Source organism: Salvelinus namaycush, chromosome 27 (assembly GCF_016432855.1).
Source record: "Salvelinus namaycush isolate Seneca chromosome 27, SaNama_1.0, whole genome shotgun sequence".
Classification (NCBI taxonomy): domain Eukaryota; kingdom Metazoa; phylum Chordata; class Actinopteri; order Salmoniformes; family Salmonidae; genus Salvelinus; species Salvelinus namaycush.
In genome coordinates, this window is record NC_052333.1 from 4,986,903 (window position 1) to 5,092,253 (window position 105,351).

The window sequence follows — 105,351 nt, forward strand, 5'->3', positions numbered from 1 at the left end:
ACATTCCAAGAGCTATGGAACTAAACAGGTAAAAGGAGGCTGACAATGATGTTGCCACCAAGGTTTTGACCCTGTAAAAGTACTAACCTACAGGGTGAATACATGGCAAGGATTGTTTTAAACCTGAGGATATGTGGCTATGTCTGCTGTAAAATCCCTTCTACAACTCATTTACCAGCTACTAAAGTTTCATTTGTCTAAGGTCTTGATATTCTGAGAGTTTTTATGACTGTAGTCCAACAGCCAGTCAACTGATGTTTGGGCCTATGTGAAACAATCTTCGTGCTGTGCTTCAAATGCAAAATCCTTCAGGGATCCTCCTTCTCCCTTTATGTTCAGGAAATTGTTACACACCACATAATTGCAAGCATAAAAAGAAATGGGTAAAGTTGTTATGCCAGAACTTGAGTCATTTAGTCATAGGCTCTCCAGATTAGTATACTTACAGTCCTGCACTCATCCCACAAAAAGGCAAAAATCAATAACACATGACAACACTAGGCCCATGGCACAATGAAGGAAGTCAATGCAACAGGAATGAAAACAAACAACCATCAAGAAACAATCTCAGTTAATCCAGAACTAATCAAATCCTGCATCATTTGGTCAGATAGGTACTCTGTCCATGAGAGATCAGGAAACAGCTGTCTTTAAAAATAAAAATCAATTCAAAGAATGAATTAGACTTTTTATCAGATGAAACACTTTTGTGGTTTCATCAGTGTGATTCCCAGTTTACTGCATTCCCATTGAAGGAATGTCATTTTAAGAGCAGTGAGTGGCTGACTGGCCACCATAACCTTAAACAACACTGAAGAAGAACCACACGTTTCTATTTTCAAGCCTTGATCATTGCCCTTCACTTCCATAGGAGACCGGAGGTACTGTAGATATCCTGTGGGAATAGAACGGCTGCTGCTGCACTGCTGACGTGAACCATGTTGTACTCTGACCCATTTCCTGCTCCTCCTGGCTGAGAGCTGTCCACAATGGAACCCTATTCCTTATATAGTTCACTACTTTGAACCAGGGCCCATAGGGCACTATGTAGGAAAATAGGGTGACATTTGGGGTGACACAGTTGTGCAGAAAGACAAGTTTGAGGGTAATTCTGCTGCTTACTCAGGCCTCATTGACCCCAACCCCCTGCTCCTCCTCCTTACTCAGGCCTCATTGACCCCAACCCCCTGCTCCTCCTCCGTACTCAGGCCTCATTGACCCCAACCCCCTGCTCCTCCTCCGTACTCAGGCCTCATTGACCCCAACCCCCTGCTCCTCCTCCTTACTCAGGCCTCATTGACCCCAACCCCCTGCTCCTCCTCCGTACTCAGGCCTCATTGACCCCAACCCCCTGCTCCTCCTCCGTACTCAGGCCTCATTGACCCCAACCCCCTGCTCCTCCTCCGTACTCAGGCCTCATTGACCCCAACCCCCTGCTCCTCCTCCGTACTCAGGCCTCATTGACCCCAACCCCCTGCTCCTCCTCCGTACTCAGGCCTCATTGACCCCAACCCCCTGCTCCTCCTCCTTACTCAGGCCTCATTGACCCCAACCCCCTGCTCCTCCTCCGTACTCAGGCCTCATTGACCCCAACCCCCTGCTCCTCCTCCGTACTCAGGCCTCATTGACCCCAACCCCCTGCTCCTCCTCCTTACTCAGGCCTCATTGACCCCAACCCCCTGCTCCTCCTCCGTACTCAGGCCTCATTGACCCCAACCCCCTGCTCCTCCTCCGTACTCAGGCCTCATTGACCCCAACCCCCTGCTCCTCCTCCGTACTCAGGCCTCATTGACCCCAACCCCCTGCTCCTCCTCCGTACTCAGGCCTCATTGACCCCAACCCCCTGCTCCTCCTCCTTACTCAGGCCTCATTGACCCCAACCCCCTGCTCCTCCTCCGTACTCAGGCCTCATTGACCCCAACCCCCTGCTCCTCCTCCGTACTCAGGCCTCATTGACCCCAACCCCCTGCTCCTCCTCCGTACTCAGGCCTCATTGACCCCAACCCCCTGCTCCTCCTCCGTACTCAGGCCTCATTGACCCCAACCCCCTGCTCCTCCTCCGTACTCAGGCCTCATTGACCCCAACCCCCTGCTCCTCCTCCGTACTCAGGCCTCATTGACCCCAACCCCCTGCTCCTCCTCCGTACTCAGGCCTCATTGACCCCAACCCCCTGCTCCTCCTCCGTACTCAGGCCTCATTGACCCCAACCCCCTGCTCCTCCTCCTTACTCAGGCCTCATTGACCCCAACCCCCTGCTCCTCCTCCTTACTCAGGCCTCATTGACCCCAACCCCCTGCTCCTCCTCCTTACTCAGGCCTCATTGACCCCAACCCCCTGCTCCTCCTCCTTACTCAGGCCTCATTGACCCCAACCCCCTGCTCCTCCTCCGTACTCAGGCCTCATTGACCCCAACCCCCTCCTCCTCCTCCGTACTCAGGCCTCATTGACCCCAACCCCCTGCTCCTCCTCCGTACTCAGGCCTCATTGACCCCAACCCCCTGCTCCTCCTCCTTACTCAGGCCTCATTGACCCCAACCCCCTCCTCCTCCTCCTCCTTACTCAGGCCTCATTGACCCCAACCCCCTGCTCCTCCTCCGTACTCAGGCCTCATTGACCCCAACCCCCTGCTCCTCCTCCTTACTCAGGCCTCATTGACCCCAACCCCCTGCTCCTCCTCCTTACTCAGGTCTCATTGACCCCAACCCCCTGCTCCTCCTCCTTACTCAGGCCTCATTGACCCCAACCCCCTCCTCCTCCTCCTTACTCAGGCCTCATTGACCCCAACCCCCTGCTCCTCCTCCTTACTCAGGTCTCATTGACCCCAACCCCCTGCTCCTCCTCCTTACTCAGGCCTCATTGACCCCAACCCCCTGCTCCTCCTCCTTACTCAGGCCTCATTGACCCCAACCCCCTGCTCCTCCTCCTTACTCAGGCCTCATTGACCCCAACCCCCTGCTCCTCCTCCTTACTCAGGCCTCATTGACCCCAACCCCCTGCTCCTCCTCCGTACTCAGGCCTCATTGACCCCAACCCCCTCCTCCTCCTCCGTACTCAGGCCTCATTGACCCCAACCCCCTGCTCCTCCTCCGTACTCAGGCCTCATTGACCCCAACCCCCTGCTCCTCCTCCTTACTCAGGCCTCATTGACCCCAACCCCCTCCTCCTCCTCCTCCTTACTCAGGCCTCATTGACCCCAACCCCCTGCTCCTCCTCCGTACTCAGGCCTCATTGACCCCAACCCCCTGCTCCTCCTCCTTACTCATGCCTCATTGACCCCAACCCCCTGCTCCTCCTCCTTACTCAGGCCTCATTGACCCCAACCCCCTGCTCCTCCTCCTTACTCAGGCCTCATTGACCCCAACCCCCTGCTCCTCCTCCGTACTCAGGCCTCATTGACCCCAACCCCCTGCTCCTCCTCCTTACTCAGGCCTCATTGACCCCAACCCCCTGCTCCTCCTCCGTACTCAGGCCTCATTGACCCCAACCCCCTGCTCCTCCTCCGTACTCAGGCCTCATTGACCCCAACCCCCTGCTCCTCCTCCTTACTCAGGCCTCATTGACCCCAACCCCTTGCTCCTCCTCCGTACTCAGACCTCATTGACCCCAACCCCCTGCTCCTCCTCCTTACTCAGGCCTCATTGACCCCAACCCCCTGCTCCTCCTCCGTACTCAGGCCTCATTGACCCCAACCCCCCCTTCCACCCAACTCCCCCTGTCCCTCTTAACCTGGGGAAAACTGTGCATTATGTCTAAGTGAAAACAACGTATCAAAAAGAAAACACCTTAGTTTGTTGGTGGTAATATTACCTCCCCTCTGTATTGGTCACTTGATAAAAACACATTTTATTTCCACATAGGGTAATTTCCCTATGGACCCGTTTTACTGCCGATGCGGAGCCCCACCGCGCCTTCACGACTGGACTACCGACGTTATTTGCCTGAGGGAGTTATCCAACTGGCCCCTCTGTCGCGACGTTACCTGAACGCCCATCTGTGGCCCGCTAATCGTTAGCTTTCTTATCGGCTGCTATCTGAATAGGTCTATCGGACAATTTTCTTGGGCAACTATAACTATAACTGTTTTGTCAATTGGATTGGTCCCTCTCTACCACACGGAACCTCACTAATCTACCGATGGAAACACACGAGGTGGCTAAAAACAGACCTCCATCCTCTGCCAGCTTGCTACCCATGGCTCCGCTAGCTGTCTGAATCGCCGTGACCCCAACCAACCTCACTACTCACTGGACCCTTATGATCACTTGGCTAAGCATGCCTCTCCTTAATGTCAATATGCCTTGTTCATTGCTGTTCTGGTTAGTGTTTAATGGCTTATTTCACTGTAGAGCCTCTAGCCCTGCTCATTATACCTTATCCGACCTTTCAGTTCCACCACCCACACATGCGATGACATCACCTGGTTTCAATTATGTTTCGAGAGACAATATCTCTCTCATCATCACTCAATGCCTAGGTTTATCTCCACTGTATTCACATCCTACCATACATTTGTCTGTACATTATACCTTGAAGCTATTTTATCGCCCCCAGAAACCTGCTCCTTTTAGTCTCTCTTCCGGACGTCCTAGATGACCAATTCTCATAGCTTTTAGCCGTACCCTTATCCTACTCCTCCTCTGTTCCTCTGGTGATGTAGAGGTGAATCCAGGCCCTGCAGTGCCTAGCTCCACTCCTATTCCCCAGGTGCTCTCTTTTGATGACTTCTGTAACCGTAATAGCCTTGGTTTCATGCATGTTAACATCAGAAGCCTCCTCCCTAAGTTTGTTTTATTCACTACTTTAGCACACTCTGCCAACCCGAATGTTCTAGCCGTGTCTGAATCCTGGCTTAGGAAGACCCCCAAAAACTCTGAAATCTCCATCCCTAACTACAACATTTTCAGACAAGATAGAACGGCCAAAGGGGGCGGTGTTGCAATCTACTGCAGAGATAGCCTGCAGAGTTCTGTCCTACTATCCAGGTCTGTACCCAAACAATTTGAACTTCTACTTTTAAAAATCCACCTCTCTAAAAACAAGTCTCTCACCGTTGCCGCCTGCTATAGACCACCATCTGCCCCCAGCTGTTCTCTGGTCACCATATGTGAACTGATTGCCCCCCATCTATCTTCAGAGCTCATGCTGCTAGGTGACCTAAACTGGGACATGCTTAACACCCCAGCCATCCTACAATCTAAACTTGATGCCCTCAATCTCACACAAATAATCAATGAACCTACCAGGTACCACCCCAAAGCCGTAAACACGGGCACCCTCATAGATATCATCCTAACCAACTTGCCCTCTAAATACACCTCTGCTGTTTTCAACCAAGATCTCAGTGATCACTGCCTCATTGCCTGCATCCGTAATGGGTCAGCGGTCAAACGACCTCCACTCATCACTGTCAAACGCTCCCTGAAACACTTCAGCGAGCAGGCCTTTCTAATCGACCTGGCCCGGGTATCCTGGAAGGACATTTACCTCATCCTGTCAGTAGAGGATGCCTGTTTTTGTTTTTTTTATGCCTTCCTCGCCATCTTAAATAAGCATGCCCCAGTCAAGAAATTTAGAACCAGGAACAGATATAGCCCTTCGTTCTCTCCAGACCTGACTGCCCTTAACCAACACCAAAACATCCTGTGGCGTTCTGTATTAGCATCGAACAGCCCCCATGAAACCAATATACACAGGCAGTTAGAAAAGCCAAGGCTAGCTTTTTCAAGCAGAAATTTGCTTCCTGCAACACAAACTCAAAAAAGTTCTGGGACACTGTAAAGTCCATGGAGAATAAGAACACATCCTCCCAGCTGCCCACTGCACTGAGGATAGGAAACTCTGTCACCACCGATAAATCCACTATAATTGAGAATTTCAATACGCATTTTTCTACGGCTGGCCATGCTTTCCACCTGGCTACCCCTACCCCGGTCAACAGCACTGCACCCCCCACAGCAACTCGCCCAAGCCTTCCCCATTTCTCCTTCTCCCAAATCCAGTCAGCTGATGTTCTGAAAGAGCTGCAAAATCTGGACCCCTACAAATCAGCCGGGCTAGACAATCTGGACCCTTTCTTTCTAAAACTATCTGCCGAAATTGTTGCAACCCCTATTACTAGCCTGTTCAACCTCCTTTCGTGGTGTCTGAGATTCCCAAAGATTGGAAAGCAGCTGCGGTCATCCCCCTCTTCAAAGGGGGGGGACACTCTTGACCCAAACTGCTACAGACCTATATCTATCCTACCCTGCCTTTCTAAGGTCTTCGAAAGCCAAGTCAACAAACAGATTACCAACCATTTCGAATCCCACCGCACCTTCTCCGCTATGCAATCTGGTTTCAGAGCTGGTCATGGGTGCACCTCAGCCACGCTCAAGGTCCTAAACGATATCTTAACCGCCATCGATAAGAAACAATACTGTGCAGCCGTATTCATTGACCTGGCCAAGGCTTTCGACTCTGTCAATCACCACATCCTCATCGGCAGACTCAATAGCCTTGGTTTCTCAAATGATTGCCTCGCCTGGTTCACCAACTACTTCTCTGATAGAGTTCAGTGTGTCAAATCAGAGGGCCTGTTGTCCGGGCCTCTGGCAGTCTCTATGGGGTGCCACAGGGTTCAATTCTTGGGCCGACTCTCTTCTCTGTATACATCAATGATGTCGCTCTTGCTGCTGGTGAGTCTCTGATCCACCTCTACGCAGATGACACCATTCTGTATACTTCTGGCCCTTCTTTGGACACTGTGTTAACAACCCTCCAGACGAGCTTCAATGCCATACAACTCTCCTTCCGTGGCCTCCAACTGCTCTTAAATACAAGTAAAACTAAATGCATGCTATTCAACCGATCGCTGCCTGCACCTGCCCGGTTCTGACTTAGAATATGTGGAAAACTACAAATACCTAGGTGTCTGGTTAGACTGTAAACTCTCCCTCCAGACTCACATCAAACATCTCCAATCCAAAGTTAAATCTAGAATTTGCTTCCTATTTCGCAACAAAGCCTCCTTCACTCATGCTGCCAAACATACCCTCGTTAAACTGACCATCCTACCGATCCTCGACTTCGGCGATGTCATTTACAAAATAGCCTCCAATACCCTACTCAATAAATTGGATGCAGTCTATCACAGTGCCATCAGTTTTGTCACCAAACCCCCATATACTACCCACCACTGCGACCTGTACGCTCTCGTTGGCTGGCCCTCGCTTCATACTCGTCGCCAAACCCACTGGCTCCAGGTCATCTACAAGACCCTGCTAGGTAAAGTCCCCCCTTATCTCAGCTCGCTGGTCACCATAGCAGCACCCACCTGTAGCACGCGCTCCAGCAGGTATATCTCTCTGGTCACCCCCAAAGCCAATTCCTCCTTTGGCCGCCTCTCCTTCCAGTTCTCTGCTGCCAATGACTGGAACGAACTGCAAAAATCTCTGAAACTGAAAACACTTATCTCCCTCACTAGCTTTAAGCACCAACTGTCAGAGCAGCTCACAGATTACTGCACCTGTACATAGCCCATCTATAATTTAGCACAAACAACTACCCCTTCCCCTACTGTATTTATTTATTTATTTTGCTCCTTTGCACCCCATTATTTATATTTCTACTTTGCACATTCTCCCACTGCAAATCTACCATTCCAGTGTTTTACTTGCTATATTGTATTTACTTCGCCACCATGGCCGTTTTTTGCCTTTACCTCCCTTAATTCACCTCATTTGCTCACATTGTATATAGACTTTTTTTTCTACTGTATTATTGACTTTATGTTTGTTTTACTCCATGTGTAACTCTCTGTTGTATGTGTCGAACTGCTTTGCTTTATCTTGGCCAGGTCGCAATTGTAAATGAGAACTTGTTCTCAACTTGCCTACCTGGTTAAATAAAGGTGAAATAAAAAAAATAAAAATAAAAATTCAGGCTTTGGGTTAGAGCTTTGGGCCAGTAACCGTAAATGTTGCTAAATCAAATCCCCGAGCTGACAAGGTAAAAATATGTGGTTCTGCCCCTGAACAAGGAAGTTAACCCACTGTTCCTATGCCGTCATTGTAATTAAGAATTTGTTCTTAACTGACTTGCCTTGTTAAATGATAGTTTATTTAGATATATGTTGTTTAAATCCTCACCAGCTTAAAAGGAATGCATCCATTCTCTACATAGTGGAACACTCTGTATCAACCAGGAAATGTACATTCATTTGAGAAAAAAATATAAGCAAATCCATGAGGAAATAGCATACATTCCATTGCTTAACAAGGAAGGATGTTGACTGTTTCAGCATTTTACACAGCTGTTATAAAATATAATAACCTACACCTCTTTAGATAATGTTGGTACAGTAAGGTTTACATCAATGTTGTATCTTTCTTTTATATGGTCGACACACAAGTACAAAGGGCATTACAGAATGCCACATTGGATGTCCATTAAATCATTGTTATGGCTGTTCTTCTATCAAACTATTTTTTTTAAAACATTAAAATAATTGGTTTAAGACAAGCATAATAAATATCACATAAGATCAGTTTAAAATCACAGGTTAGCAAAGCACGTAATAGTAAGAAATCCTGAAAACAGAAAAGAAGACTAACCTTGATTCAGCAGAAGAAGAGAAAGTAAAACTAAGACCAGGAAGTCCAATGAACCATGTGGGTGGAATACAAACCAGTCCTAGTTCTAGTCTGCCATGTGCTTGATAAAAACCAAACTGAAAACAAGCTGTATACAGCACATGCTGTTAGTTATATTTACTGTATTATCATCTTTAGTTATGCGGTAAAGATGGTGCCGGAGAAGAAGGCAGATGTTTTACATGTCCCCATCCGATTGTGTTTATTTGCATTGTTTGTAACTTATTTTTTTACTTATTTTGTACATAATGTTGCCGCTCTTATGACCGAAAATAATTTCTGGACATCAGGACTGCTGTTACTCACCACGGACTGGCAGAATCCTTTTTTCCCTTTAACAAGTCTGACGAGCCCGACGCGAACGATATACTGCTTTCTCGGGAATAGGCCCAGATCCCCGTGATTTGCGTGAAGAGGAGGCGGAGAAAAAGGGGCCAGACGGCGTGCTGCCTTCTGAGAATTGGTAGGTGATCGAGTAAGCCCCCACTTCCTTCCATTCTGCTAGCAAACGTGCAATCTTTAGAGAATAACATTGATGACCTACGCGGAAGATTAAACTACCAACGGGACATTCAAAACTGTAATATCTTATACTTCACGGAGTCGTGGCTGAATGACGACAATATCAACATATTGATGGCTGGTTATACGCTGTATCGGCAGGATAGAACAGCGGCATCTGGTAAGACAAGGGGTGGCGGACTATGCTATTGCTCGCCTGAGGTAGAGTATCTCATGATAAGCTGTAGACCACACAATCTACCTAGAGAGTTTTCATCTGTATTTTTTGTAGCTGCTTACATACCACCACAGACTTAGGCTGGCACTAACACAGCATTGAATGAGCTGTATTCCGCCATAAGCAAACAAGAAAACGCTCACCCAGAGGCGGCGCTCCTAGTAGCCAGGGACTTTAATACAGGGAAACTTAAATTAGTTTTAGCAAATTTCTATCAGCATGTTAAATGTGCAACCAGAGGGGAAAAAAAACTCTGGACCACCTTTACTCCACACACAGACATGCATACAAAGCTCTCCCTCGCCCTCCATTTGGCAAATCTGACCATAATTATTTTCTCCTGATTCCTGCTAATAAGACATTTTTTAATTAGGAAGCACCAGTGACTAGATTTTAAAAAATGTGGTCAAATGAAGCAGATGCTAAGCTACAGGACTGCTTTGCTAGCACAGACTGGAATATGTTCCGGGATTCCTCCGATGGCATTGAGGAGTACACCACATAAATCATTGGCTTCATCAATAAGTGCATCGATGACATCATCCCCACAGTGACCATACGTACATACCCCAACCAGAAGCCATGGGTTATAGGCAACATCCGCACTGAGCTAAAGGCTAGAGCTGCCGCTTTCAAGGAGAAGAATCTAACCCGGAAGCATATAAGAAATCCCGCTAGGCATACATCAACACTCCAATTTGCATACTGCCCCAACAGATCCACAGATGATGCAATCGCTATTGCACTCCACACTGCACTTTTCCACCTGGACAAAAGGAACACCTATGTGCCGTACCCACTACCCTCTGTAGTGCCTTGAGGTCGGAGGCCGAGCAGTTGCCAAACCAGGCGGTGATGCAACCTGTTGGTGGTTAGTCCCAGGGTCCTATGGTGTTGAACGCTGAGCTGTAGTCAATGAATAGCATTCTCACATAGGTGTTCCTTTTGTGCAGGTGAGAAAGGGCAGTGTGGAGTGCAATAGAGATTGCATCATCTGTTGGGGCGGTATGCAATTTGGAGTGGGTCTAGGGTTTCTGGGATAATGGTGTTGATGTGAGCCATGAACAGCCTTTCAAGGCACTTCATGGCTACCGACGTGAGTGCTACGGGTCGGTAGTCATTTAGGCAGGTTACCTTAGTGTTCTTGGGCACAGGGACTATGGTGGTCTGCTTGAAACATGTTTGGTATTACAGAATCGGTCAGGGACAGGTTGAAAATGTCAGACACTTGCCAGTTGGTCAGCGCATGCTCAGAGTACACGTCCTGGTAATATGTTACGCCCTGCGGGCTTGTGAATGTCGAACTGTTTAAAGGTCTTACTCATATCGACTACTGAGAGCGTGATCACACAGCCGCCCGGAACAGCGGATGCTCTAATGCATGGTTCAGTGTGGCTTGCCTGGAAGCGAGCATAGAAGTAATTTAGCTCGTCTGGTAGGCTCGTGTCACTGGGCAGCTCACGGCTGTGCTTCCCTTTGTAGGGAAAGGGGGATACCTAGTCAGTTGTACAACTGAAATTTGTCTTCGGCATTTAACCCAACCCCTCTGAATCAGAGAGGTGCAGGGGGGGGGGCTGCCTTAATCGACATCTACGTCTTCGGTGCCCGGGGAACAATGGGTTAACTGCTTTGCTCAGGGGCAGAACGACAGATTTTTACCTTGTCAGCTCGGGGATTCCTTTCGGTTACTGGCCCAACGCTCTAACCACTAGTTAGTCCATAATAGTTTGCAAGCCCTGCAAACTATTAACTAAAACATCCGACGAGTGTTGGAGCCGGTGTAGTACGATTCAATCTTAGTCCTGTATTGACACTTTGCCTTTTGGAGGGTTTTATTAGTCATATATACAGAATACACATGGTATACACTGTCCAACGAAATGCTTAATGGCAGGTCCCTTCAATACAATGCAACAACAAATTGGTTGATTATGTTGGATAGAAAAGTTAAAGTGACAGTGGAAACACAGGCATGTACACACACACACCTGTCCTAGTGTCTGCTTTCACTACAAGGCTCAGTCATCATGATGCCGTAACCCAGAGCAACAGCTAAACAAATACAGCCTGTCCTGCACAGATAGCAGGTGTCTGACCTTTAGTGTGGACATTTTTAGTCCGATGCATCAAATCATTATTCCATCACAGTTCGATGACCTTTATAAGTTTAAATTGTAACCGCAGTAGAAACCTGAGACGTCTAACACAACACAACAAATGCAAATATCAATGGCTTTAGCCATAGCAACCAAAACCCCGAAAGATGCACTGTGTATAATCTGTTAGGGAGGATCATCATGCGTAAATAACAGCAACCAATCAACACTGCAGTAAACTATCTGTAATGTTGCCACTTGGCAAACCTTCAGCGTAGATTGAATGTTTCAAATGCAGGCAGTGGCGGCTCAATCCATCATGATGGATCCTGTCCCTCATGTCCAGTAACGTCCCATTCCCAATGAGTTAAGTCCCACTGCGTCCCAAATGGCACCCTCTTCTCCATCTAGTGCACAACTTTTGACCAGAATCACTACTTTTGACCAGAGCCTGATGGGCCCTGGTCAAAAGTAGCGCACTACAGAGGGAATAGGGTACCAATTGGGACGCAACCCCTCTTGGCACAGGACATGGCTGAAGCCCCATATGTCATTGACTGTTAACACTCTCAACTATAAATAAAAAGATAGACAGAAGTTCCTTTGTTCAGTCAGTATCAGCTGCAGATCATCCATCACAGTGGATGGGACTTGTTTTGGGAATGCTGGTGGTGCCTCGACAATGAGAGGTGATGAGTCATGTTTTGATGTCCCTACTTTTGAGGGACTAATACCAAAAATCTCAATGTTATTGTTTGAATTTGAAGGTTCTAAATAGAATCCATGTGTTGTAGATGAGTCTGACGAACGTCAAACACATTTGTGATAAAGATACCATTATAAAAGACCAGCAGGAGAAATCTGAACATTGATGAATGTTCCTCTTGGCTCCGCATGATGTTTGTAAAGCTAGTGCTGCCATCTTGTGGCATTATAATCTTAAACGACTAAACATACTTGTATCAAACTAATGACCAAACAACTAACCTATAAACTCACTATTACCATTGTCCATGTGTCGCACTGGTGAGGGAGAAACCACACAATTTGCATCAACAACCAAAAATACAACATTGCACAGTCTCCTCTTGAGGAAAAAAATATGTCTGGAATGGAGGGATGAAACGGATTGAATTATTCACATCACCAGCTGCTACTCTGGGTGAAACGGGCTGGCAATTGTACCCCAGTGATTCCTAGTGAAGTGTGATCAGACCGAACAGCTGTATGGCTGCACTTAAAGGCCCAGTGCAGACAAAAAAAGTGATTTTCCTGTGTTTTATATATATTTCCATACTATGAGTTTGGAATAATACTATGAAATTGTGAAAATTATGATAATGCACTTTTAGTGTAGGAGCCGTTTTTTTTTTTTAAACGCCAGAAATTTCAGCCTGTTTTGGTGGTAGGGGGTTTTGGCCATGCATGCTGACATCACCATGCGGTAAATTAGTTAATAGACCAATAAGAAAGAGCGTTCCAACCTTATCTGCCAATAACAGCTATTTTTCAGTTTTCCCCTCCCCACTCAGACCACTTCCAGTCGTAGCAGAAATCTTGCTAGAGAAATTGCCCTTTGCTAAGAATCCATTTACATAAAATAAAAAATAATAAAAACAATCACTGTAAGGAACTGAACTGTTACCAAGAAATAATGATGGTACCACTTCATATGGATAGTCCATCTGTAGATGCTCTACAGACTAATCTATAGAGTATCAGCAACCTTTCAACTAACTATCTACTAACCTTAACCTTAACTCTAACCCTTATTCTAAACCTAACCTTAGCAAGCAGTCGCTTATCAACATATAGTTTGTTGATAGTAGGAGAGCATCTACAGATGGAAAATCCATCTTTCACTCTGTCTGTCTCTCGCTCGGTCTTTCTCTCTCTCTCACACACTCCATCTGTCCCTTGAGCTGATTAAATCTCTCAACCTCCCTCCTCTCGTTCCCCACTTTAATATTTCTCCCTCCGTCAGAGGCCTGGAATATGAATAGATGTGTCTAGAAGTTCATCGTTCACTGTATAAACCAGGCAGGAGGCAGCTTATATGAGTCACAGCCATTAAACCAGTAGCGACCAGGAATAGAGGACAGATACTGTGTCCTGATAGCAGCGACCAGGAATAGAGGACAGATACTGTGTCCTGATAGCAGCGACCAGGAATAGAGGACAGATACTGTGTCCTGATAGCAGCGACCAGGAATAGAGGACAGATACTGTGTCCTGATAGCAGCGACCAGGAATAGAGGACAGATACTGTGTCCTGATAGCAGCGACCAGGAATAGAGGACAGATACTGTGTCCTGATAGCAGCGACCAGGAATAGAGGACAGATACTGTGTCCTGATAGCAGCGACCAGGAATAGAGGACAGATACTGTGTCCTGATAGCAGCGACCAGGAATAGAGGACAGATACTGTGTCCTGATAGCAGCGACCAGGAATAGAGGACAGATACTGTGTCCTTATAGCAGCGACCAGGAATAGAGGACAGATACTGTGTCCTGATAGCAGCGACCAGGAATAGAGGACAGATACTGTGTCCTGATAGCAGCGACCAGGAATAGAGGACAGATACTGTGTCCTGATAGCAGCGACCAGGAATAGAGGACAGATACTGTGTCCCGATAGCAGCGACCAGGAATAGAGGACAGATACTGTGTCCCGATAGCAGCGACCAGGAATAGAGGACAGATACTGTGTCCTGATAGCAGCGACCAGGAATAGAGGACAGATACTGTGTCCTGATAGCAGCGACCAGGAATAGAGGACAGATACTGTGTCCTGATAGCAGCGACCAGGAATAGAGGACAGATACTGTGTCCTGATAGCAGCGACCAGGAATAGAGGACAGATACTGTGTCCTGATAGCAGCGACCAGGAATAGAGGACAGATACTGTGTCCCGATAGCAGCGACCAGGAATAGAGGACAGATACTGTGTCCCGATAGCAGCGACCAGGAATAGAGGACAGATACTGTGTGCTGATAGTTCTACCTGTATTAATGTGATCGCCATGGGAACTGCTGAAGAAACCAACCTAAACTTATTCTGTATCACAACAGCAATACAATTGAAGAAGAAACGAGCCAGAGAAACATTAAGACTCTGTCTCAGGTGAGACAGAGAGACATACATGCAGACACACAGACAGACAGACATACAGAAAGAAATAGAGACGTCTTCTCCCTTTCATTAAGATTTATCCCACAGCTTCCCCTGACAGCATCCTCACACTGCTTCCTCCCCTAGTTAAATAACCCAATTATTCAAGACTAACAAACACACACTTTGTTCAACTTAAGATAACAACAGCAATAGCATAACAACAATGATAATAACAACCGTAGTCAAATACTGTATATTTCCAGGTCTTACAATGCTCTAAAACTCCTCATATTACATTGTCTGCCATTTAAGGTGCACCATAAAATCTGCATTTGACATTTTCAACAAAACTCAATGTATGTTGCACCAAAACATGCCGAGGAGACAGACGATATTTTTTTCATTACGTTTTTTTCTTTTTTCTTCACAGAGTTTTCTTCCTCCCTCTTGACCTCTGTGGAATTTGATGTTTTTAAGTGATTTAAAAGTTTAGTCCATAGTTTGTTTCTTTGTTTGACACACTTCCTTTATAAGCTGTTGCAGTGTGTGGCACGCATCAACTAGATCAACCGGTGGCGTAAAGCGTGTGGAAGCCTGGTGTCTCAAAGAACTTCTGGAGAGATGGAGAGAAAAAGAGAAAGAACAGAGAAAGATAAAAATCAGCATTGTTTTCTGCTTCACTTGGGAATATGAGCTAGTTTGAAGTCTACAGTACGTGAGGCATACCGTCTATCAGACCTTATCATTCAAAGTTTTCTGCTTCAATTGGGAATATGAGCTAGTTTGAAGTCTACAGTACGTGAGGCATACCGTCTATCAGACCTTATCATTCAAAGTTTTCTGCTTCACTTGGGAATATGAGCTAGTTTGAAGTCTACAGTACGTGAGGCATACCGTCTATCAGACCAAAGTCTTCAGTTCTAGGGATGATATTCTGCACGCGTCATTATCATTAGAACCCCCTTGGGCTGTGGGGACATAAAAATGGGATATAATATGGTGCGGCAGGTAGCCTATTGGTTAGAGCGTTGGGCCAGTAACCGTAAGGTTGCTGAATCGAATACCCGAGCTGACAAGGTAAAACTATGTTGTTCTACCACTGAACAAGGCAGTTATCCCACCGTTCCCCGGGCGCTGAAGACGTGGATGTCGGTTAAAGCAGCCCCCCCGCACCTCTCTGATTCAGAGGGGTTGGGTTAAATGAGGAAGACACATTTGGAGGCATTCAGTTGTACAACTGACTAGATATCCCCCCTTTCCCCTAATATTATGTATGTTCCATTGGTCTCAGTCATATTGTTTGCTTTGTTGACATTTAATGTTTGGGTATGGCCGTCTTCGAGACCGGCTGTGGGGGTCTTGGCATAATAAAGGGGGCCTCGTTTGCCAACCTAAGGAGCATGCCAAAACAGGACTGGGATCCTCTTTCCAGTCTTGGACGTCAGCTCTCCCACACAGGGAGCTTGGGCAGCGTGCCCAGAGGCTAGGGCCCAGGCTTGGGGATAGTGGTAAAGGTTTGGAGTCCCCTCTCTGTAAACTCTAGTAATGGTTGTAGCTAACTACAGGATGCATACCTTTAGCATAAGATCCAAACTGTGCTTCTCTTTACACATGCTGGTAATGTGGGTATAGAGTTATGGATTGTGTACATCCTAGAGTGCTATATACTGATACAGTGATAGAATGCTTCATTTGAAATGTTAAAATGATATGGTATGTCTGGTTCTAATCCTGACCTGCATAGCTACCTGCAGCATGCTGAGGCTTCATGGAACCCGTTTTCATCAGGAAGGGCTCTCCTCCCTCGAAGGCCAGGATTGGGTCACTGACGATGCCACTCCCCGGTTTTCCCGGCCCACCGTTGCTGCTCCTGCTGTGATTGGACAGCTGGATGATCTGCTCAAAGTCAGCTGCCTTCCCATTGGCTGAGAGGCCATTCTGGTGCATGGCTGGCCGGACAACATTCAGCACAGGGCTGGATTCTGCTTCAATCTGCTGCATTTTAGGAGCTGCATGAAAAAAAACAAGCAAAGTTGCTATCTTTAAATGACAAATAAAATGGTCCTTGACTGAGTGTTCTCTCTCTAATTGAATGTAATATTTTAGGGATGACTGAGTGACTGAGTGTTCTCTCTCTAATTGAATGTAATATTTTGTAACTGTCTTGTCTTTTAATCATGACAATATTTGTTAGCATCCAAGACCACTTTGTAAATAAGTGCCATCCTCTTGGGATCTAATGCACATCCCAGCTAACACTTCTAGGTAGAGAGAACATTTTTGTAATGTTACCTGTAATGTTCCCCTAACGTTTGATTGTCCAGTTATCAGTTATTTAGGGGAACATTCTATCTATGTCAAACAGAACATGACCAGAACGTGGTTACCATGTTCTCAGAATATCCTTTTGACGTTGACGCCGATTAAGATAAGCAGAATTAGGTTTTTACATGGCTATTGCATAATCTGCTTACTGCCATAATTGGTTCAATATCAAATTATTTGAACTCACAACCTCTTGGTTCATGGTACTCTGGACCCCCCCCCCCCCCCCCCCCCTCCCCTCCTCCTCCTCCCCCCTAGGCAGGAATGTAGATCTGGAAGAAATGGATCGGTGTAAGGCTGTGACTGGACTTTGAAGTAAATCTTAACTCTGTTAAAAGTAAACTCAAGAAAAACTTGTATTGATCGTAGTGATTCAGGAGGATCATTAAAACAGGTTCACATGTCCCACCAACATCACACAACTATACCGAAAGCCTTTAAAATTGCTGAAATAAGTAGGCCTAAATCAAATCAATGATGAAAATAGTACGAGTACAGACACGGTGGCGTGGTGGGGAAATCTGAGTACAGTGAATCAAGAGGTTGTGACTTGAAATCCCAGGTGAGGACACGTTGAATAATAACTACTTTATTAAAAACATACACAATGTAATCAAATATGTAAGTTGAAAAAATGATGTTAAAAGCACTGTGTGTGTTTGTATCTCTAATCTTGCCAACAGACACAGAGCTATGAACGGTTCACTGGTTCACCAATCAGAGCCTCGATTGGCTCAGCAACAAGGCAAGATGTGTCATGAAACACTCTTTTTTTAGAACGTTTCTATGGGACCATCAGGTGACATCCTGACAACTAATACACAGAAATGTTCCTGCAAAGTTCCCATGAAACGTGTCTAGAACATTAATATGTTATGTTCTGAGAACATGGTAACCATGTTCTGTGTATGTTTTGCGAGACGTTTATGGAATATTCTCCTACCCCTCAGAAAACTGGACACATAAACGTTCTTGCAACGTTTCCATGAAGCGTGTCGAGAACATATCTTAAATTCTGAGAACATGGTAACCATGTTCTGGGTAAGTTCTATTTGACATTAAGGGGATGGTCTCTTGGAAAAATTCCTTGCACATCACTGGAACATCGCTAAGAAAACGTTAGTTAAAAGCCTCATGAAACTCTTAAGGGAACGGTCTCTAAAGTTGTGGGAAGGTTTGTTGTTAGCTGGGATGTCGTATAATTTTATTTTTTACCCAAATTGATTTTTATCAAATCAAATCACAGGTTGAAGGAGACAGCAGAATGGCACTGTAGAGACAGCAGAATGGCACTGTAGAGACAGCAGAATGGCACTGTATGTAACTTACCTTTACTGTTCTTCGTAGCATCTTTGCCATTGACCTGTGCTGGAGAATTAGACTCATTCGGCAGTGAAGGCTAGAAGAACAAAAAAATGGGACAAATGGTTGCTGTGTATCACACAAGGTTGCTACACATTGGTGGTGGATGAGGTGTTATTATCAAGAAGTGCTTTGAACACCTGGACAGACACTATTATGAATTCAGTGATTTAAATAAGAAAACATACACTGTATAATCTTTCATCTGAACAAAGGGTCTAGAAGGGTTGTTATATGAAGCATAGATAGGACTTACATCAATCCCCTTTTGTCCTGCATCAGTACTTTTACGAGTTCTCTTCATGATTTCCTCAAGGCGCTGTGGAGTTCAACAGCAGAGGCAGGAGTTGTCAGCTGCTGGATTTGATTATTGACAACTAATGCACTTTAACATATTTCATTTAAGGCTGGGAGCTTTTCCTAGTCAGGATACAATTTGATCAAAAACTACCGGTTCTATATTTATGTATAAAGTATAAAGTAAAGACAAGTTAGACTTTTTCAATCTGAGTCCCCTTCATCCATCCATCCCTCCTCCCTCATCCCCTCCATCCCTCATCCCCTCCATCCCTCATCTCTCCTCCCTCCATCCCTCCTCCCCTCATCTCTCCTCCCTCCATCTCATCTCTCCTCCCTCCATCTCTCCTCCCTCATCTCTCCTCCCCTCATCCCTCCTCCCCTCATCCCTCCATCCCTCATCTCTCCTCCTTCCATCTCTCCTCCCTCCATCTCTCCTCCCTCCATCTCATCTCTCCTTCCTCCTCCCTCCATCTCTCCTCCCCCCATATCTCCTCCCTCCATCCCTCCTCCCTCCATCTCTCCTCCCTCCTCCCCCCATCCCTCCTCCCCCATCTCTCCACCCCTCCTCCCTCCCCTCATCCCTCCTCCCTCCACCCCTCCTCCCTCCATTCATCCCTCCATCCCTCCTCCCCTCATCCCTCCACCCCTCATCTCTCCTCCCCTCATCTCTCCACCCCTCCATCTCTCCTCCCTCCATCTGTCCTCCCTCCATCCCTCATCCCCTCATCCCTCATCTCTCCTCCCTCCTCCCTCCATCTCTCCATCCCTCCTCCCTCCCTCGATCTCCTCTCTCCTCCCTCCTCCCTCCATCTCATCTCTCCTCCCTCCATCTCATCTCTCCTCATCTCTCCATCTCTCCATCCCTCCTCCCCTCCATCTCTCCTCCCTCCATCTGTCCTCCCTCCATCCCTCATCCCCTCATCCATCATCTCTCCATCCCTCCTCCCCTCATCTCTCCTCCCTCCATCTCTCCTCCCTCCATCTCTCCTCCCTCCATCTCTCCTCCCTCCATCCCTCCTCCCCTCCCCCCTCTTCCCCTCCATCCCTCCTCATCTCTCCACCTTCTTTCTCTCCAGGCGCGCCTGTTCCTCCTTCTGAAAGTGCTTCTCTCTCTCCAGGCGCTGACGCTCCGCCTCCTCACGAGCTTTGACCTCGGCCTCCTCCCTCTGACACAGACGGGACAAAACAACATCATCAATACGATCATCAATACTATGGAAAGCCCATTTATCTTCATAGGATGTTCATCATGCTATTAAGACTACAGGGAAATGACTCAACAAGGGAATCGTGTCAGTCTAGATAAAACCCAAATTTCATATAATATCAAATGATGGAATGTAAAAATAATTATTAGCAAATGAATACAAGAGTAGATTAATGTCCCCTTTTCTAACCACTAGGTGGCACCATATTCCCAGACTAGGCTGTAGTAGGCTGTAGGGCAGGGCTTGATATCTCCCTGTAATAATGCCATTACACAGCTCACTGGGTCTTTTGAGTCATCAGTACTAAATAGGTGATGCATGGAGGGATGAAAACAAAGCTGTGATCACATCAGTTCCAAACTAACCACCGGGCTATACCACAGGCAGCAAATATCTAAATAACCACATCCATCAAAAGAACAAGGTTGCTATGCTTCATAAACAGTGCAAAACACAGGTTGTATACAGTTGAGTAACTACAGATGTTTGCAATGACGTTTTTATGTTCAAAGTTGCCTGGAAGATAAAACTTGCTGTGTCATGGTTCATGAGATAGCTGAAAAATATTGTATGAATATGATGTCTCACCATCTTGACACACACTGCAAGGAAGATGGCTGCTGGCAGTGTCGAACAAACAGCAAATTGCACTGGTCTTCCCTCGGGGGAGACTGGACTCAAGCATGTCTGAATGCTACAGGCAGGGGTAGTGGGAACACTGTCACTATCTATCCCCTGTCAGCCCACTGCAGTGCGGAGCAGAGACGGGGACAGGGGGAGGACAGAGCTGTCACTATCCCACTCTGACAACGGCTCTCTCAGCTCCAATAAATTCTGGGCATCTGCCTAGAGAAGGCATGGTGACAATGACATGCTGATTGTAGGCCTTACAGCACACATGCCTGTCCCCTCAAACAGCAAACATTCCCTCTCATAACGTTACCTCGACCTAAGATCAGTCAACCTGTGTCATACGTCTTCTTCTACGCTGTACGTCAAGACTGCCTGTCGATCTCGCACCTGTTTCTGCAGGCGTTGGTTCTCCTCCTGTTCCGCCTTGGCTTTCTCCTTCGCCTCCTTCTCCTCCTCCAGGCGCTGGGCCTCGTCTCTCAGAAGCTGCTCCTTCGCCATGAGGCGTGCCTCCTCCTCCCTGCGCCTCCTCTCCTCCGCCTGCCGAGCCATGCCCTCCTCACGAGCAATCCTGCATGGGGAGCATGCTCAGTCAGGTCCGCACATGCTCATACAGTATATGCTCACACTGGATGGCATTTTCAAATCAACACACAACATGACACATATCAATGTATGGTACACACTTGTCTTGGACATTAGGCAAACAGTAAACCATTCATATGTCTATAGACTGGGGTTTATTTAACTATGGGTCGGGACCCAAATCGGTCCCTGGTCATGTGAAAGGTGGGTCGCGAGTTATGAGAATACATCTATCTATACATCACACACTATTTATTTTTTATTTGGGTCATTGGAGAACAATTTGGGTCACGGGAAGACAGTCAATTTCTCATTTGTGCCTTGAGCTAAAAAGTTGAAGAACCCCTACTATAGACAGACAAACAGACAGACACGACACTCCAATCGATAACATTCAATAATACTACAGTACTATAATAACCAACTCAATGACATGTCTAAACAATTCCAGCCAGGGTCTGACTGACCGTTTCCTCTTCTCCTGCTCCAGGCGCTCCTGCTCCTCTCTCTCCCGTTGCTCCCGGGCCTGTCTGCGTTTCTCAGCCAGGACTCGAGCTGCTTCCTCTGGGTCGTTGGTGCCGGCTGAGGGCCTGGAAGCCACAGTGGCAGCAGTAGATGAGGTAGCCGGGGCAGATGAGGCAGCCGGGGCAGATGAGACAGCTGGGGCAGTTGTGGGAGTTGAGGCAGCAGAGGCAGTCAGCTGTAGGTTTGAGGCTTGGGTAGAGGCGGCCACTGTGACTGGTGCACTAAGAGATGTTTGTGTCACCGGCGCCGAAGACACCATTATAGCAGGAACATTACTGGAGCCTGTACGAGCAAGAGAGACAGGAGAGGCCTCTGTTTCACATCTGAAGCCACACGATGGACCATAACCGTGGAATATACTTCAAGGTTCATATGAAGCAAACATCATAGAGTTGATACAATGTGTGTTTTCTCAAGGCAGAGAGGGCAAGAAGTAACAGCTGAAAATAAACATCCTGGAGCTTGGATACGGTAACCACGGCGAACAAACTTACTCTTTGTCTCCTCAGGAGTGTCTGGCTGATGGGGCTTGTTGTTAGTTTCCACGGTGACCGGCTGAAGCTGTACCCTGACAGGGGTCTGGGCTCTTTTGGGGCGGGTCTTGGTGCCTGTGGGGATCTTCTTGCCCGTGGAGGGGGTCTTGGGAGCCATTGGAGGGCAGGGGGACAACAGTTTGCTTTTGGGGGCCACAGGTGAAGGAGGTCGGTTTTGGGGTTTTGGGGTACTGCTGCAGGATAAGAGATGAAAAGAGATAAGTGGGGAAGAGAGGGAAGGAGAAGGGAGGGAGGAGGGAGGGAGGAGGCAGGGAGGAGGGAAGGAAGGAAGAGGGAGGGAGAAGATTCTTAGTGTCTGGAACTCTATTGGAGGGATGCAACACATTTCTTCCACAAGAAATGTCATTATTTGGTGTTTTGTTGATGGTGGTGGAAATCACTGTCTCAGGCGCTGCTCAGGAATCATCCATAAGTGTTCAATTGGGTTGAGATCTGCTGACTGAGACGGCCATGGCATACATCGTTTTCATGCTCATCAAACCATTCAATGACCACTCGTGACCTGTGGATGGAGGCATTGTCATCCTATGGGGGCATAGTCATTGTAGCCAAAATAATGGGCAAAATTATGGCCTGCCCAGCATTTTTAATATATGACCTTAAGCATGATGGGATGTTAATTGCTGAGGAATTGCTTAGGAACCCCACCTTTGTGAAAGCACCTGCTTTCAATATATTTAATCTCCCTAATTTAATGAAGTGTTTCCTTTATTTGGGCAGAGACCTGTAGTATAGGACAGTTTAGAGTAGTTCTACTGTTTGGCACAAGACAGATTCTGGGCTCTACTCCATCCTATGTTCTGTGTTCTGTAATCTGTGTTCTGTGTTTTGTAATCTGTGTTTTGTAATCTGTGTTTTGTAATCTGTGTTTTGTAATCTGTAATATGTGTTCTGTAACCTGTAATATGTGTTCTGTAATATGTGTTCTGTAACCTGTGTTCTGTAACCTGTGTTCTGTAACCTGTGTTCTGTAACCTGTGTTCTGTAACCTGTGTTTTGTAATCTGTGTTTTGTAATCTGTGTTTTGTAATCTGTGTTTTGTAATCTGTGATCTGTGTCCTGTAATCTGCAATATGTGTTTTGTAATCTGTGGTCTGTTATCTGTAATTTGTGTTCTGTAATCTGTGTTCTGTAATCTGTGTTCTGTAATCCGTGTCCTGTAATCCGTGTCCTGTAATCCGTGTCCTGTAATCCGTGTCCTATAATCCGTGTCCTATAATCCGTGTCCTGCAATCCGTGTCCTGTGATCAGTGTCCTGTGTCATTCTGTGTCATGTGTCCTGTGTCCTGTAATCAGTGTCTTGTGTTCTGTGTCATGTGTCCTGTGTCCTGTGTCCTAACAATACCTGAACTCCGGCCTGGATCTGGTCGGCGTTGGGAACTTCTTCAGAACTTTCTCTTTTTCATTCTCCCTCTCCTTGTCTTTCTTCTCTTTCTTCTTCTTATCCAACTTTGAGAAACAAAAAGGGTGAACCGTTATGGCAGAATACCTGGAATTACACTATAGTGTGTGTGTGTTAACATGTATGCTTGAACATGTGTGTGTGTGTTAACATGTATGCTTGAACATGTGTGTGTGTGAGGGCGTGCGCTGACCAGCGTTGAGTTCCGTCGGCGTTGGCGCTGTGTGATGTCAGGCGTGCTGGCGGACACTCCTCCCCTCCAGCGTTCGGAGGAGTCCCGGTGAGGGTGGTGGTGGGAGCAGGCGTCCAGGGGGCTGGCGGAGGCTGAACGGGAGTAGTGGTGAGAGTCTAAGTACATCACAGAGATGAAGAAAGCAGGCAGGAAAGACAAGGTCAGGTCAGGAACCCTAAAAATTACAGTAGTGATCATGATAGGCCACCTATTGAAAATGTAACAGTGGCAGACACACTTAGTCAGCGTGGATCTCTGGCCAGCTGTGATCCTTATTAGTCATATTGGGCTCTGCAGGAATTAACTGACTGAGTTTACTTCCCCTGTCAGAAATAATGCATGAGACAAAGATAGTGTAACTAGTGGTTGTCTGGTGTATACTGTAACTAGTGGTCGTCTGGTGTATACTGTAACTAGTGGTCGTCTGGTGTATACTGTAACTAGTGGTCTTCTGGTGTATACTGTAACTAGTGGTAGTCTGGTGTATACTGTAACTACTGGTCGTCTGGTGTATACTGTAACTAGTGGTAGTCTGGTGTATACTGTAACTAGTGGTAGTCTGGTGTATACTGTAACTAGTGGTAGTCTGGTGTATACTGTAACTAGTGGTCGTCTGGTGTATACTGTAACTAGTGGTCGTCTGGTGTATACTGTAACTAGTGGTCGTCTGGTGTATACTGTAACTAGTGGTAGTCTGGTGTATACTGTAACTAGTGGTCGTCTGGTGTATACTGTAACTAGTGGTCGTCTGGTGTATACTGTAACTAGTGGTCGTCTGGTGTATACTGTAACTAGTGGTCGTCTGGTGTATACTGTAACTAGTGGTACTCTGGTGTATACTGTAACTAGTGGTACTCTGGTGTATACTGTAACTAGTGGTACTCTGGTGTATACTGTAACTAGTGGTCGTCTGGTGTATACTGTAACTAGTGGTAGTCTGGTGTATACTGTAACTAGTGGTAGTCTGGTGTATACTGTACTGTAACTAGTGGTAGTCTGGTGTATACTGTACTGTAACTAGTGGTAGTCTGGTATATACTGTAACAAGTGGTAGTCTGGTGTATACTGTAACTAGTGGTCGTCTGGTGTATACTGTAACTAGTGGTAGTCTGGTGTGTACTGTAACTAGTGGTAGTCTGGTGTGTACTGTAACTAGTGGTAGTCTGGTGTATACTGTAACTAGTGGTAGTCTGGTGTGTACTGTACTGTAACTAGTGGTAGTCTGGTGTATACTGTAACTAGTGGTAGTCTGGTGTGTACTGTACGGTAACTAGTGGTAGTCTGGTGTATACTGTACCTAGTGGTAGTCTGGTGTATACTGTAACTAGTGGTAGTCTGGGGTATACTGTACTGTAACTAGTGGTAGTCTGGGGTATGTATGCTGTAAATTCCCCTTCACTGGAAAACAAGGGAGAGAAAGAATAAAGGTTCCTGTAGGGGTCAGAGGTCACTCACAGGGGTCCCGGGAGTCGCTAGTGTTGAGCAGGGTCACGGCGCTGCGGCTACGGGCCAGGAAAGACAGGGTGGGGGTCATGAGCCGCTCCACGATGCGGCTCTCCCACGGACTAAGACGCAGACTGCGGGCTGGCAGACACAAGAGGGCGCTGTCAGTACCTGGGTGCTCTTACACACACACACACCCTGCAGAGTCCCCAGAATCAGACCCCCAGTAGTGCACCACCAGGTTACCCACCGTTCCCCAGTCACTCACTGACAACCCTGCAGCACAGCATTTCATCCCACAACACAAACTGATCACTGTCTGATCACACTTAATAACTGTAGCTATTTCACCCTGACCACTTTTACTACATACTGTAGAGACAGACTTCACTCCAGTTAAACATGATGGACAGGTGGAGAAATCTGGAGATGTTTCACCTACATGTACACTACCAGTCAAAAGTTTGGACACACCTACTCATTGCATTTTTTTTTTTCACGTTTAAAAAAAAACTATTTTCTACATTGTAGAATAATAGTGAAGACATGAAAACTATGAAATAACACATATAGAATCATGTAGTAACCAAAAAAGTGTTAAACAAATCAAAATATATTTTATATTTGAGATTCTTCAAAGTAGCCACACTTTGCCTTGATGACAACTTTGTACACTCTTGGCATTCTCTCAACCAGCTTCCTGAGGTAGTCACCTGGAATGCATTTCAATGAACAGGTGTGCCTTGTTAAAAGTTAATTTGTGGAATTTCTTTCCTTCTTAATGCGTTTGAGCCAATCAGTTGTGTTGTGACAAGGTAGGTAGGGGTGGTATACAGACGATAGCCCTATTTGGTAAAAGACCAAGTCCATAATATGGCAAGAACAGCCCAAATAAGCAAAGAGAAACGACAACCCATCAACTGACATGAAGGTCAGTCAATACGAAAAATGTCAAGAACCTTGAAAGTTTCTTCAAGTGCAGTCGCAAATACCATCAAGCGCTATGATGAAACTGGCTCTCATGAAGACCGCCACAGGAAAGGAAAACCCAGAGTTACCTCTGCTGCAGAGGATAAGTTACCAGCCTCAGAAATTGCAGCTCAAATAAATGTCTCACAGAGTTCAAGTAACAGACACATCTCAACATCAACTGTTCAGAGGAGACTGTGTGAATCAGGCCTTCATGGTCGAATTGCTGCAAAGAAACCACTACTAAAGGAAACAAATAAGAAGAAGAGACATGCTTGGGCCAAGAAACAAGAGCAATGGACATTAGACTGGTGGAAATCTGAGTCCAAATTTGAGATTTTTGGTTCCAACCACTGTGTCTTCTCGAGACGCAGAGTAGGTGAACGGATGATCTCCGCATGTGTGGTTCCCACCGTGAAGCATGGAGGAGGAGGTGTGATGGTGTGGAGATGATTTGCTAGTTACACTGTCTGTGATTTATTTAGAATTCAAGGCACACTTAACCAGCATGGCTACCACAGCAATCTGCAGCGATACACCATCCCATCTGGTTTGCGCTTAGTGGGACTATCATTTGTTTTGTAACAGGACAACGACCCAACACACCTCCAGGCTGTGTAAGGGCTATTTGACCAAGAAGGAGAGTGATGGAGTGCTGCATCAGATGACCTGGCCTCCACAATCACCTGACCTGAACCCAATTCAGATTCAGTGAGTTGGACCGCAGAGTGAAGGATAAACAGCCAACAAGTGCTTGGAACTCCTTCAAGACTGTTGGAAAAGCATTCCAGGTGAAGCTGGTTGAGAAAATGCCAAGAGTGTGCAGTCATCAAGGCAAAGGGTGGCTACTTTGAAGAATCTAAAATGTAAATTTTGATTTGTTTAACACTTTTTTGGTTACTACATGATTCCATATGTGTTATTTCATAGTGTTGATGTCTTCACTGTTATTCCACAATGTAGAAAATAGTAAAAATAAAGAAAAACCCTTGAATAAGTAGGTGCATCCAAACTTTTCAGTGGTACTGTACATGTCACATACCTCATAACGTCACAGATCACACACATAACAATATAACTGCTCAACTGCTACATTTCCTCCATACAAAAAGAATAACAACTTACTTGCCATCCACAATACATGTGTAAATATTGGACTATAAATTGTGCTTTCCTGTATAATACGTATGCTAAAATGTTTATTCTAGTCTGAGACATTTACTTTATGTTCGTATACTTATATTTTATTATTTCTTATTGTTGTTGCATTGTCGAGAAGAAACCTGTGCGTAAGCATTTGGTTGGACGGTGTATAACCATGTGTATCCCGTACAAACATACATTGAAAATGTTGAAATCATGTAGTTCTTCTTCCCAAATGACTTGTCATTCAAAAACACACCACCCATAAAGCCATGACTGTCTAGCAGGCCTACGCTCCAGCCAGACCTAGCCATGCTGACAGAGGCATGCTACATCAGATCCTCAGCATTAGAGCCTACGTTACTCCTGGGATGCTGTGAGTAAGACTCACTCTTATGCCATTAGTTCAGAATCATATGTTTGTTTGTCATATTATATTTTAGGCTGCGTCCCAAATGGCAGACTATTTCCCCACATAGTGCACTACTTTTTGACCAGGGTCCACAGGGCTCTGTTTAAAAGTAGTGCACTATGTGGGAATAGGGTGCCATTTGGGACACAACCCTCATGACAAACACTCAAGAACAATCATAACTGGAACAAATGTAATGTCAGAGCAAATGGCTTTTGAACGTCGGGCGTCCCTGAAATCATTTGTCCCTAAAACGACGTCAATTTCAGAAAGTTACAAAACAGTGTGTGGGTCAAAGGGTGCTACATTGTAGTGATGGAACCAGACTGGTGAATTTGTGAGAGCCCTCTGTGTGAGATTTTCTGTGTGGAGGAGATTTAGGTGGAGAAATGACCCAAACCTTTTGAAGATGAGATGAGAATAGGGACACGTTCCGTATTACAGTACCTCCAGTAGGCTAAAGAGTCTGACCTGAGTCTCTCATAAACTTCATTCTAAGTAACTGGCATCTTCAGCATCTTCAATGGGCCATTGATAGTATCGTACAATTGAATGTTAACATAGGCATCACAAGTAACAGCATTCTATAGAGACTCCACTGCTATATAACTGATTTATGGTGTGGGCCCTAATTGTTAGATCAAGTCAGCTATGCTAAGGAGCGTCCCAAACGGTACCATAACCCTTATTTAGTGCCCTTCTTTTTTACCAGCCCCCATAGGGCTCTGGTTAAAAGTAGTGCACTATACTGTATACTGTATAGGGTGCAGTTTGGGACACAACTCGTGTGGATCACTCAGCTCTCTCTGTATGCTTTAACTGATGGCATGTCACACAGAATGTTGCCCCATTGACTCTTTAACTGATGGCATGCCACACAGAATGTTGCCCCATTGACTCTTTAACTGATGGCATGCCACACAGAATGTTGCCCCATTGACTCTTTAACTGATGGCATGCCACACAGAATGTTGCCCCGTTGACTCTTTAACTGATGGCATGCCACACAGAATGTTGCCCCGTTGACTCTTTAACTGATGGCATGCCACACAGAATGTTGCCCCATTGACTCTTTAACTGATGGCATGCCACACAGAATGTTGCCCCATTGACTCTTTAACTGATGGCATGCCACACAGAATGTTGCCCCGTTGACTCTTTAACTGATGGCATGCCACACAGAATGTTGCCCCGTTGACTCTTTAACTGATGGCATGCCACACAGAATGTTGCCCCGTTGACTCTTTAACTGATGGCATGCCACACAGAATGTTGCCCCATTGACTTTTTAACTGATGGCATGCCACACAGAATGTTGCCCCATTGACTCTTTAACTGATGGCATGCCACACAGAATGTTGCCCCGTTGACTCTTTAACTGATGGCATGCCACACAGAATGTTGCCCCATTGACTCTTTAACTGATGGCATGCCACACAGAATGTTGCCCCGTTGACTCTTTAACTGATGGCATGCCACACAGAATGTTGCCCCATTGACTCTTTAACTGATGGCATGCCACACAGAATGTTGCCCCGTTGACTCTTTGCTCAGCAATGAAGTCAGACTGGAATCAGAAACTGGAATCAGAAAAAATGCTGTTTATAGAGGAACATCTCAACATGTCCTCTTAAGCATTATCCTGTAATAACAACATTGAATGCGTACACACACACACACACGCACACACACACAGTCACGCACACAGTCACACACACACACACACACAGTCAAGCACGCACACATTCACCCAAGCACAGAAAGTTCACAATCACAACAGCAACACCAAGAAGCTGATGATAAGCGTGAGTCGTGACACTTCTTTTCTGCAGATGCATGTAAAGCACATTTAGGATGGCACCGATCAGGGAATGGAAAACACTGAAAAGCTTTGACTATCCCATAAAATTGACTGGTTCATATTATTTAATGGACCAGGGGTCACCTTCGCTGTATTTTGGATAGATAATTTTCACAAAGTGTTTTATGGTTAATAACCCAACTAGGCCCGGGCCTGTTGCTAAGCAACAGTGAGACGGCTTATTTTCTCCTTCAATGCGGCAAGACATTTACTGCTGCTGCCTGATATAGTGAACACCTGGTAAATAAGTCCTGGGTCTCTAAAAAACATCAGGCTATTTTAGGCATACGTATATCCCACAGCCAGAACATTCTAACTGCTAAGTCGACTGGATTTCATATGGCAGATCCAGGAAAATATCGGTCTGCTGAGAGAGGACATTCTGTGTAAAGTATTTAATATTGACTTGACTGAGTATTGAATTTGTCGGGAAGATCAATAAAAGCTGACTGCATGTAGTCAGTTATGAGTGACATGACAACTTCTGATGGCGAAGTTCCAGAGGGTGGAAGAGGACTTGGACAGCCATCTAAAAAAATGGATGACGAGCTAATGGAATATATTATAGCAACCTGATGACCTCTCTATCTAAGATCTCCTTTACCTAAGATCTCAACTACCTAAGATCTCCTCCATCTAGGATCTCCTCCGCCTAAGATCTCCTCCGCCTAAGATCTCCTCCGCCTAAGATCTCCTCCGCCTAAGATCTCCTCCATCTAGGATCTCCTCCATCTAGGATCTCCTCCATCTAGGATCTCCTCTGCCTAAGACCTCCTCCATCTAGGATCTCCTCCATCTAGGGTCTCCTCCATCTAGGGTCTCCTCCATCTAGGGTCTCCTCCATCTAGGGTCTCCTCCATCTAGGGTCTCCTCCATCTAGGGTCTCCTCCGCCTAAGATCTCCTCCGCCTAAGATCTCCTCCATCTAAGATCTCCTCCATCTAAGATCTCCTCCATCTAAGATCTCCTCCATCTAAGATCTCCTCCATCTAAGATCTCCTCCACCTAGATCTCCTCCACCTAGATCTCCTCCACCTAAGATCTCCTCTACCTAAGATCTCCTCTACCTAAGATCTCCTCTACCTAAGATCTCCTCTACCTAAGATCTCCTCTACCTAAGATCTCCTCTACCTAAGATCACCTCTACCTAAGATCTCCTCTACCTAAGACCTCCTCTACCTAAGACCTCCTCTACCTAAGATCTCCTCTACCTAAGATCTCCTCTACCTAAGATCTCCTCTACCTAGATCTCCTCCACCTAGATCTCCTCCGCCTAAGGTCTCCTCCATCTAGGGTCTCCTCCATCTAGGGTCTCCTCCGCCTAAGACCTCCTCCGCCTAAGACCTCCTCCGCCTTAGACCTCCTCCGCCTTAGACCTCCTCCGCCTAAGACCTCCTCCGCCTAAGACCTCCTCCGCCTAAGACCTCCTCCGCCTAAGATCTCCTCCGCCTAAGATCTCCTCCATCTAAGATCTCCTCCATCTAAGATCTCCTCCATCTAAGATCTCCTCCATCTAAGATCTCCTCCATCTAAGACCTCCTCCATCTAAGATCTCCTCCATCTAAGATCTCCTCCATCTAAGATCTCCTCCATCTAAGATCTCCTCCATCTAAGATCTCCTCCATCTAAGATCTCCTCCATCTAAGATCTCCTCTACCTAGATCTCCTCCACATGTTATTACTGTACATGTGATAATTAGATAAAGAGTTCATCAACGACTATCTGACCATTTACATTACACTATCTTTACGTTATGGTGGAAAATTGCAAGATTATTTTATAATACTTTTATTGCATCAAATTGTTGTTTTATGTAACAGAATATAGTATTCGTATAACTATTGTGTGTGTGTTCTACTGAGGATGGGCCTCTGGGAGATAACACTGACAGGAGATTTACAATGTCTTTTGGGTGATAAAACCTAAAGAGCATTCCAGAGCATGAGTTAATGTTTCTGTTCTATATGGTACCAGGGAGAGATGACCCCAGGCCAGACCCTGGTCTGTAGACAAAAATGACTGTTTTTACAGCAGATACTGTCTGCTATGAATTATAGGCATCTTTCATACAAATCTTAACCGTGTGACCTATTCTATATATCTGTTGTTCGTCATGTAGGTTGAAAGGGGTGTATCTTGGCTATATAATACCTTTGTACTTTTGTCTCAACGAATCATCTGAGGGTGATTCGTCGACCAGCCATCGCTATTGCAAAACTCTCACTAATAAAGATTTAGTTTAAGTATAACTCTGACTTGTGTGATAAGTTTGTCTCTCCTCATTTTATAGTAAAGAAATGAACCACCACACCATTTACATGACACTATATATCTACATTACACTATCTATCTACATGACACTATATATCTACATTACACTATCTATCTACATGACACTATCTATCTACATGACACTATATATCTACATTACACTATATATCTACATGACACTATCTATCTACATGACACTATCTATCTACATTACACTATCTATCTACATGACACTATCTATCTACATTACACTATCTACATTACACTATCTACATTACACTATCTATCTACATTATACTATCTATCTACATTACACTATCTACATTACACTATCTACATTACACTATCTATCTACATTATACTATCTATCTACATGACACTATCTATCTACATTACACTATCTATCTACATTATACTATCTATCTACATTACACTATCTACATTACACTATCTACATTACACTATCTATCTACATTATACTATCTATCTACATTACACTATCTATCTACATTACATTATCTGACCATTTACATTACACTAGTCTTCTTCCAAGCCAAAATGGAGAATCCTTAGCATTAGATGAAACATTAGCCACAGTCACATTACAATACCCATCACCACCGAATCACACCATCATGAACACTGCACCACACCACACCACACCTCCACCACCTCCACCACCACCTCCTCTACCACCACCTCTACCACCACCACACCTCTACCACCACACCTCTACCACCACCACACCTCCACCATCTCCACCACCACCACACCTCTACCACCACCACACCTCCCCCATCTCCACCTCTACCACCACCACACCTCTACCACCACACCTCCACCATCTCCACCACCACCTCCACCACCACCACCTCTACCACCACCACACCTCCACCATCTCCACCACCACCACACCTCCACCACCACCACCTCTACCACCACCACACCTCTACCACCACCACACCTCTACCACCACCACACCTCTACCACCACCACACCTCTACCACCACCACCACCACACCTCTACCACCACACCTCTACCACAACCACACCTCTACCACCACCACACCTCCACCATCTCCACCTCTACCACCACACCTCTACCACCACCACACCTCCACCATCTCCACCACCACCACCACCACACCTCCACCACCACCACACCTCCACCACCACCACCTCTACCACCATCTCCACCTCTACCACCATCTCCACCACCACCACCACACCTCTACCACCACCACACCTCCACCACCACCACACCACCTCCTCACCTCCTCCATCTCTACCACCACCACCACCACCACCACCACATCACCTCTACCCACACCACCACCATCTCTACCACCACCACCTCTACCCACACCACCACCATCTCTACCACCACCACCTCTACCCACACCACCACCACCACCACCTCTACCACCTCCATCTCTACCACCACCACCACCTCCACCACCACCACCACCTTTACCACCACCACCACACCACCACACCTCCACCACCACCACCTCCATCTCTACCACCACCACCTCCACCACCACCACCTTTACCACCACCACCACCACCACACCTTCATCTCTACCACCACCACCACCACCACCACACCTTCATCTCTACCACCACCACCACCACCACACCTCCACAACCACCACACCTCCACCACCTCCACCTCTACCCCCAACACCACCACCACCACCTCTACCCCCACCACCACACCCCACCACCTCTACCACCACCACCTCTACCCCCACCACCACCACACCACCTCCACCTCTACCCCCACCACCTCTACCACACCTCCACCACCACCACCTTTACCACCACCACCACCACCACCAAACCTTCATCTCTACCACCACCTCCACCACCTCCACCTCTACCCCCAACACCACCACCACCACCTCTACCTCTACCCCCACCACCTCTACCCCCACCACCACCACCTCCACCTCTACCCCCAACACCACCACCACCACCTCTACCCCCACCACCTCTACCCCCACCACCTCTACCCCCACCACCCCCACCACCACCACACCACCTCTACCCCCACCACCACCACACCACCTCTACCCCCACCACACCACCTCTACCCCCACCACCACCACACCACCTCTACCCCCACCACCACCACACCACCTCTACCACACCACCACCACATCACCTCTACCCCCACCCCACCACACCACCTCTACCCCCACCACCACCACACCACACCACCCCCACCACCACCACACCACCTCCACCCACACCACATCACCTCCACCACCTCCACCACACCTCAACCACACTTCCACCACCTCCACCTCTACCACCTCCACACCAGCACAGCTTATGACCAACAGCAGAGTGGAGGACAACCAATGAGTGTGGAATAGAAGGGTGTCGTGACTGAAGTGACAGAACCCTATATACACCAATAGAGGAAAAAAATGATCACAAAATATGGAATAATATAGATGTCTGGTCTGATCAAAAATTCAACAACATCAAATCAACAAAACCATGATGCACACGAGAGCGGGGATGTGAGACGGGTAATGTAGTGTTGTAAGGATAGGAAATGATTGGTCACCAGGCAACAGGCAGGCAGGCAGGCAGGCCACCAGGCAGGCAGGCAGGCCACCAGGCCACAGTTAAAACAAAAAACTAAAACCAGGTAGTAAGGAGGATCTGAGAGGAGAAGGGAGTGGGGAGGAGGGGAGGAGGGTAGGAGGGGGACTGATATAAAGGCCTGGTGGACATTGACGCGGGTCGGTCATCCTTACTTCTGTTGGGGGAGTTCCAGAGGGTGGCAGAGGACTTGGACAGCCTGTTGTTAATGACAGGGTCCACCTGTCTCGGTAAGTTGACAGTGGAGGCCGAACATCTGCCTGCACCAGAGAGAACGCAACAGACAACAACTGTTCACAAGGCTGGCGGGGTGGGGAACCCAAGGAGGTACTGTAGACGTAGGCCTACTGTCGATGAGCTCGCCCTCTGACTGTCTGTCTGTCGGTCTGGATCATGCATTTGACAGAGCTTATAGGAGAGTGGGACCACATCATTCATTGATTCACTGATTCATTGTAGTTTAGGGCACTCAAAGGTTTGGGGTATATCTGAGAAAGTTAAATGACTGAAGTGACTGGGTTTATGAATGGCATCTAAACCCCAGAAACAAATGGCGTCGAAACCCCAGAAACAAATGGGGTCTAAAACCCAGAAACAAATGGCATCTAAACCCCAGAAACAAATGGCGTCTAAACCCCAGAAACAAATGGCGTCGAAACCCCAGAAACAAATGGCATCTAAACCCCAGAAACAAATGGCGTCGAAACCCCAGAAACAAATGGCGTCTAAAACCACAGAAACAAATGGCATCTAAACCACAGAAACAAATGGCATCTAAACCACAGAAACAAATGGCGTCTAAAACCCAGAAACAAATGGCGTCGAAACCCCAGAAACAAATGGCGTCGAAACCCCAGAAACAAATGGCATCTAAACCACAGAAACAAATGGCGTCTAAAACCCAGAAACAAATGGCGTCTAAAACCCAGAAACAAATGGCGTCTAAACCCCAGAAACAAATGGCGTCTAAACCCCAGAAACAAATGGCGTCTAAACCCCAGAAACAAATGGCATCTAAACCCCAGAAACAAATGGCGTCTAAACCCCAGAAACAAATGGCGTCTAAACCCCAGAAACAAATGGCGTCTAAAACCCAGAAACAAATGGCGTCTAAACCCCAGAAACAAATGGCGTCTAAACCCCAGAAACAAATGGCGTCTAAACCCCAGAAACAAATGGCGTCTAAACCCCAGAAACAAATGGCGTCTAAACCCCAGAAACAAATGGCGTCTAAACCCCAGAAACAAATGGGGTCTAAAACCCAGAAACAAATGGGGTCTAAAACCCAGAAACAAATGGCGTCTAAACCCCAGAAACAAATTTTTCTAGAGAACACCAAATGGTGTAGATTGTCTTTGTAGTTCAAACCAAACAAACACACACACACACACACGCTCATTCTTATTCAGACTTCAGAGAGAAGAGAAGGTTTTTGACCTCAAGGTCACAATCCAAGAGAAGGCCTGCCTTTCACAAGCTTGCGTCATTGTTGGACTGAGCAGCATAGTGTACTGTAGGAGACAGTTGGCACACTGAACGCTGAGAATGTTCCTCACAGCTCTGTGATAAACTCAACACCTTGCAGTTCACACAGAAAGTCTAATGAAACATTTACATGACACCCTCCACATATTCCCCTCTGTCTCCTATATCTGGATTCTACTGAACAGTTAGAATCTGGAGTCAGAGAAACAGTTCAGATGAGAAGGATCAATACAAATCTAGTCTATTATCATGATGCTACTCGGTCATTCAGTGATTACTGAAGCCAAGTAGAAATAGTGACCTAGTGATAGGCAACATATTGTTAGTAAACATGAATTATATAATGACTCATCTAGCTATTCTAATAGTCCTCAGATGAGAACTTTACCACCCCTTAACCAAATTACACTCCCACCCCTACGGCACCCAAACTGTAGGACACTGTAAATCAACATTAGTTAGTCTAGAACGTCTCTGTCCTGTTCTATGCTGCTCAATGAGGGAACTGTGTGAGCAGTTGTACGAGACGTTATGTGGTCCTAGGTGGTTCAGGTCTATGTAGTAATATGTGGTTCTATGAGGTTCTATGTGGTTCCAGTGCTACTCACTTTGTCTGCGCGAGGTCTGGTTGAGGCCGCCAGCCCAGGACCATCTCTGCTGACGGATCTCAGCCCAAGTCTTTTTGGTTGACTTCTTGATGGCCGCCTCATAACGCTCCTGTGGTGGGATAAAAGGGAGACAAAACTTTGACTCACTCAAACAGCTGCTGAGGACCTCAACGTGTAATGTTTCTAGAACCTCCAACCACTCTGTGTATGTACCCTGTGACCTCGTCCCCACAAAGCAAAAGCTGAGTTTTTATATTTGTATTCAGCAAACACTTAGATATGTATTTTATTAATTTCACCTTTATTTAACCAGGTAGGCCAGTTGAGAACAAGTTCTCATTTACAACTGCAACCTGGCCAAGATAAAGCAAAGCAGTGCGACAATAAACAACACAGAGTTACACGTGGGATAAACAAAAGTACAGTCAGTCATTGACACAATAGAAAAGTCTATATACAATGTGTGCAAATGGAGTAAGGAGGTAATGCAATAAATAGGCCATAGTAGTGAAGTAATTACAATTTGGCAAATTAACACTGGAGTGATAGATGTGCAGATGATGATGTGCAAGTAGAAATACTGGTGTGCAAAAGACCAAAAAACAATATGGGGATGAGGTAGGAAGTTAGATGGGCTATTTACAGGTAAGCTGCTCAGATAGCTGATGCTTAGTGAGGGAAATATAAGTCTCCAACTTCAGCGATTTTTGCAATTCGTTCGTCATTGGCAGCAAAGAACTGGAAGGAAAGGTGGCCAAAGGAGGTGTTGGCTTTGGGGATGACCAGTGAGATATACCTGCTGGAGCGTGTGCTACGGATGGGTGTTGTTATGGTGACCAGTGAGCTGAGATAAGGCAGAGCTTTACCTTGCAAAGATATACACTTAGGTACAGTATGTTGTACCCTAGCCTGTAACAAAACTACCTACAAAACTGAACACAACACTTGAGCAACAGAGAGATCTTGAAGGTGACCCTCCTCCAGTCCCCACCTTGTTCTTCTCTAGTTTCTGCCTCTGTTTCTCTTCCAGGAGGGCTCTGCGTTTCTCAAGCTTCAGTCTCTGGTCCTCCAGCCTCCTCCTACGTTCCTCCAGCTGGCTCTCCCTCAGACGCCTCGCCTTCTCCTCCTTCTCCAGCCACTGGGCCTTCTTAGTCGCTAGGCAACGGGAGGCAACGGGTACAGGGTTTTTTAGATTCGTTTTATTTCACATGATTCAGTTTTATTTATTTTAATGTTCTGAAATTATTCAGACCCCTTGACTTTTTCCTTTTTTTTTCTAAAATGGATTAATTTACATTTTTATTTGCAAACATTTCTAAAAATCTGTTTTTGATTTGTCATTATGGGGTATTGTGTGTAGATTGATGGAGGGGGAAAAAACGAATGAATTTTAGAATAAGGCGGTAACTTAACAAAATGTGGAAAAAGTCAAGGGGTCTTGAATACTTTCAGAGTGCACTGTACATGGCAGCTAAAAGGTGAATTGTGTATACATCAGGAAACTCAAGAAAACAAAACAAATGAAACAAAACAAAACAAATGAATGTGATAGTTAGCTAGTCAAGAAAGTGTAGAAGTCATGAATGGAATAATGGACAATTCAGGGTTAGTTGAAGCAACTAATAATCTCTTTCTCTCAATCCCTCTACTTGTTTTTGTCTGCCCTCCATATCTCTCTGCACTAGCTGGTCATAATAAACAACTCGAAATGACTGAGCATTACATAGTGGGTTGTTGTTTGTTCACTGAGACGAATACTGGCCTTGTGATCTCACTGTTTAAGGCTGTTAAAAGTCTCATGGCTTCTAGGAACCAGTTTGGAAAAGCAAGAAGAATAGAATGGGAAGAAGACATAGTTGTTTACACCCTCCCATAGGCCTAATTGCAATCCTATTCTAGTCCTCATAACGGTCAACAAGTAGTAGAAGTAGAAGTAGTACTAGTAGTAGTAGTATTAGTAGCAGTAGCAGCAGAAGTAGTAGACACTAGTAGCATTATTATTAGTAGTAGTAGTGGTAGTAGCATTATTATTATTATTAGTAGTAGTAGTAGTGGTAGCGGCATTATTAGTAGTAGTAGTAGTGGTAGTAGCATTATTATTAGTAGTAGTAGTAGTGGTAGTATCATTATTAGTAGTAGTAGTAGTGGTAGTAGCATTATTATTATTAGTAGTAGTGGTAGTAGCATTATTATTAGTAGTAGTAGTAGTGGTAGTAGCATTATTATTATTAGTAGTAGTGGTAGTATCATTATTAGTAGTAGTAGTAGTGGTAGTAACATTATTATTATTAGTAGTAGTGGTAGTAGCATTATTATTATTAGTAGTAGTAGTGGTAGTAGCATTATTATTAGTAGTAGTAGTAGCGGTATTATTATTAGTAGTAGTAGTGGTAGTAGCGTTATTATTATTAGTAGTAGTAGTGGTAGTAGCATTATTATTATTAGTAGTAGTGGTAGTAGCATTATTATTAGTAGTAGTAGTGGTAGTAGCATTATTATTATTATTATTAGTAGTAGTAGTAGTAGTAGTAGTAGTAGTAGTAGTAGTAGCAGTAGTAGTAGTACTAGTAGTAGTAGTAGCAGCAGCAATAGTAGTAGTAGTAGTGGTAGTAGCAGTAGTATTATTAGTAGTAATAGTAGTAGTAGTAATAGTAGTAGTAGTAGTAGCAGCAGCAGTAGCAGCAGCAGCAGCAGTAGTAGACAGTAGCAGTAGTAGCAGTAGCAGTAGTAGTAGTAGTAGCAGTAGTAGACAGTAGCAGTAATAGTAGTAGACAGTAGTAGTAGCAGTAGTAGACAGTAGTAGCAGCAGTAGTAGACAGTAGTAGTAGCAGTAGTAGACATAGTAGTAGACAGTAGCAGCAGTAGTAGTAGCAGTAGTAGACATAGTAGTAGACAGTAGCAGCAGTAGTAGTAGTAGTAGACAGTAGTAGTACTAGTAGACAGTAGTAGTAGTAGTAGTAGTAGACGACATAGTAGTAGACAGTAGTAGTAGTAGTAGACAGTAGCAGTAGTAGTAGACAGTAGTAGTAGTAGTAGTAGTAGACATAGTAGTAGTAGACAGTAGTAGTAGACAGTAGTAGTAGTAGTAGACAGTAGTAGTAGTAGTAGACAGTAGTAGTAGTAGTAGACCGTAGTAGTAGACAGTAGTAGTAGACAGTAGTAGTAGTAGTAGTAGACAGTAGCAGTAGACAGTAGTAGTAGACAGTAGCAGTAGACAGTAGTAGTAGACAGTAGTAGACAGTAGTAGACAGTAGCAGTAGTAGTAGACAGTAGCAGTAGACAGTAGCAGTAGACAGTAGTAGTAGACAGTAGTAGACAGTAGTAGTAGACAGTAGCAGTAGACAGTAGTAGACAGTAGTAGTAGTAGTAGACAGTAGCAGTAGACAGTAGTAGTAGACAGTAGTAGTAGACAGTAGTAGTAGACAGTAGACAGCAGTAGTAGTAGTAGACAGTAGTAGTGTAGTTGTAGCAGTAGTAGTAGTAGTAGACAGTAGTAGTATTAGTAGTAGACAGTAGCAGTAGTAGTAGTAGACAGTAGTAGTGTAGTAGTAGTAGTAGTAGACAGTAGTAGACAGTAGTAGTAGACAGTAGTAGCAACAGTAGTAGACAGTAGTAGACAGTAGCAGTAGTAGTAGTAGTAATAATAGTATTAGTAGTAGTAACAGTGGTAGTAGTAATAGTAATAGTAGCAGTAATAGTATTAGTAGTAATAGTAGCAGTAGTAGCACCAGCAGTAGCAGTAGTAGCAGTAGTATTATTAGTAGTAGTATTAGTATTAGTGGCAGCAGTATTATTATTATTAGTGGTAGTAGTAGTAGTAGTAGTAGTAGTAGTAGTAGTATTAGTAGTAGTAGTAGCAGTAGACAGTAGTAGTAGTTTTATTATTTGTAGTAGTAGTATTATTATTATTAGTAGTAGTAGGAGTAGCAGTAACAGTATTAGTAGTAGTAGCAGTAGACAGTAGTAGTAGTAGTATTATTATTATCAGTAGTAGTAGTAGTAGTAGTTTTATTATTATTAGTAGTAGACAGTAGTATTATTATTATTAGTAGTAGTGGTAGTAATAGTAGTAGTAATAATAGTAGTAGTAGTAGTAGTAGTAATAGTAGTAGCAGTAGTGGTATTATTAGTTGTAGTGTCCCACTGCTTTTTATTAGTGCCCTCTAGCAGATACTGAGTTTCACTTCACAGTCTGCGTCTCATTTCTGACAGCCACAATTAAAACGCAATCACTCTGCTTTGTTTAAACTCCCAACATGCTGTGCACCAGCTGTGTCCTCTCAGCTCATTGGGCCTCCCCTGAGGTAGACACGCCACATGTGTACTGTATCTCAGAGTGGCATTTCCTGTTTTGCAGTCCCCTGCATGTGGACCTACTTCCAACACACATGTGTTGTTAAAGTATAGCATGGTGAGGGGCAGGATACGTGTGAAGAGGTTTTTTGGATGAAGCTCAGTGTTGAATGGGGGGAAATTAATGTGAGATGTCTCTAATAAAGAATGCAATCCTCATTCTGAAATATTAAAACATTGAAAGAAATACACGAGTGTTTGATGTTAGAAGACGAGGTCCTGATTTGTATTCTGTTCACCAGTCCTTCCCTAGCAATTCTCTATGTTAAGAGGTAGAATACTCTAGTCTGTCTGCACCCCATCCACAAAGACAACACTTTCCCATTTCTCCATCATGGAATAAAATCGTATTATATTCATTTTCAGTACATCTGATTGGCAGAAATACATGATCTAAATACATTGAGTGCGTGCACTTTAACATTGTAATGGCATTACTACAGCTTCATCTACAACGGCCCTTACATAACATTCCCATGGTTTAATGGTCTCTCATATGTGGTTCAAGGGACGAGTACGAATGATAATCACGTGTAACTGTTTTTCTCAGCATGTCATCATCAGTACAGTATACGTGGTGTAGAACACCCAACCATAAAACATACAGTATACGTGGTGTAGAACACCCAACCATAAAACATACAGTATACGTACAGTAGAACACCCAACCATAAAACGTACAGTATACGTGGTGTAGAACACCCAACCATAAAACATACAGTATACGTACTGTAGAACACCCAATCATAAAACGTACAGTATACGTACTGTAGAACACCCAACCATAAAACATACAGTATATGTACTGTAGAACACCCAACCATAAAACATACAGTATACGTACTGTAGAACACCCAACCATAAAACGTACAGTATACGTACTGTAGAACACCCAACCATAAAACATACAGTATACGTACTGTAGAACACCCAACCATAAAACGTACAGTATACGTGGTGTAGAACACCCAACCATAAAACATACAGTATACGTACTGTAGAACACCCAACCATAAAACGTACAGTATACGTGGTGTAGAACACCCAACCATAAAACGTACAGTATACGTGGTGTAGAACACCCAACCATAAAACATACAGTATACGTACTGTGGAACACCCAACCATAAAACATACAGTATACGTACTGTGGAACACCCAACCATAAAACATACAGTATACGTGGTGTAGAACACCCAACCATAAAACATACAGTATACGTACAGTAGAACACCCAACCATAAAACGTACAGTATACGTGGTGTAGAACACCCAACCATAAAACATACAGTATACGTGGTGTAGAACACCCAACCATAAAACATACAGAATACGTGGTGTAGAACACCCAACCATAAAACATACAGTATACGTGGTGTAGAACACCCAACCATAAAACATACAGTATACGTGGTGTAGAACACCCAACCATAAAACATACAGTATACGTGGTGTAGAACACCCAACCATAAAACATACAGTATACGTACTGTGGAACACCCAACCATAAAACATACAGTATACGTACAGTAGAACACCCAACCATAAAACGTACAGTATACGTGGTGTAGAACACCCAACCATAAAACGTACAGTATACGTGGTGTAGAACACCCAACCATAAAACATACAGTATACGTACTGTGGAACACCCAACCATAAAACATACAGTATACGTACTGTGGAACACCCAACCATAAAACATACAGTATACGTGGTGTAGAACACCCAACCATAAAACATACAGTATACGTGGTGTAGAACACCCAACCATAAAACATACAGTATACGTACTGTGGAACACCCAACCATAAACGCTTGATGAGGTGAGATCTAATCCTTTACAGTCTGTAGTCCATATGAGATTCATATCTTACATCTGGACAGACAGAGAAATTGTTCCAAATGGCACCCTATTCACTATCTAGTGCACTACTTTTTACCAGAGTCCTATGGCTAATGACACCCTATTCACTATCTAGTGCACTACTTTTGACCCGAGTCCTATGGCCAATGACACCCTATTCACTATCTAGTGCACTACTGTTGACCAGGGTCCATAGAGAATTATCAGGTACAGAAAAGGCTTCTTCCATTGGTTGGCTTCTGAAACGATTCCGTTGGCATGGCGATTATAATGAATCTAATGAAATGAGTAATTACATCTAATCTGGCTGAGAGGCACGGCGGGTTCAGTTCACAGTAATGACTACATATTTTTCATGCCTCGCCCCAGGGGGACTATGGGACGGCTCAGTGGGAGACGTCCTCTGATTGGTCAGTTGGTTGCTGAAGCTTTGGCCTCAGCGTACAGGGAGAGAGAGCGGGGGGGGGGGGGGGCTTGGGCCATTGTTAAGGGATGGGATGTAATGCATGTAGAGTTGAAAACAAGCTCACAGAATACCTTGGATTGGATTAATTACACAGGCTTTGGGTTTAGTGTACATTACAAGGGGCTTGAGCCAATGCTACGGAAGAATGAGGCTGTGGGGAAATTCTAGTGTACTAAAGTGTCTCTGAGTTGATAATAAGATTATGTAATACCTTGACATAAAAATAGACCCTGAAAACATATAAAGTCAAGACAAATCTATACTGGAACGACATTACAATGATCCAACAAAATGATGCAAAGTTTTCATGCAAACATGTATGAAGAACAGGCAGAAATAAGGTGCAAGGCAAATCTCTACACAATGAAGACAGGAAATAAAAAACACGACGAGGGACTCATACAACTGAACTATCGGATCATTCTTCTTCTCAGAGACAAACAGGATGTTGTAAGGTTCCCAGTTGACAACAACAGGTCAACATTCAGAAAGCAACAAAACTGATTCATGAACGAGAAAGGAAAAGACTGTTCAGAAGCAGACCGAAATAAAAATACATTGCATCCCAACCACAAGATGGAGATGTGGAGAAAAGCATGACTGTCGCTGATAACTGATGTTATCAACGCTGCTCTTATACAGTGCCGTATAGAGTAGCCTTACCTTGCAGCTGAGTTTGCTGTTCTGAAGCAGCAAAATGAGAAGACAACAGCAATAATCAATATCCATCAATCATTAGAAAGAAAAAAAACCATGGCAGAACCCTCATGGCAGAACCCCCCATGACAGAACCCTCATGGCAGAACCCTCATGGCAGAACCCCCATGGCAGAACCCCCATGGCAGAACCCTCATGGCAGAACCCCCATGGCAGAACCCTCATGGCAGAACCCCCATGGCAGAACCCTCATGGCAGAACCCTCATGGCAGAACCCTCATGGCAGAACCCCCATGGCAGAACCCTCATGGCAGAACCCCCAATGGCAGAACCCCCATGACAGAACCCCCATGACAGAACCCTCATGGCAGAGTAATACAATGTAAGAGAGGCCAATGGTTAAAGACAGGCGGACAGTTCAGGGTAGACAGTTCAGGGTAGACAGTTCAGGGTAGTGTAATACAACATATTGAAGGCTACAGTGTCTATTGGTTTATTCCATACATTCTATATCTCTGCCTTGTGTCAGGAACCCAAATGGCACCCTATTCCCTTCATAGTGCACTACTTTTGACCAGGGCCCTGGGATAGGGTGCCATTTTGGATGCTTCCCTAGACATGACTAGCTGAGTCTCTTTGCCCTCCATGCCCAACATGCCACACATGATAACAGAAAACACATTTCTCTATAGCTTATTTTCCTTTAGGGTTTACCAATGTATTTGGCCCTCTCCTCCCTCCGCTCCTTAGCCAGCTTCTGTCGTTGCGCTGTCGTCAACCCATCTAGGCAGAGAAGAAAATAACTATCCATCAGATATACATTTATTTTTACCTAAAATATCAATGCACCAAACAGCTGATCACACCTGTCATGTAGAGTATACTAGTATGAGAGAAGTCACGCAGTTGAATTTTTTTTTGTCCATTAAAATAAGATAAAATTGATCAGAAATACAGTGTAGACATTTTTGTAAATGTTGTAAATGACTATTGTAGCTGGAAACGGCTGTAAGGGGTGCGTAACTGGTGGCAGGGAAGTCAAACGCAGGAGAGCAGAACTTGGTGAATCGCCGGAGCAGTTTAATATATAAAACTAACGGCATACAAAACAACAAACACATGGGTACAAAACCCGTAGCGCACCAGTAACACATAGCACGAGTACTTACAAAATAAACAATTCCCAACAAGGACATGGGGGAAACGGAGGGAAAATATACAACATGTAATTAGGGAATTGAAACCAGGTGTGTGTGAAAACAAGACAAAACAAATGGAACATGAAAAATGGATCGGCGATGGCTAGAAGAACGGTGACGTCAACCGCCGAACACCGCCCGAACAAGGAGAGGAACCGACTTCGGAAGAAGTCGCGACAATGGCAGATTTTTTATGGAATATCTACATAGGCGTACAGAGGACCATTATCAGCAACCATCACTCCTGTGTAACCAATGGTTAGCTAATCCAAGTTTATCATTTTAAAAGGCTAATTAGAAAACCCTTCATTAAATACTACCCGCAAAATATCAGTCTCAACTTCAACAGTGAAGAGGCGACTCCGGGATGCTGGCCTTCTAGACGTTGAGACTGATGTTTTGCAGGTACTACTTAATGAAGCTGCCAGTTGAGGACTTGTGAGGTGTCTGTTTCTCAAACTAGACACTAATGTACTTGTCCTCTTGCTCAGTTGTGCACCGGGGCCTCCCACTCCTCTTTCTATTCTGGTTAGAGCCAGTTTGTGCTGTTCTGTAAAGGGAGTAGTACACAGCGTTGTACGAGATCTTCAGTTTCTTGGCAATTTCTCACATAGAATAGCCTTAATTTCTCTGAACAAGAATAGACTGACAAGTTTCAGAAGAAATGTCTTTGTTTCTGGCCATTTTGAGCCTGTAATCGAACCCACAAATGCTGATGCTCCAGATACTCAACTAGTCTAAAGAAGGCCAGTTTTATTGCTTCTTTAATCAGAACAACAGTTTTCAGCTGAGCTAACATAATTGCAAAATGTTTTTTAATGATCAATTAGCCTTTTAAAATGATAAACTTGGATTAGCTAACACAACGTGCAATTGGAACACAGGAGTGATGGTTGCTGATAATGGGCCTCTGTACGCATACGTTGATATTCCATTAGAATCAGCCGTTTCCAGCTACAATAGTCATTTACAACATTAACAATGTCTACACTGTATTTCTGATCAATTTGATGTTATTTTAATGGACAAAATTTTTGCTTTTCTTTCAAAAACATGAACATTTCTCAGTGACCCCAAACATTTGAACGGTAGTGTATTTTCAAGATGATGGACAGGAAGCTACATCTCCTGCTGCGATGCTATAATGTTATTCACTCAATAGTTGAACAGTGTTGTGTGAACCGGAAGGGAACTCATTCGTTCATGTGTGCGCACCAAATGGCACCCTATTCCCTATATAGTGCCCTACCGTTGACCAAAAGTCGTGCACTATATAGGGAATACGGTGCCATTTGGGATGCAGCCCATGTATTCTTCTGAATTTCCTGTCTGCAGCAATTATCAACGTTCTCCCTGATCCTCTTTGATAAACGCAAACATAAGATGAAGGATTTTTATATTCATTTCAGATCCTGTTTCAGCCTAGGCCTAGAAGATGTCTGCATTGGAAACGGGGCCCTGGGTTAACCAAAGTCTCCTTTTTTGGAGACCCATGCTATGTCATATGTATGCCGCGTTTTCTCCGCCAACCTGAGATGGCCCTGCAGCAAGATCTCCGGCCGTCACTATAGCAACAACTCTTTCCTCCCACCACAATCAAAGGGTGAATTCCTGTACTGGCGCCAGAGCTGGCGTCTCACAGCCAGAGCTGGAGTCTCACAGCCAGAGCTGGAGTCTCACAGCCAGAGCTGGAGTCTCACAGCCAGAGCTGGAGTCTCACAGCCAGGACTGGAGTCTCACAGCCAGGACTGGCGTCTCACAGCCAGGACTGGCGTCTCACAGCCAGGACTGGAGTCTCACAGCCAGGACTGGCGTCTCACAGCCAGGACTGGCGTCTCACAGCCAAGGCTGGCGTCTCACAGCCAGGGCTGGCGTCTCACAGCCAGGGCTGGCGTCTCACAGCCAGGGCTGGCGTCTCACAGCCAGGGCTGGCGTCTCACAGCCAAGCCTGGCGTCTCACAGCCAAGACTGGCGTCAAGAGACAAGGCTGGAGTCTGGAGAGACAAGGCTGGAGTCTGGAGAGACAAGGCTGGAGTCTGGAGAGACAAGGCTGGAGTCTGGAGAGACAAGGCTGGAGTCTGGAGAGACAAGGCTGGAGTCTGGAGAGACAAGGCTGGAGTCTGGAGAGACAAGGCTGGAGTCTGGAGAGACAAGGCTGGAGTCTAAAGAGACAAGGCTGGAGTCTGGAGAGACAAGGCTGGAGTCTGGAGAGACAAGGCTGGAGTCTGGAGAGACAAGGCTGGAGTCTGGAGAGACAAGGCTGGAGTCTAGAGAGACATGCTGGGGAAGGTTCAGGAAAACTCCCTAAGCCTGGAAGTCCTGTCCCAACACAAAGCCCCACTACACCACCCTCGTCCCTCCCCCTCCGACCGTCCACCACTCCCCTAACAAATTAAGATTTGTAGTTCACCCACTGCCATCTGTCTGATTGGGTCTGTAATGGCTGGAGATCCATTAGATTAGTCTGAGAAACCTTTCACCAGTCCACAGACATGAATCACTGACTGGTTCTCCCCTCACATGACAACTAGCTTCAACAGCTACCAAACTCTACACCTCACACTGGATGTCTAACCCCATGCTATTTCCTTATCTTCCTGGTTACAGTGTGTCTCTCAGTCTCAGAGCTGTTCTGAGCACAGGCCACGTGTTGAATAATGTACCTCCTTTTTTGGGATGGGGGCTGGTGCCAGACCCAGGGGTGCCAGGTCTAGCATCTGTCTTGGTGGAGGGGTCTGTCTTGTTCGAGGGGTCTGTCTTGGTGGAGGGGTCTGTCTTGGTGGAGGGGTCTGTCTTGGTGGAGGGGTCTGTCTTGGTGGAGGGGTATGTTTTGGGACAGGACTCTGTGTCTGGGGAGAGGTCTGAGATGGCTGAGTCGTCTGATGTCAGAAGGTCCTTCACTATGTTCTTGTCTTCATTCTGGTTGGCCAAAGGCTCTGGTGTGGAGGGGATACCTGGAAGAATAAAGAGTAAGTTTGAAGACAAGATATTTGTTTAATTTCCTAAAACATCGAAATATGGAATACCTGTGCAAGTAGAATATGTATGATATCCAATGATAGCAGGCCACAACCGGCCATGATTACAGACACCTGTGTGTGTTCTTTGACACTTTATAAACTAGTGACCCGCAGTGTTTGTCATTATACCCTGATGAAGACAGCTTGTCTGTTGAAACGTGTGTGTGGCTCTCCTTTTCTGTTTCAAGTAGAATATTTACACATGATTGATATCAACATTATCTGAACATTACTAACACCTGTCCCAGAACACAATTGTTAGAGTATTATATATGTTAACTCCATTTCCTGTCAAGCCAGTACGATGATGTGATGCTAGCACTAGTGATGCTAACAAAATCTAGCATCATCCCATTCTGCTCCCAGACCAAAACACCTTCACTGGGAAGAACTGTCTGCTGTCATTATCCGAAAACTCCAACCCCATTACCCTCCATTAACATCTACTTCTCACCCAATTCACACACATCAGTCACACTCCCCCACTCCTCCTCTCCTCCTCTCTCACCGGAGCTTTCGGTTCTGCAAAGCCAAGCTCATCCACCATCAGACATTACAGGGACAGGACTGGCAGGAGGCACACATTGTGTCCAATATGGCACCCTATTTGCTATATAGTGCACTGCTTTGGACCAGAGCCATATGGGCCCTGGTCAAAAGTAGTGCACTAACCTATATAGGGAATAGGGTGCCATTTGGGACGCAAACACAGTGTGTAATACATCTGATTTATCTTCAAAGGAAGACCAGGCTCAGCTTTCCCAAAAACACACAAGACACATTCAAAGGCAGAGGGAAGGAAGTTAGGGAATACATAGATATTTTAGTAATAGATTGAGAAAGATAGTAGGAGAGAGAGAGAGGGGGATACAGAGCGAGACAGAGCGAGACGGAGAGAGAAGGAAAGAGGGCAGGAAAGAGAGGGAAGGAAAGAGAGGGGGAGTAGAGAGAGAGGAGAGAGAATGAGAGCGAGAGAGAGAAGGAAAGAGAGGGAAGGAGAGCGAGAGAGAAGGAAAGAGATGGAAGGAGAGCGAGAGAAAGAGGAAAGAGGGAAGGAGAGAGAGAAGGGGAGGTGAGAGAGAAAGAGATTGAGAGAGAAAAGAGAGCGAGAGAGAGAGAGAGAAAGAAATTGAGGGAGAGAAGAGAGAGAATGAGAGAGAGAAGGAGAGATAGGGGGAGTAGAGAGAGAGAGAATGAGAGAGAGAGAGAGAGAAGGAGAGATAGGGGGAGTAGAGAGAGAATGAGAGAGAAAAGAGAGAGAGAATGAGAAAGAGAGAGAGAAAGCGAGAAAGAGAGAGAGAGAGGAGAGATATGGGGAGTAGAGAGAGAGAGAATGAGACAGAGAGAGAGAGAGAGAGAGAGAGAGAGAGAGAGAGAGAAGGAGAGATAACGAGCCGTACAGAACCATTTGATGGGAAACAGGCCCATTTAAATACAGGCCCCTGTTGCAATGGAAAGTGCTGACATTACAGTTACAATGGTTAATTACTACAGTGCTGCTGAGGCTAAACATAGGCTAAACATGGTTACTACCACTCTGATCTGAAGATGGAGCGTTATCCTGTGAGTTGGGGATGGTGTGTGGGGTGGTGTGTGGGGTGTATGAGTCGACAGAATGTAACGTATGCACATTGACCATTAGAATGAGACACCATACCACCAGGCAGCTACTTTACAGTATCACATAACCAGTAACATTCAAAGTTACATATATGCACATCTCAAATCAACGATAAGATACACCAACAAAGCCTGCTCGGATCTCTTCTTAACCTCTGACCCCTCTGGCACCATGTCTCTCTGGGCTGGGCTATTCAGCTGCTGTCTGGGCTCGGCTGCTCACAGTGGCAAACTGCAATATGCCATAATGATGCACGGCAGGAGAGAGAGAGTGGGGGGAAGGGGACAGAGGAAAATAAAAGTTGCGCACCTCCACAATAACCTGTGCAGAACAGCAGGAGAGGAGGAGAGAAGGAGAGGAGGAGAGAAGGAGAGGAGGAGAGAAGGAGAGGAGGAGAGGAGGAGAAGAGGAGAAGAGGAGAGAAGGAGAGGAGAGAGTGATTGATAGAAAGAAAGAGTGGGGAGGTTCAGTCGAACGAGGGAGGAGAGAAATAGTGAATGATTAAAAGGGAAAAGAAAGAGGTAGAGAGAAAAAAGGTAGAACGGAAGGCAAGAGAGAGAGATAGAGGGAGAGAGAAAGACAGATGAAAAGAGAGAGACAGAAAGAGAACGATATTGTTGAGTGATATAGGTGTGAAGGGCTCCAGGTCAGCTAGCTGACTCACGCTCACAGTACGTGGACGAAGCTCATCCCTCTCATCAGACCCATCCAAGTTTGCATCCCAAATGGCACTCTATTCCCTGCATAGTGCACTACTTTGACCAGGGCCCATAGTGGGCGTCGCTGTCTCTGACCAAACATTTTAGACGCCCTCCTCTTGGCCGCAGAGAGAAAATGTTGCTGTTTAAATGCTAATTTCCTGCAAGAGATAAAATGTTACAGTTTTAAAGCTTATTTCCTGCAATTCTACACATTTTGCCATGGGGCGGAGATAAAGTGGTAGTTTTAAAGCTTGTTTCTTGCAATGCAATTCTACACATTTTGTCATGGGGCGGAGATAAAGTGGTAGTTTTAAAGCTTGTTTCTTGCAATGCAATTCTACACATTTTGCCATGGGGCGGAGATAAAATGGTACAGTTTTAAAGCTTGTTTCTTGCAATGCAATTCTACACATTTTGCCATGGGGCGGAGATAAAGTGGTACAGTTTTAAATTCTAATTTCCTGCAAGAGATAAAGTGGTACAGTTTTAAATGCTAATTTCCTGCAAGAGATAAAGTGGTACAGTTTTAAATGCTAATTTCCTGCAAGAGATAAAGTGGTACAGTTTTAAATGCTAATTTTCTGCAAGAGATAAAGTGGTACAGTTTTAAATGCTAATTTCCTGCAAGAGATAAAGTGGTACAGTTTTAAATGCTAATTTCCTGCAAGAGATAAAGTGGTACAGTTTTAAATGCTAATTTCCTGCAAGAGATAAAGTGGTACAGTTTTAAATGCTAATTTCCTGCAAGAGATAAAGTGGTACAGTTTTAAAGCTTATTTCCTGCAATTCTACACATTTTGCCATGGGGCGGAGATAAAGTGGTACAGTTTTAAAGCTTATTTCCTGCAATTCTACACATTTTGCCATGGGGCGGAGATAAAGTGGTACAGTTTTAAAGCTTATTTCCTGCAATTCTACACATTTTGCCATGGGGCGGAGATAAAGTGGTACAGTTTTGAAGCTCGTTTCTTGCAATGCAATTCTACACATTTTGCCATGGGGCGGAGATAAAATGTTACCGTTTTAAAGCTTATTTCCTGCAATTCTACACATTTTGCCATGGGGCGGAGATAAAATGGTAAAGTTTAAAAGCTTGTTTCTTGCAATGCAATTCTACACATTTTGCCATGGGGTGGAGATAACATTTTACAGTTTTGAAGCTTGTTTCCTGCAATTCTACACATTTTGTCATGGCAGGTAGCCTAGCGGTTAACAGGTAGCCTAGCGGTTAACAGGTAGCCTAGCGGTTAACAGGTAGCCTAGCGATAACTGAAAGGTTGCTGGTTCAAATGACTGAGCTGACAAGGTGAAAAATCTGTCGATGTGCCCTTGAGCAAGGCACTTAAACCTAATTTGCTCCAGGGGCGCCGTACTACTATGGCTGACACAGCAAAACAACACATTTCACTGCACCTATCCGTATGTGACAATAACATATACAATAACAAATACTTATTTTCCACCATAATTTGCAAATAAATTCATTAAAAATGTGAAAATGTGATTTTCAGGATTTTTTCTCTCATTTTGTCTGTCATAGTTGAAGTGTACCTATGATGAAAATTATAGGCCTCTCTCATCTTTTTAAGTGGGAGAACTTGCTCAATTGGTGGCTGACTAAATACTTTTTTGCCCCACTGTATTTTTTGTTGTAGTCAATCAACGCCCACTGGTGTGATCCATAGGGGGTACTGGTCTCTCTCCACAGGTAGGTCGGACTGGATGAGATGCTGGGTGTCTAAGTACTGAAGAAAAATAAGACCACTCTTGATCTGGTTAGGAAGTGTGTTGTAGTGTGTTATGTTAGCACCACTCAGCTGTACTAGTCTGGGGACTTTCCAGAATGTGTGTGTGTGGGAGGGAGAAGGACAGACAGAGAGAGAGAGAGAGAGCGAGAGAGCGAGAGAGAGAGAGAGAGAGAGAGAGACCGAGACAGAGAGAGAGAGAGACCGAGACAGAGAGAGAGAGAGACCGAGACAGAGACAGAGAGAGAGACCGAGACAGAGAGAGACCGAGACAGAGACAGAGAGAGAGACAGAGAGAGACAGAGACAGAGAGAGAGAGAGACAGAGAGAGAGAGAGACCGAGACAGAGAGAGACCGAGACAGAGACAGAGAGAGAGAGAGAGAGAGAGAGAGAGAGAGACAGAGAGAGACAGAGAGAGACAGAGAGAGACAGAGAGAGACAGAGAGACAGAGAGACAGAGAGAGAGAGAGAGACCGAGACAGAGACAGAGAGAGAGAGACAGAGAGAGAGAGAGAGAGAGAGAGAGAGAGAGAGAGAGAGAGAGAGAAAGAGAGACCGAGACAGAGAGAGAGAGAGAGAGAGAGAGAGAGAGAGAGAGAGAGAGACCGAGACAGAGAGAGAGAGAGAGAGACCGAGACAGAGAGAGAGAGAGACCGAGACAGAGAGAGACCGAGACAGAGACAGAGAGAGAGACCGAGACAGAGAGAGAAAGAGACCGAGACCGAGACAGAGAGACAGAGAGAGAGAGACAGAGAGAGACCGAGACAGAGAGAGAGAGAGAGACCGAGACAGAGAGAGAGAGAGAGACCGAGACAGAGAGAGAGAGAGAGACCGAGACAGAGAGAGAGAGAGAGACCGAGACAGAGAGAGAGAGAGAGAGACCGAGACCGAGACAGAGAGAGAGAGACTGAGACAGAGAGAGAGAGAGACCGAGACAGAGAGAGAGAGAGACCGAGACAGAGAGAGAGAGAGACCGAGACAGAGAGAGAGAGAGACCGAGACAGAGAGAGAGAGACCGAGACAGAGAGAGAGAGAGACCGAGACAGAGAGAGAGAGAGACCGAGACCGAGAGAGAGAGAGACCGAGAGAGAGAGAGAGAGAGAGACCGAGACAGAGAGAGACCGAGACAGAGAGAGAGAGACCGAGAGAGAGAGACCGAGACAGAGAGAGAGAGAGAGAGACCGAGACAGAGAGAGAGAGAGACCGAGACAGAGAGAGAGAGAGACCGAGACAGAGAGAGACCGAGACAGAGAGAGACCGAGACAGAGAGAGACCGAGACAGAGAGACCGAGACAGAGAGAGAGAGACCGAGACAGAGAGACCGAGACAGAGAGACCGAGACAGAGAGAGAGACCGAGACAGAGAGAGAGAGAGAGACAGAGACAGAGAGAGACAGAGAGAGACAGAGAGAGAGAGAGAGACCGAGACAGAGACAGAGACAGAGAGAGAGAGAGACAGAGACAGAGAGAGAGAGAGACCGAGACAGAGAAAGAGAGAGAGAGACAGAGAGAGAGAGACAGAGAGAGACCAAGACAGAGACAGAGAGAGAGAGAGAGACCGAGACAGAGAGAGACCGAGACAGAGAGACAGAGAGAGAGAGAGAGAGAGAGAGAAAAAAAAGAGCACAGCAGGTCGTGTGTAGTTTGAGTATTAGCTGTCCCTATATGACAATAAAACCTCCTTTACTTATGCAACCAGAGTAGATCAAACTAAATCATTGGTGGCCTGTCATGACAAATAGTGTCCCCCTTTTGGCTAGGGGACATTATTTGGCATGACAGGCCCCATACCATGACATTTTGGGAATTTTAGACTCTGTCTTAGTTTTTATTTTGGTGATTGTTCGTTCTCAAAGAGTGTAGGCCGTCATTGTGAATAATAATTTGTTCTTAACTGACTTGCCTAGTTAAATAAAGGTTAAATAAAAATCTTATGATCTTATTTTAAAAAATTACAAATTATTATAATAATATGTTTTTTACATACAGTACTTAATATCTGGTTTTAGTCATTAAAGTTTACCCGGAAAACGTTTTACACCAAAATGATTTTCACATTTCTATTTTTGCATCATATTTTTGGAAGTGGCGGCAGTATAGGGGAAACACTGGAGTTAAACAACCGTATCCAGGTCTGCTGGGTAACTGGGAGTAAAACATTATAAAGACACCTTCCAGCTATTATAGTGTCATGAGAGAAAGGTGAGTCCATCTCTGTCTGATCTTTGGAAGGCTAGTGATTTCTGAAGTTGAGGCTATGCCTATTAGGTCTCAAGGTTAAAGCAACTGGAAAAGACATCGACAGAAAAGTTACAACTTTCCAAACACTAAAATAGAAACCATTGTGACATCTCTCCAAAGAAACAGGATCTTAGCCATGCAATAGAGGGAAGGAGGATGACAGTGTGAAACTGTTTTATAGGGTTATTACAGCAATACGTAACAGTCTGAGACTGTTTTATAGGGTTATTACAGTAATACGTAACAGTCTGAGACTGTTTTATAGGGTTATTACAGTAATACGTAACAGTCTGAGACTGTTTTATAGGGTTATTACAGTAATACGTAACAGTCTGACTGTTTTATAGGGTTATTACAGTAATACGTAACAGTCTGAGACTGTTTTATAGGGTTATTACAGCAATACGTAACAGTCTGAGACTGTTTTATAGGGTTATTACAGTAATACGTAACAGTCTGAGACTGTTTTATAGGGTTATTACAGTAATACGTAACAGTCTGAGACTGTTTTATAGGGTTATTACAGCAATACGTAACAGTCTGAGACTGTTTTATAGGGTTATTACAGTAATAAGTAACAGTTTGAGACTGTTTTATAGGGTTATTACAGTAATAAGTAACAGTCTGAGACTGTTTTATAGGGTTATTACAGCAATACGTAACAGTCTGAGACTGTTTTAGAGGGTTATTACAGTAATAAGTAACAGTCTGAGACTGTTTTATAGTTATTACAGTAATACATAACAGTCAAACTGTGTTATAGGGTTATTACGTAATAAGTATTTGGGTGTGGTTGTGTGTTTTCGTGTGAGGCCTTTAATGACGTTGAGGGTTGGGACTTGGGGGGAACCAAAAGTGGATGAAGGAGAAGGACAGGGCACATAAAGAGAACCGAAACAAACATGATGATGACATTACTCAAAATGGAACAGACAGAGAGGAACATTCTGTCAGAGACAGAGAGGACCATTCTGTCAGAGACAGAGAGGACCATTCTGTCAGAGACAGAGAGGACCATTCTGTCAGAGACAGAGAGGACCATTCTGTCAGAGACAGAGAAGAACATTCTGTCAGAGACAGAGAGGAACATTCTGTCAGAGACCGAGAGGCAGAGAGGACCATTCTGTCAGAGACAGAGAGGAACATTCTGTCAGAGACAGAGAGGAACATTCTGTCAGAGACAGAGAGGAACATTCTGTCAGAGACCGAGAGGAACATTCTGTCAGAGACCGAGAGGAACATTCTGTCAGAGACCGAGAGGAACATTCTGTCAGAGACAGAGAGGAACATTCTGTCAGAGACAGAGAGGAACATTCTGTCAGAGACAGAGAGGAACATTCTGTCAGAGACAGAGAGGACCATTCTGTCAGAGACAGAGAGGACCATTCTGTCAGAGACAGAGAGGACCATTCTGTCAGAGACCGAGAGGACCATTCTGTCAGAGACAGAGAGGACCATTCTGTCAGAGACAGAGAGGACCATTCTGTCAGAGACAGAGAGGAACATTCTGTCAGAGACAGAGAGGACCATTCTGTCAGAGACAGAGAGGACCATTCTGTCAGAGACAGAGAGGACCATTCTGTCAGAGACAGAGAAGAACATTCTGTCAGAGACAGAGAGGAACATTCTGTCAGAGACAGAGAGGAACATTCTGTCAGAGACAGAGAGGAACATTCTGTCAGAGACCGAGAGGAACATTCTGTCAGAGACCGAGAGGACCATTCTGTCAGAGACCGAGAGGACCATTCTGTCAGAGACCGAGAGGACCATTCTGTCAGAGACAGAGAGGAACATTCTGTCAGAGACAGAGAGGAACATTCTGTCAGAGACCGAGAGGAACATTCTGTCAGAGACCGAGAGGAACATTCTGTCAGAGACCGAGAGGAACATTCTGTCAGAGACAGAGAGGAACATTCTGTCAGAGACAGAGAGGAACATTCTGTCAGAGACAGAGAGGAACATTCTGTCAGAGACCGAGAGGAACATTCTGTCAGAGACAGAGAGGAACATTCTGTCAGAGACAGAGAGGAACATTCTGTCAGAGACCGAGAGGAACATTCTGTCAGAGACCGAGAGGAACATTCTGTCAGAGACAGAGAGGAACATTCTGTCAGAGACCGAGAGGCAGAGAGGACCATTCTGTCAGAGACAGAGAGGACCATTCTGTCAGAGACAGAGAGGACCATTCTGTCAGAGACAGAGAGGAACATTCTGTCAGAGACCGAGAGGAACATTCTGTCAGAGACCGAGAGGCAGAGAGGACCATTCTGTCAGAGACAGAGAGGACCATTCTGTCAGAGACAGAGAGGACCATTCTGTCAGAGACAGAGAGGAACATTCTGTCAGAGACAGAGAGGACCATTCTGTCAGAGACAGAGAGGACCATTCTGTCAGAGACAGAGAGGAACATTCTGTCAGAGACAGAGAGGAACATTCTGTCAGAGACAGAGAGGACCATTCTGTCAGAGACAGAGAGGACCATTCTGACAGAGAGGACCATTCTGTCAGAGACAGAGAGGACCATTCTGTCAGAGACAGAGAAGAACATTCTGTCAGAGACAGAGAGGAACATTCTGTCAGAGACAGAGAGGAACATTCTGTCAGAGACAGAGAGGAACATTCTGTCAGAGACAGAGAGGAACATTCGGTCAGAGACAGAGAGGAACATTCGGTCAGAGACAGAGAGGAACATTCTGTCAGAGACAGAGAGGAACATTCTGTCAGAGACAGAGAGGAACATTCTGTCAGAGACAGAGAGGAACATTCTGTCAGAGACAGAGAGGAACATTCTGTCAGAGACAGAGAGGACCATTCTGTCAGAGACAGAGAGGAACATTCTGTCAGAGACAGAGAGGACCATTCTGTCAGAGACAGAGAGGAACAATCGGTCAGAGACAGAGAGGAACATTCAGTCAGAGACAGAGAGGAACATTCAGTCAGAGACAGAGAGGAACATTCAGTCAGAGACAGAGAGGAACATTCTGTCAGAGACAGAGAGGAACATTCTATTAGTAAACCCTTAGAGCATACATACTGTACTCTATGAGCATACATACTGTACTCTATGAGCATACATACTGTACTCTATGAGCATACATACTGTACTCTATGAGCATGCATACTGTACTCTATGAGCATACATACTGTACTCTATGAGCATACATACTGTACTCTATGAGCATACATACTGTACTCTATGAGCATGCATACTGTACTCTATGAGCATGCATACTGTACTCTATGAGCATGCATACTGTACTCTATGAGCATACATACTGTACTCTATGAGCATACATACTGTACTCTATGAGCATACATACTGTACTCTATGAGCATACATACTGTACTCTATGAGCATACATACTGTACTCTATGAGCATACATACTGTACTCTATGAGCATACATACTGTACTCTATGAGCATACATACTGTACTCTATGTCCCCAGTCCAGCCAACACGTCTCATCAACTAGGCCCATTCATGTTAGAGGGCACCAATTAACACACAGACACGGATCTGGCAGATCTACCCCTCCCTCCCTCCCTCCCCTCTGCAGCCGGTCATCTCAGGTTTCTGCGCCACTCTGACAGACACAGTAGTTAAAATTAGGGACGAGCTGCTAGGAGCACGGTGCATCCTACGGAGAAGGTCAAGTGTTGTCATCCATACATGGGACTTCTGCTGAGGCACCTTGGGAAAATCAGAGAGACTGGAAGCATGCTCTGACGGAACAAAAACACACTAGAGAAATACTGAAAAGACAACAGAACTAGGCTATTAGGTGGAACGTTTAAGCAAATGAGTATTGTCACAACTTTAGAGGAACTGCCTTTCACCGGCTAGGAAGACAAGATCATGGTTACATAACACTGCAAATGTTATTATATTGTCAATTGTCCATAAACCCATGACTAGATATGGTGCATTGGCCTAAACTGGGACAGGGCTGAAAATGGAGCACAGGGGTTTTCCAACTGTCCAGCTACAATGTGCTGGAATTGGGAAACAGGTCAGAGCCTGTAATGGGGGCTGTTTGAGTGTGCTTGACACAGGCAGTGTGTGTGTGTCGGAGGCAGTGTGTGTGTGTGTGTGTGTCAGAGGCAGTGTGTGTGTGACGGAGGCCGTGTGTGTGTGTGTGTGTCGGAGGCAGTGTGTGTGTGTGTGTGTGTCGGAGACAGTGTGTGTGGCAGTGTGTGTGTGTGTCGGAGACAGTGTGTGTGTGTCGGAGGCAGTGTGTGTGTGTGCATTTAGGGTCTGTCAGCTGCGGGAGGGAGGGAGACCTCAGCATACTAGATCTGGGTAAGGCCAACCTCAGGCATCCCTGGTATGTGAGTCCCCCTGTGTCTCAGTGTGTGTGTACTGTATGTGTGTGTGTGTGCACATGTGTGCAAGGATGATAACATGGTCACAGGGGCTGCCTGCACTCCGGAAACACAAATGCCTCCACTTCCCAGTGAGGGCCTCAAGAGAGCTGCCCTCAGAGAGTGAGTGTGTGTGTGTGTGTTGTGTGTGTTGTGTGTGTTGTGTGTGTTGTGTGTGTGTGTGTACGGCAGGCAACACAGTCTATAGGTACGGCAGACCGCACAGTCTCTGGCAGGGAACACAGTCTCTGGCAGAGCACACAGTCTCTGGCAGACAACACAGCCTACGGCAGACCACACAGTTTACGGCAGACCACACAGTTTACGGCAGACCACACAGTCTCTGGCAGACAACACAGTCTCTGGCAGACAACACAGTCTCTGGCAGACAACACAGTCTACGGCAGACAACACAGTCTACGGCAGACAACACAGTTTCTGGCAGACAACACAGTTTCTGGCAGACAACACAGTTTCTGGCAGACAACACAGTTTCTGGCAGACAACACAGTCTACGGCAGACAACACAGTCTACGGCAGACAACACAGTCTACGGCAGACAACACAGTCTCTGGCAGACAGCACAGTCTACGGCAGACCGCACAGTCTCTGGCAGACCGCACAGTCTCTGGCAGACCGCACAGTCTCTGGCAGACAACACAGTCTACGGCAGACAACACAGTCTACGGCAGACAACACAGTCTCTGGCAGACCGCACAGTCTACGGCAGACAACACAGTCTACGGCAGACAACACAGTCTCTGGCAGACAACAAAAGCAAGTAAACCAACAGTTCAGTGGGCCCAGTCAGTCATTCAAATAGCAACCTGTCCCACGGGCGGCAGGTAGCTTTGCGGTTCAAAGTGTTGGGCCAGTAACCCAAAGCAAGCTGGTTCGAATGCCCGAGCCGACTAGGTGAAAAACCTGTTGATGTGCCCTTGAGGAAGGCACTTCACCCTGATTGGTCCTGTAATGCTCGCTGGATAAGAGTGTCTGCTAAATGACTTAAACACCCCATTAAACACCACCAAAACAAACATCCCATTAAACACCACCAAAACACCCCATTAAACACCACATTAAACACCACATTAAACACCACCACCAAAACAAACACCCCATTAAACACCACCAAAACACCCCCTCTTCCGGCACAGCCAGAAGAGGACTGGCCACCCCTCATAGCCTGGTTCCTCTCTAGGTTTCTTCCTAGGTTTTGGCCTTTCTAGGGAGTTTTTCCTAGCCACCGTGCTTCTACACCTGCATTGCTTGCTGTTTGGGGTTTTAGGCTGGGTTTCTGTACAGCACTTCGAGATATTAGCTGATGTACGAAGGGCTATATAAAATAAACTTGATTGATTGATTGATTAAAGACCCCATTAAACACCACCAAAACACCCCATTAAACACCACCAAAACACCCCATTAAACACCACCACCAAAACACCACATTAAACAGCACCACCAAAACACCACATTAAACAGCACCACCAAAACACCACATTAAACATCCTCTATGGGTCCATCCACCTTGTCTCAGAACTCTCTCACAGGCAGCTACAATGGGAATGGGGCATGGAAACACACCACCTTGGTTGTATGTGTGTCCTAAAGATACCAACAGATGGAAACAGCTGTGTTTATAATGAGTCCTAGAGACCAACAACAGCTACACATCACTGTCACCCTGGAAAAACACTGCTTTTAGTTTAGTTCAATGAAAGGGAGTTGAGTTATCTGAAGAAATCTCTATTCTAACTCAGTCTTTCAATTACAGGGCCCTTGCTCTCAAAGCTATGATAGCTATATAAAGCACTCCACTTCTTCAATACATTTCTGCCTTCATTGAGTTTCAACTAACTTCCCTGCTGCTGATGCATCATTTAACTGAGGAAGTTGGACTGTGTTAAAAAATAAGTAACTTTGTCATAGAGTTCAATCTGCTGTATAGCTGATTCCAACAGCCCTACTCTGTCTATGGAAGGGCCTAGATATAGGCCTGGGGCATTCCAACAGTCATAATCTGTCTATGGAAGGGCCTAGATAGAGGCCTGGGGCCTTCCAACAGCCATAATCTGTCTATGGAAGGGCCTAGATAGAGGCCTGGGGCATTCCAACAGCCATAATCTGTCTATGGAAGAGCCTAGATAGAGGCCTGGGGCCTTCCAACAGCCATAATCTGTCTATGGAAGGGCCTAGATAGAGGCCTGGGGCCTCATTTAGAACCATTGCGTGAATGCAACACTAAATAACTCACAAAAATATGTACGTTTCCCGTTATAAATCAGACCTGTCGTAAAACTACGCACATGAACAAGCATTATAACTCTGACTGAATAACGGCCGTCATTCACCTTTAATGGTGACAATAACGGCCGTCATTCACCTTTCATGGTGACAATAACGGCCGTCATTCACCTTTCATGGTGACAATAACGCCCTTCTTTGCTGTATAATTTGGAGGTATTGGAATTAGGCCAAGTATCTAAAAGAAAACCAATGCGGCAAGTACCCTAGTGGTTAGAGCGTTGGACTAGTAACCGAAAGGTTGCCAGATCGAATCCCTGAGCTGACAAGGCAAAAATATGTCGTTCTGCCCCTGAACAAGGCAGTTAACCCACTGTTCCCTGGTAGGTCGTCAGTTAACCCACTGTTCCCTGGTAGGTCGTCAGTTAACCCACTGTTCCCTGGTAGGTCGTCAGTTAACCCACTGTTCCCTGGTAGGTCGTCAGTTAACCCACTGTTCCCTGGTAGGCCGTCAGTTAACCCACTGTTCCCTGGTAGGTCGTCAGTTAACCCACTGTTCCCTGGTAGGTCGTCAGTTAACCCACTGTTCCCTGGTAGGTCGTCAGTTAACCCACTGTTCCCTGGTAGGTCGTCAGTTAACCCACTGTTCCTAGACCGTCAATAAATAGTTAAATAAAAAAATAAAATAAAAATGCATATCGCATATACTACATAACACACAGTGGACAAAACTCTTTCCATAGACTGACCAGGTGAAAGCTATGATTCCTTATTGATGTCACTTGTTAAATCCACTTCAATCAGTGTAGATGAAGGGGAGGAGACGGGTTAAAGAAGGATTTTTAAGCCTTGATACAATTGAGACATGGATTTTGTATGTGTGCCATTCAGAGGGTGAATGGGCAAGACAGAATATTTAAGTGCCTTTGAACGGAGTATGGTAGTAGGTGCCAGGCGCATCAGTTTGAGTGTGTCAAGAACTGCAACGCTGCTGGGTTTTTCACACTCAACAACTTCCTGTGTGTATCAATAATGGTCCACCACACAAAAGACATCCAGCCCAATTGACACAACTATGGGAAGCATTGAAGTCAACATGGGCCAGCATCCCTGTGGGACTGTTTCGTCAACTTGTAGAGTCCACGCCCTGACGAATTGAGGCTGTTCTGAGGGCAAAAGGGTGTGCAACTCAATATTAGGAAGGTGTTCCTAATGTTTTGTACACTCAGTGTATGTTTTCCATTTGCACTAGGCTACTTTTGCTTTCACATTTGGCAGGGCCCTAGGCTACTGCTGGAGTGCAGTAATCTGGTTACCTTCACTGACACTCGTGGCTCATGGCTCCACCAACTAGCGTCTATAGAGTGGAAACACGTCTTAGCATGAGTCCCAAATGGCAGACTTCCTTCTGTTCCGTCACTTCATAACTCAATCGAATACCTTCTCTATCTCTATAATGACGCCACACTGTTTTCCCATTAGAATGATTGAACCGTGACTGATTACCTGCCGAGGCTAAGTTGGCCTCCTGTGTCTCTGTGGTGTTGTATGCATCCCAAATGGCACCCTATTCACTATATAGTGCACTGCTTTTGACCAGAGCCCTATTGGCCCTGGTCAAAAAGAGTGCACTAAATAGGGAAAAGGATGCCAATTGGGAAGCAGATCCTGTATCACTCTCTTCCCGGATCACATGACCTATAAACAGAGCTGAAGATGCTGCTCCGGGACCAACACTTTACATTAATATGGAGCATGGAAGCCCAATATGGAATACACACTCCCTCTGCTGCCATTTCATACCAGATAGCACTCAGCTGATTCCTCATAGCCTAAGGTTTGACAGACTGTTTGCCAAGGATCTTTACTGATGGTAGGAAACTCCCCATCCACCTCCATTAAGAGCAGAAAGGTTACAGATTCTCATGTGAGTGCTAAGGTTAGACCGCTTGCCACGGAGCCCGAAAACAACTAGAACAGGAAACTGTAGACGAATGCTGGCTACAGAACGTGTCCTCTTCTGGAACGATGGCTGACTCCACCGAGGCTTTCAGCCAGTGTGAACTTAGTTACCCAGACACACAGACAGACAATATAAAGCAAAGCATTACTAATCAGAAATGGATCATCAATGACGCAGCATTTTCTCCCATTCTGTCGTCACCAGTATGATTAGAATCAAAGTGACAGAAGTGTTGGCAAACAATACAAGATGGCTGCCGTGGCATGTAGACAGGGCCAGTATCCCAAATAGCACCCTATTACCTATATACTGTGCTCCTAGAGACCAGAGCCCAATGGGTCCTGGTAAAAACTATTGTACTGAATAGGGGGCCATTTGGGAGGCAGACAGGGAGAAAATAGACTGAGTATTGTGACTGTATAGGAGCCATGGAGGCTGACAGGGCAGACCGTGGAGGTTGACAGACCAGACCATGGAGGCTGACAGACAGACCTCATCATAATGTCATACTTCCTCCATAAAGGTGCTGTCATTAGTGCAGGGCATGATGGGAATGAAAACAACAGTACGTGCATAAAAATAATAACACTGGAGAGAAATAATAGGATTTGAATTTGTTGATGTTTAAGAGAAAGGAGGAAAATAAAGAGGGGGAGATATACTGCATCTTTACATAAAAATCTACAGATTTGTCTATTCTCACATTCACATCATTCATCAGACACCCATTTCCTGCTGACATGCTACCGTGTCCTGGGTGGCATTCCAGAGCAGTTGCTCCAACTACCTTCTACTTGTTTTCATATAAACAATGTTAGCCGTATTATGAATGAGCATGCTGAATGGGAGACCTGGGCCCTGCCCTAAGACGCCTCAGCATGGCTGGCTGACTGACTGGCTGGTTGGCAGGCAGCATGGCTGGCAGGCTACTCTCAAATATAACATCTATTTTGATTTGTTTAACACTTTTTTGTTTACTACATGATTCCATATGTGTTATTTCATAGTTTTAATGTCTTCACTATTATTCTATAATGTAGAAAATAGTCAAAAATAAAGAAAAACCCTTGAATGAGTACTCTGTGTGTGTGTGTGTGTGTGTGTGTGTGTGTGTGTGTGTGTGTCAGTGTGTGTGTGTGTGTGTCAGTGTGTGTGTGTGTGTCAGTGTGTGTGTGTGTGTGTGTGTGTGTGTGTGTGTGTCAGCATGCATGCGTGCATGTGTGATAACAGAAGAAAAGCTTGAGATGTGGGTGTACAGCACGTGCTGTGCGTCATACCAAGTACAGTATATATCATGTGAGATACAAAGCTGTGATACATGTGCAATAACAAACACATGCTATGTATGTGACACTATGCAAGAACACATGCCATGGCTCATCACAGCCACTTCAAAGTTCTAACTAATAGAACAGGCCATGTGAGCAGCACCTCCCTAGCCTGGCGAATTGTTCCGCTGCCCTGTCGTTCACTACTGTACATACTTCAGTCTGAGACTGCCATCATTGAAGTTTTTTGTGGTGACGAGAGGCACGAGGGGCGTTGTACAAAACAAAGTCGTCAGCGATTGGATCGTCGCTAACCAATAAGAGTATCAAAGCCAATGACGAATTTTCCAACCGCCACTTTATTTGGTATTTTATTAGGATCCCCATTAGCTGTTGCGAAAGCAGCAGCTACTCTTCCTGTGGTCCACACAGAACATGAAACATAACATAATACAGAACATTAATAGACAAGAGCAGCTCAGAACAACAGAACAACATATATTTTTAAAAATGGAACACATAACCTACATATCAATACACAAACTATCTAGGTCAAATAGGGGAGAGGTGTTGTGCTGTGAGGTGTTGCTGTATCTGTTTTAAACCAGGTTTGCTGTTCATTTGAGATGGAAGGGAGTTTCATGCAATAATGGCTCTATAAAATATTGTACGCTTTCATGAATTTGTTCTGGATTTGGGGACTGTGAAACGGCCCCTGGTGACATGTCTGGTGGGGTACGTGTGTGTGTCAGAGCTGTGTGTCAGTTGACTATGCCAACCATTTGGAATTTTCTACACGTTTCTTATAAAATGAAGAAGTGATGCAGTCAGTCTCTCCTCAACTCTTAGCCAAGACAGACTGGCATGCAAAGTGTTTGTATTAGCCCTCTGATTACAATGAAGAGCAAGACGTGACGCTCTGTTCTGGGCCAGCTGCAGCTGAACTAGGTCTTTCTTTGCAGCATTTGACCACATGACTGGAGGACTTGCTTTTTGGAGTGTGGTGTCAAAAAAGCAGAGCATCTCTTTATTACAGACAGACCGCTCCCCATCTTTACAACCATTCAATCTATATGTTTTGACCATGACATCTCCTCAACTTGTTCAGCCACACCACTCATTACCCGATTCAGCTGAGGTCTAGAGCTTAGGCAATTATTTGTACCAAATACAATGCTCTTAGTATTAGAGATGTTCAGGACCAGTTTATTACTGGCCACCCATTCAAAAACTGACTGTTAAGAGTTTCAGTGACATCATTAGCTGTGGTTGCTGACACGTATATTGTTGAATCATGGACACACAGGCTTTGTTTAATAACAGTGGCAGGTCATTGGTAAACATTGAAAAGAGTAGAGGGCCTAGAGAGCTGCCCTGCGGTACACCACACCTTACATGTTTTACATTAGAGAGGCTTCCATTAATGAAAACCCTCAGAATTCTATTAGATCTTTAGCTCTGAATCCACGATATGGCAGAGGTTAAAAATCCATCAAATATAAGTTCTCAACAACAGGATGTGGTTAATAATATCAATAATATCAAAGGTTGCACTAAAATCTTAACAGTACAGCTCCCACAATCTTCTTCTTATCAATTTCTTTAAACCAATCATCAGTCATTCGTGTCAGTGCAGTTCGTGTTGAGTGCCCTTCTCTATAAGCATGTTAAAAGTCTGTTGTTAATTTGTTTACAGAAAAATAGCATTGTATTTGTTCAAACACCATTTTTTCCTACAGTTTACTAAGAGCTGGCAACAAGATGATAGGGTAGCGGAATAACTTTTGCTTCCCTCCAGGCCTGAGGACAAACACCTTCCTCTAGACTCAAATTAAAGACATGACAAATAGGAGTGGCCATAGAGTCAGAACCATCCTCAGTAACTTTCCATCTAAGTTGTCAATGCCAGGAGGTTAGTCATTATTGATCGATAACAATACGTTTTCCACCTCTCTCACACTAACTTTAGAAAATTCAAAATTACAATGCTTTTCTTTCATTATTTGTTTTTTAATGTATTAATACGATAGCTCACTGTTTGTTGTTGCCATTTCATGCCTAAGTTTGCCCAAGTAGTAATCCACGTGTTCTGGTTCTGACCCAACCTATCGGGAATTGCCAGGGACCTCACGATACGATATTATCATGATACTTAGGTGCTGATACGATATGTATTGCAATTCTCACGATTCTGTATTTATTGCAATTCGATCCTGCAATTCTATTGCGATTTGATGTTCCAAACCTATTGCTCACTACTATGTCTGCTGCAGAGAGACAAGAGAGAGAGCATGAGAAGAGAGTTTTGATCAGTCAGGGAAATAAAAGAGCTGAAAACATGGTGTCTCACTATTGAAAAAGAAGATGGAGAACAAGATATAGGATGAGAAATAGTTTTGGAGCAGGTACAACTGACTAGCGTTAGCTAACGCTACCTAGTGTCGAAAACTTGGCGATACTACTAAATCGATACTTGGCGTGAAATATTGATATAATATCGTCCCAAAATAATATCACGATATGTAACTGTAGCGATTTTTTCCCCCTATCACTAGTAGCCAGGCAAGCACATCTCTGGGCAATGAGAAACAGTGAGAAACATTTATTTAGATCTCATAAACACAGTCAATACTCATTAGATATGCTGCTTCATGGAGACTAGCTAAAGCTGCTGCTGCCAGAGTAATGACTGCTGACACTGCTGTGTTTATGGACTAAGTAGGGCATACTGTAGCGAGCAGAGAGTAGAGAGCAGAGAGCAGAGAGCAGAGCAGAAAGCAATGCAGAGAGCAGAGCAGAGAGCAGAAAGCAGAGAAGAAAGCAATGCCGAGAGCAGAGCAGAGAGCAGAGCTAGCAGAGTGATGGTGACTTGGCAGAGCGTGGAGAGTGACGGGTGACGGGGGACATGTTTAATGGTATCAAGTGAAGCCAGCAGGGCATGCCAGTCTCACTGCTCAACATGGCTGATCACACAGTCCTGTCTCAACCTAACTTCACACACTGCTGTCTCAACCTAGCTAGGTAGTAGTTAGTCAAGTATGACACAGTGGTCTCAACCGTACTAGGTAGTAGTTAGTCAAGTATGACACAGTGTTGTCTCAACCTAGCTAGGGAATCAAGTATGATTCAATCAGTACTTTATCAAAGTGTTCCATCTTTATGCCAAAAGTATTCATGTATTTGACCTAATAAAAAGCAACGATTAATGATATTAACACAGACCACTGAGATGCTTTTACACATCTGACAGATACTCAACACTAATTACCCAGATGAGATGAGAGGACTCTACTTAAGAACTGACATTCAATTCATTCAAGAGGGAGAAACTAAACAACTATTTAACAGAGTGTGTGTTTAAACCCATAGCCATGTTGAATTGACCAGGCTGTCGTTGGGTATAGGTGGGCGAGGTGAGACAACAACACAACAACAACAACAACACCCAGCAGAGCCCATATGATTCACAGCAGAACTGATCAGATCTAAAAGATATCTCTGCAGGGAAGAAAATGGAGAACAGAGGAGGAGAGAGGATGACAGTGGAGGACAGAGGAGGACAGAGGAGGACAGTGGAGGACAGTGGAGGACAGTGGAGGACAGAGGATGAAAGTGGAGGACAGAGGAGGACAGAGGATGACAGTGGAGGACAGTGGATGACAGTGGAGGACAGTGGATGACAGTGGAGGACAGTGGAGGACAGAGGAGGACAGAGGAGGACAGAGGATGACAGTGGAGGACAGTGGATGACAGTGGAGGACAGTGGATGACAGTGGAGGACAGTGGAGGACAGTGGAGGACAGTGGAGGACAGTGGAGGACAGAGGAGGACAGAGGATGACAGTGGAGGACAGAGGAGGACAGAGGAGGCAGCCGGCGAGTGTTTCACTGTTTTCCTGGAACAGACAGGAGGTGACAGGAGGTGACCTTGTTCCTGGGGCTGCCAGGGAAAAGACGTGACAGAGGGGAAAGAGAAAGTCTACGTCCCAAATGGCACTCTATTCCCTATGTAGTGCACTCCTTTTTACCAGGGCCCATTCGGCTGTGGTCAAAAGCAGTGCTCTATATAGGGAATAGAGTGCCATTTGGGACGCATTCAAAACCACAGAGACACAGGAGGCCAACTTAGCCTCGGCAGGTAGGCAATCACGGTTCAATCATTGTAATGTAAAAACAGTGTGGCGTCATTATAGAGAAGGTAGTCGATTGAGTTATGGACCGACGGAACAAAAGGAAGCCCTGTTACAATCAACCCACTATCACAAATGATTGTGAAATAAACACAAATTACTTGTCCATTTTTTTTGTGTCTCTGTGGTTGTTGTTGTTGTTGACGTATTGTTGCATATAACGTGAAGGCCTAGCAACCCAAACATTGCATGTCCGAATCACATGATGGACAACTTTAGCATTTTAGCTAATTAGGAACTACTTACCACTTTTTAACTAGTTAGCTGGCATTAAGCTAACCCTTACCCTTACCTTAACCCTTTAACTACTTAGCTAGCATGTTACCTAACCCTAACCGCAGTGGCGTGCCGTGGGCCTGGGGCCTGGGCCTTCAGTGAGGTCCTACACAGTCCCACCCGAATTAATCCACCTCTTATTACCATCATTATGATGCCATGGCTCTAGACACTATACATTTAGACAGAAACGCAGTATAACCAGGCGTTGCGTCACCTTGAAATTGACATTTTTATTCAGAGAATTGCAGGGGAAGAGTACAATACAGTACAGTTCAACTAATAGGCAAGAACATAGTCGAGTGCAACAGAGTTTTATTAATATTCTTCTTCTATCCATTTCTGGTCCACAAACTTTGAGCTTTAAGTCCCCCAAAAAATAAATACAGTGTGTTCACTAAACAGCGCATTGTCGCACCCAAAGCAGTTTCACCGTGATGATAAAGACACATAACTATTCACTGAAAATAAAAATAAAAAAGAATAATTTGCAACATAGGCAATTTGCCATTATATTTTGTTAATATATAGGCTATTTAATATTAACGAAATAAAATGCGAAACATAAATACACATTTAATAAAAAATAGCATGCATTGTATGCCTACTCACCAAAGACTGATTATTTGAACACAAAATCCTTCCTCCTTTCTTTCCTCAAGAAGACTTCAATGACTCTGTTGTACAGTCTATCTGTGCGTTTTAGTTCCACCAATAAGTCCTTTTCTATCGACATGGAGGCTAATGCTGAAAGCCGAGTCTGTCCAGTAGCATTTCTGGAATACGTTTTGATTCGCTTTAAGGCCGAGAATGACCGCTCGACAGAAGCCGTGGACACAGGGATAGTCACTGTCACACATGCCAATGTGTAAAGTTGCCCCATGTCCTCATTCAGATTTTTCTGCTTAAGGAGATCAGAGGGACTTTTCCCTTCAAAATCAGTCATAGCATACATTACAGTCAGTTCTGTTTTTAGCTTGGATAGGTCGAACAGTGTTCCGTGACTCTCTGTTAAGCTGGAGAAGGCTGTTTGCGGGAATTTTTTTCCGGTAGGTCTGAAAGTGCCGGGGGTCCAGGAGGGAGAGAAACATTAATTTTTCGTGGTCTTGAAACCTGTTTCGTATCTGGCAAAGAATGTTGTCCAGAATATTGCTGTGGAGTTGTTGATAGTATGTGCGAGGGTCTCCGTGCGCTGGGTGAATTTGAGATGCGCGCTGTGTCATCGTAGATTTGACTGAACCTGCACCTCTCTCGCTCAATTGTGTCACAAAACTCGTTCACCCTTGTCAGGCAGAATTGTACATCCAAAGTTTGTTTCTGTAGAATTCCAAAAAGCACATCCGAATAATTAAAAATCCCATTGAATGTTTCAAGCAAAAAACAAAACTCAAAATCATCCAAACGTGCATTAAATCCATCAGCCATAAGCACAGTATCCCCGTCATGGTCATCATGATGTTCCAGTAAGTGGTTAAACAGCTCCTTTAGGGCAACTCTCTTTTCAAAGACTGCATTGACCAATCTAGATGTATATTGCCACCTCGTTGGGGCAACCTTAGGAAGACGACGCTTGCAGATGTCATCCATCAGTTGCGTGCGCTTAGGGGATCGTGAGAAAAATGCTGCAAGGCCATTGAGGTTGGCAAAGAAGACCTTGCATTCTTTAAGCTTTGAGGCTCCTTGAGTCAGTACTAAATTTAGTCGATGTGCATAGCAGTGAATGAATAAGGCCATCGGTGCCCTCTCCTTAACTTTAGCCTGCACCCCATTGAGTCCAGATGCCATGACTGCTGGCCATCAAAACACTGTGCCACAACTTTATCCAGACTACATTCATTTTCCTCCAAGAAACGGAAAATAAGAGTGGCAATGTCATCAGCTCGCTTGCCGCTTGTCACATCTTCAAATCGGATAAATCGCTCCTTGACCTCTCCTTACAATGTCTAACTTTTCTTGAAAAGTTCGTCTTGAGAATGGCGTTATAATTATATCCTCGACCAAATCGATATCTTCTCCTCCTTCCGCCATTGTGGATTGAAAAAACAGCTTAGTGGTACGCGAATTAATTTGTTTATCAAATTCAGTTTCCTAGTTCTGAAGTTCTGCATAGACCTGCCCATAGGACCTGCCTCTCAATATTGGTAATCCAATCAAAAGACGTGCACGCACTACGCCTGCTAGCTGGCTCCTGTGTAACACTGGAGCCAGCCAGCAGGCGTACAATAGCCAACTCTAAAGCTGATTGGTTGACACTAAATTTTCATTTCCATTCACTTTAAGCTACAAGCGCCCGCACTCTTGATTCTGAAGGCCTGAGGGCAGATTTTAGACCCCTGGCAACACATGATGGCTGAATATGATTGGATAAAAGATCTAACATAAAGACCAGCCCTCCAAATCTCAACCTGGGGCTGGAAGCAGTGCAACCAAAAGGAAAGCTATGAAATGAAGAGTATAACTCTTACTCTGGGGAATAATTTAATACATATTTGTGGGAAAATATATTTAAAAAAATATATATATATTCTGATGATGTTTAGGCCAGCAGAGAAGGCCTTGCTGGCCCTGACGGCCCACCACTGCCTAACCGTAACCCCTAACCCCTAGCTAACGCTAGCCACCTAGTTAAACTAGCTAGCTAATGTTAGCCACAACAAATTGGGGTGGCAGGTGGCCTAGTGGTTAGAGCGTTGGGCCAGTAACCGAAAGGTTGGTGGATTGAATCCCCGAGCTGACTAAGTAAAAAACTTTCATTCTACTTCTGAACAAAGCAACCGACTGTTCCTCATTGTAAATAAGAATTTGTTCTTAACTGACTTGCCTAGTTAAATAAAAGGTCAAATAGAAAATGGAATTAGTTATGAAGAAAATTGTGTATTAGACAGGAATGCACAATGGAGAAGAAAATCGTGTGGTGGACATTTTTTTCTTTGTGTGCCTGTCACGATTATCACATCTATTTCAGGATAATCTGCGATAGTGGTTACAGTAGATCCCTGTATCAGAGGTCTGCCTGCTTCTCTCCTGTGGTTCTGCTTGAAAAATAAAGGATGCAAGGACCAGGGATATTATTTGTAAACAACCAAAAGAAAATGGTTGCACAGTCACAGGTGGATGACTATCAACCCAGAGAACGGTGGGTTATTTAATCAGATCAACACTCGCAAGGCCGCAGGGCAGTACGGTATCCCAGGGTGTGCTCTCAGAGCATGCACAGATCAATCGGCAGGCATATTCACCGTAATTTTCAACCTCTCCATGTCCTAGTCTGTAATGTTCAACCTCTCCATGTCCCAGTCTGTAATGTTCAACCTCTCCTTGTCCCAGTCTGTAATGATCAACCTCTCCTCGTCCCAGTCTGTAATGTTCAACCTCTCCTCGTCCCAGTCTGTAATGTTCAACCTCTCCTCGTCCCAGTCTGTAATGTTCAACCTCTCCTCGTCCCAGTCTGTAATGTTCAACCTCTCCTCGTCCCAGTCTGTAATGTTCAACCTCTCCTCGTCCCAGTCTGTAATGTTCAACCTCTCCTCGTCCCAGTCTGTAATGTTCAACCTCTCCTCGTCCCAGTCTGTAATGTTCAACCTCTCCATGTCCCAGTCTGTAATGTTCAACCTCTCCTTGTCCCAGTCTGTAATGTTCAACCTCTCCATGTCCCAGTCTGTAATCCTCACGTCTTTAACTGACCACCATCATTCCTGTTCCTAAGAACTCTAAGGCTTCATGCCACAATGACTACTGCCTTGTATCACTCACATCTGTAATCATGAAATGCTTTGAAAGACTGGTTATGGCACACATCAACTCCATCATCCCAGACACCCTTGAGACCCACTCAAATTTGCAAACCACCCCAACAGATCCATAGACAACGCAATCTCAATTGCACTCCACACTGCCCTCACCCACCTAGATAAGAGGAATACCTGTGTAAGAAGGCTGTTCATTGACTACAGCTCAAAGTTCAACACCGTTGTCCCTTCAAAGCTCGTCACCAATGCTTAAGACCATGGGACTGAACACCGTCCTCTGCAACTGGATCCTGGACTTCCTGACGGGCCGCCCCCAGGTGGTGAGGGTAGGCAAGATCACCCCTCAACTCTCAAAACGGGGACCCCTCAGGGGTGCGTACTTAGTCCCCTCCTATACACCCTGTTCACCCACAACTGTGTGGCCATGCACAACTCCAACACCATCATTAAGTTGCTGACGACACAACGGTGGTTGGCCTGATCACCGGCGACGATGAGACAGCCTACTGGGAAGAGGTCAGTGATCTGACAGTGTGGTGCCGGGACAACAACCTCTCCCTCAATGTCAGTAAGACCAAGGAGCTGATCGTGGACTACAAGAAAGAGGGGGGGGCGGGGGGGCATTCCCCCATCCACATCAACGGGGCTGCAGTGGAGTGTGTCGAGAGCTTCAAGTTCCTCTGTGTCCAAATCACTAAGGACTTAAAATGGTCCACATATAAGCGTTACAGTTGTGAAGAAGGCGCGACAGCACCTCTTCCCCCTCAGGAGGTTGAAAAGGTTTGGCATGGGCCCTCAAATCCTCAAAAAGTTTTAAGAACGCATCATTGAGAGCATCATGACCGGCTGTATCACTGCTTGGTGTGGCAACAGCACCACCCTCGATCGCATGGTGCTGCAGAGGGTGGTGCGGAAAGCCAGAACATCACTGGGACATAGCTCCCTGTCATCCAGGACATCTATATCAGGCGGTGTGAAAGGAAGGCCCGGAAAATTGTTAAAGACACCAACCACCCAAGCCAGACTTATTCTCTCTGCTTCTGCACAGAAAGCGGTACCAGTGCCTCAAGTCTGACACCAACAGGCTCCTGAACAACTTCGATCCCCAAGCCAAAAGACTGCTAAATAGCTACACAAACTATCTGAGTTGGCCCTTTTGTTTAATTTTTAGGGTCTCTATACACACTGACAGGACTCTTCACACTCACGCACAATGACACTCCAACACACACACACACACGCAAGCACACAATTTAATCACACATACATAACATTAACATGCACACACATTTATACTGACTCTACACATACTCACATACAATCATCATTTACGCTGCTGCTACTCTGTTTATCATTATCCTGATGCCTAGTCACTTTACCCCTATACATATATCCCTATACATATCTCCCTCTGTTACTCCAGGATCCCTGCACATTGTTAATATGGTACTGGAACTGACCCTGTATACGGCTTACTTACTTTCTCGTGTTCTTCTTATTTCTCGTGTGTTTTTTGTTCTACCTCATGTTATTTTTTAGTATTACATTGATATTGATGAATGCGTTGTTGGGTTTAGAGACTTGCAAGAAAGTTCTCCCTGTACTTGTACACGTGACATTAAAACTTGAAACATGGCTACAGGACAACGGGGCAGGACAACGGGGCAGGACAACGGGGCAGGACAACGGGGCAGGACAACAGGGCAGGACAACAGGAAGAAGTGTTCTGGTTCACAGCTGGATAGCACTTCCCCAGAGCAACACTTACAGAGCTCTAATATAATTGTGGACTATACAGTGCATTCGGAAAAGTATTCAGACCCCTTGACTTTTCTTCGTTTTTTTGTTACGTTACAGCTTTATTCTAAAATGGATTCAATTGTTTTTGATTACAAAAATAAAAAATATTCTCTTTTAAATTTTTTATACATTTGCAAAAAATTATAAAAACCTGTTTTCGCTTTGTGGTATTGGGGTATTGTGTGTAGATTGATGGGGGAAAAAAACATGTTTTCATCAATTTTGGAATAAGGTTGTAACGTAACAAAATGTGGAAAAAGTCAAGGGGTCTGAACACTTTCCGAATGCACTGTATATTGAATGGGTAAAAAAATTGTTAAATCACATTAACTTCTGTAGATCAATGAAGTATTTCACCCATATTTATGCATACTGCTATTTAAATCAGTAGATGTGTTAAACATTACATACAAGCAATGCAGCAATCTGCTTGTTACAAAGTCTATTCAAGTTTAATGCAAAAGGGTGGACAGATGCCATCCTACCAGCTTGCATAGCAAGAAATCAAGTACTTAACACATAAAATGGATTAAATTGTATCAAAATTACCAAAGTAAACTTTAATGGTGCGACAATCCTGCCCCGGGGACATGTACTGTAAAACTGTGTGTGCTGCAGAAAAGCAGAAGAGGGGAAAGAAAGTGCCTCTGGTCTGGTTGTAATACAATAACTAGTCAGAGAGGGACCTTACTAACTAACAGATTCAACAGGCCCTATAATGAATATGATGGATCACCTTACTTCCTGGATCTGGATCCAAATAATAATAATAATAATAATACATTATATTTATATAGTGCTTTTCAAGGACCTAAAGTCACTTAATACAAATTTTAAAAAACAGGCAGAAGTGAAGATTGAATGAAACTACAATAGATTGAATATTGTTCTAACAAAACAAGAACAAAAATGGAGAAATATGAAACTATGAGAACAAAAATATCCAATAACTAGGCCTATGCTTCAACAGTAGCTCAAATTAAACCATGCATATTAAAACACTATACTGTGTGTTTAGCAACACTAATTAGTGAGTAATCTGCATAAATATGCATGTAACCACACTTTAAAAGCAAATTAACATGAGAAGCATGGACTAGATAAAATGCATTGTCTTGTTAGCCATTGTCTTTCCATCTTAATTATTCACATTGTGACCCCCTTTTTCCTGCTACTTCGAATTACACACATCCTGCTTTTAACTCAATCTAAATCTGTGATGCAGTTTCACAGAAGAAAAACAGAATCGAACACACACACCTTTATCTGTTAAAATCAACCAAATGTAGATACATATTCCATCAGATGTTTCTGTATTTCATTTCCAATAAATTTGCTCATATTTCTAAAAAACTATTTTCATTTTGTCATTATAGGTTACTGCGTGTAGATGGGTGACAAACAAAATAAATGTAATCCATTGTAAATTCAGGCTGTAACACAACAAAATGTGGACGAAGTCAAGGGGGAGGGAAAACCACCCGAAGGCACTGTAGCTGTATTTCTTACGTACCGAATATTGAATTGGCTACAATGGGAAATCCTAGTAGTCACAAAGCAGAGTTGAGGCACCTACTACAGCCCCCCCCAACTGGCATATCATGTTAAACTCATGACTGTTTGTTTTCTTTTAATCTGTAAGGAAGCATTTAAATAAAATTGGATCTTTGGGTAAGAAAGGTAGTAACAAGGGAACGGATGAGGGAATAGTTTACCCGTAAAAACAATAGAATTTTAACATAGCTCATAGTCAGACATCAAAGGTTTTCCTCATGTTCAACAGTCTTCTTGACATCCCTGTCACTGACGGCCATTTTCGGCTCAAGGGGAGCTTTTATATTCAAATCCAAGGCAAGAACATTTCTTAGATTTTTTACAATGTTTTGTTGTCTTGTGCTATTTTGTTTGTCGGGGCACAGTGGCTTGTTCAAGCATCTGGGAGTGATCATGAGAGTGACGCAGCTAAGGTTGCAAAGGGAGGGTACTGGAACTTTCCAAGTGCTTGGGCCTCCCGAGTGGTGCTAGAGGTGTCACTACAGACCGGGGTTCGATCGCGGGCTGTGTCAGTCGTCAGTTGAGCGGTGTTTCTTCCGACACATTATTGCGGCTAGGTTCCGGGTTAAGCGGTCGGGTGTTAAGAAGTGCGGTTTGGCGGGTCATGTTTCGGGGGACTCAAGACTCGACCTTCCCTCCCGAGCGCGTTGGGGAGTTGCAGCGATGAGACAAGATTGAAATTGGGGAGAAAAAGGGGATTAAAAAAAAAAGACAAATAATAAAAAATAATAATAATACTAATAATAGAATAACCAGTGCTTGACTTGGATGAAAGAGGTGCAGGAGTTGTCTTTTTCCAAGTCCTTCACAGAAATGATCAAATGGCATTATACTATAGACCTCTGATTATTCACTGTTAAGGGTTAAGGGTTCATACGCATTTTGACAGATGGAATTCCATGACTTTTCCACAACTTTTAACCACATTTCCATGACCAGTAATTGGTGGTGTCTATGTAGCGTACATGAAAAGGTCAGCATAGCAGAAGGCTGCTGGTTTCTGATCCCATGTAGGCCTACGATCTCCTGCCTTTGTGTCCTTGATCAAGGCACTTAACCCCTCACTAATGAGAATAACTACACTGTTAGACTACTGTATAAAACACATGTGGTCAACCCTCCACCTGGAGAGCTACTGGGCCTGCAGGCTTTTGATCCAACCCTGAAACACACCCGAGTCTGCTTATCAAGGTGGTGTTGTGCAGCTGATGGTTAGGCTACAGTGTGGTGTGTTAGACCAGGGCTGATGGTTAGGCTACAGTGTGGTGTATTAGACCAGGGCTGATGTTTAGGCTACAGTGTGGTGTATTAGACCAGGGGTGATGTTTAGGCTACAGTGTGGTGTATTAGACCAGGGCTGATGTTTTGGCTACAGTGTGGTGTATTAGACCAGGGCTGGAACAAAAGCGTGCACAACCAGTAGCTCTCCTGCAGGATGGTTGACCACCTCAATATAAAACATTGCAACATTACAATCAAAAAGTTTAATGTCTTTATACAAGTGTTCCCTCATTAAATTAATCAGGAATAATATGGTTAAGGCAGGCTACTTCAAAGCAAGGTTGCTTAACTAAGACATGTTTATCTATAACCTTAAGGCTAAAATATTCATGTTTCAAGGGAGGTCTATGCACAGCATGGAAGTTATTTGTCAATTAGGCTATTCTTAGCATTTTTTTTAATGTTGTCGGAATGACATGGCTAGTCTACTGTTTAATAGAGGGGAACTCCAGCTTTCCAATAGCGCGGTCAGATTTATTTCTCAACAGTGCCGGGTGAAAAACCACGAGTCAACAACATTAATACTTATACTGTAGCTAAATAGTTAACTAGCGAGACAGCTTGTAGTTCGGCAGTGGCTTCAGAAAGCATTCCCACCCCTTTACTGGTTCACCATTTTGTTGTGTTACAACTTCCAATTAAAATTGATTACATTGAGGTTTTGTGTCACTGAACTACACACAATACCCCATCATGTCAAAGTGGAATTTTGTTTGTAGAAAGTTTTTGACATTAATAAAATGATTAAAAGCTGAAAAAAATAACAATTCGCATAATAAGTTGCATGGACTCATTCTGTGTTGAATAATAGTGGTTAACATGATTTTTTTAAATGACTACCCCATCTCTATACCCCGCACATACAATTACAGTGCCTGACATAATTATTGGGAAAGGGAAGCTTTTTTTCTTCTTTTGGCTCTATCCTTCAAAAGTTTGAAATCAAACAATGACTATGAGGTTAAAGTGCAGAATGTCAGCTATAATGTGAGCGTATTGCCATCCATATCAAGTGAACCGTTTAGAAATTAAGCACATTTTGTACAGAGTACCCCCATTTTAGGGGAGCAAAAGTATTAGGACAAATTCACTTATGTGTGTATTAAAGTAGTAAAAAGTTAAGTATTTGTTCCCATATTCATAGCACGCAATGACTACGTCAAGCTTGTGACTACAAATGTGTTGGATGCATTTGCTGTTTTTTTTGGTTGTGTTTCAGATTATTTTGTGCCCAATAGAAATTAATGGTAAATAATGTACGGTATCGTTTTGGAGTTACTTTTATTGTAAATAAGAATATGTTTCTAAACACTTCTATATTAATGTGGATGCTACCATGATTACGGATAATCCCGAATGAATCGTGAATAATAATGACTGAGAAAGTTACAGATGCCAAATATCATACCCAATATCATACCCCCAAGACATGCTAGACCAGAGATGGGCAAACTTTTTGGCTCGAGGGCCACATCAGGATTTTGAAATTCAACGGAGGGATGCATTTTTTGGGGGACCAATTGGTTGTTTAAATCTATTTGCGGGGGCCCCCCAAGTGGCGCAGCGGTCTAAGGCACTGCATCGCAGTGCTTGAGGCGTCACTACAGACCCGGGTTCGATCTCAGGTGGTGTCACAGCTGGCCGTGACTGGGAGACCCATGAGGCGGCGCACAATTGGCCCAGCGTCTCCGGGTTAGGAGAGGGTTTGATAGGCTGAGATTTTCTTGTCCCATCGTGCTCTAGCGACTCCTGTGGCGGGCCAGGCGCATGCACGCTGACACGGTCGCAAGGTGTACAGTGTTTCCTCCGACACATTGGTCCGGCTGGCTTCTGGGTTAAGCGGGAATTGTGTCAGGAAGCAGTGTGGCTTGGCAGGGTCGTGTTTCGGAGGACACACGGCTCTCGACCTTCGCCTCTCCTGAGTCCATACGGGAGTTGCAGCGATTGGATAAGACTATCTACCAATTGGATATCACAAAATTGGGGAGAAAAAAGGGGCAAAAAATATATATAATAATGAAAAATGTTGATGTCTCGTGGGCTGGATTGAAGTGCTCGGCGGGCCATACTTTGCCCCCCCCCCCCCCCCCCCCCCCTTGTGCTAGCCTCTCACAATTACAATAACAGGGGAGGTTAGATTTTTTTGTGGGGAGGTATGATATTTGTGCGTCTAACTTTCTCACGCATAATTATTCACGGTTCATTCAGGAAACATGGGTTATTACAAATAGAATGAAAAAAGCTGTAATATTATCCTAAATATAAACCATCAACTTAGCGAATCCCATTGGTGTTTAATATGAGGGTTTCAGCATGAAATCGAGAGTTTGGGACTATAAGGTTGTATCTGCATTTAATGTCCAAATGTTGTTATTGACATAGCCTTGTTCTATTTCTGTCACAGAATTCCATTGTTTCTCCCTTCCTATATGTGTAATAGAATTTCTTGACACAGTAAAATTGATCTCTGAGGAAAATATGAGAGGCCTAGAGACATGATAGGATTCCTCAGTAATTAAAAACAGACATTAGAATCTTACATTAGTCATCAATGACTTCAGTGTTTCACAACGGGAACGGAAACGTGAGCCCGTCTCTGGATAGGCTACCATCCCAAATAGCACCCTATTCCTTACATAGTAACCTACGTTTGACGAGAACACAATAGGGACTAGGGTGCCATTTGGGACGTCCTCTAAGGCGATGACCTCGTCTGTCTCTATACACTACAGGATGTCTCTAGGCACTACAGGATGAAGCTCTTCCTCTAGTTCCTGTGGGAGAGGTCAGTGACCATGGCCTTGATTTATACCAGCTTGAGTTGCACGGTGAGTGTGTGTATGTGGCTGCTACTGCTCGCTGACGTGGAGCGCTCTGGGCTCGGTTTCCCGATAGCGATGGAACTTTAGCTTCTGAGTGTTTTAACGATGCGTCGTTCCTGCAACGGCCGAAGACGTAACATGCGTTTCTCAAAACACCAGCAGAGAGAATGTCCGCTAAGTGCGTCGTGGAGACATATGTCGATACTGATAGGATCGAGAGAAGAAGAACGAAAAACGCAGCGATGCTCTCAGATCAGCTATTACCATTCAAATCTTACCTTATTAACATTATAATTATTCCACAATACTGACGACGCATCAGCTCCCAGAAAGATATTATTATTATTATTGGCGGCAAATATTGAGGCGACTTATTCTAATATATAAGTCGCCTCAATAAGGATGCATTAAATCAAGCTTTGGCACGTAATGTTGCTACACACCATGAAATATATTGAGGAAAAAATGACAGACAGTAGCCTACAATTAGCAAAATAATAAAATCAAAACCTATTTTATTTCTCACATGCGCCGAATACAACCTTACCGTGAAATGATTACTTACAAGCCCTTAACCGACAATGCAGTTCAAGAAATAGAATTAAGAAAATATTTACTTTAAAAAAAATATATAATAATATAGATCTCAATTGAATGAACATGACATTTATTTAAATATTATTTAGTTATATGCCTATGTGGCCTGTACTGTTAATTATCTTTTAAATTTGGTCATATGGGTTTTCATTTCAAACATTGTTTTATCCTTGTTTGTAACAAGTCCAATGACATTGTCAACTATGTATTTATAGTCAGCTTAGTTCTGTCACAGAGAAACAGACATCTTGATTCTATGTTTAGCAGATATATTCTATGTAGGCCTATATCTAATGAAACACTTAGCTGTTGTAAGTGGTCTGAGGCAGTCAGTCTGTAAAAAACAAGCGTTTTCAAGTGCAACTTTAGTAACAATGGTTTTGCGAAACAGCTCTGAGATGTAACGCTCCTCCTATGAAGGTTTTAACCATGAATCTTAGCCGTGTTTCTACATCTGCATTGCTTGCTGTTTGGGGTTTTAGGCTCGGTTTCTGTATAGCACTTTATGACATCTGTTGACGTAAAAAGGACTTTATAAATACATTTGATTGATTGATTAAAGGGATACTTTGGGATTTTGGGAATCGCCAGAGTCAGATGAACTTATGGATACCATTTTTATGTCGCTGCATCCAGTATGAAGGAAGTTAGAGAGAGTTTTGTGAGCCAATGCTAACTAGTGTTAGTGCAATGACTGGAAGTCTATGGTATCTACAAGCATGCTATCAGTTACCATGTACTTCCAGTCATTACACTAATGCTAGTTAGCAAGTGCGCTAAAGCTAGTTAGCAACTTCCTTCAAACTGTACACACAGACACATAAAAGTGGTTTCCACAAGTTCATCTCACTCTGGAGAAGGAGACAAAAGGCTTCATTGCCAAAATCCTGAAGTATCCCTTTAAGATGTTTTTAGGAAGCTGAGCCCAGATCTGTCTGCCTGAGAAACAGACACCTCCCTCCCTCCCTTCTCAGACGCCTACTGACCCAGCTAATACCACAATAACATCCCTAGCTACCCTCCTAACCCGTCACTCCCCCCTGCTCGCTCGCAGCAGATATGACCCTCTGGAAAAGAATACCTCACATTCTAACATGGCCCTTCCACACCCATCCCAACCCCTCCTCTCCCGAACGCACAGACAAACACAGTACCCCTGGCAATAGGAGACAAAACTGAAACTGAGAATTTCAACATGTCTGACTAAACCTCCCGGGTGGCGCAGTGGTCTAGGGCACTGCATCGCAGTGCTAGCTGCGCCACCAGAGTCTCTGGGTTCGCGCCCAGGCTCTGTCGCAGCCGGCCGCAACCGGGAGGTCCATGGGGCGACGCACAATTGGCATAGCGTCGTCCGGGTTAGGGAGGGTTTGGCCGGTAGGGATATCCTTGTCTCAGTATGTAAAATGTAATAAAAATGTATGCACTCTACTGTAAGTCGCTCTGGATAAGAGCGTCTGCTAAATGACTAAAATGTAAATGTAACTAAAGGAGAAATGAGAGAAGGTACTTTGTTATTTTCCGTAGTCAGTCTACCCCTCTAATTCAGCCCCTCTCTTAGCAGTAAATGTAATGGACGCTATAGGCTAAATACAAGGTAATCACAACACGGTATGCAAAATGTTATCTTAATCATGTGTATTACAGTATGCTGTAATACATCACCAATCACGTGTATTCACATGATGACAAAGCCATTTGTTTTTCAACTGTTTTAATGAGAGAGAATGAGGGAACTTCTGTGTGGGGGGTCGCCCTGAAGCCCAAATCTACGAATGCGTCCCAAATGGTATCATATGCCTATATAGTGCACTACTTTGGACCAGAGCCCATAGACTACATTTCCAGGCCAACTGTGATCTTGAATGTGGGCCAGGAACATTGCATCAGGAAAACTTTGAGAGAGTGGAAGAGGGTCCACGTCAGTCCACGTCCCATGATTACTTCCACAGAAGAGAAGCTCTATTGTCTTGGAGCTCTATTCAAAGTTCTCCAGTTTAAAAACAAATTTGCAACCAAGCAGATAACCTAAATAAAATCTGTGTTTTGAAACGTAAAAAACTTTTGTCAGTTCAGATCGTGACTGATAGTAGGCCTTATATACCACGGAACAGACTTACAAACACTTGCAGTATACTGCCAGTCCTCGGGATTTCAGTGATATCATATACAATACCACACATGTTCAAAAACACTTTCTGTCTGTATTAAACAAAAGCTGATTCATTGTCTTGACGAGGAAACGGGTGCCTCACTGCCTTTCCTTTTGTGGTCCCAAATGGCACCCTATTCCCTTTACAGTGCACTACCTCTGACCAAGGTCCATAGGGCTCCAGTCAAAAGTAGTGTACTATAGAGGGAATAGGGGGCCATTCGGGATGTAACCCTTTTGTGAGCTGCAAACAGAGCTTCTTTGAACGTCATATCTTGGAGGGGCTTGGTCTCATGGCTGCCTCAACTACAAAGCCACTAATGTTGCTCTACAAGAGGACTCTGGTGCTTGTCGCTCTGTCTCAATGTCATGATGGCCCTCTAGCCTCCGGGCCTTCACATAGCTAACCAGAGGAGCCCTATCCCTGAAGTGTCTCTCTACAGTCAGTGTCCCTCTCCAGTCTACCCGGCATCATGGCACTGCTCCAAGAGACAGGAGGTCAAGGGGAGAGTCTAACTGCAATAAGGTCGCGTCCTAAATGGCAGCTTATTACATATAAAGTGTCTGTCTGTCTCTTTCTCTGTCTGTGTCTGTCTGTCTGTCACAGGAGGTCAAATCAAACACCAGCCACAGGATAAGAGAAACAGGGTTCTCCCGTCACAGTGCTGGAGGTCAAATCAACGCCAGCCACAGGATAAGAGAAACAGGGTTCTCCTGTCACAGTGCTGGAGGTCAAATCAAACACCAGCCACAGGATAAGAGAAACAGGGTTCTCCTGTCACAGTGCTGGAGGTCAAATCAAACACCAGCCACAGGATAAGAGAAACAGGGTTCTCCTGTCACAGTGCTGGAGGTCAAATCAAACACCAGCCACAGGATAAGAGAAACAGGGTTCTCCTGTCACAGTGCTGGAGGTCAAATCAACGCCAGCCACAGGATAAGAGAAACAGGGTTCTCCTGTCACAGTGCTGGAGGTCAAATCAAACACCAGCCACAGGATAAGAGAAACAGGGTTCTCCCGTCACAGTGCTGGAGGTCAAATCAACGCCAGCCACAGGATAAGAGAAACAGGGTTCTCCTGTCACAGTGCTGGAGGTCAAATCAAACACCAGCCACAGGATAAGAGAAACAGGGTTCTCCCGTCACAGTGCTGGAGGTCAAATCAAACAGCAGCCACAGGATAAGAGAAACAGGGTTCTCCTGTCACAGTGCTGGAGGTCAAATCAAACACCAGCCACAGGATAAGAGAAACAGGGTTCTCCTGTCACAGTGCTGGAGGTCAAATCAACGCCTAGCCACGGGATAAGAGAAAGTCTGTGACAATGACGATGACGCAAGCATTCTCTCCTGAATCGCAGCATCCGGCCAGTGTTGACCATAGTACCATGCTTCTGGAATGATGAAGAGCTGCAGCACAGCAGTTCTGCCTCCATCAAGTGCCTGCCTTCCTCATCAAGAGGAAGAGCAGGGTTACCCTTACCAGCCTCCAGTGACCAAACCATCCACAAGGCTGGTGGAGGGGTAGACTAGAGGAATACAACAGTGTATTACTGTACATCCCAATATGTTAGCCTATTCTTCACACCATCAAATCACCATTCAAACACAAATGTTAATACAAGGCATTATGATGGCCAAGATAACAGCCGTCACTGCTATCAGCTGGTTCATGACTAGAGGGTGTAATCAGACCAGGCCAGACCACTGCTAGCTCTGGTCCAGGGCGAACGTGCACTACGCCTTGGACCAGAGCTAACCGACTGCATGGGCCAGGTTTGCTGGTGGAATATTATTGTTTGTTACCAAGGTGCTGGTCTGCTATGGTAATCTATTTTGAGGTATAGGGTTTGACGCTGACAGCAACTGGACACTATAAAGACACCAGCAGATTTCCAAAGTCAGGTTAATTTGATAACGGCATTGTTTGTTTCTGGTGCTGGATTGGTTCATTGGTAATGGATGGTAATAAAGAATACATATAGGTTGCGGTATTTCCCAGCACTCTGGCCAAGGAAAGATGTCAGGGCATTTTGCACTATTATGAGCATGCATCTTACTGGTCATTTAAATCGGGATAGCAGGTGGCCAAAAGGCAACAAAAAACCGGCATTGCTGTTTTGGTGAAAAAAGGTCTGTTAGGAATAGTAGGCTATCAATCAATAAGATATCAATTACGTTGTTGTTTTTTTAAATTCATGTTTATGTGAATGCCTATTCAAATGGTGGCCTGTTGATTTTGATTGAACAGATCAAACAGAATGCTTTGGCATGCGCAGGCACATATATTTTATCAACACGTACATGAATACCAACACATTTACTTCAAGCATTCAATCCCCCCACTGTTGAAATATATTTGATTGTTCATTTGATCCTTTAGCCCCGCATTACGTGTGGCTAATGTGTCCTATGTAGGCGAGTATAAAATAACTTACATTTATCTGTTAATGTCAGTTTCTCCTCAATTCTTTTCTCAAGATCGTTGTATTCCATTTTTTCAATTCAAGCGATTGTCAGTCCCTTTCCAGTTGCAGTCATTCCTCAAATATATCGAAGGACAGGAGGGGGGGAAAAACTCTCTGTATACTCAGATCACCAACATGCTCTTCGTAAATCCAAGAGGGAACGGTAGGGAACAAAATGATAGAATAACTAGACAGAAAAACGGGTGAGAAAAATCACGATGACAAGTAGTCTATGTACGTCTCCCTTATTTACTCTTGAACTACAGACCTTGTCACTGTCAGATCATATTGTTTGACAAATTAATATCAACAGAGTTGACCAACGAAAAAGTCCGAGCTAGGCAGAGACTTAATCGTAGCAATAGGACTGCTTGTGGAATATCTGTGCCGGACAGCCGCTGCCTGCCTCTCTGATTGACTGTACCATCTATCTTACCGGGGGTAAGCAAAACTCGGTGCACCTACTGATCAAAATAATTTAACCGACAAAATGTTACCAAATGTTAAACACGTCTCGATAATTGATTTACAGTTGCATTTTTTGTATACTTACAGTAGTATATGGGTTTGACGGGGGAAATGGGAGAATATATCGAGCTTGCAAAACAATGATCCCCCCTGTTAGAAATGGTTGCAGCCATCAGATATACACGCTGAATACTCAAAGCAATGTATCTATCTATCTATCTATCTATCTATCTATCTATCTATCTATCTATCTATCTATCTATCTATCTATCTATCTATCTATCTATCTATCTATCTATCTATCTATCTATCTATCTATCTATCTATCTATCTATCTATCTAAGGAGCCCACAGAAATATGTGCTATAGCCATAATAACAGTTTAATGCAGTATTATTAACATGTCATTCATCAAAAGAGGGTTCTTAACATGGATCTCTTGAATTCAGATGAGCTGCCTGTTGCAGTTGGACCTGCATGTTTTCTCATTTGGGTTGCTCTTTATTTTTTTATGTGAGCCAATCAATGGATGGAACGAATAGTCTCACGTGAATCATTTCTGTTTTAATTCATTTAGTCGGTAGTTTGACATTGTGACAAGGTCGTTAAGAATTAATGCGACCTTTTTCACTGTAGGGTTACACATTTATCCTGCAGTCAGAGGTTGGAGTCTGGTGTCTATTTTCCTATTAGGTAAGGCAGGGTGAGTGAGTTAGGCCTGGAACAGCCCTGTGACACAAAGACACATTACAATGAGTGGAACTTCTACTGGATTCACTTACTTTTGCGACTAGGTTTAGACCTACTAAAGCACTCTGAAGAATAGCCTATCATACATTTTTGGATGGGATGGAAAATTACAGTACATCACATGACCAAAGTAAGTAATCATCAGTATTGTAACACCATAAAACAATGGCCTACTTCAATGTCTCCATTATAGATTGTTAGTCCAATGATATTTGCCCTATATTCTGAAAACAATCTCCCCGTGTGGTTTGGTCCCTTGTGTAAAAACTATTAGTCTGTGTATGGACTAAACTACTGAAAGAGCTGCTTCCTGTGCTTGGCCCTCCTATGTTGAACATAATAAACGGCTGGCTCTCTGTACAGCACTTTGAGATATCAGCTGATGTAAGAAGGGCTATATAAATACATTTGATTTGATTTGATTTATGGAGGACTCATTTATTAAAACTTTTTTTTTTAAATAGTTCCAACCACTTGCCCTTTTTACAACGCTTTTAATTCAAAATGAGGTCAATTACAGATGTTTCAAGATAATCTTCATAATGTATGTCTCTGTACATCCATGTCTCATACAGTAATATAATAAATAATACTATATGTCATTTACCAGATGCTTTTATCCAAAGCGACGCATGCATACATTTTACGTAGAGTGGCCCCAGCGTCATTGGTAGGATTTGTCTCTTATACACTGTAAAGATTGATATTGACATTAACAACTGCCTGTTAGATGTACATGATGTATGGCAGTATTCTAGTGTAAAATCATAAACCAGTACACAGGATTACTATTACTAATAGTATAGAGATTCACCTTCTCTTCGCCTTTGTAAAACATTCTGCATTTTGCATCAACACCATGCAGCAGTAGACTCTGCTAAACCACTGCAGATACATTCTTCTGCTAAACCCCTGCAGACTCGAGGGAATAGGGACAGTTCATGTAACATGTCAGAATGCTTTGAATACAGGCAAAATGCATTTCTGGGTGTTGAGACACAAATAAAAAATGCATGACCCACTTAGCGCAGTACAGCAATACAAATATTCTAGAAAGTGTTTACAAGCTTGAGAATCGGAACTGAGGGCAACATCTCAACAAACTATCATGGTCCAAACACACCAAGACAGTCGTGAAGAGGGCACGACAACACCTTTTCACCCTCAGGAGACTGAAAAGATTTGGCATGGGTCCCCAGATCCTCAAAAAGTTCTACACCATCGAGAGCATCCCGACCGGTTACATCACCGTCTGGTATGGCAACTGCTCGGCATCTGACTGTAAGGCGCTACAGAGGGTAGTGCGTACGGCCCAGTACATCACTGGGGCCAAGCTTCCTGCCATCCAGGGCCTCTATACTAGGCGGTGTCAGAGGAAGGCCCAAAAAATTGTCAAAGACTCCAGTCACCCAAGTCATAGACTGTTCTCTCTGCTACTGCGTGGCAAGCGGTACCGTAGTGCCAAGTCTAGGTCCAAAAGGCTCCTTAACAGCTTCTACCCCAAGCCATAAGACTGGTGAACAATTAATCAAACCCAACAATGCAGTAATCAATATCAATGTAATACTAAAAGTAACAAGGTAGAACAAAAACACATGAGAAATAAAAAGAACACGAGAAAGTAAGAGAATCCATCAAGATTCATTGTGTTAGGGAGGATTAAATACACCATCAAGATGAATTGTGTTAGGGAGGATTAAATACACCATCAAGATTCATTGTGTTAGGGAGGATTAAATACACCATCAAGATTCATTGTGTTAGGGAGGATTAAATACACCCAGATGAATTGTGTTAGGGAGGATTAAATGCACCATCAAGATGAATTGTGTTAGGGAGGATTAAATACACCATCAAGATGAATTGTGTTAGGGAGGATTAAATACACCATCAAGATGAATTGTGTTAGGGAGGATTAAATACACCATCAAGATGAATTGTGTTAGGGAGGATTAAATACACCATCAAGATGAATTGTGTTCGGGAGGATTAAATACACCCAGATGAATTGTGTTAGGGAGGATTAAATACACCATCAAGATGAATTGTGTTAGGGAGGATTAAATACACCATCAAGATAAATTGTGTTCGGGAGGATTAAATACACCCAGATGAATTGTGTTAGGGAGGATTAAATACACCATCAAGATGAATTGTGTTAGGTGGGGATGAAATGCACCATCAAGATGAATTGTGTTAGGTGGGGATGAAATGCACCATCAAGATGAATTGTGTTAGGTGGGGATGAAATACACCTAGATGAATTGTGTTTGGGGAGGATGTTGCTGATCCATCTAATGAATACTACCCATAGAAATATACACTGCTCAAAAAAATAAAGGGAACACTTAAACAACACAATGTAACTCCAAGTCAATCACACTTCTGTGAAATCAAACTGTCCACTTAGGAAGCAACACTGATTGACAATACATTTCACATGCTGTTGTGCAAATGGAATAGACAAAAGGTGGAAATTATAGGCAATTAGCAAGACACCCCCAATAAAGGAATGGTTCTGCAGGTGGTGACCACTGACCACTTCTCAGTTCCTATGCTTCCTGGCTGATGTTTTGGTCACTTTTGAATGCTGGCGGTGCTTTTACTCTAGTGGTAGCATGAGACGGAGTCTACAACCCACACAAGTGGCTCAGGTAGTGCAGTTCATCCAGGATGGCACATCAATGCGAGCTGTGGCAAAAAGGTTTGCTGTTTCTGTCAGCGTAGTGTCCAGAGCATGGAGGCGCTACCAGGAGACAGGCCAGTACATCAGGAGACGTGGAGGAGGCCGTAGGAGGGCAACAACCCAGCAGCAGGACCACTACCTCCGCCTTTGTGCAAGGAGGAGCACTACCAGAGCCCTGCAAAATGACCTCCAGCAGGCCACAAATGTGCATTACAAATGTCATATTATGTATTTATACAGTGTTGTAACGATGTGCAAATAGTTAAAGCACAAAAGGGAAAATAAATAAACATAAATATGGGTTGTGTTTACAATGGTGTTTGTTCTTCACTGGTTGCCCTTTTCTTGTGGCAACAGGTCACAAATCTTGCTGCTGTGATGGCACACTGTGGTATTTCACCCAGTAGAAATGGGAGTTTATCAAAATCGGGTTTGTTTTCAAATTCTTTGTGGATCTGTGTAATCTGAGGGAAATATATGTCTCTAATATGGTCATACATTTGGCAGGAGGTTAGGAAGTGCAGCTCAGTTTCCACCTCATTTTGTGGGCAGTGTGCACATAGCCTGTCTTCTCTTGAGAGCCAGGTCTGCCTATGCCGGCCTTTCTCAATAGCAAGGCTATGCTCACTGAGTCTGTGCATAGTAAAAGCTTTCCTTAAGTTTGGGTCAGTCACAGTGGTCAGGTATTCTGCCACTGTGTATTCTCTGTTTAGGGCCAAATAGCATTCTAGTTTGCTCTGTTTTTTTTGTTAATTCTTTCCAATGTGTCAAGTAATTATCTTTTTGTTTTCTCATGATTTGGTTGGGTCTAATTGTGGTACTGTCCTGGGGCTCTGTGGGGTCTGTTTGTGAAGAGCTTGCTTAGGGGACTCTTCTCCAGGTGTATCTCTCTGTAGGTGATGGCTTTGTTATGGAAGGTTTGGGAATCGCTTCCTTTTAGGTGGTTGTAGAATTTAACGTCTCTTTTCTGGATTTTGATAATTTGTGGGTATCGGCCTAATTCTGCTCTGTATGCATTATTTGGTGTCTTTCTCTCTCTCTCTCTCTCTCATACACTACAAGGCACTTATACATATGTACGGCCAGTTAAGACATTATGCGACAGTGTTTTCAGGTTAATTAATACATTCCATAATTTCCTTCATTCTTCTCTTATTTCTTGCTCCCTGAAAGTTCCTGTTTGAGAATACTGTAAATGCAACAATGCAGTGCATTCCACCAGGCTCCAATTCATGTTTGTGCTGTCTTCAGTATGAAAATAGAATTGATGATTCCTGTCATGATTCCTGAGGGCTTGTGTCCCACTGCTGATACAAACAGCCATTACGTAGCCAATTCTTCCACAAATCATCCCATTAATGTTTAACAGCTATACAAAAGGAAGATGGATACATGAATGGGTTCTTTGTTGAGCTGAGGATGATTTTAAGACACTGATGACGATGTTAAGTCACTGAGGACGATGTTAAGTCACTGATGATGATGTTAAGTCACTGATGACCATGTTAAGTCAATGATGACCATGTTAAGACACTTATGACCTTGTTAAGTCACTGATGACGATTTTAAGTCAATGATGACAATATTAAGTCACTGATGACCATGTTAAGCCACTGATGACGGTATTAAGTCACGGATGACCATGTTAAGTCACTGATGACCATGTTAAGTCACTGATGACCATGTTAAGTCACTGATGACGATTTTAAGTCACTGATGATGATGAAAGAATAACCATCCTACATGTAGGTTCCACTTGTGCTAATCTCCATACACTCATCTATCCCTCCAGTTGTCCACCTATCCATCATTTATCCCATCCATCCATCCATCCATCCATCCATCCATCCATCCATCCATCCATCCATCCATCCATCCATCCATCCATCCATCCATCCATCCATCCATCCATCCATCCATCCATCCATCCATCCATACCCATCCATCCATCCATCCACCCATCCACCCATCCATCCACCCAGCCACCCACCCATCCATCCATCCATCCATCCATCCATCCATCCATCCATCCATCCATCCATCCATCCATCCATCCATCCATCCATCCATCCATCCATCCATCCATCCATCCAGGCTATTGTAATGTTCGTCGTATGGAGGAAGAGAGGAGGACCAAGGCGCAGCGTGAAAAGTATCCATTTTAATAGAATACGTAACAAACAAACAAAATAACGATAAACGAGAATAACACGAAACGAAACAGTTCTGTCTGGTGCAGACACACAAAGACTGAAGACAACCACCCACAAACCCCAACAGAAAACAGGCTACCTAAATATGGTTCCCAATCAGAGACAGTGACTAACACCTGCCTCTGATTGAGAACCATATCAGGCCAAACACAGAAACGGGAAAACTAGACACACAACATAGAATGCCCACTCAGCTCACGTCCTGACCAACACTAAAAACAAAGAAAACACAAAAGAACTATGGTCAGAACGTGACAGCTATTGCACATGAATAATTAAAGCACAGCTACCAAACTCAACCAATCAAAGCCTCTCACAATCCCACCAGGAGGCAAATCACAATTAACAATAAAACGGAGGTTCTAATTTTGTTAACCACATCGAAGCACTCTGAGATGGAATAAAATCTTGTCTCCACACTCCAGTAAGTATCTCTGGCACTTTTTAAACGTCTTATGCAAATCACTATGAAATAATTGCACCATATTGTGCCCGTAATCCACTGATGTACTTCCAAGTCACAGATATAAGATTAGGCTGACACAATTAGCTCTACCATGAATATGATGGAAGATGCCCTCAGCCACCCCATCACATTAGCACCATTCTGTGGATACTCCAAATGATGAATCCTACAATACAATTGCATCTCTCGTTCCTTTTGTTTTTGCTGATAACTATCAGTAACTTCAGAGCCAAATCTAATTAAAGTGATGAATTAAGGGGTTATTGCTCTTTTTATTTTATAAAACCTCATAAATGTACTTTCCTTAGTTTCAAGAAAGAACGGTTATTGGCTCATGCTGAGTATGTATCATGCCTGTCGGTGCTCTCATGTTTATTTCTATTGGCTAAGAAGTATGGCAATAGAGAGTGAGATTACAGATATCAGCGTTAAATTGTAATTAGGTTTAGGGTCAGTCAGGTGTCTCGCTGCACACCTACTTACCATACAGTACCAGTACATGGGGATAGATCTCACAAGAATACGCAGACATTCCCAAATGCACACACTCACAACAAAAGGCTGTCTCAGGAAGGGCCCCTTTGAATGAACATGCTTATACTTGCCCAATTTGACTACAAGCTATAATGGAGCTCAGACAGCTCCCATAAAGCCAGAGGTATGTGTTCCAGTGTCTCTGTCCCCTTTGGCACTTCAACTACAACACTAGTGGCTTCAGACAACAGCAGTTGAGCCAATAGTTTAAATGTCAGGAAATAAATCCACCGGGGGCAGCTGAAATCAAGGTCAGAGTAGGTAATGCCTCCTCTCTTGAGACCCCCAGATCTCAAAGCTTCCTAATAGTCTAAAACCTACTCTCCCAAGTTTTTATTTTACAAGATTAATTTGTTTTCCTAAAAGTCTTTCAGACCAGTGGAAGACAAGAGGAGTAACAAAAGCAGGGAGCTCAGACAGAAGCCTTGTTTTGGGAGTGAAAGTCATATAACCTGTGGTTTGGTTTTACAGGGAGTGTTTTAGTGGACAGAATACTGAATTGTCTGAATATACAGTATCTGCAGCTGTTCTCCTCAGTCTCACCCCTAAATCAGACCCCCCTACACAGTGTCTCACCCTTAATACAGACCTCCTACCCAGTGTCTCACCCCTTATACAGACCCCCTCCTCAGTGTCTCACCCCTAATACAGACCTCCTCCCCAGAGTACCACCCTTCATACAACTAACCCCCCCCCCCCCCAGTGTCCCACCCCTCAGCACGTCCCAAACAGTTGCTTTGGCTATGTGGTCTCGTGTGCCCAGCTGTTATTGGGGCGTACCGCTGACAGCACGAGGCCTAGCAGTTGTCAAGGACTACTGTACCATTACTGTGAATCCTCTCTGCATTACTGGACAAAAAACATGTGTTTCTTCTTAAGGATATATGGAAATACAATTACTGAATATATGGCTGCATCAAGTGAGTTGTATTTTTGTCTTTAGTCACAGTAAAACACATGCACATATAAAACCATTGTACCGAACCTTCCTCACATGCAGACAGAGAAACAAACTTCCATACCAAGCCACTCAACCGCAATAACATTTTACATGAAGTACACTGATAAATATGCACAAAGTGTTGTGAGAACACGTGCAAAAAGACCCACAGAAAAGCAATGTGAGTGTCCTCGGGTGCTTCGTGTAAGAATCCAGTTCTTGGAGTGATTGTATAAGAAAGACCACTTTGATGGTTCATAGAAAACCTATGAACAGAAAAGACATGAAGTTCAATCAATATCCTCTTTACTGAGATGAAAGTTAAACATAAGAATATCAATAATAATAATAGTCAAAACATTGTATAAAACACAAATGTATTATGCTCATACAATATTATTGGTTACTACCGGATAGGAAAAGTGTCCATTCTAACTGTGTGGCTTAGACTGTATCCCAAATAGCACCCTATTCCCTATATAGCACACTACTTTTGACCACAGCCCTATGAACCCTGGGGGGGAAAAAAAGTAGTGTGCTAGATAGGGAATAGGGTGCCATTTAGGACACAATCTAGGAGGATCAATGATGCAGTACCTGAACCTGGAAATCCCTGGCCTCACACGTCCTGGGTCCATCGGCTTGTCCCAGAAACAAACACAGCACTGGACATGAAGTGCTTGGCCGGGCCCCCGTAGTTCACTACATCATCCTGCCCAGGGTCAGGCAGGGGGGGGGGGGTTCTTCAGAAGAATATTCCCAGGTAATGTCTCCTCCTTGGACAAGGGTTAAAAGGCATGGGAAACCATTTAAGACCAGAGAGGTGTTGTCATAGAAACTATTGCTAGTCCTGGATCCGTATTCATAAAGCAGAGTAGGTGTGCTGACCTGGGGTCAGGTCCCCCCCCCTGTCCATGCAGTCTTATTCATTCTGATCTAAATGAAAAACTGATTCTAGATCAGCCATCCCCCTTCTCAGATTTATGGTTTGAATAGCCTTGAATACTGTACATTCAGTGCTTTCGGAAAGTATTCAGAACCCTTGACTTTTTCAAAATGTTGTTACGTTACAGACTTATTCTAAAATGGATTAAATAAATGTTTTTCCTCATCACTCTACACCCAATACCCCATAATGACAAAGTGAAAACAGGTTTATAGAATAGTTTTTTTTGCAAATGGCTAAGGTGTATGTAAACTTCCGACTTCAACTGTGCATATACAGTTGAAGTTGACATACACCTTAGCCAAATACATTTAAACTCAGTTTTTCACAATTCCTGACATTTAATCCTGTCTTAGGTCAGTTAGGATCACCACTTTATTTTAAGAATGTGACATGTCAGAATAATAGTAGAGAGAATGATTTATTTCAGCTTTTATTTCTTTCATCACATTCCCAGTGGGTCAGAAGTTTACATACACTCAATTAGTATTTGCTAGCATTGCCTATAAATTGTTTAACTTGGGTCAAACGTTTTGGGTAGCCTTCCACAAGCTTCCCACAATAAGTTGGGTGAATTTTGGCCCATTCCTCCTGACAGAGCTGGTGTAACTGAGTCAGGTTTTTCAGTTCTGCCCACAAATCTTCTACGGGATTGAGGTCAGGGCTTTGCGATGGCCACTCCAATACCTTGACTTTGTTGTCCTTAAGCCATTTTGCCACAACTTTGGAAGTATGCTTGGGGTCATTGTCCATTTGGAAGACCCATTTGCAACTAAGCTTTTTCTTTCTGACTGATGTCTTGAGATGTTTCTTCAATATATCCACATAATTTTTCTCCCTCATGATGCCATCTATTTTGTGAAGTGCACCAGCCCCTCCTGCAGCAAAGCACCCACACAACATGATGCTGCCACCCCCGTGCTTCACGGTTGGGATGGTGTTCTTCGGCTTGCAAGCCTCCCCCTCTTTCCTCCAAACATAACGATGGTCATTATGGCCAAATAGTTGTATTTTTGTTTCACCAGACCAGAGGACATTTCTCCAAAAAGTACAATCTTTGTCCCCATGTGCAGTTGCAAACCGTAGTCTGGCTTTTTTATGGCGGTTTTGGAGCAGTGGCTTCTTCCTTCCTTCCTTCCTTCCTTCCTTCCTTCCTTCCTTCCTTCCTTCCTTCCTTCCTTCCTTCCTTCCTTCCTTCCTTCCTTCCTTCCTTCCTTTCAGGTTATGTCGATATAGGACTGGTTTTACTGTGGATATAGATACTTTTGTACCGGTTTCCTCCAGCATCTTCACAAGGTCCTTTGCTGTTGTTATGGGATTGATTTGCACTTTTCACACCAAAGTACGTTCATCTCTAGGAGACAGAACGCGTCTCCTTCCTGAGCGGTATGATGGCTGCGTGGTCCCATGGTGTTTATACCTACGTACTATTGTTTGTACAGACGAACGCGGTACCATCAGGCGTTTGGAAATTGCTCCCAAGGATGAACCAGACTTGTGGAGGTCTACAATTTTTTTTGAGGTCTTGGCTGATTTCTTTTGATTTTCCCATGATGTCAAGCAAAGAGGCCCTGAGTTTGAAATACATCAACAAATACACTTCCAATTGACTCAAATGATGTCAATTAGCCTATCAGAAGCTTCTAAAGCCATGACATCATTTTCTGGAATTTTCCAAGCTGTTTAAAGGCACAGTCAACTTAGTGTATGTAAACTTCTGACCCACTGGAATTGTGATACAGTGAATTATAAGTGAAATAATCTGTCTGTAAACAATTGTTGGAAATATTACTTGTGTCATGCACAAAGTAGATGTCCTAACCAACTTGCCAAAACTATAGTTTGTTAACAAGAAATTTGTGGAGTGGTTGAAAAACGAGTTTTAATGACTCCAACCTAAGTGTATGTAAACTTCCGACTTTAACTGTATATATATATATATGGGGGATACAACCATCCTAGCTCTGCAGATTTTGCTGCGAAGAGACAGAATCATTAGATAATTTGTTTTGGTACCATCCATATATAGCTTGTTTTTGGTCACAGGTCCATGAATGGATGAAGAATTGTAACATTTACCTGGAGCTAACTCTGTAAATAGCTCCACTGGGTGATTTTAAAAAGTCATGGTCAATCCATTAATAATATATTAATACTGTTAGCAAAAATGTGTATCTTTATTTTACAATCTGTAGAAACTATGAGAATAGAAAGGTTCAGAATTTTTGTAAAACATCGCAGCACAGTTGAAAATATATGGCAAATATAAATCAAAACTGGATGGTGTTCAGAGATGTATTTTTATAAATTTAACCTTTATTTAACTAGGCAAGTCAGTTAAGAACAAATTCTTATTTACAATGACGGCTACCGGGGAACAGTGGGTTAACTGCCTTGTTCAGGGGAAGAACGACAGATTTTTACCTTGTCAGCTCGGGGATTTGATCCAGCAACCATTCGGTTACTGGCCCAATGAACCACTAGGCTACCTGCCGCCCCAGAGATATATGGGAGGGGTTGAGTGGAGCTGAAGGGTGGGACTAAAAATAACAAGATAACTAATGTAAAATGAACTGTGTCCCTAAAATGAATATAGTATGTATAAGCTGGAAGTAGAAGCCTAAGTGTTGTTGTACATTAGTTTACTCCAATTAGGGGAGGGGTGGCAGGGTTAGGGGAAAATAATAAATCATAATATTTATATATTTACAAAAAACATATATGAGGATTGGAAATGATGCGGACAATTACATAGATGGAAGCCACAATATATCTGCAATATTAAAGCTGATCTACTCCCTAAAAAATAAATAATAATAAAGATTGAGGTCGTGAATAGGGTTAGCATTAACATGTCTGACCTGGGATGCAAAGTCTCCTGTCACTTACTGTCATTCTCTGTGTATTTTTTCCCATCATTAGCTAAGAGACTTTCAACACAACTGGAGGGACAGGTGTCTGACATGTATTGCATCGCCTGACAATCTGTTTAGAAGGGAGGACAGTTTGTAATGTCACCAGTGCTTGACTTGGACTGAAATAGGTACCTGTAATCATTTTGGGTGCCGGTACTGCTCATATTTACGTGCAGGAGCTTGAACTTCACAATACTTGTGTTGCTAATATTTTTTATAAGAAGTACAGGGGCTCAAGCAGTAGAACATGTGAGGTGCTGGTACCCAAGTCAAGCAATGACTGCAACACCCTCATGCTGACTAGGTAGCAATTTGAATGGTAAATGTAGCCCGACTACGTTAACCAAATTCGCAAAGTGATCCTAGGATGCAACAAATTCATTCATACCACACTGCAAAGTTACTGTAGCCAGAAACAAACTTCCGAGTGTGGATACGTTTCCGCATATGATCTGTTTCCATGACAACGAGTACTTGGTGAAAGCAGAGCGGCAGGAGAAGAAAAGGCATTTGTCTCGTTGCAAGACAAGCAAACGTACCAGTCATCTAGCGCCCACGTGTGGTGAAAGTCTTTGCTTACCTATTTTACCTCATTGAAGACGCGCAACTGTTTTGTTTTTCGGAGATTCATCATGGCGATGCATACGAAGGCGACACCACCACAGATTCCCGACACACGTCGGGAACTCTCGGAACTGGTCAAGAGGAAACAAGAACTTGCGGTAAGTTTATTAGCTGCTGTAGCTAGCTACGTTTCCGTATGAGTAAATATTTTGCTACATGCGTATTTGCTGCATCTTATGTTTAAGTTGCAAGGTAGCTTGCTAGTTAACTAGGCCGCACTAGCTAACCTAGCTAAGCTACTACGACTAGGCCTCGGCTCTCTACTGCCGGTAAATATTTGTTTCTCGCTGGCAAGATACGTTAACTAACGTTACCACACAAATGAAACATTATAGAATGCAACTGTTAGTATGTGCTTTTATTCAGGGTCATACATCCATATGTATTGCATTTTTTACTAGATATATCAATGTTAATATACAATGTCGCGTCGTTGAAGTTAGGTAGTAACATTCTTTGCCCACAAGGTGCAGTCAAACCCTACTATGCTAATGCCCACATCACCATGGGCATGGCTGTGGTACTGTCTCTGGCTATATAGTAATGACACTTTCTGTCAGTTTCATACATTTGAAATGCAGTCTAATGCCTTTTACATACTTTCCACAGGAGACATTGGTGAACTTGGAAAGACAGATCTATGCATTTGAAGGCAGCTACTTGGAAGACACCCAGATGTATGGGAATATCATTAGAGGATGGGACAGATACCTCACTAACCAAAAGTAAGCAAGACATGGACCATGGCTACTCAGACATAAAGTGTTGATATTGAAACATCTTGCCTGTGTTTATGATTTATTTACTCTGTTTTGTATTGTTCTGTCAGAAATTCCAACAGCAAGACAGACAGAAGAAACAGAAAGTTCAAAGAGGCAGAGCGTCTGTTCAGCAAGTCTTCAGTCACTTCTGTAGCAGTGAGTGTTTCACTCTATTTTCTGCCTGTCCTCAATATTTTCCTAGGAGGCCATTTATGCTCCCATTATTTTCCTAGGAGGCCAGTTATCTTCTCAGTATTTTCCTAGGAGGCCATCGGTCCTCTCAGTATTTTCCTAGGAGGCCATCGGTCCTCTCAGTATTTTCCTAGGAGGCCATCGGTCCTCTCAGTATTTTCCTACATTTTACATTTTAGTCATTTAGCAGACGCTCTTATCCAGAGCGACTTACAGTAGAGTGCATACATTTTATTACATTTTTACATACTGAGACAAGGATATCCCTACCGGCCAAACCCTCCCTAACCCGGACGACGCTATGCCAATTGTGCGTCGCCCCACGGACCTCCCGGTTGCGGCCGGCTGCGACAGAGCCTGGGCGTGAACCCAGAGACTCTGGTGGCGCAGCTAGCACTGCGATGCAGTGCCCTAGACCACTGCGCCACCCGGAAGGCCTGGGTGGCCATCGGTCCTCTCAGTATTTTCCTAGGAGGCCATCGGTCCTCTCAGTATTTTCCTTGGAGGCCATCGGTCCTCTCAGTATTTTCCTAGGAGGCCATCTATGATTGTAATAATGTGTAAATGCTGACCAACTGTTTGTCTTTGTTGAACAGGCTGTCTGTGCACTTGGCGGGATACCAGATCACATGAATGAAAAGCGTAAGTATATGGCTCAGCCATCTCAAATTGATAAACTTTTGTTTGCCACAGTGCTTACTGAATGTAGCCTACTGGTATGTGAGGGAGTTGAGCTCCAAGGTGGCATGCTGCTCTCCTGTTGCCTGGCCCTTCAGGTGAGCCCGGCAGTGGGACAGAGAGCGACACATCCCCAGACCTCCAGAACCAGGAGAACGAGCCCAGTCAGGAGGACACGGAGGACGCAGACGGGGCACTGCAGGACCTCAAACCCCAGAAGGCTGCCTCATCCTCCTCCGGAAGCCACCACGGGAGCCACAAGAAAAGGAAGAACAAAAACAGACACAGGTACTCGACCCTAAACGCAGTTGCTGGTCTAGACTAACTCCTAGGGCACGTTCAGCAGAACACAACGTTGTGGAACGTTCCTATAGAAATATGCATTGTAGAACAAACATGCCTTTCTGACATGTAGAATATGGAATCAACGTGGGTCTATTAACGTAATTTCTATCTGCAATTGTTGGCTACTGAACATGGCCCTGCTATCAAGTCTGAGATATGTCCAAGGGTATCTCTCTTGCAGGCAAGTTAACTTAAAAAAAAAAAAAGTTGTCTGGGAGGGTCAGATTGATTGGCTGTACTACTGTATAAACGTCAGTTTGATTGGCTGTACTACTGTATAAACATCAGGAGGGTCTGTTTGATTGGCTGTACTACTGTATAAACATCAGGAGGGTCTGTTTGATTGGCTGTACTACTGTATAAACATCAGGAGGGTCTGTTTGATTGTCTGTACTAGTGTATAAACATCAAGAGGGTCTGTTTGATTGGCTGTACTACTGGTTTATAGCAAGTGGCTTAGTCTGTTTGTATTGGAGCTGGAATGTGAGGAGCAGTAAGAAACAATGCCAACTTTTCCAGCTGTATTAACTCATCACACCGGTTCCTAGCCACATTGTGTTATGTTGTATGTAGCCTAATAAAACCACCACATATTTAGACAAAATCATCTCAATAAGTTAAATGAAAAGACAAAATATTGTGTTAGCTAGTTCAATTATTAACAAGCCTGTATTTTCCAGATACAAAAGCATCCCTTTAGAGTGAGTCAGGCTGGTGTACTAATTACTACTGCTCTCTACTTCCCCTAATGCTGCCCCAGCCCTTCTGCCATGTTTCATTATGACTTTGAGTAAGTCTCAAATTTTACTTCCTGCTTCCTGTGGTGATACATCCTGGCTGTGTCCCAAATGGCACCCTATTCCCTATATAGTGCACTGCCTTTGACCAGAGCTCTTTTGACCCATAAGGCTCTGGTCAAAAGTAGTGCCCTATGTCAGGAATAGGGTGCCATTTGGGGGACTACCCCTGCCTTCTCTGACCACATCCTGACGTTCCCAATCTCTCTCTCCCTCAGCTCTCTATCTGCTTCTGTCACGGTTAATGCGTCATCATAGCAAATCTATCATTACTACATGTCCAAATCTTTGGTTCTATCCCAAATGGCTCCCTATTTAGTGCACTACTTTTGACCAGGGCCCATATAGGAAATAGGGTACCATTTGGGGACGCACGCTTCATTTCTCAAATAATGCATTGTATCTAATAACGTATGAGCACCTCGCTCCTGTAGACTCAACGCTAGATTCTGTAGTGTTTTGAGTCATAGGGGCATAAACACTACTTCTTTAGAAGCACAGTTTATTTCTTGACCCTGGTTTCATTCCATAAAGGTCCCGTTCCCTTAATCCAGTTATGGAAAAGTCTGCTCTTTCTGCCAAAATGAGATGGGGAGCTCATAGGTTGAGTAAAAACCCACATCTTTCAGCACATCCCAGGCTTTCATATGGTTCTTTAGTTGTCTCCTTGTGTGTTGCTTGGTCTCTTAGCTTGAGTAACTGTAGCAGTGCTTGTTGTCTCCATGGTTACTCATGTTGTATTTAGTGAAACCTGAAAGACCTGTCGTAACTCTTGCTTTTTTTGTTTTTAGATTCGACATGAAGGTGAACAAAAAACCCAGAGCGGTAAGCTATTGGAATGTTATGTTATGTCTTGAGCTTCCAATAAAGCAGTATGTGATTTAGAAATATTTAAAGTTCTGTTTTTAATTCTGTTGTCGACGTTATCGTTGTTCCACAGGACTATTCAACTTGAGGATGAATGGAGGTGTTAAGCACTTCAGACTAGAACTGGCCACACAGGAGAAGTCTACAGTGAAACAGAGTCACTTCTCTGGGCTTTGTGAACTTTATATGCCTTATGTTAACTGACTTGGTTTCTGCTATGTGTATATTGCATGAAATGTTGCCCCTCCCACCTGCTCCTGGAAATATTTGTGTTTCATGATTTTCCTGCAGAAAAGTACAAGATGTGTTATTGCATGTTACTCAATACCCAGCTGGGGTTATTGTATAGTGTGGAACATTCTATATTTATCATGTAACTTCACATTACTGCTCTTGTGACAAAAATAATCATATTCTTTTTTTTGTCCTTGTGTAGTTTTGTAGCTCTAGAATATCACAGCTTCTTTTTTTCCCTTTTTTTTTTTTGATTTGTTTAGCATAAAATTGGAATAAAACATTGAAATTATAAATATTACTGAATATAGTTGTTTATGGTAAAAATCTAAATTTGTGAATGTTTAGCCCACCAGAAGCATTGAAAATGACTTGCTGTTAATCAAAATTTCATCTCTGTCTTTACTCTGCACTCTTCAGTAATAATATAGCAGGGAAATCAACAGGGAAGCTAGTTTATGACCAACATCTGTGTCTGACAGCATCTACTGCCTGGTTTCATTGTGGCTTCTTCATGGCCCTGTTACCTGCCAAGGTGCTCAGATGAGGCTCTCTCTAGTCCACCAGCTTATTATCAAATAGCTCCCTATTCCATTTATAATGCACTACATTTGACTGGTGAAGTTTCAGTGAGATCATGGAAATTGTTTTAGTACTGTGTTCACCTTCAAACAGCTTTATTCTGACACCCAAGTATGATTCAAATGACTCTGTTTACACACAAAGATATGAAGTCATTATGGCATTCCTATGGTGGCAGTTTCAGAGATTTGAGTTAGATTTTTGAATAGTGGCAGTTAGTGAGCCAGGGGGCAACAGGATGACAACACATGACCCATGCCACGTTGGGGAGCAGTGAACTATATGTAGTTTAACTAGTAATTGAACTACATTTTACAGTAGTTTGGTGGTACTTGAACTAAATTCAAATCTTGGTCGTGTTTTCAGTAGTTAACTTTTTTGTTGTGTAGCTCTAACTACTAGAACTACACACTTTTGCAAAAGGAAAATAAAATATGACTGAAGTAGGCAATCATTTATTTTTCATACCTGCCTAATTCTCACTTGAAACATTGTTTTTGCGTTTAATAGGCTAAATTACACATTCTGTTAACATTTGACCCTATTGTGATCTGTTCTTGGAATTTGTAGTCTTGACATTTTCAGATTTAGATATACTTTTTCACAAAGTAGTTTGGATGTAGTGAACTACATTTTCAAAGCAACTTTAAGTAAATAAAATTTTTCTTACGGGTAGCTTAATGTCTGCCAGTGAGATGTAAATGTTAGCTTGGAAATCTATATTTTAAGAGTAGCTTCTCCAACACTGGTCCCATGCTATTTCTAGAATGTTTCCTGTGTGCGACCAGTACTGATCAGGTGTGTAGTATTGAAATAGTTTGGTGAATACAGACAAAGCTGTCATTTTGATCATCCAGATAACATTAAAGTGTTACGTCTATTTAAAGTAGATATGCTTATTAGTGAATACTTTATTGTCAGTATGCAATACCACATTCCTTCACTAGGTAGTGCTACTTCACAATTGCTGTTTGACAGTACTCAAAGCATTGCCTTAAATGTCTTTCATCCACAGGCTTTCCCGTATCATAAACAAAGTCCTAACCCGGTTCCACAGTGTGACTACTAGGACTATGAGTCATAAGTGGGTTGTTAAATCTGCCATCAATCTATCAAATGCATGGTTTATGCTGCTCTTTAATTATCCGTAAGGCCAAAGATCCTCTGATGAATAAGGTGTTTGTCCTCCAAACCTATATTCTGCCATGCCAACAGTATGATGTCCCCAAGGCACACTTAAAGACCTTTACGACCAGGGCTTTTGGGCTTGGCTCACGGATATGGGTGTACATCCCAAATGGCACCCTATTCCCTATTTAGTACACTACTATAGCACCCTATTCCCTATTTAGAGCACTACTTTTGATCAGGACACATGGTTAAAAGTAGTGCACTATATAGGGAATAGGGTGCCATTTGGGATACACATTGTATCTCCTCAGTATTTAGAAGAGGTCATCCTCTTTAAAAATCACATCTCTCTGTTATGGTCATGGGCAGTACAGCAAAGGTGTCAGAACACTGACCTATTAATGATGTAGTGACTAGGATGTTAATACCAGACCGTATGTGTCCCAATGGCACCCTATAACCTAAATAGTGTACTACTTATGACTAAAGCACTATTGGCCCTGGTCAAAAGCTGTGCACTATAATAGGAGATAGGGTGCAAATTGAATGGTTCCAAGAAGCCAAACTTCTGACAAGCAAGATGGAGAGGCTGTGTGTAATTACTCAATCCCTGTTTCACACTGTTCTCCTGCCACACATTTTACAGTCACATTTAATTTGGAATGTACTATAGAATTATATTTTATTTGTCCTCTCGTTGACGCTACTTTCCACAGTTAGGCCTACCACTCCTCTTGGATTTGGGTGTTGTTGATGTGTGGGGGGATTTACGTAATAAGGATTTGGGGTTTTCTCTAACAAATTGTATCTTCTAGCTTTTACCCCGATCATAATCACTCATAAAAGAATGTTCCATTTCAAATGACATACTTCTTTCCATTCTCTACTAAACCAGTCTCCCCTCCCGGTCTCCTCCCACGTCTGTTGCCATGGAATCTGACATGAGCAGCTTGTGATTAGAGCAAGTCACATTTCAGTCCATGATTCAGTCGTGTGTCATATGTAGGTACAACAGTTACTCAGTTCTACTGTAGCAATATGACCTGGCAGCTGTTTACTGTAGCAAAATGATCTGTCAGCTGTTTACTGTAGCAATATGATCTGGCAGCTGTTTACTGTAGCAATATGATCTGGCAGCTGTTTACTGTAGCAATATGATCTGGCAGCTGTTTACTATAGCAATATGATCTGGCATACTGCTCCATAAAAAAAACATTCTGATCTGATCAATGGATTGTGTAAATCAGCTTGAAAAATACACATGTACTACAGGGTCAGGGACAATTGTATTTTGATTCCAGACAGTTCAGGAAATGTATGAACTGAAGAATCCTGATGGAAATTCTGGGACTGAAAGTTTCCTGGAACGACTGGGTTCCTCCAAATGGCACTAAGTTGTATAATTGGTTCTAGTGTACTTTCCCATGACAAACTTAACATAAGTGTTAGCCAAATTAAGTAGCTGGCCAGCATGCACTTGAGATTTGATTCTGTGTTGTGAGGTTAATTCCAGTAGCCTACAGCATATTGTGCTGTATCCTGTTATAGACCCAGTGTATCATGTTAGACCTGTATCTCAGTGATGTTAGGCCTGTATCTCAGTGATGTTAGGCCTGTATCTCAGTGATGTGATGGCCTGTATCTCAGTGATGTTAGGCCTGTATCTCAGTGATGTGATGGCCTGTATCTCAGTGATGTTAGGCCTGTATCTCAGTGATGTGATGGCCTGTATCTCAGTGATGTGATGGCCTGTATCTCAGTGATGTTAGGCCTGTATATCAGTGATGTGATGGCCTGTATCTCAGTGATGTTAGGCCTGTATCTCAGTGATGTTAGGCCTGTATATCAGTGATGTGATGGCCTGTATCTCAGTGATGTGATGGCCTGTATCTCAGTGATGTTAGGCCTGTATCTCAGTGATGTGATGGCCTGTATCTCAGTGATGTGATGGCCTGTATATCAGTGATGTTAGGCCTGTATCTCAGTGATGTGATGGCCTGTATCTCAGTGATGTGATGGCCTGTATCTCAGTGATGTTAGGCCTGTATCTCAGTGATGTGATGGCCTGTATCTCAGTGATGTGATGGCCTGTATCTCAGTGATGTGATGGCCTGTG

General features: G+C 44.0%; 2 protein-coding genes across 2 annotated transcripts; one reads left to right on the top strand and one right to left on the bottom strand.

The window, feature by feature from the left end:
* Positions 1–14,657: 14,657 nt before the first annotated feature.
* On the bottom strand, positions 14,658–85,454 carry LOC120022096 (MAP7 domain-containing protein 1-like). Its single transcript, XM_038965912.1, has 16 exons — positions 85,077–85,454; positions 47,719–48,009; positions 44,571–44,639; positions 37,505–37,668; positions 36,514–36,622; positions 25,161–25,289; positions 23,667–23,821; positions 23,417–23,520; positions 22,012–22,244; positions 21,460–21,799; positions 20,798–20,978; positions 19,631–19,735; positions 18,526–18,588; positions 18,237–18,306; positions 16,331–16,591; positions 14,658–15,195 (listed from the first exon to the last, which is right to left on the bottom strand). Exons 1-16 carry the CDS (start codon positions 85,132–85,134, stop codon positions 15,185–15,187), a joined length of 2,343 nt encoding a protein of 780 aa, XP_038821840.1. The 5' UTR covers positions 85,135–85,454; the 3' UTR covers positions 14,658–15,184.
* Positions 85,455–97,619: 12,165 nt separating this feature from the next.
* On the top strand, positions 97,620–102,990 carry LOC120022743 (chromatin modification-related protein MEAF6). Its single transcript, XM_038966734.1, has 7 exons — positions 97,620–97,746; positions 98,258–98,373; positions 98,478–98,565; positions 99,198–99,243; positions 99,378–99,567; positions 101,213–101,246; positions 101,362–102,990. Exons 1-7 carry the CDS (start codon positions 97,657–97,659, stop codon positions 101,374–101,376), a joined length of 579 nt encoding a protein of 192 aa, XP_038822662.1. The 5' UTR covers positions 97,620–97,656; the 3' UTR covers positions 101,377–102,990.
* Positions 102,991–105,351: the final 2,361 nt, after the last annotated feature.

Bases quoted from the DNA above. Each gene is read 5' to 3' on its own strand.
- LOC120022743 (XM_038966734.1), top strand. From the start codon at position 97,657: ATGGCGATGCATACGAAGGCGACACCACCACAGATTCCCGACACACGT. The intron at 97,747-98,257 runs GTAAGTTTATTA...TACTTTCCACAG, and splicing joins AGAGGAAACAAGAACTTGCG to GAGACATTGGTGAACTTGGA. The intron at 98,566-99,197 runs GTGAGTGTTTCA...TTTGTTGAACAG, and splicing joins CTTCAGTCACTTCTGTAGCA to GCTGTCTGTGCACTTGGCGG.
- LOC120022096 (XM_038965912.1), bottom strand. From the start codon at position 85,134: ATGGAATACAACGATCTTGAGAAAAGAATTGAGGAGAAACTGACATTA. The intron at 23,521-23,666 runs GTCAGCGCACGC...TGTTTCTCAAAG, and splicing joins GCCGACGGAACTCAACGCTG to TTGGATAAGAAGAAGAAAGA. The intron at 22,245-23,416 runs GTATTGTTAGGA...CTTATCCTGCAG, and splicing joins AGATCCAGGCCGGAGTTCAG to CAGTACCCCAAAACCCCAAA.